This window comes from Hirundo rustica, chromosome 3, assembly GCF_015227805.2.
Source record: "Hirundo rustica isolate bHirRus1 chromosome 3, bHirRus1.pri.v3, whole genome shotgun sequence".
Lineage (NCBI taxonomy): Eukaryota > Metazoa > Chordata > Aves > Passeriformes > Hirundinidae > Hirundo > Hirundo rustica.
Window position 1 is genome coordinate 105,983,496 of NC_053452.1, and position 143,507 is coordinate 106,127,002.

The following is a 143,507-nucleotide window of genomic DNA, read 5'->3' on the forward strand; positions in this document are numbered from 1 at the left end:
GAAAGAATCAAGGGACATACAAATAATGCAATGTCATCCTGGGAGTCTACTACAGACATCCTGGCCTGGACGACGACACCGAAGAAAGTAGAACCTTTCTTAGTTCTTAGTTCTTTCTGAGGAACGAAGGGACACTGCCACCTCAACTGCGCTTTTCCCTACGTGGGACTTCACCTTGCCAGAAGTCAACTGGGAACACCATGCAGCTGATGAGTTGAGTCCCTTCCAACTCAGCATTTTTTATGGTTCCATGATTCTGTACGGTGTATTTCCTTCAAGGCTTACTTAGCCTCCATTTTTAAAGAAACCCACAAGTTTAGTACTGTGCTGCAACTGAAAACAAATTACGCTACAAAGTCAAGTTAAAACTTACACTGTAATAAGTGTTTTATTAAGGAACTGCTATTCAGTAAAAAAGTGCAGAAACTGCTGAATGTTGTTCTCTGTAGTCCCAATAGCTTTTGTAGCCGCGTAACATCAAACAACAAAAAATCCCCCAAAACAACAAGAAAAAAGAAATGCAGCTGAACTCTAAAAAGTGATTTTTTTGAAGAGGTGCCAAAAATGTCAAGGTCCTGGAGAAAAAAATGAACAGGAGAGGAAAAAAAGGTTAATTTGAGTGAGTTCTTCTTTCTCCCTCTTATCCCCAATAAATGTTTGCAATATCTAAACAAATCAAGTGCTCTAGTCCCAGGGAAACAGGGGAGGGGATGGAGGGCAGGGAGACCCAACAAAACAATGCTGTAGAAAAGTTACTGTATTATTTCCCCAAATGGTTATTCTACTTCATTCCTATATATTGGAAACACTTTAGTTTATTATAATAAAATTAATATTTAGAGACCTACTCTATACCTGTAAACTCAAGAGTGTGTAATAACCTGTTTGCTGTAATTAAGTATCTAGCTTTATAAAGAAACAGCTTGCTAGGTTTTGTAATCTCATGTCCAAAGACACTCAAACTCTTTAGGAAAGGAATGAAAGAACTATTTTCCCACCAAGATAATATACTACATATAAATTTTTCCCTTTTCCAATGATAAAAGTATAAATTCTAATAGTTTCTCATGTTCAGTTACCGTGGTTTCACTGGAAAATAAATGAACATGTAATAAAAAAAAATTCAAAAAAACTTTAAAAAAATAATATTATAAATTAATAGTTTATAATAAAATTATATCAATTAAATTAAATAAACATTTTATTGCATGTATTAATTGCCTACCAGACATTTAAGAAATAAAACATAGCTAGGAAGAAAACAAAATTTTTAACTTAATGCTAATTTTAAGTGTGTAGAGACACTAAAACATTACCACAAGTATCAGTTCAAACGGTTTATTAAAATATTTTATAGTTATACAAAATATATTTCAACTTTTCCAGAAGAAAAATCAGAATAACAGATAAAAAAATTCTGTAGTTGGTAGCTAAAAATATCAACAAAACATTCAAAATTTTCTCCCTGTCCAAACTGTGCTTATTCTTGTTCTGTGCACACACAGTAACCCTTTAAAAAATAATTAATAATAATACAGAAATATCTTCCTGAGATTATCTAACAAATCACCATTTTTTTCAGCATCAGGAAGAAATAATTTTACATATATTATTCCACATTTGTCTTCAATATTATACCATATTCATACAGAGATACTTATTGATCTTCATCTCTGTCATTCCTATTCTGGAAATTCAGTGTTCTTTGGTCTCTTGGAGGGTCTGGCATGCGGAGGATTCGAATATGGGGACTCGTAGGCAGAGAACTAAAAATAAAGAATGCATCACTTAAACAGTGTTTCTTCTCCAAGAATTTTAGTATTTCCATCTGATTCTTTACATTACATATTTTCCTTTAAATAACTGCACCTTTTTTCTTTGACAGTTTTAAAAGCAGTAATAAGGGGTGAAGTTCGGGCTTCATTGAACTGATCCTGGGCCCCATTCAATAAAAGCTTGAGGAAAAACAAGCACTCGTTTCAATCATGTGATTTCTAACAATTAGACTGCCTTAACTAGCAAAAAGGTTCTTTTATGAAAACCTCCAAATGAACAAATGATGGAATACAAGTCAGGATTTGTCTTAGAGATCCTGAAGCAGTACACACCATACATATATGTAATCAATCACAATATATTAAGAATGAGCAAAGTTACTAAACATAAATTAACACAGGCTTCTCCACTGATCATCCTAAGTGGATTTTTCCTGAAGATGCCCCCATATTTTTGTTAAATTTAATGCTTGCTGAACATGAAACGTGGAACAATATAACATATTCAAGCTGAACTTGAATTAATTTTTTCAACAGTAACCGTGCAAAAAATTCTTGTGTGTTTATTAGTTTCAGAAAATCTCCACAAAAGGATTTCCGCTGAAATAAAAACAGATACCACTACTCCTTACATACTTTAGTGAGGGAAGACAATTAGGAATAAATCAACTTCTTTTTGAAGACTGCTTTAATTACCCTCTCAGGCTTCACTGGTTATACTGGGTTAATAGAGAGGAGCTGGCTGCACAAGGTTAGAGACGTGACTGTCCCCTTAAACTGGGAATCACTCTACCACAGTTTTATAGAAAGGTTTTGAAAGAACCACTAGATTAAAAATTTAAAACATGGTGTAAGCTATGAGACTCTAGATCAGCAACATTAAAGCCCAGAAAATAAAATCAACTCAAATGAAAAACCCCTTGAAAGTAGTGTAGAATTAACAGAAAAAAAATCCCAAGTCTTTTGTTATTTTGGGGAGGGGAGAGGGACATACAAAGCTAAGGTTAAGAAGAGCCTGTTTGACAAAATAAAACATTTCTGAAAGTTGTTTAATTTCAGATAAACTGATTCAAGTCCCACTGAATTACCATTACATAAGGAAGAGTAAAAAAACAACTATTTAAAAACCCCTTTGAATTCAAAGAGCCATCAGCAATGAACTGCTTAATTGTTTATGTTCTACTACTACAAAGAGCAAAATTTCTTCCTCCTCATAAACAACTTTTTCAAATTACACTCCTTGCAAGAGAGCTCCCTTTCAATTCTTGTATCCTGAAATAAACCACAACAGTATTACCTCATGCTCAGGGGGGTGAACAAAATGAACTGTCGATGTCGCTGAAAGTCAGCCCTCTCCAGAATCATATCGATGGCAATTCTTCTGTTAAGCATATCCTAGAGACAAAACACTTGTCAGGTAGTGGTACTGACAATAACAAATACATTAGAAAATATGACTCTAGAAAACCTACCAGAATTAATTGTTATACAGGCAAGGCTGGCTAAAGAAAATATCTAAATAAGACTAAGAAAAACTAGGAAAAACATTAGGGTAAAAATCGAAAAGCTACAAATGATAGCTTGGGAATTTCTTAGACTGTACTTTTTAGTATACATGGGCAATAGAAAGCTTTTATCAGAAAAATCACACACTCATCTATAGTGTTTTTCTATCATCTTTGATGTACATACAGTACTTCTTTATTGATATGCTCAGATAAACTGTTATTTTAGCAGAATAATGTTTCCTGTAAAAAATTGCCTGAAAATCACCTGAAAGGATTTAAGGGCTTCATGAAACCTATGATATTATGATATTATGGAGCTTGTTTTTATTAGGATTGTTATTGTTATTATCATTATTACTATTTTGAATGCAACCTTAACACTTCAGGCTTACTGAAAAGGATGTGCAGAAGGAAGCTGCAGAAGGAAGCAGGGACTGAAAAAGCTCTGCAGCTGTGCCCTGTTCCCCACGAAAGCAGAGATCTCCCACAAAAATACACTGTGGTGTCCTCGTGTGGTGGGGCTCCATGACTACACCAAGAGTAACCACAGAACGTGTGGACAGGGACAGTAAGGCTGCACTTACTGGCACTGCAGAGGAAAGATAAATTGTGTGGAATAATTTATGGAATAGATGATGTGCCAGTTCTTTGTGAGGCCTACAGTTCTGATTATTCACACTTTTCCAGAAAGATGGATAAACTGCACATGGATAAACTGCACTGGATAACTTTTAAAAGAGGATCTAAGTTTTGAAAGTTGGCTGAAAAACGACTGCTTCACTACCTTAGATCATACTGCCCTTTTTGAAATTCTTTAATATAAACTCTATTATCTTTGCTCCCACTAGGTGATTCCTAGTAAATAAATGATTGATGAGGAAGGGACACTGAGGCAAAATTAAATAAGCCAGTATCAAATCTTTGTCTCACAGAAGTAAATATTTTCGCAAACTCACACCACTCTGCATATTAATAAGTAGGAAATATATCTTAGAAAAAAGAAAATAAATTTCAAAATGGGTTAGTGGCCTGTCCAGGGAAGCTGTACACAAAATATGATTTATCAACTTTAGCTAACATTAGTATTTATTGTTCATTATTCTGCATTTCAACATCTTGGAAACATGCCCCCTAGCTGAAGTATGAGTTTCTATAAAATGAGTAGCAATAGTGAACCCACCTGCTATATTTGCCCTGAAAAAAAGCCACACTGATCTCAAAACTGGCAGAAATCAAAGCACATGCCAAGCCCAAAATGTCCCAGCAATATGCAGGGTCACCCTCTGACAAAAACAGTAACAGCGGAGTTATTATTTTTTATTATTAAATAAACTATTATTTATTATTTTTGTGCTGAACAAAGGTTTGAGCACGTAAATTAACAGAAAGGCTCGTATTTTCTGGATACCAACTTCAGAAACAAAATAAGCTACAAAAGCCACCAAACAAAGCGGACAAGATCACTAACAAATTTTGTTTTGGGGGATTTTGATTTTATTTTGGGGGCTTTTTATAATTTTCAGTGGTTTTAAATCTAACCAAACAACCCAACTATTTCAGTATTTTATACAAATCAGAAAGGGAGACATAGTTTAAGTTTAAACTATACCATGTAGACATCAAATTCATCCATGCATCTGAAAGGAGATTCAGTGATGTTCCATAGAGAAAGAATGAAACAAACTGTGGAGAAGGAACGTTCACCTCCTGATAAGGATCTCAGATCACAATGGGCAGCTTTTTCTTCCTCTCGAGGCTGAACCTTGAAATAAAAATATTGGAGCAATTTTTAAATCTGAGATGAAGACATACTAAAATCATAATTTTAACAGCAAACACATTATACATGAATAGACAGATGTCATTTGAAAACAATTTTCTGCATTTCACTGCAACTGCCATTCTGGAATGGGATGGCTCCTAACCATTTAGTAACACATTTCTAGGATCACTGCAACTTCCCCTATCCCAGGCATACACACTGAACAGACTGAATGACTCTGACGGGGTTTTGTTATTCAAATCTCTATTTTTTAATAGTTGCTCAACAGCGTTTAATAAATGGCAACATAAATGCTTACATAACAGTAAAATCTCATGGTTACCAGGCACAATAGAAAAGCAGGTAATTGATTTAAAGAAGAATTTTAAATGAGGAAGGGATTCTTTACATGGACTACATGAAACATTGTGAACAGCCGTTTGGTTACATTGGTTATGAGGACATCTTGTGGTAATCCTTCAGTAAGATGGAACTTGAGCAGTTTCTCGCCCTGTTAATTGCATTGCCTTTAACAAGTTAAGAAGGCGAGGATTATTTTGAAGTGGAATTTTTTTTTTTGCGGTATTCTTTTTTGCAACTTACATTCCTTGACTAAATACTAAATATTATCTCTTTTAAGAGATATCTGAGACGTCAGCTATTATAAAAATACATTCTGATAAAGTCAAGTGATGACTTGATATTTTATGGACTGAGTTCAGTTCCTCAGATGCATGTCCTTCACCTGTCTAGTCAGGACTGTGACATTTATTTATGTAGCCACAGCATGTTTTTCCCCTTAATCCCTAAAACTGAAGTCTCCCACAGAAAAACAAGTAAATAAACCCATGATAAAACTTTTTGGGATGTATGTTAAAAGGTGCACAGAAAAAAAAACCCAAAAACAACCTATCAAAGCTTTCCTGCATAAGTTGTTTAAATAACAACTAGAGCCAGTATACAATCACACAAATACTGGTGAACTTCCTATCAGTGAACAAGTTATTTTGAAAGACTGGATGACCAATCCACATTTATTCCTTGTAATCTAGCAACCTGCCCGTTTAAAATGGCAATGTTTTTTGTCCTTGCTTGTTTTCAACAACATCCTACTGTCACCAAATGGGATGAAAGAAACTTATCCAACACCAATTTGATGTGATTAAGCAGACACTCCTTCACTCAGGCTTTTCAAAACTCCTCCAGCATGTCCTGCTCAACAGACAAAATCCAGCCCTTTTTACTTACTTTTTCTGCTGGATCATTGTTACATAAGTTCTTTTTACATACCACGCATAATATGCCCACTCTAAATTTAACCTCTGCAATGACTGGTTTTGTTAGTTATATAACTTCATCAATATTCTTATCCTAAAACAATCATTGGTCATCTCTACTGAGGTCTACTGATTGGAATCATTGATATTCAAACCAAGATGGGAAGGGAAGGGTAGGGGGGTTTCCAAGCAGCATAACTGGTGTGCATGACAGTCTCCATAGTATCTTAAACAAAACACAGAAGTCCAGCAACTTCTTGGTGAGGTTCCTATGGCTGCATATTTCAAGCACAACATTCCTAACGTTTCTACACCTTATACTTCATAATTTTCTAGTTGTATTCATAACTAACTATTTTATATGATTAAATTGATTACACGATCAGAATATTTATAACACTACACCTTAGCGTATCACATTTTGGAGACAGAAAAAACAATTTATTCCATCATTTGCAATGCATTCCTAGCACCTGAGACTAAAACATTCACTATGCATTATGGAAATTGAAGTAATATAAAATAACTTACTGTTATGGAAAGTGTCTCATTCTTGTGATCAAAAATTATATGTCCAGAGCAACCTCGAAGACGTAATAATTGCTCAAAGTGGAGTTTACATTGCATAGAAAGGCTCCTTAAAACAAGCAAACAAACATTAGAGCAATAAGTTTTTAAATACATGAAAAAGTGACAACAGATTTTCATCAACTGTTCCACATCATTAAGTATTAACCCTCCTCCAATAACAACATTCTCCCAAAATCAACTGCACTCTCAGGTGGGTGACATTAGACATATTGGAGAGAATCCTTCTGAAGGAAGGTAACAACAAAATCTTCATGGATAAATACAGGATATTAAGGGGACTGAAGCAAGAAAGAAGGGGTGTACACAGAAATGGAGAAGAAGGTGTTAAACTACAGAACCTGAATGAAGATCTTCAAATTTTTTCTGCACAGAGCAGAGGAGAAGTGTTTGGCCTACAATGAAATTATAGGAGCTCAGCACCACTGATTATAATCAATAAAAATGAGTGACAGTCCAGATTATTTCAAGTCCTAGTATGACATTTTACTGACCAAAACCAGCTCTCAAACAGAATTGCCTTGGATAAGTCAGCTCAGTTGAGGCCTTTGGGATGAAACAAAATACAGGCTCCACTATCTCATTACTTTTCCAGCTTTCAGTCCAGACTGCCTCTAAATTCTCAGGCATGGTAAGATTGAAACTGGGAGCAAACTTAGGTTAAAAAGATTGTTGTGAACACTGTTAAATTCACCTTAGGAACTGCCGATACACTTTGAGCCTCTCTGTCATTACTTCATCCAGCTTCGCAATAAATCTCCTTGAATTCTTTAATTTATTGCTTGCATCCTCGTATCTTTCCTTTGCATAATGAAATTGCCTGTTTTAATTAACAGAAAGGTTAGGAACAATATGCATTATATTAAAACTGAGGTATTGTTGTAAATGCTGAAAATCATTTTGATAATCAAAATATTCAAATGAAAGCTTTCTTGTGAGGATTTATGTGAAAGCTAAAAACATTTGATAAGTCAAATAAGACACTGTTCACAAATGAAATGCGGACAAAAATTACATCTTAATTATTTTAAAAATTATTTTCAAAATAAACTCTTTCACCAAGGAGAATGAATGCTGGTTTCCCATGCTCAAGAATATCTGAGGGGAATGCTTCCTTGAAATACACTGAAGTCAAAATGTCAAGGAGCTGCCCAGCTTGTGCATTAGTTACTCAAACGAGAATTATGCTTAATATGCAATGCATCACAAAACAACGGCGAGTTAAATTAGTGTAGTCCTAACTGGGATACTTCAAAACACTAAGAGGGTATCCGATTATTGGTAACATCATATGTATAGCACAGATGCTGCTTAAAATCACTGGAAGGTGTTTCAGGATTCTTAAATCTCTTCAGTACTGGGAGAATCAGTATAACACATTTCCACACCTTCATACAAAGCTTACGTACTAAAAACATACATAAACACATAGTGAGTCAGTAAGAAAACTCTTCTTTCCCCTTCTTTTCCATCCTACCTGAACCGTTTTAGACCGTAAAGATGACTTACTGGATTATTTCTTCTCTGTTTCCACGATGACTGCTTTCTGAATTTATCTTCTCTCTCAAGCGATTCATTTCTGCATCAAGACTTTTAACAGTTCTGCTGACCTTGATGCGCTCCGAGAAGATTTGCTTCGCTTTTGACATTTTTTCCTAAAGGAATATTTGAAACTCAAGTAATTGTCGTATTTTTCAAAAACCTATTCAGTCTTCACAACAAGTATTTTACGCTACAGAAAAACACGAACTCCAATAAAGAACAGTGTTCTTTCTCTTGTCATTACAGCAAACTCAGTTAACAATTTTATTGACAACAGTTATACATGGATAGTTATTTCAGTGCAAGAACTGTAGCCAAGATTTTTAATACAACCACAGTTATTCAGCTAATGCAGATAAATAAGGAACCAAAATCACCATATTTAAATAGGGCAGTCTTCCAAAAGTCTTTGTGGATGTGACTTCAGAGTTAGTTAAAAAAGCTTGATTAGGTAAGTCTTCAAAAGATAGATATGGGGCCTGTACAGGGAAAAACGTACCATCCAAGAAACCAAAACAATATTATTCAATTTAACTTAAGCCATGAATTTTTAGTAATTTTAATCGTCTAATTGCAAAAGATGGAAGAAATGGTCTTAGATGGATGAACCCAAATTTATCTGTCAAGACAGAAATGGTGTCCTGTCAGAAAAAAAAAAGGCCTCAATTCACTAACACAAAATTGCTTTATTTGCTTTACATAGTCAGCACAGGACATAGCTGAGAGAATACTCAGGGTAGCCGAGTATATTAATATGGTCTGTATGTTACACAAGTGGAACAATTTATTATTAAATATTAGAAGAATCATGACCATCTGACTTCAATAGCTAAAAAAAAGAAACCACCACACATACCTCTAATTCCTTTTCTTTGGAAACTAGTAAAGCTTTGTGCTTATTTATGCAAGCCACATGTTCTCTCAGTTTGTCTTCATAGTGCTGCAAATGGCGTTTACTGTTTTCCACTTCTGTCTCAGCCTGGTTTAATTCAGCCTGTTTGGAACAAATCATGATGTGAGCTCTTTGGAGCAGATTCCTGAGAATCTCTCTAGTGTTTACTGACCTCTCACAGGTTGTTATAACTTTTTTTGCTTTCAGTAACACTACTTCTAGAGTCTGGGAGCTTTAACAGCAGCGTATGAGAAAATCTATGCTTAATTCCGACAAGGAATAAATACGTGCAATGATTTTAGGAATTATATCTTGAGGTGATATTTTCATCTTTAAAAAAAGCCATGCTTTCTCCTAAAGTTCAAAAAACCCCATTTATTTTTTACACTACATTCCGTATGGAACTTCTGATGCCTGTGACACCAGCCAGAACTGCATTTTTGTGTGTAAATTCAGTGTCCTGTTATACCTGTAATTTAAAATCATAGAATCATAGCACAGTTAAGGTCAGAATAAAGAATTTAAGAATATTAAGTACAACCATCAACCCCAAACTACCACCATACCATATACACCACTAACCACATTCTGCAGTACAAGCCATACATTTTTAAATGCTTCCAGGGATGGTGATTTCACCACTTGACTGGGGAGTTTGTTCCAACAGTTTACAACCCTTTCCATGAAAATTTTTCTCCCCATATCAAAACTAAACTTCCCCTGGTGCTATTTGAAGCCATTTCCTCTCCTCCTGTCACTTGTTACCCAGGAGAAGAGAGTGATCCCTACCTCACTACAACCTCCTTTCAGGGGGTTGTAGGGACTGGTAAGGTCCCCCTTGAGCCTCCATTTCTCCAGGGTAAACAGCCCCAGCTCCCTCAGCTGCTCCTCACAGAAATTGTGCTCCAGACCCTTCACCAGCAACCTCTTTAAGTATTGATGTTGAAGTGATATATCTTTCCAGAGAAGCAAAGAGGTATAAAGAATGACATAAATTAGGGCATCATTTTCTTCCTCATTCCTGTCAACTAGATTCCTTGTCTTAACAAACAAAAATAAAAAGCACCAAATGAAACAAAACAAAACAAAACAAAACAAAACAAAACAAAAAAAAAAAAAACCAAGAAACAACTCAAAAATGGCACAAGCAAGAAAACCAACAATCATCAGCAATAACGGATTTTTTTTTTTGCAATCCTATCTAAAAACGCCAACTTGCTATATGTCAACAGTTCATTAAACAACTGTAGAACACTTAACAACACATCTGATTTAAAACCCTTTCAGGAATTTCAGTGCTTCTTTTGGTTGTGTTCAGTACTCTAAATAACACGCAATAATGTTTTCATATTCTGAATAAATCTCTTCTCTTTCCATACAGAGTCGTTCTTTTAAAACAGAACATATCTCTAGAATTTCCACATTAGATACATTAGAACAAATATATTTATCTGTTGCTTTGCTGAGCTATTTCCTCACTCCTTTTGTTTGTTCTTTTAATTTGGGCTGGCTACACAGCAATTTACAGTTTAGGTGAAACATGTAAGAGATTCCCACAGTGATCTTCAGTTTTCTTTTTTTGTCTTCCAGTTTTCCCCAGTTCATCCTTCTACAAGTTCACAGTACTATTCATGTCCTGAACTCTTATTTCTGTTTTCTATTTTCAAACCATAAGTTCTTCTTGCCAATGTGAGACTGCCTGTCATTTATCAGTATCAAATTTTGCATGTCACCATTCTGTTATTTATCTTAAGTCTTGCTATTTCTCTGCCATTTCCAGGTGCCTTCTGTAGTCTTGAATAATTAAAACTATACACTGGTATCTTCTGTGATTATGTATCTTCATAAAATAACAATGACTTCATATAGAACTTCAAATGCTATTTTGAGAAATGAACAGTTATGAACATTCTTAACCAAGTTTTCTTAGAACAAACAAGTAAAAACAAACTTGATGCACTAGAAAGGAAATCAAGGAAACAGTTTTTCCTTCCTTTTCCTCCATGACTAAAGATACCTAGAGATGAACTATCTTTAAACATAAAACACTACAGCAGCTACATGTAACAATCAACATCACCTACAGAATATTGCCAAGCTTATTTTCCAGCATGCTCTTAGATGGAATGCTCCATTTCCATTTTCTAGGTAGACCACAGTAGACCTTCAATATATCAGGCAACAGCAAATTCTTTTCTCCTGCCTCACCCCTTCTTAACCTCATTCACCTCAACACACAAATGGAACAAATCAAAAACACAATACAAAATTATTGTTACCTTAATCGGGCCAGCAACTTCTTCTACTTGATGAATTTTTTCTTTCACTTCTTCTAATTCTTTCTCAGCTGCATGGAGATTATTTTTGAGTTCTTCCATTTTTCTGCTTTGTAGCTGCATGTCTTGTTTTACACATTCCATCCTACCCTTATTTTCTTCAGCTTCATCTTGCTGTCAAAATGTATTAAAAGTTAAGAATAATAAAATGGGACATATTTGCAAACTACTGTACTAGATTTTTATTTTACTACCAGTATTAAGGTTCAGTATTACATGAAGTACCAACTCTAGTAAGAATAGGAGCAGCTCAATGTACTTGTCACTAAAGCCCAAAGGAAGAGACTGACAGATCTTGTACGAGCCCACTAAATCAAACTACAAAATAAAAGTTCAAATTTATGTGACTGGAAAGTAAGAGGATTTTATTTGGGAGTTGTGATGAAAAGACTGAAAAGAACAAGGTAACTGCCCAATGGATCTGTGGCCGATATACATCCCATATACAATGCAATGCAGAAAGAGTAAGTGGATTGTTGTTGTCTCCTAGAAAATGATACTATTCCTAATGAATTATCCTCATAAATATTTTCTGATTCAAAATGGAAAATACTGCAAAACCCGGGGAAGAAAAATTTAAATCACCAAAAATAAATAAAATCACTCAATTTACAGAAGTATTTAGAATTATGGCAAGTGTTATATTCTTCACTATCCAACTTTGCTTATTTCATTAGGTCACCAACATTAAAAAAGACATTATTCGTATGTTGATCAGAGAAAATTGGATAATCTTTTCTTACTAATATATGGATGTCTGTTGACTGGTGTTCTTCCATGTTTTCAAGATCTGCTATCTCTGCATTTGCTGTTCTTACTTTTACCTGAGAAGAAGAAGAAAATAGATGTTTTAAAGCTTAACTAAAGAGAAAAGTTCACAGGAAGTCATCACAGGAAAGAAGATACTTGTATTTTTTAGTTTCATTAGTGACTAACAAGAGACACAACTCTTCACACCCAACTGTGGCGTTAATTTTCATGAGCTATAACTTGTTCTGAAAGTCAGGTGCTTTCATTCATCAAGTTATCATATTTCCATTCAATATGACAATTGAATAAAATACATTTTATTTTTTTCTCCAAGTATTTATCTTCAGCATTTCAGACCACATGCCAGATTTTTTTTCTGCTTCTTACTTATAATAATTTACTGAATATAACCTTATATAGTATGTATTAGCTTACACTGCCTATCTGGAGCACCATTGACCACCACAAATATATATCCTACCTAGAAGTACCAGAGGCCACAGAAAGGAGGCTAACAGCTGTAAAATGGTTTATAAAGAAATTAAGAAAACTTAAAGAAGAAATATTCAGCGTATCAAGATGGGCTTTGAATTTACCGGAAGAGTATGAAGATAAGATTTCAGGAATGAAGAGGCAAGGCTCAACAGAAATAAAGGAGGGAGAAGCATTATATGATGCAAGTGTCTTTTCTTTGCAACAACTTTCTTCAAATGTCAAAAAGAGCAGTAGAAATTTCTAAAATTTAGCACAAGGGGGGAAAGATACCAAACAGAAACAAGAGCATATGCTACGATTGATGTGGCCTCTATCATTCTGTCATCAATTACAAGAGCATACTACAAAAATAAAAAACATGAAAGCAAACAACAAAAGTAAGGGTAAAAATTAAAACTGTCAAGCACCCTAAATAGAGTGCAGAAGTCAAAATGAAACAGGGAAAGACTGAGGAGACTCTAAAAACTAACACTGTATCTACTTTTACCTGTAGCTGTTTTTGGTGTCGCCGATGATCATAGAGATGATCTTCATTCTGCCTAATCTCATTTTCAATGGAATGTAAGCGTTGCTGAGATGCTGTCAACTGTGCCCTTTTGTTTTCAATTTCTTTATCCAAGTGACTTTATAAGCAAAGTGATATTGACATGTTACTTACTACACAGATATTATTTGTGACATACACATACAGAAATACACAAATGAAAATAACATGCATGACAAGACAAAGGGTAAAAATACATTCCTTTTTAACTAGCCTATATCATTCCCTCATAGCAAAATTGCTAATGGAATGCCTGAAAGTTAAGATAATCTTTGAGTGCAATTCATTATATATTAATATGAAAAAACTACATTTATCTATTTGAAACTTTTGAGTTTATAGAAATAAATTTTAACATTCAATTCAGTTTATACTACCAGCTATTCATACTAAAATTACCTAATATGTCTCTAATATAATCTGAGCCTCAAAACGAAAGTATTCTATTGTCACGAAGTTCCTTGATAGTTCAAGTTCGTAATCTTTGAAGTACATTTCGCTTTTTCAACTACCATTTTGAACGCAATGAGAGAAGAAAACTCCTAAAAATATAAAAGGTGAGGGAATTCTCAGACATACCTACCATAAATGAAGTCAAAAGCCTGAGGAAATACAGATGCAAAGTTTGAAACCAGCAGAATGTGTGCTAACAACTTTGGTTTGAATAGTCAGACGTCCCTTGCAGTAAGCTATGACACCACTGTTCAAATACTATATTTTTAAAAAACAGTTTTGACTCCATGCTCTTTTTGACCAAGCATAAAAAAGAAGGTAGCTAGATTTCCTGGAATATTGAGCAATGAAAATCCCTACTTGGTGGGTAAGAAAACGACATACAATGCAAGGTTGTCCCTATCACAGAAAGGCACTGAAATGACAAGATTTTTCTAGAATTCTCAAAAAGAAAGTGTAAATCTCAGAAAGAAAATGGAGAGACTAGAGAGAGTGCAAATAGACAAATACGCAATTCCACTACTCATGCCAACAAGTGCACCTTTTATAAACACGTTACAAGATGCTAACCTGATTTCTGCTTCCACATCTTGGCTTAGGAACTTGGGTCTGACAAAACTGGAAGAGTAATACCGTCGCTCAAATACTTGATCACCTTCAGCAGTGAAAGCTTCTTTACAGTTTTTTGGGGGTCGATTGCACTGCATTACTTCACGAGCCCTACGGCTATTCTGAAAAACAAAATGGCCTTACTTAAAGTACAAGCAGAAAAGCACCCATAATTAAAGAAAAGAATTTAGAAGTTGTCTAGATGTTTGTGCCCAGACATGATTTCAATTCATAATGAAAAGAAATACAGTAATGAAAGAATGTGAAAATTATCTATAATGTCAAGAATCTACGTTCCTTAGTTGAGTAAGACCTTTATATTCTCAAGAACCCACTAAGTTTAATTGATCATTTATTTGTGACTTCTGTAGTCTAATCAGTCCCTCATAATTTGCCTTGGGGGGGAAAAAATTATTAACCAGAAGGTCACTATGCACAGATATACTCAACTGTCAAAAGTAGAATAAACTTAGAGGAAACAAGCTTCCAAAGGCAGGAAGGACATCAAACAATACTCAAAGTTCAGGGAAACATGTTGGTTTCCCTGACCAACCCCAACACTGGCAATGCCAGACTAAGTGGTCAAAAGTGCCTTTGTCCAAGGCAACCAGGTTATCCATTCCAATATATCAAATTTTCCACAGTATACTTCTTTCAGATTCAGTTGAAATTGTTCAGACAGGGCTCAAAGATAATAATGTTATGAAAATCACTGGTTAGTTCAGGCAGATGGGAAGAACAATCCCAACATTCCTGCCGTGAGAAAAGCCTACAAAGTTCAGCTGCTATGTAATGCTTCAGTGACAGCCCTCCTTGATAAACAGGCAGCTCTGCTTTACACAGAGCATGAACTGACTCTTTCCAATAAGAATGTCAGAGGATAAACTGGGACAAGAGAGTTTGGAGAAAAATAAAATTCACAAAATGTGAGGATCATTAGCTCTGCTTACTTAGAGAATACCCTGCCTTCTCTAAATAAAAACACATACACCTTATTTTTATCTTTTACCTGTATTTACATTTTACCTGTAATCTTATCTGCAGGAACTGGTATCTTCAGTACTAACAGAAAATCAAAAATCAATTAAGATCAGAAATCAGACAGCGCCAGAAAACTTAGATACCAGATGCTAGGCACAACTGGTAGGGGTGGGCTGCAAATTTTGGTAAGTCCCGGACTACCCAAAACTGGCACATCCTGGACCCACCAATTAACAGAGAGACACCAGACAGAGCCAGCAGGAGGCTGATTGCACACACGTGGACTATTTAGACTGGGAAACTACACTTAGAGGCCCAGAAAGGTAGTGGCAAACAATCCAGAAACAAACAGGGAAGGTTGTGAAACACATGGGGCAGAGAGGGGAGCATAACTTCCTCTGTTTTATCCATTACAGACACTACCAGTGGAGGTGTCATAAATGCTCCACATGCTTCTTTCAAGATCAACAAGGAGCATAAAGCCTTACTTTAATCAGCAGGACTGTTTCTATACCCCTCATATCGATCAAACAATTGGCAACCACTGGATTATCTATTTCCAAGGCTGTCAGAACTGATGGGAATTCTGGATGATGAACAGCTCTGAAGAAAAGAAAGGAAAATGCCATTCATAAAACTCACATGAGATTCTTCAAAATAAAAAAAAAAAAAATTTACAAATAGTTCTTTTCAACCATCAAGGCTAAGCAATAAAATTCAAAACATACTTACTTCTGACTAGTATCATAAATTTTATTCTGAAATTTATTTACAATTATTTGAGGTCTATGTCCACGTGCATAATATTTTGACATGAGAAACTGAAGAGTTCTTTCATCACTATGATTATCACAGCAAAATGCCTGAAGCAGGCCTTTTAAACAGGATTCGATAGCCAAGATCAGTTCAGGATCTTTCGGATGAATCAAAGCACCTAAATAAACATAAGAAGCAAGGTTTTAGATGCTGTGCTCCATGACAGAATATTCAGTGAAGCATATTTAATATTCAAGATTCTTGTTTTGTTATATTGAAGGGCTTTTTAAGAGTCTAAAATAAACCTTTCTTACAGGTAGAAAAAAAAATTAAGAAGTTGACTAAAAGTTAAAAGACTCTACAACAGGCATGAGAATACAAACATATAATTTCTCTGCCTAGAGACACCTACACATAGTTGGAGGCCTATGTTTTCTTCCATTAGGGTACCAATTTTATGGCAGCTTAGCAGAAATGTATCAAGGCAAAGATAGCTTATCAACAATTTCATGCTTTAAGGATGAAGGCAGTGGAACAACTATACTGCAAATTAAACAAACATGAAGATTTCCACTATATCACCTGTCTTTGGTAGCACACGTTTGCACATGCTTACCCTGCAGTAAACACCATGTACTTTACATCCAGAATATGATGAATTCCCATTCACAAACTGAAAATATCAGTTATTATCAGAGCTGGACAGAAGACAAATAAAAGCCAGCTTCCCAAGTAAATCTCAGTTGGGTCTGTCTGACTAATTCCATGCAAAACATCTCAAGTTTGACAAACCTGCAAGTCAGCCACTGGATACTTTGAACAAAATCTGTCCAAGATTTGGACAGGGCTGTCCACTGAGGGACAAGCAGTCAAAGCACAGTTCTCTGATGCTTTGAGGGTGTGGGGGAGTTGGAGGGATGCACCGAAAGTTTATCATTGTAAAATACAAGAAAAACAGCTGGAAAATGAGGAAAGCTAGTAACTGTTAGTGAGTGCATGACAGAAGCAAAAGACAGCTTACCAGGATAAAACCTTTAGTCCAGGAAGTACAGAAGAAAAAGAAATATCTGAAGCTCCTTAAAGAACAAAATTTTCCTAAAAGACCACTATTTACATTAGCAGCCATACAAAAATATCCCATGAGAAAATATGTTTCAGCAATTATTCTTACCTAAAGGTCCAAGAGGTTTCTTTCTGAAGTGTCCTTGTCTATGGGCTACTTCAATTGCTTCAAGAAATGCTGGTATATGTGGTCCAAATCTTTTCAAAGTGTTTGTTTTACTATCTTTCAGGTCTCTCAGCTGTTTCTGCTGGGCATCCAGTGCTTGCTGCATTTCACTTCTTTCTCTCCTAAGAGAACAGATTTTTTTTCTCAGTAGTTATAGAGCCTGAAGTGCACTAAAATAATTATAAAGCCTTGTTTTTCAATTGCTAATAGCATTCGGTATCAAGATGTCAGTAGTTCATTGTAAAGGTAGGCACAGGTAGGTACAGACATGCAATAATATTTTTCTAGTTTCAAGAAACATGAGAAAAAAAAGCAAGCGAGAAAATTACTACTTTGCAACAGTTCTACAAGATTTTTTTATTTCTAACTAATTATAATAACTTTTTTTATTTCTAATTATGTGCTTCAGTTTCACTGTCTTCAAAGATCTTCAACAAAACACACAGTAAGCATTGGTTACAATAATTGATAAGAGGCATTTAAACTAAAACACCGGGTGCAATAAAAGAACAATTCTCAAATCCTTTAAGACAGTAACTGACATTGCCATAATCCCCTCTGATAATCATTGTTCAAGTTCAGGTTTCCAAATCAAAGCCAGAGTGCTTTGTTTTTTCTATCTTTGGTATGGGCTAAATGAGTATTTGAATCACTTTGCCTCAGAGCCTCTGTGAATCTGCCTTAATTACAGAAGCAGTAATTAAAACTAAGTATATCTATTCTCTTATAATGTTAAAAAGAAACTTGAGTTTAACAGCTCAGGGATCACAGATGCATAAGAAGGGATACATAAAAGAAGGGATTCTCTCTGACTTGAAACAGAGGTAAACACATTCAAAAAACGTAACTTACCTGAGTCTAGAATGTTCTTCCCTACACTTAGATATAGCCTGCTGAAACTGATCCACCTGTTGACCAATCATTACTTCTTCATCATGGAATGCCTTTAACTGTTCCCTAAGGTATGCAATCCTCCTTTGCCTTTCCAGTTTCTCAGGCTCTGAAACCTGATTAGCACTAGTAAAGAACATACGTCCATATTTTAAAACCATACTGATGCTTTAAAACTGACATGAATTTCATTACTTGTAGCATACAGAAGATGTACTCATCAGTTACATTTAAGATTTTGTTAACTTGCAAGATCTACATAGCAATAATGCCAATTTTAATTTTTTTTTTTATTTTCTAATCACATGTAACTCCCCCCAGTTACACTCCTACCACATTTAGTTTAAGACCTATTTGTTTTGTATATAGAAGCTAGAGAATATCTATTATCACCAAAACCAAAACAAAACAACCCCAAACCAAACAAACAAAAACCCAAACAAACAAAAGCAACTTTTGCTACCCAACTGCCTCTTCTTTTGATATTCCAGTCAAAATCTTCATATGTAAAGAAATAGGATCAGAAACATTCAGGTATTTAATTGGACCTTGCTAAAGACTAAATAAATATTTTCTGTTACTGGAGGTTTTCTCATTAATCAGAAAAGCCCACTTCTTTTCCACCTGTATCTTAATAAACATACACCATAATCACTGTATCTGTATTTACCAGCTTTTCAATTCTTCAATTCGTTTACGCAGCTGTTCACTGTCTTTTTCCAGACGTTTTAACTCTGTTTTGGAACGATTATAAACAATCTATCAAGGAAATAGGATACAGTAGTTTAAGAAATAGAAGAAATAATTTCTGAAAAAACTACAGTTTTGAGTAAATACTGAACTGCACCAAACCAGACAAAGATAACTTGATTTTCAAAAATTAAACCTATTTATTTATTTTGACTTAAGCTTAACCCTGTTTAGTAAGTATGTAAAGACAAACAGCAGGAGCCCTGAATAGACATTACTGGCCAGTCAGGCAGGAAACTGCACCTGTTCTGAACTCCACTATGGACACAAGAAGCCAAGACACTGGTGTAGAATTACAGATGGGTAGAACATGGACAAATTTAAAATTCTAAATTCGTATGAACTTTGAAAGGTTTTGGGGTTTTTTTTGCCTACCTCAGTTTCATTGACTGCTTTTCTTTTTGCCTGCACTTCAGCCTTCAAAGAAATACACTGAGGATGAAGAGCTTGTGCTTCTTCACTTACTGTTATCAATCTGTCTTGTATTGCTTTGTACTTTTTTTCTGCTTCATTAACTTTAACCTTTGGTGAAAAAAACAACAGAACAAGTAGTAAGTGAACAAAATTTTCTTCAAAACCTCTTAATGTTACAGGACAAATATCTCACAAAAAGATCCATCTGACACATCTCAATTGTTTAAAAAAATAAAGCAAGTCATAGCCACTATGGATATGCTAAGATGAAAACTGATAAATATTCATTCCTAGGAAATTGACAGACTATCAAATTTGCCATGCAGACAGCGACCTTTTTTTCTTTATAAGGTTTACTCAAATACAAGACTCTCTAAACAATAAGGTCAAGTACCATGACATCAAAAGAAATGAAACCAGTGTCTAGACAATGTTCCTTCATTGCTACATAGACATGTTGAACATAAAGCAAAAATGCCTCAATTGTGAAACAAATACTTTTTAAAAGGAAAAAAACGATAAAAACTTAAAAAAAAAAAAAAAAGGAAAATAAGTGCTAACAAAGAAAGCTTGGAGGAGTTTAATAGACTTTTTTTAAGAAGTTTTGGGCTGCTCAGCCTGGAGAAGTGGAGTTGCATGAAGAACTCACAGCAGCCTTTCGGTATCTGAAGGGGGCCTACAGCTGGAGAGGGACTCCTCATTATCTGTATTGATACAACAAGGAATAATGGCTCTAAACTGAAAGAGGGGAAATTTAGGTTACATATATGGATGAATGCTTTACTGTGGAGGTAGTGAGGCGGCACAGGCTGCCCGGAGAAGTTGTGCATGCACCATCCCTGCAAGTGTCCAGTGCCAGGTGGGATGGGGTTTTGAACAGCCTGATCCAGTGGAAAGTGTCCCTGCCCATGGCAGGGGGGCTGAACAGGGGGGTTGAAGCTGGTTGATCTTTAAGGTCTCTTCCTATCCACACTATTCTATGATTCTAGATTCAAAATAATGCTGCTTGTTCCTCTGCACAAATTGAGTTTCATATGCAAATCAGAATGTATGACAAAATTATTCTTTCTTGCTACTTACAGAAGTCTTGAGAACCATCCCCAAACTTCCAGAGGTCTCCTGAAACCATTTATCTTTTCTAAAGGCAATGATACCCAAAAAACCTTCACAACAGATCTCTGACTTGGGGGGGGTGACTGCAGCTAGAGTGATAAATGGTTTAGACCATATATACCTGGCATTCTTCTACCTTCTGACGGAACTCTGTATTTCCTTCCTCAGCTTTGACACCTTCTTCGAGCAGCTCTATTTCTTTTTCCATCTCACTCACCTAAAGAGAATCCTATATTAGCATATCCACAGCAAACTGGGAATGAAGCATATTTCACATGAACAAACATATTTTAGCAAGACATTTACCACTGCCCACGCCATTTGATGTTTCAAATCTTTGAGACGACTTTGCATGTCATTCACAAATGCGATGCTTTTGAAAATTTCCTTCTTTTCCAAATAAAGCTTCTTAAGTTCTTCAAGACGCTTAAAAAAGAAAACAGGGGTTCAGTGACTGCAAAAAGCTGTAATATAATATAAAATTTCAGAAAGGTTTGGGTTTTTTGAAATTTAATGTCACTGAGATCTAATCAAACCAAAAACTATGAAGTTTAGATTCTGTACTTCCTTCACTGCTCAGATCTGTCCTAATAATTCTTTAACTTTTACATACCTCTTCCCCTTGTTCTATCTGAACATGGATATTTTTTTTAGTTTTCCCAATAACTGAGTAATCTTCTTTCATTTGTTCCAGCTGAGTTGCCTTCATAAAAAACTAAAAAGGAATAAAAAGATGTAGATGTGAGATCAGCACCTTATCTAATTATCTGCAATAATTACAACAGAAAGACCATTCATCCCAACATCCCTGCAGGCTGACTAATGTCCAAAGTGAAAAAACTGGTTAGGTTTGGAGGTACAACTTCTACCCCCTCCTCAGGCCACAATATAATATTTGAAATGTTTGTTAGGCCCCAGCCTTGATGAACTGCAGCTGGCTCAGCTCCTCTTGAGTTTATCAGAAATACTCTCTACTCCCAGGAACTTACACTGTCTGATGAGCCCCTCTACCTTATGAAGAGCCTTTGAAACTTGTCTTTCTTGCCTGACTACCAACCCAAACAGTACAACATTTTTGTTACTGAATTTTCAAAGAAAGTTACTGACCCAAATTGTGGTCAGGATGAAAAATTACTATGACTGAAGCCCACTCTCTTGCGACCCTATAAACAAGGGTCCCAAGTGAGACTCCCTGAGCTCTCCTGGACCACAGTGGGCTGTGACAGCATCTCCCTCTGAGTGAGACACCACTGTGAGCCAGAGAACTCTCAAGTTTACTTGGAGGACTGCTGCCAAAAGTTGACAGAGCCTGGGCTGATCCCCACTCGTCAGGGATCAACCCTTCACCCTCTGAGAAGATCCAAAGGCATTTGACATGAGTGAGTACTCCTCTGAGCTCCAGGGGAATTTTTCACAGGTATACAACTTGAACATACTCTCTGAATCTGTTTAGATACAAGTGTGCATACGGTATAGCAACTATACTATGAATGTTTCTTAAGATTCTTAAGTACTTAGATTAGTAAGAAAATTAGGCCTATGAGTGAGTTACCATTGTGCTGTTGCAAACTCTGTAAGAATCTTCTGTTAAATTGTTTAAATCAGGCTACTAATTAAGTTATTAAAATTAAGGAATTCTATTTTTTTTTCAAATGCTCTAAAAATTTGCAATCAGGATTTCAACATTTTATGACTATATTGAATTATTTTTCTTACCTTGTACTTGTCACCTTCATTTTTAGTCTGTAAAAACTGTTTGCTCATCTCTTGGGTTAAAATAGACACAGGATTATCTACCTGCAAAAAAGAAATAATTTTCATTTTATTTTAATTACAAGTTACCATGTAACTGCAAATCCATGAATGTGAGCACCCTGTCCTAGTCTTACAACTTAGTAATAAGCTAAGGTTTAGAAATCAAGCTTTCTAATCCTCTCAAGTCTTCCAAAAAATCAAAACATAACAAATGAAACCAATAACAAACAGAAAATTAAAAAATCCACCTATATCAAGCACAAAATAGAACCACAGCAAGAACAACTAAGGAACTGCTTCCAAGTGCACACGTGATTTCTATTTAAAAAGTACCTCTAAGTTCCATTTATTTAACAAAATCAGCATTGGAAATTCTTGTTGTATCAAAGTATTGCAATGAATGCAATTAATTGACTCATATTCTTACAGATGTTGCCACAAAATAAAATCAATACATACTAACAGACATTTCTATTATTTGAAATTCTAGGTATGTTGAATATTTTAAATTTCATATGCAGTACCTGATCTTTTATTAATCACTTAGGCAGTAAAATCACACTCAAATTTCGGAAACAGCAAGAACTGAAATAATCAGCAGAGAAAAACTCCCCAGATACAAAAGACTTTTACCAACAGGATACATGACTCACAGGTCACAGATGACAGCAAATACTTATCTGTCTGGGACAAAATCCTATTCTGCATTGCATGAGGTATATATTTCAATTTTCCTTTTCCTGATGAATTTTTTCTTTAAATAACATAGAAGAGGTGAAACTCTCTCCTTTAAGGAACAGTACATTTCTTTTTAATTGAAAAATTATAAAATCACATGCCAACATCTTCTTAAATTGCACAGAATTTAAACACCACAACAATTACCTGTATATTAAAGTGATCCAGTATTCCTACAAGTTCCTCCTTCTTTGAAGAAATTACAGTCCCTAGTGGTAAAAAAAGAAAGGAAAAATATCAATAAGTACAATCACCCAGTATTTTGCTCATTGTAGAAAATGTAAAAAATTAGATCAATCTTCTTGTAACACAGATTTAGTCCTAAATAAGAAGCATTGGTTAGGAGCTTTTTATTATTGTTTCAATATATTTGCATTTGCACAGAAAGACTTCTAATTGAAATCCTTCTTTGCCTCATAAACCCTCTGTGACAGAATTTAGATAAACCAGCAAATTCAACAAAACATCAAAAAAGACTAAAAATTACGTTCAGCCTCATCACACAAGCAGATTTTTGTAAAAACAAAGACATAATATAACACCTGATATACTAAATAATACATATCACTAAATGCATAATATTTTTAACATATTAAAATAGTCTTAGTTTGGGGAAAAAAAACAACAAAAAAAGAAAAACGGACATTGTCATCATCCTTGAATGATTTTATGAAAAGAAAAACATGAAAAAGTATAGAAAACTTCTAAGACTGAGAACAAAGCAAACTACCACCAACCAGATTTGCTTCTCAGTTTGTAAGTTCTGCTTCCATCCTGATTAATGCGCTGATTCACAGTAATAGAGGTACCATACAATTCTGGTTTAAATGCATCTCTTCCTTCGTTTCGCAAAGTTATGGAAATATGTGCAGAACTAAAATATATAACAAAAATAATAAAAAAGACAACTGAAATTGATCTCAAATCCAAAAACAGTGACAAAAAATCAAAACATTTTAATTTTCCACACAAATTGTCATGTGTTCTACAGGTCACAAGACACCTTTCCTCCACCCCCTTCCCATAGTGGAGGAAACAACAGGAGAGATTATAAAACAGAATTAAAATTTACCGCAAAATCTCAAAAACCACAACAATATTAATAAGAGTGTACAAAACAGAGAGTGTTTTACCCACAGAAGGGTATTCACCACCCAATAAAAATGCTTCCCCAAGACAGCACCTGGCATGGCTTCCCGGACAAAGTCAAAATGCCAACCGGCCTCATGCTGGATCGTAAAGCTAGTGCACGAGAAAGCAAAGGCACTACGTCAGGGATGCTCATCAGCCCAAAAGCAATGGAAAAACAGGGACAATACAAAACCTGGTGGGACCTGACAGGGCTCTGAAACAGGCCAGGCCTTTTCCTGGGCCTGACTGTGCATGGGTGGGACTTGAGTGCTTGGCAGTTCTGGCAGCAGCGGTGCTGCACCGCTGCTGCAGCAGCTGCAGTGGCTCCGGTGGCTGCTGCAGTCATGGCAGCTGTGGCTGGGGCTTGGCTGGTGCCTTAAGTTTTAGCTTTCTATTTTCCAGATTCTGTACTACATTAGTATATAACACTGAACTTCACATGAAGTGTTAGCTAGCTCTCTTCACAGGGTAGTCAGATAAGACAATCCTTTCCCAGACTAAGAACCAAGGACACTGTTGCAGCTTCAGGCTCAAAAAGTATAAACCACAGCAAATTGAGGAGAGCAATCTGGGAGGATGGGACTTCACAACCTGAAGCTGTAATTGGACAACTGACCCCAAAATGGAAATGGACCAAAACTTATAAAAGCGTGAAAACTCGTGACCCACTGTCCATCTTGCGTGTAGTCTCGGCCAGGCTCTTGTACTGCCCAAGGTGTATCCTTTGAAAGCCTTTTAATAAATGTCTGTTTTATTCCTTTAACACTGTCTAGTCTGTGTTCTATGCAGCCATTCAAGGCATCACCTCCCTTTCCTTTTTCTCTGAGTGGCATCTTGGGCTTACCAGCGCTGTTTCAGTACGAAACTAGAAAAGCCGTGGTTTGGAGGAAGAGGAAAGGGGATGCGTCTTGGGGGGATTTTATGACGATGCTCTATTCCGGATTGCCTGCTTTATGCTCAGAAATGACTGCTGTGGCTTTAAGGTGGGTCAAGAGGAGAGACAGGAGCCTTTGAGGGCTCCTGTGTGGACTTCGTGTTCAGACTCACCCCGCAGAGCGCAGGATGCTGTGGAGAGCGGTGGTTACTCTGTTGCTTAGCTAACTCCATTTTCAGTAGCTTAAGCAAGATTCCTTTTTTCCCCCCACCACGCCTTTTCCCTGGACAGCAGCAGCAATCCTTCTGCAGGTTATTTTGTTGCTGTTTTTTCTTGAACTGTTTCAGCTTGGTTTTGGTCTGAAATCAGATAATCCTCAGACCGGCAGCGGGGCCATCCAGCCAGCCTGAGACCTCAGGCAAAGGTGAACCGACGAGAGAAAGAACACCAAAATCCACCAGCTTCCTCTGCTGTGAGGAGGGCACCAGTGCCAGAGGTTCAACAGGTTTTGCCCAAGCTGCTACATGAACTTTTTCCTCTTCCCTGAGACAAAAGCCAGCTGTCACTTTGTCCCCCCTCTGCGATGTGGCCAGCCCGTTTATTTCTTCCCCTGGCATTTTGAGTTTTTGCTCTGTTGTGGGTGGGTAGGAGTGTCTGTGTGAGGGGACGGGATGAGGTAAGGTTCTGAGGTTCTGAAAGTTCAATATCTAGCATTTAGTCAATCTTTTTTTTGTGCTGTGCAGGCACTGTGTTAGTTAATAAATGGGGTTTTTTTCACTTTCACTCACTGGTTTTTATTTTCTCATTGGCAAAAGGGGTTACTGACAGCATTCACTTTAGAGGAAACACTCATTTCAGAGCATTTTCTCCTAAATCTGTCTCTAAACCAAGACAGAATGCCAGTGGCAGAGAGGGCCAAAGTCTGGTGGGCTGACCCTGAAACCTCCACACCCCCTCCCTTGAGCCTGGCAAAAGCGAAAGCTGGCGACCCTTCTGCTTTCTGCCCCGTGTGCTGACACCACGGCCCCACCGTGACGTGGGTGGTATGGAATCAAACACTGCCAGAAACTCCAGCCCTCCTCTCCATTACCATGACAGACACACTGCTACCATACACTGACTGCTGGCACCTCCTATGCTTCACCTAAATAATGAGCCAAAACCAAATATTTATGAGAGAAGATTTTTGCTATCTTCCCTTCTCATCTGAGTGCCCTCATTTTACATTGCAGAATCAAGCTGCTTTTTGGTAGTTCTCCTTTTTTCAAATTGGCTTCTGTCTAAAACAGTTGTCTGGCTCCTACAGCCTAACCAAAGTAATCTATACTAGAATGCTTAAGGTGTTCTTCTAGAAAAGATGAGACGTGATTTCAGTTCCAAATTCCTATTTTCTGTTTCTCAACTGAGTGCTGAAACATTAGGCATGTACTGCCAACAATTTTACTGTTAAGCATGTTTGAAAGGAAAAGGCTGGGACTCTGAATAACAGCTTCATGGAAATGTAAACTCCTAAACCTCCTATATTTTTATTGGTTTCCCTAAACATGTTATCCACACTCTCAAAGCAGATATGAATCCACTTCTTGCGTGTTTAAATATCCAGCTGTAAGTCAAGGTCTTTATAGTGCATATTCATTCACCAGAAAGACTGGAAAATAATTACCCTCACTGCTTGCAAAACAACAATAACTAGTCACCTATGAATTTTTCTAGTGAACTCCATTTTTTCTGTAGGATATTCAGTTACAGAGTGGAAGTAATACATGAGAGCAGGGAATACAAAGGACATCACTATGTTAGCTAGTTCAGCATCCCAGTTTCTGGTCGGACATGGTTAATTTTTTTGCCATTACTGGGAGGAGCAGAGCCAAGAGCCACCTGAATGTTGTTATTCAATGCCCCACACATTATCCCTGGGGGTACAGCTTCATCTGGAAGAGAAGGAGAACTGGAAGTAGAAGCAACACCATTTTGTTCCTGTATTCCAGGGAAGGTGGATGGTGAGTGAAGCAGTGGCTCCAGTCCTACTGTGGGGCTGGTGTGTCATTATTTTTCTTGTCTTGGGCTTGGGGAGGGAGTGTGGGTGAGGATGATTTGTCCACCATTGTTCCTTTCTTTCACAACAGGCACAGACACTACCATTTGCCATTTTCTTCTTTGTCTCAGGAGATGCAACGACTTGGGCTGTGGTACAGCCGCCTTCAGTCAGACTCAGTGAGTATTTTTGCTTGTAACCACCCTTTTTTATACACTATTGTTATCAATATTGTTGCTGTTAGCGTTTGTTTTCCTTATATTGTTGATGGCTTTTTTCAGCACATTTTTATTTCAACCTGTAATCTCTACCTTTATCCCTCTCTCACTGGAGAGGAAAGAGACCATCTGTTTGGAGCTTAATTTCCAGTTGGTTTCAAACTACAACATTCAGAAATAATAGTATACTAGTGGCAAAACTTCTGGAGTTTTTTTCTTTTTAGGGTTTGGGGGGTTTTTTTGCAGGGGAAGGGTTTAACTGTGGTCTCCTCAGCATTATGCTTTTTATTCGAGTCTGGTGGATCCCATGAGACACAGAAATTTAGCATAAACAGAAAACTCACAAGCTAACCTCAGTGGCAATCACTGAACTACATTTGCAACTTTAATCTTCAAGTTTTACTTACGTCTCTCCTTTTTGAATAAACATTTTTAATGAGGAACCTCTGTTAGTTGCAGTGGCTTTTCCACCAAGTCCAACAATTAGTGCTGTTAAAACAGAACTTTTTCCACCTGTAATTGAAGCATTGAACTTGTTTTAAAGAGAAGATACTGTAACTTCTAGTCCACCCATATTACAGTTTTTTGACTCCTTATATACTCATGCATTAGAAGTCCAAATTCTGTCCTTATTGAACATATAAAATAACGACAATTCTAGTAAAGTATCTGCCATTTTCAAGGTTCTCCCTAAGAAAACCCAACATGCCGACTCAAACTTCTGTTACTTCTATTTAATAATTTGCATTTACCCTATCATAGGTCAGAAGGAAGGAATTTTTCCTTTCTTACTGAAAATGTCTACACAGCAAAAAAAGTCAAACACACATTACCATTTATTTACCCATCTGAAAGGTTTTTAAGCTCTCTTTCAAAATTCATGGTTTTTTTTTTTTTTAATTCTTTCTCCAGAAGAAGTGGTCATATAAAGAGGTATCACTTCTTTTTCCTATAATAGTTTCTATGTGCCCCATACTATCCTGTGTTAGCTGGGATAGAGTTCCTTTTCTACCTAGTAGCTCGTACAATCTTGCGTACAGCTTTGCCAGTGAGGAGGTGCACAAGAAGGCAGGAGGGAGCCCAGCCAGGAGAACTGACCCCAACTGGCCGAAGGGATATTCCATACGATAGAATGTCATGCCCAGTGCATAAATTGGGGGATGCTGTCCAGGAGCCACTGATTGCTGCTCAGCGATGGGCTGGTTGTGAGCAACTATATTATGCATAACTTGCTTCTCTTGGGTTTTAATTTTATTCCCTCTTTCTTTTATTACAATAATTATTATATTTTATTTCAATTATTAAGCTGCTCTTACCACAAACCACAGGTTTTACCTTTTTCTAATTCTTCTTCCCATCCCATGGGGAACATGGGGAAGTGAGTGAGTGGCTGCATGGTATTTAGTTGCCCAAAGGGATTAAATGATGTCAGTCCTTTCTAGCACCCAATGAGGGGCTCAAAGGGTTGATATAACTGACCAGAGCATCTTAAAATAAATTTGCTGTAAGCATTCATGATATTAGTTTAATAGCTGCTGATCACAATGCTGATTGATTTGCTCTGAGTCATTGTGCCGGTTCTCAGAGCTGCATTATGTAACACCCTCCTGATGGCATGTGCTCCCTGCTTTGGTGTTCCTCATCTTTGGGGCCTGGGCTAAGGTTGTCATTTTGAAGTACTCTGTAATGCTGGCTGATAAGATATGATATGATGAATGACATGAAATGACATGACGGAACTGCTGGCCGTGAGCCCCGCCTGGTCCGTGCACTCAGCACCACGCTCACCCCCGGGCTGCGGGAGCCATCTAGCGGCAACTGCTCACAATTACACCCGCACCTTCCTCCGAGAGCCAACCTAGAGAGGACCCGCCTTCCCCACCTTAACCAGGTTAACTACTACAGCTTTGGAAAATTCTGGATGTCCTTGGCAAGATGAAAACATCGGGAAGCAGGATGTTGCTGAATGTGGTTCAGATGCAGCATTATGCAACTATCAGCAGTACTTCAACCCCCCACTTTGGAGGAGCACTGTGGCTCCTCCAAACTCAGTGACAGGCACTGCAGGCACTTGGACAAGTACAGGGCATTTAATAACACACATGTAAGTACATTTAGTTCAAATAAAAATTTATGCATTATTTAGCTATTAAAATGTCTATATTCACATTAACTTCTACAAAATATCCAATGCTAAGACCTAATTCACCAGCCTTTAACTACAGCGATAAACCTGTGTGGTACCTTATTTCAAAAGTAAATCCTTTCCCATGCCTGAAAGATGGTTAGCAATTCTTTTTCAAGTAAAAATTACATCTTCTACATTATTAACAGAAGTGTTCTTTGACAAAGACACTATGCAATTAATACTTACTTCCATTGGTTCCAACAACAAAATTGAGATTTGATCCAAACTGAAAAGGCCCCAGATTTGAATGGCACATGAAGTTCTTCAGCTGGATGCTTTCAATTATCCCAACTTCACCGTCAGGCTAAAGAATGAACAATTAAAACTCAAGTTAGGCAGCATTTTAATGAGATTAAGTTTATGTATTTTAAATGCAATGAGAATTAAAATGACAGTATGATATCAAACATCGGCTGCTACAAGCCAGAAGAAAACAGAAGGGTTTCATGAGACAGTGTAAAATTGATTGCTGTAGAGCAGTGATGTAAGAAAATAAAAAGTCACCAAAGCTGATCCTCACACATAGTAACTTTCAGTTTTCCCTATTACTAACTTATCATCAATACAACATAAAATACCAAGACAATAGATCCACACAGTTGACTAAGTCAAAACATGTTATTAAGGGCATTGTCCAAACGTCTTGTAAATACTGACAAGCTTGGGGCACTAACCACCTCTGTAGGAAGCTGTACTGGCTTTGGGTAGCAGGGGTGGCTTCTGTGGGAAGTTACCAGAAGCTTCTCCCTGTCTGACAGAGCCATTGCCATTACCCAGCCACCCCCAGGACAGACCCACTGCTGGCCAAGGCTGAGCCCAGCAGCAGCAGTGGTAGTGCCTCCAGGCTAAGCGTCAGGAAAGGGAAATTGCAATTGCAGCAACGGCAGCTAGAGAAGAGAGGAGTGAGATTATGTGAGAGGAACAGCTCTGCAGACACCAAGGTCAGTGAAGGAGGGGCAGAGATCCACTTGCAGCCCATGGAGAGCCCTATGCTGGAGCAGGTGGATTCCCAAAGGAGGCTGTGACTCTCTGGGAAGTATGCACTGGAACAGGCTCCTGGCAGGGTCTGTGGCCTATGGAGAGAGGAGCCCACAGCGGAGCAGGTTTGCTGGCAGCACTTGTGACCCCAATGGGGATCCATGCTGGAGCAGGCTGCTCCTGAAGGACTGCATCCTGTGGAAGGGATGCTCACTGGAGCACAGAGCGAGTGTGAATCCTCCCTCTGAAGAGGAAGAAGTGACAGAGACAACTGACCACAGCCCCCATTCCCTGTGCTGTTGGGGGGAAAAGAAAATTGGGTGTGAAGAAGAGCCAAGGAGGGGTGGAGGGAAAGTGTTTTAAGATTTGGGCTCATTTCTCATTCTCTCTCAAACACTGATTCGATTTTTAAATAGATTCAGTTAATTTCCCCAGGCTGAGTCTGTTTTGCCCATGACAGTCACAGGGGAGTGATCTCTCTCTGCTCTTATCCCAACCATAAGTCTTTAGTTATATTTTCTCTCCCCTGCCCAGGAGAGCAGGGCAGCGACAGAGTGGTTTTGGTGCACACCTGGCACCCAGACAGGTTCAACCCCCCAGAGAAGCTTGGTCCAGTGTCTTACCACTGGTAAGGAAATGTTTCCTAATGTTTAGCCTAAACACACAGTACAGCATCTGCAATCTCAAAAAACATTTTTTAAAAATCTTCTATCAAACTAAAATACAACTACTAAAAGAAAAGCAAAAAAAAAAAATATATTCCTGTTTTCTAGTTTCTTTTCCATCAAAATTTTCATTTCAAACACTAGATTTTTTTAGACATCTGAAAGTGTCAGCTGTGCAGAACAAGTATTTGGCACTTCTTTTAGTAAAGCTTTCCAAATATTTTGTCTGGTTTTACTATAACCATAAATGAAATATACCATAGTTCTATCAAAATCCATTTCCTTCATTTACCTGACAATTCCAGTAGTATTCATTCTATTAAATCAGAATATTGTTAGGTTTGTGATCAACTATTATAACTAGATGACCCAAAGGTTATAACCTCATGCAGAAGTCCTCATCACAGACAGTATTCCTAGTTTATCTCGGTTCTACTGATGCCTACATCCCAGACATTTATTTCAATAAGTACAGAACTTTCCTTATATCTTTGTCTCTGTGACTTTTTAAGCTACTTACCGACTGTGAAGAGGCACTACTCTCATCAATACATACATCTGTGTATTCTCTTCTCTGCCTTTTCTGGGATCCAGAATTTGAAACACTTTCTTCCTTTCTCTTACCCATGAGTACTGAAAAATGAAAGTAATGAAATATTACAAGTTTCAGAATTCTAGGTGAAAACATACCCACAGGTGACAGCACAAACATACCAAATTATTTACTTCGGTAAAACAAATATTAAAGTCTCAGCAAACATTGCAACAAACACTTTTCCAGAACTGAAACCTCAGTAATTTAAGGCTACACTTACCATGAAAGAGTTGCAACAAAACAAAAGAAACACAGCCTCATTATTCTAATCAAGCTGAATGTGCTGATTAAAAATAAAATCAACTTTGATTCTATTTTCCTTGGTACATTAGACTTTGGAATACTTCAAAGAATTTTTTTTGGTTAGCAATGGAGTTGAAGATTAGTGGTAAAATGCATATAACTAACATAGTATAATAAGCAGGTTTGATTAAAGTCAGCTGCATAGGCAAAACCAAATTAATTGTGGTTGACAAAAGCTGAGAAAATTAATATGAAGAACACATAAAAGTAGAATAAAGGAAAATTTAGATTCATAGCACTGTTCCTGTGCTGTCTCTTACAGACAAGGTAGTGATAATATAATCACAGTAAACAAAATGCTCCTAATAAAGGATAACTGTTCTCTCTATATGGAGGATACGTGTCTAAATTTCCTCTACAAATCAATAAATAACACACAGGCACTAATAGGTTGTAACAGCACTAATAGGATTGGTTGGAAACAAATCCTGCAAAAGTAACAGGCTTTACTAAAACATACAAAAAACTTGTATTTTCTGTAATCCTAAGTTTATGGCGTGGTTTTTATTCCCTCAAAAATACCTATTATGTTCTTCATACCTACAGACCCAAAGCCCTACACAAAGCACAGAACTTGACACACTTGCCCTAAGTAGAAGCAAGGTGCTATTTACACAAATGCATTATACAATCTTTTTATTCATCAGTAGTTAAGTCAGCTACTGGTAAGTATCTAAAACAGGCTAAAATTAACATCAGTTGCACAATTTTATGACATCAACACTTTTCTATAATGGATTATGTTCTCCTACTCAGCTTTGTTGCTGGAATTTAATCTAGAGCTCCTCTCTAAGAAACATGACAACCAACTTTAATGCACGTCACCAGTTCAAGCAAAATTCAGAGGCAATAAATGTACTTAACATTCACTCCTAAAGCAAGATCACCACATTGACATAAGGCCTAAGAACAGGCTGCTTATTTGTAAAAATAAATTAATAATTTATTTTTTATTTTAAATGTGTGGGGTGCAGGAAAGAATGACCAGTATTAGAGGCAGTGTGCCCAAAGTTGGTAACACATGTCTAAACACACTGGGGGCTTGGAGGCCAGAAGATTCCAGATCATGGATACAGGTGATGACAACAAGCAAGGACCTCCTTGTCCCTCGGGACAGATGTGATGATCCAGGAGAGAAGTCATACAGGTCAGCCTAACAGTTCCTAACTTGATCTCCTGGAGGGAGGTGACATGCTCTGTGAGAAAGCTGGGTGGGTCAGCACAGCACGTCCAGCTGTGCAGTGCACGGCCTCATGACCCCAGGGGTCACCTTGTCAAAGCACTCAGGCCCTCCCAGAGCTTCTCAGTGGGTCCTGCTCCACATTTTCTCTGTAAATGTTTCAAGATTAGTTACTTGGAGAGTCTACAGAGAACTCAATGAAATAAAGACTGCTGAAATACAACTTGAGTCACAAGAACTCATGCCGCAATGGAGAGGTGCAGTCTTTCTTCTCTCTTCTCATTCTGTCTTACCCTCCTGTGCCCAAGCAGCTCTTTACAAAACAAAATAAAAAATCACCTCAAGTCTTTCAAGTCTTTGATTCTACTAAAAAGTAATGCAGGAAAAACTTTTTTTTTTTTTTTTAATGTTAGTTAGGTGAGCTCCCTAAGCACTTCACCATGCAGATCTGTATGCTTGGGTCACTGTAGAGAAAGAGATGCTTCTCTGAGCAGTTTCCTTGTGTCAGCCTAATGTTCTGGTCAAACTATTGTCTGAATACTACTGGGAGCTTATACTACCAAGCATCACAAAGAACAGCTTTTACTATAAGAGACATCAAAATTTCCTACATCATTACAAATAATATCTCATTTCTAGTCTATATATTTGTTGACTGCTTTATAAAATACAGTGTCTTATGTTCCTCTCATTAATTTTCTATGACACAGCAGCTAAAAGATAAAGAAAAGACAGTATTAATCCCTTTCCATTATGTGGAATGAACAAAATTCAAAGTAAACGCAGAAATGCAATAAACTTCCCATCTGACACTCTTGCAATAATTTTGTATTGCAGGGATTTCTTTACCAAATATTAGAGGATGAAGAGGAGAAGGATGATGATGCTTATTACTGATGATTATTATTACTATTACTATTACTATTACAATGATGATCCTCATGAAGTATTTACAGCAAAACTGTCATTTCCACTTTATGTATGTAGTTTAATACCACACACAAGGACATCAAGGAGCAAATACACTTCATGATTCAGCTTACATACCTTTTGCTATGCAACTCTTGGTTTACTACAGAAACATGTCTTCATGACAAGACTACTCAGACAAGGAAACAGTCACTTCAAGCTCTTGGCATCCATCATGCAAATATGAAGACAAGTTTTTGCTCAATCTGCTGCTCCATTAAAATCCTCCTCTAAAAAGAAAGGGAAACATAAGGTTTAAATGCTGTAAGTAATAGCATCCAAACTGAAGGTGAGGGCTATGAGTTCCATTGCAATACTATTTGAACACTTAAGGAAAAGAGTATAAGAGCAGAAAACAGAACAAAACAATCTCGTGTAATCTAACTATGAGGAAGGCAAAAGACAGAACAGTCTGTACCTCAAAACCGCTGAAGAGCTAGTACTGCGAACAAAATTGAACTGGAACTGCAACCAAACTGCATTAAGAACCCTCAGAAATTAAGACAAATATCAGTGGATGCAGAACCTTCCCTGAGCACAAAAAAGCCAAAGTAAGCGAGAAACCGACCACAACCACAGGGTTGTGTTAATAAGATTTTACAAGAAACAAGGTTTTAAAAGGCACAGGAAGAAATAATCAACATTTTAAAAAATAAATACACAGAAAATGACACATATTTGAATTCTGTCTTCATGTCATCTTAATATTTTTGACAAGAAAAGTTCTTTTTTTTACACTGATTGCTCCCAAAGCTCTTGCATCAAGGCACCCTTAATTTTCTACATTAAGTTTTTAATTGAAAAAATCATTGCCTTCAGTCTCAGCACTACTTACCCTAACATTAACAACAGTTCAAGAATAACTATTCAAGGCAAAGGAAAAGCAGCCGATCCAACCTGTATGAAGGTTATTAAAGTATGTAATACTGTACTGGCAACAAACTGGCAAAAACATACATCAATACATTTTAAAATATATAAGAGACTACTGAGAAGCCAACAATGGACATTACTGACAAATATTAACAAAAGGATTTTTTAATGGACCAGGCACCATATTTAAAAACTAAAGTATAAGATATACTTTAGTATATTGCAATATAAAGTAAGACTATGGAAAGTTCAATGGAAACTTGTGATGACAAAGTTAATATTTCAAACAAGAATCCAACAGTCATTCAGGAAGAGAAATCAAGAGTACTGAAGAAAATAAACTTCACTATCATGGAACATAAGAGTATACAGTTAGGAATAAAAACTGGACCCATAACTGGGAGCAAATAAAGGCAAGACATTCAATTATAAAAACAATCAAAGGATCACTACAAATTATAACAAGCAGTTGTTAGGCATATGAGAGCATGAAAGAAAAATGCAAGCCCCGAATGTCCCGAATAAAACGGTAAGGACTGCTACATGTTACAGTAGGAAAGTACTTACCCTGTATATATCAAAGGATAGGAAGGCAGAGGCTGCATCCACTGATGTTCAACCATGTTCCAATTAAATCAATGGCCTATCTTTCCACAGTATTCACCACAGGGGAGCTCCACAACTCTTTCCCTTTTCCCTGGCTGGTCACAGCCTGGCTCATCCAGAGCTGGCACAACCAACCTGCTGTCACCAAAGCCACATCACTGGCTTTCTAGCAGCCCTTGCTGGCCTGGTATCCACATAAGGTAGGAAGGTGTCCCATCTGTCTTGTGGGACACTCACTTAAAACACTCTGGACTCAGCCCAGCTATAACCCTGCCTTTCACCCAGCTGGCAAAACAGAGGTAAAGACATCAGAGCAGATCTATGGCAGGATGAACACAGGACACGGGAAGAAGCAAAGGGAAGAACAGGAAGAAAACACCTGAGGTCTGCAGCTGATGTATAGCACATTACATTTAACAGTCACAAAAATAGCAATAAAATTACAAATTAACACTAGCAGTTAATAATAATGAAGGAAGTACAACAGTATCCGTTGTACTTAAAGGGAGGTATTTCAGAGGGCTGAAGTCAGAAGCCCAGCCTCAGACACAGCAGTGGGGTGCTCTACATTTTTGGGATTATCTGAGACAGATGTTCCATGTTAGACTACATGTCTGACGTTCACAGCTCCCCTCGTAATATATTTGCAGCCAGTGCACAAGAAGCCTGTACCATCCCATCTAAACACTGGAGAAGCACTGCCCAACCCACAGAATCACAGAATGGGTAAGGCTGGAGGGGAACATAGCGAGTCATCTGGTCCAACCTCCCTGCTCAAGCAGGGTCATCTCAGAGCACATAGCACAGGTTTGTGTCCAGGCAGTTTCTGAATATCTCCAGTAAGGCTGATCCACAGCCTCTCTGGGCAATCTGTGCCAGTTCGTGTTCACCTGCAAGTAAAGATAATCCTCCTCATGTTCGGGTGGAATTTCTTGTACATCAGTTTCTTCCTGTCGACTCGTCTTATTGCTCGGCGCCACCAAGGAGAGTCTGGTCCATCCTCTTGACACCCTCCCTTTATACAGATTGAGGTCCCTCTCAGCAGTCTTTTCTTGAAGTTGAACAGGCCCAACTCCCTCAGCCTTCTCCTAAGAGAAATGCTTCAGTCCCTTAATCATCTTTCACAGCCCTCCAGTGGACCTCCATCACTCTCTTGTACTGAGGAGCCCAGAACTGCACTGCGGCACAGAGGGCAGCTCTGCCTCCTCCACGAACAGCGAAAACGTTAAGAGGGGCAGAAATCCCCCCACGTTCACGATTACCTGTTGCTTTTCCAACACCGCACGACCCGGAAGGATCCCCCACCCCCTACGAAAGAGACACGGGTCCCTTGGCGGCAGGAACGCCCGGGCGGCCGCCGCTCCTGCTCTCCGCCGGCAGAGGCGGGCACCCGACGGGAGCGCTCACACCCGGCGGGGCGCTCACGCTGGGCGGCGGGTGACAAACGCCAGCTCCGACCGCTAACGGACCCCGCAGAGCCACCTGCGACAGCAACCGCGGCACCGGGCCGGAGGCAGCGGGAGGAGCGGGTGGCAGCCGTTGCTCCGCCTTGCGGCCGCCAGGCCGCCCTCCCCTCCCCTCCCTCCCTCCCGGCCGTCCGGAGAGCGGAGCTCTCCCGGACAGCTCCCGCCAGGATCTTCGCCCGGCATGGGTCACCCGTCCCTTCTCTCCCCTCCGTTCGCCCCTCGCCTGCTCGGCGCCCCGTTACCTGGGACAGCTCCCGATCCCTGCACGGCGGGGCGAGCGGGGCGGGACCGGCCGGAGCGGGCGGAAGAGCGGCCGCCGCGAGTGCGGCGCCTGCGCGCTCCGCGTCCCGCGGGGCCCGTTTCCGTGTGCGCGCCATTTTCGGGTGTGGGGGGGGGCGGAGCGCTCGCTGCTCTGTAGCCGCTCACGCCGGGCCCGCCGGGGCTCTCGTGGGGCCGCGCCTTCCCGTTGGTCCCGGCCGAGGCGGACCCGCTCCCGAGCCGAGGCAGAGCAGCCCAGGGGGGCTCGGGCACGCCCGTTCCTGTGGGCGCGGTGCGCGGGGAGCGCTGGCGCAGCGGGGCGGGAGTTTCAAACGCTGCGTGCGGGGAGCCTGCGCGTCCGGGCGCTTCGTGCGGGCCGCTGCTCGGGGTTGTTCATCCAGCGGGAAAGATCCTTGAGGAGGAATCTGCAAATACTGGAGCGCGCCCCTGCCGTCCTTCGTGTGCGCAGGTTTATTGGCAAAGCTGTGCTGGGGTAACGCAGAGAGAGAGGGGGAGAGTTGTTAAAAATACCTGGGCTTTCGTGTTTCCTCCGCCGTGTTTTCCTACCTTTTTTAAGGCCTCTGGGTGAGACATAAAGTATGTGCTCAGCTGTCTTTGCAAGTTACCTCGGTAATGTGTGAAAGTATCTCTGTATGAATTGAATTTCAGCGGTAAATGCTTTTTGTAATTATTTTTTTTCTGGCAGTAAAAAACTTAGTAGAGCAGACTGTAAACTTAAAACACTATGTAAGACGTACAAGCTTTATAGGTTTAGCATATTCTGGCCTAAAGAGCCATTGAGAAGGTTTTGTAGGGAGGCGTTTATGTTTACTGTTAATTATCTTCAGTGATTTCTGATGAAGATAAATCAAGTTCTTCTTTGGAAGTAGCCAACTCTCTGGGGCTGGAGGCTTATAGTGGACAAAGCTCTTAAATAAAATCCAAGTGGACAGATCGCTCATATTAAGACTAGTTGAGCTATTCGTGTCCTGAATTCAAATTCAAATACTTTACGAAATACACACACACACCAAAAAAAAAAAAAAAAAAAAAAAAAAAAAAAAAAAAAAAAAAGGCAAAGACTGGTAGACTTTCATAACTCAACCTTAGATATATTTTCAATGGAATATGTGAAATTAAGTCCTCAGATAGCTATACTTTATTACAATGAAAATGTCGGCTTTTTTGGTTTGTTTTCATTTTTTATACTTTTTTATTATTTGTAATCTAACTAAATGTAGGGTGTTTGTAGTGTATTTGTCTTCCCTATTAATTACCATGTGACCCTCCATAACAATATTTAGAAACTGACTAACACAGTTGTTTTTTAAGAAATTGTATTGATGCAGACTAGCAGAAACCAAATGGTAACACCAAAAAGACATTTCCCTTCTTTGTTAGGTGTTCTCTCACTGAAGGTGAATTATTGTGCTTGTCTTTTGGGAAGGTTTGGATAATTCCCCTGTGTATCATCAGTCCAGATACCCTGTACTTCAAGAAATTGTACTATGTAGTTGTATGCTTAATTTGTGTTTTTAACTGATTTTATGTGCTTGACCTATAACAACAAAAACAATACTCTGTATGCATACAACTAAGATGAGATTGAATGATTATAGTAGTTGAAATTCTGTGGAAAGTAAATCTTAACATGATAACCTGGTTTAAAAACAACCTGAAATTGAATAGCTGCCTTGCTTTAAAACAGAATTAGAATATAAAAGAATGCACCCGCCAAAGGCAGGCTTGCTGTTCTTGCAGACTGTGGTGTTGAATGTGAGAGACCACACAGTGGCTCAGCTCCTCATGTGTCTTAAGCAGATCTCCAAGCACTGATAGGTCATCTAGTCTGATTTATTCAAAGGAGCATTTTAATTTATCTGAGTATACAGTAGTGTCAAAAGCAGAAAGAAATACAAAGCATTCCATCCAGATTGTATTTTATTTTTATATTCTAATATTGGGAGAGAAGAGAGAAAGTGAGACAAACTTTGTACCATAAGACAGTCCAGGAATAAATATGTATTGTAAGGGGGGAAAAGCAAAGTATATGCTAGAGGCATTGTATAAAACTGGCAAAGTGTGAAAACAGAAGAAAATGAATGTGGTAATGGAGTACCATGGAGAGTGGAGCTGTGTAAGTAAAGTTACATAAGACAAAGAAATACAGCTCCTTGTGGGTGTCTGTTTTCAACTGGCATGCATTATAGGTAGTGCTAGTCAAACAATACCGAAATTGACTCAGTGAAAACACACACTGGTGTATTTCTGCAGTCAGTGTTAGAAATGCCCGAACATTTGTTTGGAAGGGAGATTCAGAAGTCATCATGTTGTGTTGAGAGCTTAGTAAAGTTGGCCACATCCCTCTAAGGGCTCTTTGATTGCCTGAAGTGGTAAGTTTGGGCTCTGTGCCTGCCTTAAGTAACAAGTTGTTCAGAAATGTCACCATTTTCAGATGAATGTGGATTTCCTTGGCCAAGAAGGAGGTGCACCATCTTGAGCCAGGTGTGCACGTTGGGCAGAGCTATTCCCCAGGCATCCAGGGCCAGAATAAAGTAATGTCTTCTTCTTAATACTACATTGGAGTTCTCTTCCCAAAATCACTGCTGATTCCCTGCTCAGAGAGATTCCCACCAGCCTTGAATTAAAGCAGTAGGGCAGTATGCAAGCTGGATGTTAAGAATGTCTGCAACCTGTGAGCAACCACTGCAGCAGTACGATCTCTTTTCCTGAACTCCAACTTGAATTTCCTAAGCCAGAATTTCTGGATATATTCTTTTATCATCTTGGAATGCAAGGAAAGCTTAAATTCTGTTGTCACTGTAAATATTCCTCAAATAGCTTTAAGCTACTTCTGTTTGAACAGAAAATTTTAATGGGAATCCTACCTTAAATCAGGAAGTAACTCCCTTAAGAATCCTGTTGTTTGTTTTTGAATAAAACTTGGATTGTGCTTATGTAAGGCATATGTGAGACTTGGAAATGAGTATATTTTCATTGGTTTTTTTTTTTTCTTTTCCTCAACTGAGTTTGTTTTTATTGCAGCTTACTAGTAATGCAACATTCAGTCCAAAGAAGGTATTTGGTAATAAACCCTCTGTGAACCAGAGTCACTACACTTAGGAGACTTGGTTGCAAGTGTTCTTGGCTCGTAAAAGTAAAACCGATAATGGCAAATATGTTCAATGTCAAATATTTATCTTCTGGACCTCTCAGTTGTAATACTTTGTCATATTCTGAAGCTGTTTTATTTTGTTTGGTCTTTACAGTTAAAATCTACCTTCTGACAACAAGGAAGCTGAAACAATGGGAGTGACTTCTCTATGGCAAATCCTTGAGCCTGTAAGACAACCTGTCAACCTGAGTAGTCTCAGAGGGAAAACACTTGCTGTTGATTTAAGTTTGTGGGTTTGTGAAGCACAGACCGTTAAAAAGATGGTTGGAGTAGTTACCAAGCCTCATCTCAGGTATGGTATCCATATAAGTCATTCAAGTCAAAAGTCTGAGCTGTGTAATTTAAATATGTTACTTATTCAATAGACTTCTAAGAGTAGCTCTGAAATTCATATGACTGGTGTTTTGATTCAGTTATCACTTATGCTACATATGTAAGGGCTTTGAAGTTAATTCTAAGTAGACCCCATATTGAATTGAATATGTTTAAATCATTCTTCAGGCCTTTGAACAAACTTGAAGAATATGTGTATATTTTAAATTTAAATGACTTACCTAAGGAATGAGCATGTCAAAGCATCTAGAATTTCAAAGCACAGTTTTCTGCACACAGTGCTGACAAAAATGAAAATATACACAAATTTTCCTCTGTGCTTCTTATTGGTTATCAGTGCAGAATACTGAGTTACTAAATGGTGTTATACACTCCTGTGACTTTGTTGAGTTCAGCATGATATGAAATAGCATGATACAAAATCTCAGCATTCTCTGAGAATAATGTCTTAAATTGTTTTATACTTACAAACCCAAATGGATAATTAACTATAAAACTGGCAACATGACCAAAGTTGTTACATGTGTCTGGTAGGATATCCTGTGTGCAGTGGAATGGAAGCATCAGGTCAGATCTCCAAAGCAAGACAAAGGGTTGAACAGATTTATACAAAAAAAAAAACAAACCACGTTTTCAGACAGTTAAAAATTAAATATTTTTAAAGAAGTTGTATTTTCAAGTAACTTATTGTACGGATTGTTTTTTTTTTTTTTTTTTTTTTTTTACATCATTTGTGAAAATAGAACTAACCTCAAAATACAAGCTTTACTGGTTTTTTGCCAGTAGTAACTGTACGAAATTAAATCTAGCGCAATAGTGTCTCTGTGTCAGTCAAAGAGATATAAATCTATTCCTTTTGAAAGATTGATACGGGACTAACTGGTAAAAGCATATACTGTTTGATATGACTGCTGTTGATTTTACTGTTGTAATCCAAATATTTATTACTGCAGCCTTGTAAAATTCCACCCCTCAGTGGTGCTGGTTTGTATATGAAATGAATTGGCATGGTAATGGTATCTAAGTCTGTCCAATACCACAGTATTCAGTCACTTCAGGTGTACCTGTATTGGTAGATTTGGGGTTAATATTTGATACAAATGAATCAATGTAAATACGTGTTTGCAGGCAGATTTTGGATATTGAATTTATTTTTATTAAGACTTGTAAGTTTGCTTACATCTTTATCTTTCATCTCTATAGTAAAATGTCTTTCCTGTCCTTATATGTTATTTTCTTGGGAATTTTGTAAAGCTGCTACAATTTCATTGTATGACAATTTCAGCCAAAGACAAGAATATACATCAGAGGTTTGTTTAGCTTGGTGAGTGAGACAATCATTAGAGACAAAGACAGTGCTAAGATTTTTTCAGTGTCCGGGTCAGGAAAATATAAGGGATATAAGGAAAATGTCTGAAAAAAATCACTCTTCACAAATAGTTCATCTTATGGAACACTTTGCTTTATTGCAGAAACCTATTTTTTCGGTTCTCTTTCTTTACATCAATGGGAATTAAACTAGTGTTTGTCATGGAAGGAGAGGCCCCCAGGTTGAAAGCAGACACCATGAGCAGGAGGAATGAGATGCGCTATGGGCCTTCGAAGAAATCTGGAGCTGTAAGAACAGGGAGATCTTTATTTAAAGCCATGTTGAAAGAGGTGAGTAACTGAGTGTTGAAATATTTTTAATGTGATAGAAAGAAACCATAAGTAAATTAAATACAGGAACTTGGAATTATTGATAGCTTTTGCTACAACTCAGCTGTGAAGGCCAGGTAAATGAGGTTCTTGTTGATAGATTCCTTTGGGGCAGATTAGGGTGGAATGACACTGAATGACTAGTCTGTACATCTTTTACACCTGAGCCAGTGGTGTAAGTCTGCAAGATAAAAGACATTATTTCACCTCACAGGATCTGTTGATTCCCAGCCTCACCCAGCTCAAAAACCAGCTTGTCTGCTAAGCAAAGGCTGGGTTTTGTGTCATCCTCCCATGGTGGGTGTGCACCCCCTGTGTCATACTGGATCAGAGGTTTCACCAACATACACCCAAAAATTCTCCTCCTCTTTGGCTGGGGGTGCAAACCTGGCCTCAGCAGGTTTTTAAATGCTACTTTTTTAAATGGCCAATTGTTCCATTTCAGTCTCTCACAGCTTTATACACAACAAACATGAACAGTATTTTGAGATTTGAAGGACTGTGCACCTTTGAAGTCAGGCCTTACAGCATCTGTTATAGAAGAGAAACAGTGTCAGAATAATTCTCTCATTGATTTGTTCCTGTGCATGTTGTGCTGTTTTGATTGACAACCGTAACTGGGCATTTATTGCAAAATTTAACTTTGCTGTTCTTTTATAGTGTTAGTATCCATATTTTGTATCCTTGAGCCCCCATTAACCATTTTTGTCTATTCAAAATTTTATGAAGTATAATTTATGGACACTCAGGGCTTCACTAGACTGTACATACCAATTCATGTTTTATTCTTAAATTCTAAAATAAAATATTTTCTCTGAAACTTTTAAGTATATATTCGTCCAGTCTTGGTAGGATGACAGCATTGTGCTTTTCTGCTTGATATTCTTGGGGAGTTTAGCACCTGTTAGAAGATGTCTGTTCTGGCTCAGCATTACTGCTTGAGCAAACAGCATTACCTCACAAAGATAAATACTCCTTTGTTACTATTTAGGATGTCCGAAAGCACCCTAAATACCTATTTAAAGTGTAAAGATTTCTTGTGAAGGAGTGGCCATTAATCATGCTGTGTTCAAGTCCTGTAATTAATACTTAGCTCTTTTTTGTGGATATTTGCTTTTCACTGTTAAAGGAAATTGTTCTTTGCTTAAGTAGTGCTTTCATTGATGTGGTGTTATATAGGCAGAGCAACAGTAGCGGTTTTTATATGCACTTGTGTCTGAGAAAATGCACGCTAAGAAGTGAATTTAATAGCTCTGCATTCAACTTCTTTCCTTTTGTGTTCCTTCTTTTAGTGTCTTGAACTGCTGGAGTGTTTAGGTGTCCCTTGGGTTCAAGCAGCTGGAGAAGCAGAGGCAATGTGTGCCTACCTAAATGCAAAAGGACTTGTTGATGGCTGCATTACCAATGATGGAGATGTTTTCTTGTATGGAGCTGAAACAGTTTATAGGAACTTTGCCATGAACGCTAAGGTAACTACGTACCTCACCCTGTTCTCACCCTTTCTATAGACTCTTTACAGAAATGTAAGTAGAGAGAAGGGACTTGAAAAAATACTTACATGTTATTAAACTTACCTTGTAGTAGTGGAGTTTGCTTACAATAGTATGTTTAAGACAGGAGCATTTTATTTGATTCACTGGTAATTCTTGTATTAGCTGTGAGAGGAAAACTGCTGAGAAGAGGGTAATATTGCCTGTGTTTGTAGTACCCTGTGGTGTCTCATATAAAGCTAAATATCAATATTTTTTCCCCGTTTCCTTCTTTATAGTGGAGAAGTTGAGTGAAGTAATTGCTTCCTGTAAATTTTACCCTTAGGTCATATTAGGCCTAGGAGGCTGATCAATCTCATAAGTGTTCACATACTTGCATTGTACAGGTTCATTTTATTATGAATATACTTGCAATTAATACTGTGTGTCCCAATTGAATATGAATACGGTAGGGATTGTACATCTGTATCATAACCAATTTTTGTGATCATTCAAAAAACCAAATAATTTATGATCTTAAACTAAAGTGTTTGTTTATTAAGAATACAATTTTCCAGAACTGGTGAAATTTCTTTAATTTATAATGTTCATCTGAAAGACTTGTTGAAAAAATACTTCAGAGATATGAGAAAATCAATAGAACAAAGGAAGTGCACCACAAATAATTAACTCTTTAAAAAATAATCAGGGTTGATGGAAGATTATTTACTTCAGTGACACCATGTTTGAGTTCTTCCTTGACCTGGTTCTTCCATTTGGCTTGCTTGTATTTATCACCAACAATGAAGGCAAGCTCAGTATTTCAGGTGTACTTACTTACATACATAGGTCAGCATAAAAAATAATTTGTGTGTGTGTGTCTGTCAGGGGCATCTGTTCTAGCAAAATGTATCACTCCGTTTTGTTGGCTTGTGGGAGGATTTTTTTTTTTTTTGTCACAATTGAGGAAGAAGGAAGTAGCCTATGTTTTAATTCATGCTCATCTTGATTCCATTTTGTGTTTGAGTCCCTTTACCTTTCTAATATTCCTTAAGCTTATGCCTAATATGTTAGGTAACATTTTTATTCTTTTATTTTACTTAAGTAGTGCGTTGAAATGTTTATGTGTATTTTAAAAACTTCACTTCCTGAAATGACTTGCACTGCCACTAGGATTTGTTAATGTTAGTTTTGCCACGCTTTTTTCTACAGGTAGTAAACAATAAAAACACCTACAATCGTAGAATATACTGAGTTGGAAGGGACACATCAGGATCATTGAGTCCAGCTCCTGGCCCTGCACAGGACAGCTCTAGAGTCACACCATGTGCCTGAGAGCCTTGTCCAAACACTTTCTGAACTCTGTCAGGTGTACCTTGGTGCTGTGACCACTTCCCTGGGGAGCCTGTTCCAGTGCTCAGCCACCCTCTGGGTGAAAAACATTTTCCTGATACTCAACCCAAACCTCCCCTGACAGAGCTTTGTGCTGTGTCCTCAAGTCCTGTCACTGGTCACCAGAGTGAAAAGATCAGAGATCAGTGTCTGCCCTTCTCCTTCCCCTTGTGAGGATGTTGAAGTCTGCAGTGAGGTCTCCCCTCAGTCTCCTCCAGGCTGAACAGAACGAGTGACCTCAGCTACTCCTCACACAACTTCCCCTCAAGGCCCTTCACCATCTTTGTTGCCTCCTTTGGATGCTCTCTAATGGCTTAATATATTTTTAGTATTTTAGCACCCAAAACTGCCCGCAGCACTCGAGGTGAGGCCGCCCCAGAGCAGAGCAGGACAATCCCCTCCCTTGCCCCGCTGGCCGTGCTGTCCCTGATGCTCCCAGGACAGGGTTGGCCCTCCTGGCTGCCAGGGCACTGCTGGCTCACGTTCAACTTGTCATCAGCCAGGACCCCCAGGTCCTTTTCTGCAGCGCTGCTCTCCAGCCTCTCATGCCCCAGTCTGTGCACACAGCCAGGGTTGCCCCATCCCAGGTGCAGAACCCAGCACTTCCCCTTGTTAAATGTCATATGGTTGGTGAATGATCATCTCTAGTTTCTCTCTGCCCTTCAGGGAGTCAGCAACTCCTCACAATTTAGTGTTGTTGGTAAACTAACTTAGAGTTCTTTCCAGTCCTGAAATTGAATTAACCCTTTTAGTATCAAGTTCAGGGTGTTAATGAAGATACTGAGAAGTGGGCTGAGGATAGGAGCCCTGTGGAACTCCTCTAGTGGGAGGTTGCCAGCTTGATTTAACTACATCCACTGTAATTCTTTGTGCCTGGCCTGTGAGCCAGTTGCTCACCACTGTGTAACATGGCTACCCACCTGTGTGCTGAACTCTTAGCTTATCTTAGTTTCTTTCAGCAGTTGATGCCCATACTAGAAGTTCCAGAACTGTAGTTGTTCATGTGGCGTCCATGCAGTACATTATAAATTTTAATGGCAGTTTATTTTTTTCTATTAGACTTTTCTTATGGGGTAGACCCCTTTCTGACCTGCTGGTATGAGTGAATAAGGGTGAGTAAACAATCCCAACTGAATGTGACTCAGGGCAGTTCCTTCCCTGTAACAGATGTAACAGAAATAATATACAATGAATTTCTCTTGCAGGATCCACATCTTGACAGTTACACAATGTCCTCTATTAAAGAGAAACTCGGTTGTGACAGAGAGTCTTTGATTGGGCTAGCAGTTCTTCTGGGCTGTGATTATCTTCCAAAGGTAAGCAGTATCATTATTTTTTATTTGGTGCTTACGCTGTCTTGAAAAACAACAAAATGTATCATGTGCATGCTGGGAAAGCTTATGCAATGCATGATTACTGAGATCCAGTAGACATGTAGTAAGTCGCTGTAAATTTTATTTGTAAAAGGCTAAATATATTCAAAATGGTTCATGAACATCAGCACAAAGCAGTCTAAGAAAGACTGTTCTAAACCTTTTCTATAATGGAAGTGAAGGCAAAAGTTCAGATTGCTGATTACAGTGAGCCAAGGTGTGAGAACTCCATTGTTTGAGGATGCTTTGTAGCAAGTCCCATACACGTGCATCGCTGGCAGAGGAGCTGTGGAAAATGAGGGGAAAAAAAATGGCTCTGTCTGTGCTCTTTGGAACACTTTGTAGTGAGAGTTTTGAGCTGTAGTTATTAGTAAAGGCAATTCTGGATGCAGTTGGGATGTATTCCTGTTCCATTGTTCACAAATATATAATTTACAAAGAATTAGAAGTGATCTATTTGTGAGTTTACCTAATTAATTGAGAGGAATCTCACTCATTACTACTTCACTTTTTTCTTTTTCCTGTAAACTCTTTTCTTTTTTGAGACTTTGAACAGAAGCTGTTGTAATGGCTATCTGAAAGGGAAAAGAAGTGGGATGAAACTTGATTTCCATACAGTTGGTCATGTAGTGCCGGCAGTGGTTGCTCCCATTAAGGCTTGCAGTGGATATCTAGTTATTCTTAAGTAATTGTGTCCCAACTTGATAAAACTATCCTTTAAACAACTGGTACTGCTGGGAAAAAAATTCCTTTCATTATTTTGGTTTTGTGTTTTGTTTAAATTTTTCTTCTGTTACAGGAATCTTTAAATAGTTTGTTATTACTGTGTAAAGAGAGGGAGTAAAGAAAACAAGTGGATAATCAGTGGTTTTTGTACCAAAGCAGCTCCTGGTACATCAGGTTCTTATATAGACCTGAAGTGTCACAATTATGTGATGTCAGATAGGTCCTTTCAGTTATTGCAGCTCAGCAAAGTAGATGAAGATAAACTTTTAAAGAAAGCTGAATTACAGGAGTATGTTGGGACTGAAGGTTGGCAGAACAGGTAGATGAGAACACCATGCTATGATTTCACTTGAATTGTTAAAAATACATCAAAATAATGCTTTCCTTGTAGAAGCTGGATATCTGACTACTTGAATGTCTGACTGTAATCCAAAGAGGACTTGGTTTGAAATGTAGATTTGTTTTATATGGTTGTATGTATTCGGATGTGCCTTTACAGCTGAATAAATATATATTTATTTGGAATGATGCTGTAGTACTCTCAATACAATCTTTACAATCAGGTGCATTGATTTTTGGTGAAATAGGGTGAAGATGGAAAGGAACTGGAAAGCAATGTGTGTGTTTTAAATCATAGACTGATAGAATAGTTTGGGTCAGAAGGGACCTCTGAAGTTCCCTTAGTCCAAACCCCCTTCAATGAAGGACATCTTCAATTAAACCAGGTCACTTAGAGCCCCATTCCAACCTGACCCTGAATATTTCTGGAATGGGGCAGCTACCGCATCTCTGGCTAACCTGTGCCAGTGGTTTGCTACATCATTGTAACCTCTGTATTCTGAACTTCTTTTAGTTTATTATTGCTTTCTCTGTCTTCCTTTGCCTTGTTTTATCTCAGGTGCTGTTGAGCCTAATTGTGTTACACTGGCAGTACAGCTGTAATCTGTCACCTTCTCTGCTCTTAAACTTGGTCAAAATTTTTTTTTTCAACTTATTCGCAACATCTGGAATTACTTTTTGTCGTTTCTCTACACTGTGTAATAAAGATATTTTTTGTGAGAATATGAGTATTCTGTTTGTAATTAAATAATATTTCATATTTCTCTGTAGGGGGTTCCAGGAGTTGGGAAGGAACAAGCTTTAAAGTTAATTGAGACTCTGCAAGGTCAAAACTTATTGCAAAGGTAAAATGGAAATTTACGTAAGTGCTTTTTTAATTCAAAGACTTAATAGTATGACTTCAGCTCCAAGACAATATTTGTAATACTTTTAATTTAGGCAGGATATTACCACATTCCTTGCCTTATGTTTGCTAAAGAAATTAGGTGTTTTGCTAGGCAAGTCTCCTATTTGTTTGAAACATTAGCTGACTCTTAGATCTTGAGCATAGCAGGTAAAAGTTGATAAATTGGAGTGAAAGTTGTAGGGACTGATGAGACATGCTGATTTTTAATTGGGTTGTGGATTAGGATTTGAGATACCAAGTGCTTTCTATGTTTTTTATCATCATGTATTTTTATCATAATGCTAGAAATCCTACATGTTGTACTGTTAAAGAAGCCTATTTCATAAGTTGAAAAACTGTTTCTTGGAAAAATGCTTGAGAAGTGTAAAGAAATTATTTTTCAGTGGTTTAAAAGTGAAAGCTGAAAATATTTCTTCATCCTTTTAATGTCATCTTCTTAGGTTTGAACAGTGGAAGGAACAATTTCAGTATGATGATAATCCACCTTTGGTTGTTAAAAGGGTAATTCACTGTTCAGAGTGCCATCATCCAGGTTAGTGTGAAAAGTGCTGAGCTGTACTTTTAGCCTAGTTGTTTACTTTTTATTATGGGGTGATAGGTTTGGGTTTATTGGGTTATGGGGTTTTTTTCTACTAGCGTTAAAAAAGCTTTTCAGCTCCCATCCTCACATTTTCAATATTGTGTATATGTACCCTTATATAAACACTTCTAAGGCTTCGGATTAATTTTCTTTGAATGTGAAACTAGTTGAGAGCAGATGGAATGTTATCACAATGCTGTTGTGGGATCCTAGATATTTGTCTTTTTAATGTGATCACTAAAGACACCATGTTATACTCTAGACTGACCAGCAACTGTTTGTGTAGTTGCTTTATAATTGCATCAAGAGGACCAAGTCTCATCATTGATGAGGCTTGCAACAGTGTTTTCTCAAAAAGAAATTAATCCCAAGGACCCTGATTTTGGTATCATCTTTGATCAGTGAACTCATTCAAATCCATCATTTGGCAAAGGAAAAGCCTGATTCAAATATATTACTTACATGTGTTTTCCAGGTTATCACACACTACTCCTGTAGTTTTTAGATAATAAGTTTCCAGTTTAAGATCTGAAACTGTTGAGGGAAAAAATCTTCAGAAAAATGGAAGCCTGCATGTCTTTTTCAGTTTTTACTGTAGATGCCTAAATGCAGCTAATGCACTCAGATATGCTCACAGCTGCTATTCACATCACATTCATATGTGTTCTGAGCTGTGTATTTGTAATATTGCCTTTATAGGTTTGGAGATTTTGCGAACTCCTTTTCTCCTCAGTTTCTATGTCTATTGCTATAGGATCTTACAAGGAACATGAGCACAATGGATGTAAATTCTGTGAAAGTGTGAGATGCTGCAAACCCAGGGACTCCAAACATTGCTGCCCTTGTGCATGGCATCAGTGGGAACAAGTGAAACAAGCCAGTGCAGTGGAGGACAGTATCAGAAAGTAGGAATGGCCTGAAATTTAACTGCTTTTCCCTGCATTCATATGCAGGATAAGCATTTAGACTCTCCATTTTTTCCCGTTTGTCCTCAGTTCCTAACACATTTGTTTTTACCTGTAGAAAAGCCAAGAGTTGTGAGGGCTTTCCATTCTCTGAGGTAAGAAACAAGCCTTCTTAATATCAATTGTTTTAATCAATTAGTTTAAATTTCAGCTTTTTGCCCTCTCCTCAACTGTTTCTTTTATGTTTTATCCCAAGGTTATCCAAGAGTTTCTTGTAAACAAGAATAAATTGATCAATGTAAAGGAATGTCGAAGGCCAAATTTATTGTCTTTTCAGGTATATAACAAAATATTGAATATTCAGCTTTGTAATCTTTTGTTCGTTACTAAGGAAAGCATCTGTGATAATTGTGATCTTCATTGGTAATTTTAGTTGAAATAAGAATTAAAGAATCTTGCTACAACATCTTAATATACCTCACTGTTTTGAAAGCCTAAAATTGAAGACTTTGGAAAAAAACAGTTGCTGTAAATAGGTAATTGGAAAAGTGGAAGAAAAGAGAAAGCTCACTGGTCATTGTTTTTTTTTTCATTGTCCAATATTGCTAGATGGGTGTGAGGGTGTTAATATTTGCACATTAGCATTGTTTTCTAGGAAGGCTTTTGACTTGTTTTTTTATTGGCAAAATCAGATCTCTTACAGTGTTTCATTTTTTGGGTTTGATGACAGTGTAAAAATTATGGATAGTAGACCACAGTTAAACAATGTGGCTTTAAGGAAAATCTGTGTTCATTGTCTCACATGTGAAATGTGTAACTTTCACAGCTCCTGGTAGAGCTGATGTGAATCTGACAAGGTGTTTAACAACTGCCTCATCCCTGCTGCCACCACACAACTGTTCCCTTGGCTTGTCACTGACAGCTGATGAATGTGCCCTAGTAGGGATGGCTGTTCCCTCCCTTGGCAGTGAGGTATAAAGGTATAATTATATAATGTTTGAAAGCACTCTAGATATTTTAAGTATTTAGCCCAGTGTCCCAACCACATAACTATCTAAATATGATATCTAACGGAATAAAGAAAGTCTTAAAGTCTGGGATTTTTTTTTTTTTTATGTATACAAATAGCTATTTGCTTCAGAGAAGATGGAATGGACCAAACATTACGCTTGTAAGAAGCTGTTAGCACTTCTGACACGTTATGATATGATCCAGAGAAAATCTGGGTACATTGACTCAAAACAACTGCAGGCAATACGGTAATGTAGCTTGATTTCTTGAACTTAATATGTTTACTTCTGTTGGCAGATAAAAACCACAAGGTTTTCCTGAAAAAAGGAAATACGGTTTTCTTCCATCTTTGTTTCAAGCTTTGTGCTTGTTTTGAATAGAGGTGAAAATTCAGATCAGTGCACCAATTCTACTGCTGCTGTACAGAGTAAAACATAGAGCAGTTTCATTCTAACTGGCAGTGCTTGTGTTCTCCTAGGCTTGCTTTTTGTTTCTTTTCCTTGGATCTGCCTGGGTCCTCTGCTCAGGTTCTTAGCAGACGTTTGAATTGTCTCAAAATAAGAATTCAGGCTTAGAAATGAGCATCTGCAAATTCAGTCATAGTCTCTGCTTATCAGACCTACCAGCTGTCATTGTATTATGTATCAACACTACTTTTTATTCAGGACTGCTACATTTAGGAATGTAAAAATGGCCAAGTATACTGTTACTAAGAATGGACACGAAGGGAAGAAAAAGCAAGATAAGCATGTAATTACTTTTCCCAGAATAATTTCCCACCATAAAGATTTCTGTTACTTAGGAATTTACTGAGCCAGAATTAGTATTTTCTTATTCTATCAGCCCACAATGTAATTTATTTTTTTAATGATCTAATATTTTCTTAAACTTAAGTCAACTTCTGGAATCTACAATGTCTGTTGGCAAATATGAACTTCCCTTTGTGAAGAGAATTGTGACTTATTTTAACTTAATCTGATGATTTCTTTTCCCAAATGAAACCCAAATTCTTCCTGCCTCCCTAATTCTTTTATTGGAAGACAGATCTTTTTCTGTGCTTGTCAAGGTTTTTACTGGGGCACAGGAGGACAGTCAAATAGCAGTGTGATAGTATCACTTCTGGGTTGATGTGTCATAGTCTTGAATTAGTACTTCCAGAGATGCTGATCTATCTATTCAGTGTTATCTTTCAGAGGACTGCGGAGACTGGTTGGAGAATGCTTTTTAAACAGATTGGCAAGATAGATTACCATCATTTATCTTGAAGAATGAATTCATTGTCATTCTCTGTTTATAACACCTTCTAGAGTTTTAAGAGTTTAAAAGACAGATGTGTGCTCTCAAAGATTTTTTTTGTTCTTAACAAGTGTTTAAAAATGCAGTAATGTTTCAGCATAGGAAACTACTAAAATGGGGTGTAGATAAGTCTTTATAGAAAAGTATCTTAGTAATTGACTGTCCCTGCTCAGTTCAAGTTCTATCTCTCCTCATGCTCTCATACAAAAGATATAAGTGACCCTGTCTGGTCATTCAGGAAATTACTGTCCAGGGCAACAGTCTTCTCTAGCATTAGTATCTTAAAATCATAGAGTCATTTAGTATGGAAGAAGTCCAACCATTAACCTCACACTGACAAGTCCACCACTAAACCATGTCCCTCGGTTTCACATCTACACATCTTTTAAATCAAATATCTCCAGGGATGGTGGCTCAACCACTTCCCTGGGCCATTTGTTCCAATGCTTGACAGTCCTTTCCATGAAGAAATTTTTTCTATATCCAAGCTAGTCCTCCCCTGGATATAGCTTGAGGCCATTTCCTTTCCTTCTTATCACTTGTTACTTAGGGGAAGAGACAGACCCCACCTGGCTGCAACCTCCTTTCAGGCAGTTGCAGAGAGCCATGAAGTCCTTCTTGGACTAAACACCCCCAGCTTCCTCAGCTGCTTCTTTCACACTTGTGCTCCAGACCCTTCATCAGCTCCACTGCCCCTCTCTGGACATGCTCCAGCACATCCTGTACCATCCCTTGTGGTGAGGAGCTCAGAAGTAGACGCAGGATTTGAGGTGTGGCCTCGCCAGTGCTGAGTGTAGGTGGACGATCACTGTCCTGGTCCTGCTGCCCACTCTATTGCTGATGCAGGCCAGGATGCCTGGGCACACTCTGGTTCATGTTCAGCTGCTGTTGACCAACAAGATCCTTTTGATCTTGGCCACTTTCCAGCCACTCTTCCCCAGCCTGTAGCACTGCAGGGGTTGTTGTGACCCAAGGGCAGGGCCTGGCACTTGGCCTTGTTGAACCTCATACAAGTGGCCTCAGCATCAGTCCAGCCCGTCCAGATCCCTCTGCAGAGCCTTCCTGCCCTCCAGCAGATCAACACTCCTCCCCATCTTGGTGTTGTGTGTGAATTGAATGAGAGTGCACTTGATCCACTCATCCAGATCATTGATAGACATTAACCAGGGCTGGCCCCAGTAGCGAGTCCTGGCAAGCCCCAACAGTGACTGGCCTCCAGCTGGATGTAACTCCACTCACCACAGCTCTCTGGGCTTGACCATCCAAACCATTCTTAATCCGGTGCACCTAACCCAGCCATGATCAGCCAGTGTCCCCAGGAGAGAGCTTGGAAAATGGCATCAAAGGTTTTACTAAAGTCTAGGCAGACAACATCCTCAGCCTTTCCCTCATCCCCTTGGGTGGGTCAACATGTCAAAGAATGAGATCAGGTTGGTCAAGCAGGACCTGCCTTCCAGGTAGGTCAGCTGAAAATAACAAACTGATGCTTGTAGGAGGCTGCATTATGTTTGTCTATTACAGAAGAGCTTCTTTATTTTGTGTAAATGCTCTTCTGAGTGTCAAATAAAAATGTTTCAGTGTTCGATTCTATACTCCAAATTTTACTGTATACAGAGAATTGTATTTTTTTAAAAGGTGTAGTAATTTCAATTTTACGAGATTTTTTTTTCTCTGAATCACTCCAAATCAGAATATTGAAATATTTTTAGATTTAAGTCTAGATTTAAGTCATTTAATGGACTTTCTCTTATCACAGGATTGTCAAGACACGTGTTAAAAATGGAATTCCTTGTTTTGAAATTGAATGGCAAAAACCAGGTGGGTCTGGTTTCTATGTACATTATGGAACAAAACAGTTCAGAGAAAAAGATAAAAACAAGCTTTAAAGACTACAAGAGTTTGGCAACACTCTGAGGCAGTGGAAAGTGGGCGAGATTGGAAACTGTTCTGTGGAAATAACAGGAAATGTACATCAAATTTCACACACTCTGAAAGAAAAAACAGTGCTTTAAAGAAAAAAAAAAACCCTAGAAAGTAAGAGACTCAGTCTTCAGCCACTTTTTCTGGTACATATTAATAAGACCTAAACAGTGTATTTCATACTTTATTTCACTATGTACCTGAAGTTGTCACTATTTACTTGCTAGAAAATTCTCTGTGCTGCTGGATTCCTTCCTGTAGAATGTCCATTTGTGCCAGGAGCCTGGCAGGAATAAAGAGACTTTGCTTGTAGATAAATATCGTACTATTGAGGTTTTATGTACCTTCTTTGTACTCAAATCTTTGCTGTTTGGTTTTTCATTCCCTATTTTGAAAAGTGTATATTAATCTCAAAAGTACATTCATTATTTTTTCAGAACATTATGTCGATCCAGAAGATGAGCCTGGGGAGTTGTTTGTAGTCACAGTAGAAGAAGAGTCTTTGTTTCAGGCTGCTTATCCTGATGTGTTTGCCCTCTATCAAATGGAAAAGTCAGAAGTTCTTCAGAAGAAACAGAAAAGTATGTCCAGAAGCTTGTTTCTTACGTATATTTATGTGAATTTATGTATCTTGCCGGAATACAAAAAAGCAAAAAGCATTTCTCCCACTCTTGAAGAATATCATGCCAAATATAGACAAGGTCATGATGCCTCGCAGGGACTGTGCTTTAATCTTACTATTCTATACTTTTGCAGTAAGAAATATGAACTGTGGTTTACATGCTATTCAAAAGGCACTTTTTTATTATTTTTCTTTTCAGAAAAGAAAGACAGACCAGAAGAAAAGGAATTACTAAATGCTTATGATGAAGTTACCAATCTTCTGTCACAAATTAATTTAAAGCCTACGTACAGAATTCTTCCTGTGCAAGACTCCATGTCAGATACAAAAGCTCTCCCAGAAGATCAGACACAGCAGAGAAGTACTGGATCAAAAGATGCATTATCTTCAGCTTCCTGCATAACAACAGTTCACATGTCAGCATCAACAGCTGCTCTTGCTGGCTCATCTGTGCCCTCACAGTGCACAAAGTATTCAGGGATAGCATCCTCTTCCTCTGTCCCAGCTCGTCTGCAGCTGGGCAGGACCAATGGGAAAGGAACCTCCTTTAGCACTTCACCAGCCTATGGAGGTGATGACCGTGATCCAGCAGCTGACTTAACCACATGCAGAAAACCCTCACATCCACTAAGTCATGAATCAGCAGGAAATAGCTCGGAATATTCTGATGTTACACAGTCTGATATGCATTCTGATAGTGAAGATGATCTGTTCTCAAATGATGCTGTGGGACAACTCCAGGAGTGCTCTTTACGTGAGCGAATACTTAAGAAGGCTCCCATTCCATCACAGCCTTTTTCTGAAGATGTAGTGCAGCTGGAGTGTTTAAATTGTCTTAAACAAACAAAAGAAACATTGAATGCTGATAGAAATGGTGTCTCTTCCTCATGTCAGTTAAATAACCTAGTGCAGGAAAGTAAAAATGTTCTATCAGAAAACTCTGCAAGTGAATCCAGCGTACATATCTATCAAGATGTGTGCAAAAATGCTGACATCCTGGGTGAAATGGTGCAAAAAGGCACTTACATAAGTGGTTCAGCATCTCTAGCCTTCAGTGGACAAGCAACAGAGACACTTCATTCTGGGTGTGAAACACTTCCAGCATCTCAAAAGCCAGCAGATTCAACTGGCTGTCACATTAAAAAAGCTTGTATTGGAACTATTTGGAAAGCCTCTTCTAAAAAGAGTGTCTGTCAGAACAGATGCTCTTCTAGTGAAGACAGTGATGATGGGCACATGGATAAAATCCTGGTTGATGAGCAGCAGAAAAGGCAACTGAACCCTGGCCAGTTTAAAAAAGGTTTTTCAAAGAAAAGGACTAGTGTTGTTACTAGCAAAAGGACAAACAGTGACTCAGCCCTTACAGTTAAAGGGAAGAAGAAAAGCACTGATTTAAAGAAAGCTGTTAATAATTTCTCAATGCAAGTATCTCTAAAACCATCCTCTGTAGAGGAAGTTATTTGTTCCCAAGGTCCAGAGCAACCAATTGAAAGATTGGGTTCTGATGCCACACCGCGAGACAAAAGTGCTATTCTGACTTACGTATGGGCAGACAGTCCCCTTCCCCTGGCTGAAAGGCTGAAGGGAAGAATCAAAATCAATTAGGTTCTCCATAAAATAGATTATGATAGCAATTACCAGTTAACTATTGGTTAACTGTCAGTTCTTGAAGAGTTCTTTCTCAAAGTTTCTTCAGTATGCTCCATTAATCTTATGTGGACACAGTTTTGATGAATAGGAAGTGCTGAAGTCACTGGAGCTGAAGTTTGGAACTAAAACGTTAACAAAAGTACCAAAGAGTTGATTGTAGGCAAGTACCAGTCATTCTGGGTGTGTTTACATTCTGAACTTGAAACATAAGCATTAGGATACAGTGTGCAAGGATGAGGGAGATTTTTTTAAGAAAAAGGAGGGTGTTTTTTCCCAACCAGTTGTGTGGATTTTGTGTACATTTATTAGTCTTGCTTATAAAAACACTTAGTAGAGTAGTGCCTGCAGTGCTGTTGGAGACTCTTATTAAGACAATATGATGCAGTGTTTTTAAACCAAAGTTCTTCATTCAGCTCCAATACCTTAATTTTGCAAATTTTTAAATGGGTTTTGAAATCCTGTGTTTCTGGTTGTGTTGACTGTTTCTGAAGGACCAGATAGAGACACACACTAGATATACCTCCTCACAGGGTATCTTAATTTATATCTGTCATGCCCCATAATAAGCTATTCTTTGGGGGTGTGCCTCTTCCAAAGGGTGGGATAAGCCATGTAAGGATACTGTGGTGTTGTAGCTGTCATAGCTAATATTTATGAAAATTTGATGACTGTTTCAATTAAATGTAATTAAATTTAAATTTAATAGGGCATTTTTTCTTCAAGAAGGTTGAAATCCCATCTAACATTTAACTTCATAACAGAGTGAAAGATAAGTTACAGAAAATCTAATTATATTGCAGTTCTTTGAATGTAATGTTTGGTGGTTTTTTTAAAAGGGGAAACTTGAGTACAATTATGGTTTTGAAAGTGCTCTTCCTACCTCTATTATAGAAGCAATCGCTGTTTATACACCAAAAAAAGTTGTCTTCAACAGTTGCCTGTTGAAGGAATGCCTCCTTGTCTGCATTTAGGTGTTTGTAACTTTTTCTGTGCACCAGCCAGAAGGAAGACATCTCTTGCCAAGATATTCTAAATTTCTCTTGTTAACAATATATCTGTGGCTTAGTGAAAATGTCAGTTCTTCGTAATGGTCAAGGATCAAGTTTGGAAGCTGAATTACAGGTGTGTTTAAGGAAGACAGAGGTAGCCTATAGCTAATACACTCTGTAATTAGCCAAAATAGTAGTTTCTTAGTTTACTCTGTGGAGAGATGGAAAAAAATTATTTATAATTGATTTTCCAAATGAGAAATGTATTCTGGAAATGAGGAAAAAAAAATCAAAAGTATTGGAAACTTACTTTCAGTTTTGAAGGTGGTCTTTGTCTTCTGGAGACTCTTATGCACCCAGCTGATATGAGAGGTTAGCTGGAAGAATAGTACTGTGAAGGAGAGTAAGAGTCACCTGAGAATTTTAAAGGGAGAGATTCATAGTGGGACAGAATTGTTTGGATTGGAGGGAACCTTAAAATCATCTCGTTCCAACCCCTGTGCCATGGACAGGGAACCATTCCTTATGCAGTGGTCAGTAATGGAGAGACCTGAGTGGGGTTTTTTGGTGGAAAAACACTGTTCTTTGTTATGTATGGGTTTTTTTTTTTTTTTTTTCCCTAGCTGATGATTTTGAATACTGAAAGTTGAAATCAAGTGGTTAATTTTTCATTAATAAAAATGCCAACATCATGTGAATGAACTCACTTTTGTTCCCTCCCAGGGTATGGGAATGTGCTCTTTTGTTGGGAGGGATCATTCAGTTTCACCCACAATGTGTGGATTTCAGTGATTCAGAGCTTTCTTTACAATCAGGGGACCAGAGTGGATTTTGGAGGGAATTTGTTTTCTAGATCTGCTTGGGATGACTGTTTTAATGGATGAGGAGGTGAAAATACTGTCAGAATTTTGTGAATGGTGAAAGTTGGAAAGGAGATATAAGATATTAAGAACTGCAGAGGAAAAAATATTATGTTGCTGATTTTTCCTGCTAATTAATTGGGTTTTGCAAGTAGAGTTCAAGCATGAAAAGCAGAAAATTTTCAGTTTATTCCTATGTAATGCATCCAAGTTTTCTGCCAGTTTTCTGCCGCTACTTTAGAAGCAACAATAGATGCAGGGAAAAAAAAAACAACAACAAACAAAACAACAAAAACAACTGCGTGGAATACTCCCTCTATTTAGGCTGTAGCTGCTCATTGCAGTAAATAAAAACATTTGTCTTTGGGGGTGACTGTTGCTTGAATTAAACTTGTGATTCATTACAGAAGGGTAATTACAATTTTTAAATTGTTGTGGTTTCTCATCTTTATGTAATTTACTCACAGTCTAAAGATTAGGGATGATTTTTCTTTGGAGCTTTTTACTGTGCTGACTGCTTTGCAACCTTTCACACTTGCGAGAATGATGTTTAAATAAATTGAGGGGGTGTAACGTAACTTTCTTCTGCAGGGAATGTTTCTTCAGGATTATGTTAAACTGCCTGTGAGAATAAATCAGTTGATGCATCAACCTCATGAGCCTGAATAGATTTTCATTTATCATCTGTCCTAGTCTGTCTGAATAGGCTCTACCAGAGTGCTTCATACTAAGTAATAAACATGTACCTACTATGGCGGTGGGGCAGGTAAGGGGCTCATTGTTCCTAAAGTTGTTTTCTGCACAACTGATGTCCCAGCCTGAGTACTTTACGTGATCTGTTGTGTTTGCTGGCATCGCTCTAGCTTGAATCCCTCACAGAGATATAGAGCAGAGCCATAGGTTCTGTCTTAGCAGTGTAAATATTATTTCTACTTACAAACAATATTAAACATTAAATGCAACTCATTTGTTCAGCATAGCTTGACAAAGGGAAATGTTTACTTTGCATTCCTTAGAATTCTAACTATTTCACATCCACAATCAACAAGAAAGGAACATAAATGCTGTTTACATGGAATATATACGTAGAGAGCTAGAAAAAAGGTATAATTTAAAAGACCGCCTCTCAATGTCTGTATCCCATTGTCATTTTTCCATTGGTAGAGATTATTGAAATACTTATCCATGTGTGAACCTGCCTAACAAACGCAAAAATTTGATGAACTCAATAAATCTTTTGCTAGTTAACCAAGAAATTTCCTAATTTGAGGGAGATTTATTTAACTTTGAGGATCTGCACAGCCTCGGCTCTGTGCCCTTGTGTCAAAGGAGATGCTTGGATATGGAGTGGCGAAAGCGACTAATGGCAGCTGTTACTTGAGACAAGATAGTCTTTTCATGTCTAAAAAGGTGTCAGGCCCTGCCATATTATAACAGCAGATAAAAGGAAACTGCAGTTAGAATATTACTGGGAGTTGTTGTAAACCCAAGTGCTACTGACGAAACCATAAACTCGGCGCAAGATTTAGCGCTTTTTCCTTCAGGAAACAAAACACTTTAACTGTTTCAAGAAAACAAAATTACAGTGGGTGACAGAACCACTCTGCACGATTCTGCTCAGGTATCCTGCAGTATAAGTACCACCAGTTCTGAATTTAATTTAAGAGTAATCACATAAGAAAATTTAAAAGTTCCTTAAGCCCGAGCCTTGTCTCCACCCCGTCCCAATTTCCCTTGACCAAATTGTAGAGATTTTACCACTTCAGAGACGGAACACAACTGGAGAAAATCTTGTTCATTAAAAACAGCTCGCCCTACTAAAACTCCTGATAGATATTTAATTTTCATTAGCTGCCTGAATAAAAATTAAGTATGGAAAAGAAGTTAATCAAGAATATTTTAAATGCCAATGTAATGTAGAAGTAGCTCCACTTTAGTATTTTTTTATTTTAATCTTATTTTAAAATGCAGTTTACTCTGCTAGAGCGCCTCTGCAGCCAAGTTTGAAGCCCAGCTAGTCGTCTCACCAAATATTTTTCACAAAAATTGGATCTGTGGTAAGTTTTGGGTATTCTTTAGCACATGGTAGAAGGAACTGTGAGTATGGTCTGTTTTTGATAATTCCATGGGCAAACTAGATGAACCTTTACATGCTGCCGCAGTCCTCTGTCCCAAGATCCCAGTGTTGCCCTGGCAGACAAGAGATAGGCCCAATCCTAGAAACAGTCCAAGTTTAATCTGCTTCAAAACCACGAAATTTGTGGCCCCCTTTGAGGCCAAATTCAGACTCTTTCAGTGCAACATGTATGCCACATCCCAGAGAAGATTTAGCCTTTAAGCCTCTGTCTCTCAGCCCACTGCAGTGTGTTGTAAACATTTTCTTTGAACCTTTTGCACTAGAGAGTTAAATTCACTTCTTGGTCTACAGCTGGGTGGGAAAGAGCCCTGAACTCAATCTCAGAATCCCCAAAACCTGGAGTTTAATGGAACAAAGAGCTTCACGAGTGACAGCCACATGCGTACCTAATGTACAGTAGCTTCATAGGATTTTATCTCCAGAATAATGTGTTGCTAGTTTCTCTAATTATTGAGTGGCTTCTTTACCAAATCAGATCTGCCAGTTAGAAATGTGGAATAGAGTCTGATTTCTGCTAATTAGTACTATGCCTTCCTGATGGAAAGAAATCAACAGTGGCTCTGCTGACAGTCCGCTGGGCAGCCAGCTCACATGTGCTGCTCTAAGCTGTGATGTGGGCTGTCTTTGGCTGTCAGTCACATCAAAGATTATGGAGGGTACAGGATGGCTACATGAGGATGTAAAGGCTTTGCCTTTTTCTCCTTTGATGAGGAGTTATCAAAAAAACTGAGAAAGGCAATGCTGATGTTAAGAGAAGTTTAGGAAATACAACAGAAGAGCAGGAAATAGTACAATGGGGTGCTACAGGGCATATATGGATCTTGAATTCCCAATCACTTGTGTTGCCAGGTTTGGTATAACCTTCTGGGAAAGCCCCAGGCATGCAGATCAGCAGCAGCTCTGCCTTAGTACAAACCCAGCCAAACTCTTGTCCTCCTTGTGTGTGGCTCCTACAATTTTTAGTGAGGCACGCACAGCCCAACATCTACTCCTGATTTTCTGTTACCTTTTAACCTGAAAAATACAAGCTTTTCACATGGTTTCAGGTAGTGATTTTTGTTCTCTGGGTTTATTATTTATCATGAGATGTGTGGGCTTTGTAGTTGTCCTTCCTATCAGTCAGGTCCAAGGGAAGGGGATGGGTTTGTGCTCATGCATCTCCAAGCAGAAATACACCTTTGTTCTGGTGTCTAATGAAATGACATCGTCAAAGAGGATGTCACTTTGTTTCCCTTTCTAAAAATCCCTTTTCTTCTTGCGGATTGCTTAGAATTTGCAAGGAAGATGTTTTGGAAAAGTTGTAGCCTCATGATTTTTGTTTGTGCTTTCTAAAGCAATACTGTTTTCAGTTGATGGCATATTGGTTTTTCCCCCCACTATTACAGTCAGTTGCTGACTGCTCTGGTTTTTAGTATGGAAATGGTAAAATTTCATGGAATATGTTATTCTGCTGTTCTTTTTTAAGTATATTCTTTATAGCAATACCAGATGAAAACACTACAATAATCATGTGAATAAGGGGTTCTGAGATATAATAAGAATTATAATAATATAATTATAATAATAATTATTATATTTATTATATAATAATAAAGCAAGCAGGATGAACAGTAATATTTTCTAATTGGGGTTGGTGGTGGCTTTTTCAGCTTCAAAGGCCAAGTTTCTAATTACCAAACAAACCTTCATCCAGAACCTTCTAATCCAGCACCTTCCACATTGTAATCTCTGGTGTCAGTGGTTTGGAAGGTGGGCTGAATAATCTATTGATTTCTGTATAACAATCTAGTATATTTAATCTCTCTCTCTCTTTTTTTTTTTTTTTTTCTTTTTTTTTTTCTTTTTTTTTTTTTTCAAGCCACTAATTCTTTGTTTGCTCTGTTATCAACAGGTCACCACTGAGAGAACATTCCTCTTCCCGTACTGATTAAATGGGCATCTGGCTCTGGCATTGAAAATCTTTGAATTTTTACAGAGAACTGAACAAATCCACCAAGATTATATTCCTTCCAATAACAGTGGTGTTATTGTGCAAAAACCTCTTTCTGATAGTATATTTACCTTGTATGATATCAGCAATTTAAGTGTGGCATTTTGTTTTCTACCACAAAACCAAACTGCTTGTGCTGGGAAGCCATATGTTACAGATTCAGAAAAAATCACTATCAGAAATCTCTGGTGTCTTCCAGTGGCCAGGCCTCTCCCACCACAGAAGCCAAAGACTTGGAGCTGCTCTGACATGACAGTGAACAGAGAGATTTCAAAACTCTGTGGTCCTCACCCATGTGTGTATCCATATGACCTGGTACCGCTCTCTTGTATGGAAATCTTACAACCTTAGAGTTTGCATATTGTGATTAACTGGTGATACAACTTGGAATATAACCCAAGCAAGTGACTGTGGTGGGATGAATGTTTCAGAGAGGGAATATATTAAAAAACCTGACCAACAGAAGAGCCAGTGAGGTACAAAGTGTACGTGGTGCAGATAGAAGTTACCAGCACAGATGTCCTGGGAAGTTCCACCAGACCCACCCGAGGACACCTTCTGAAAAAGCTTGTGAAGCCCAGGGTCTCTGACATCTCCTCCCAGACATTGTCTTGTCCAACCCAATAAAGAGCTTTCTGACAGCAGTCTATCCTCTTTCAAGTTCCAAGTAAAGTTCACTTAACAAAACCTCTCTGCAGCTGTTCATTTAACAAAATACAGTGCTAGGATTTCCCCTTATAAATAAAGTACAGTGCGATTGTGAGGGTTTATAATTCTTGCTCTTCTACTCAATTAAATTGATCAAACATTCTATTACCTCACTAAAACTATTCATGAAAACACTCCAAGACATAGTACCTCTTAAGAAAGTAATTATGTTTGCAGAATGACAGTCGATAGTAAAGATGGGTACAGCACCTATCTGGAAAATGCACAATTTAGGAAGTGCACATTAAAAAATTCCTCTAAATATGATTCAAGCTACGGAGCCAGTTGATAATTGCTGTTATATCAATCACAGTAGCTCATAGTTTGGCAATGAAAAGGAGTGGCTTATTGTAAGTGTTCTTCTATTAATCTATTGTCACAGATCTCACTTTAATAGCAACATTATGTGATCACATATTTAATTTATGGATCATTTGAAGAATGTGTTATGCAGATATTCGGATTAGTGGGCTATCAAATCATTAGCCAAATAAATCTAAAGGTAATAAAACTCACAGGAAGATAGATGGCTTTCTTTTTCTTGTTCTTTTCAGCTAATTCAGGCTAATTTAAGCCTTTCACAGAATGGTGATAATGAAGGATTTGTTCTCAGCAGCGTTATGGCAGGTGATTTGCATTTGAAAGTTTGACACATTTATAGGCCTTTGATCTTTCCCCCTCAGTGCTTGTGCCCCTGGCACCTACGTGCACATTTTACCAGGTGGAAGATCTAGGAGCAAAAGTAGCTCTGAGAGTCACCCTGGAAATGTACACTAGGAAAAAAATAATTAAACTATTTGTGTCCAGAAAATTATTGATTGAATTTGAGTGGCCTTTATATAACACTAGAAATAAAATACATTGAGACTTCTTTTATTAGAATTTATTTTAAATTAGAGAATGTCCTCATGAAAAAAAAAAATTAAAATGCAGTCTGATGGCCCAGTATGTATAAAAATTGGCTTTTTCTGTAGGTTTGAATTTATTTTTGAAATTAACTTCTTGCTGCAGGACTCTTGAAGAATTTTGAAAAGTAAGAAAATACTGGCAACCATGGAGCCACTTATTAAATATTATTAAATATTATTAAATATTATGCAAATGTTTGCTTAGCTTAAAAAAAAAAAAAAAAAAAAAAAAAAAAAAAAAAAAAAAAAAAAAAAAACAAAAAACACAAAAAAACCCCCAAAACAACGTGCTCCTGGCACCAAGAGCATGTGTGAGCATAATCAAACACACAAACCTAGGATATATAAAGGATGCTCCTAGCTTTTCCTATCTGACCCCAATATAAGTTGGAAGTCTAAGGGTTGGGTAGGAACATAGCTGAGTATTTGAAACAGGAGTATTGTATCCCTCATAATTTTTTTAAAATTTCACATAACTAGCTGATTCCTCTGCTGGATCGTAATGAGGAATTCCAGGTGTTTGAGCCAGTGCCTCATTTCATTCTCATCTCAGATTTGATTCCTAAGGTAGTTTGAATTCACTAATTAAAAATTCCCTGGATGAAATTCCTTCCTGTCCCATTAGCAAGTGATATTTCTACAAATCGAGCTTTTCCTCTGAAAGAATATAAGGTTTGGAAGGTTCCTTGGAGGAGGACAGCCAGTCTGGTCTCAGGAAAGCTCCAAGGATGGAGGTGTCTGGCCAAATAGCCTCAGGCTCTAGGTTTTATTTGGGAGGATGCGGGTCACCACCCCAGAATACTCGGCCCTTTTAAAGCTGTGTAATGAGTACTGATTAGCCATTGTCTGGAATACACTGAAAGTAGCAGGGACTATGTAAATGTTAGCTTACTTTGGATGCACATCAATAGGGAAACCCCAATCGCCCTTCTGAGTCCCTGGGGCTTTTTTTCCTGCCTCTCCTTTAAAAGATGTTCCTTCAATCCAAGAGTTAACTTCACGTTGAATGTACTTGAAAATTCAGTTCCCGGTACATTTTGTTCTTCAAAAGAGAACGCCATCCATCTGTGTTACTTTGCTTTCAACTCATCACAGAATGTCAGATACCAGATAAATGTCAGATACCAGATAAGAACGAGACACTGATGAATGCGCATCCCAGCCTGACAGGGCGGGTCAATGTCAGGAAAATCAGCATTATCCTTTTTTTTTTTTTTTTTTTTTTTTTTTTTTTTTTTTTTTTTTTAACTACAACCCACTTGCCAGTATTTACTGCAGAAAATCACTTATCTGGAAGCTCAACTGGCTGAAAGCAGTATCAGCCGGAGGATTTAGATGTAATGGCTTTCTATTTCCGTCTCCATTTTATGCAGCCTTTTAAGCTGACCGCTGTGGTGGGCACTATAGAGATCTCTGCAGAGATGTAATGCCTCCCCTGACACAGCCTGTATCCGAGGAAGGGAGAGATTTGGGGGAGCAGGAGCAGAGGACAGGGTCTCTTTGAGATCATGCAGGGCAGCGCAAGGGCTGAGAGCGGGGCACTGGTGACCCGATTTCCCGTCCTGAGTGTGACCCGATTGTGCTGCCTCTGCAGACAGCGCTTTACTGTTTTCCCTGGATTGCAGCAAACTGGATCCTAAAGGAGCGGAGCTGTAGCCAGCACCAGCTGCCTCGGAGATTTGCATACCTGCTGTTGTGATATCTACCTGCTTATTCATGCATGCACCGCTTTTACACATCCCAATTACCATTAACTAAGCAGGAACTCGGGCAGGGTGCAAAGCAGCTGTCTGTGTCTCTTCAGAGTGCTGGGGACAGCAGCACACAGCTCAGTGGGCTCTCGGAATGAAGGCAAGCTAAGGGTTTGATTGGTAATCCTTTTTCCCCTCTAGTTCTACATTTTACCTTCTCTTTGTTTGACGTGATAGATTCATGAATTTGACTTATTGGCCCATACTTAAGTATTCTTGGTAGGAGTTTAGGTTTTCTACTCACTTTCGTGTTTAAAATAGAAATTAAAAAAAAAAAAAAAAAAAGTTTTCTAAACGGCAGTGTCCTCAAGTATTGTTTTTTTCCACTTTACAACTGTAACTGAGTCCCTATCTGTAACCATATACTATAACAATGTAACTATTTGACAGGTTGTGCTTAGGACTGCCTAAAAAGCTTGTTTCAAGGATAATTAAATGTTTCCTGCTTCTAAGTTAACTTTATCCGCGCAACCGGGCAGATAGAGATGTGTGATTTATATGAGCAGGAAATGTCAAGAAAAGCGTAATTTTCTACTGTCAGTACTACGAAGCACCAAAAAGAGTGAGACACAGAATACCAAGCAGATAAAACCCGAAAGAAAGAGAGAGGGAGAGAGAGAAGTTAAATTAATTAAATTATAAAGAGAAGAGGAAAAGGAATAATATTTAGTGATAGATGGAACAAACTAGAAGTAGAAAAATTGAGAAGCAGTGGAAAATAAAATTTGATCATGAAGTAAAAAAAATGAATAGGGTCTTCAGTGGCAGAGGACACAGACCTCTGCACTATGGCCTCATAACCCGAACACAACTGTCCAAAAATATAATCAGGCAGGAAAAATATCTATGTCTTCTACCACCAGCAGGAAACCTGTAATGCATCACTGAAAGGTCAAGGGTTTTAAGACCCAGAAATTGTATTTGTTGCCTCTTTCCTGCAGTGTGCAAAGAGCTTGGTTGCTCCTCTTTTCACGTCCTACCAGGTAGCTGCAATGCAGGCAGTGCAAGGCCTGTCCTGAGCCCCCTGGGCAGCCCCAGCTCCCCGGCCCCCCACACACACCACATTCCCTGGTCCCCTGGCCAGCTTGGCGACCTTCCTCTGCACTGGCTCCAGTGTTCCAACCCACCAGGCTTCCCAGGTCTTCTAAGAAGCTGCCTCCTGGCTTGTCTCCCGGAGCCTGTGCAGCTGCACGGGGTTATCCCAGCCAGCACAGGGATTCGCCTTTGCTTTCTTTGCGCATCCCAAGGCTGCTCCCGGATAATTTTCTCCAGTGTCTCTTATGGAAGCTCTTCTCTCCAAGACATTTACCACTTACTCACGCTTCGATAGCATTTGAAATCCTCTGCATATGCAGCATTACCTATAAAAAGTGTGAAAAGTTTTACTCGAATATATTCTTATTCTTGTAAGACTGAGTTTAATTCGGTAGGCAAAATTCATGGAAGCACTCTGAGCAAATGAAAAAAAAAATCCCCAAATTAAAAAATTAACATCCCCATTCAGATTCATCAATAGCCCGAAGGACAGACTTTTTTTTCTTTCTTTGTTTCTTTTTTTTCTTTCTTTTTTTTTTCTTTTTTTTTTTCTTGTGAGATTGAATGTGATTAAAATTAAGATTTAGCAACTTGCCAAGAAATTTATGATTGCCGTTTGAAATCAATGGTCCTCATCCATGGGCTAACCATGTGGCCCAAAAGGTGCTGAAACAGATACAGAGCATTTTATTTCAGAATGTGAAATGTGTAAGTGCTAAATAAAATCTGTAATCTAACACTTGTATGTTGCCTCTCATCCAGACTATTGATCCATTTTATAATTATTAAACTGAACTGAGACTGTGCCCAGAGCATAACTTCATTTAGCATGGAGATGAAACATGTTTTCTGAACAGCACACAGCGATTCTGCACATAAGTGCTAGGATGCGAGGGAGGAAGAAATGAGCAGATACTGATGAGGAGGTTCAGTGGACAAAAAGGAACAGCCCTGGCTGAAATGTAATCACAGAAATTGAAAAATAGTTCCCTTCACAAACACCCTGCTTCAGCTCTGCAGCTCAACCACGAACAGTCACAACTGAGTTTCTAATGCAATTTTACTGGCCATCAGAATTTCTTCTAAGAAAGAAATAGTTTTGGAACTATTTTACATAGTTTTGGAAAATTCATCATGTTGCAAAATGAAAAGCCCATTTTAATAGCTGCAAAGCAAGTGTACAGACCCTTAGGTGCTATCCCAGTTTTTTAATGAGGCCTGTGAAACCACTGTCACACAGGGCAATGGCAATCATCCCACTGTTCATGGGACAGTAGAAGAAACACTTGGGATAAAATATATTGTACTTCACAATTTATTAAATTTGAATGTATGATTTTGGGTAGGAAAGGAGGTGTTGCTGATCTTGAAATACTTGCAACAGGTAACCCTCCACCTCTCCCATGAAAAACTGAGATACATCCACTCCATTACAGCAGACAACAGTTTTTAAAACTAAATGTAAAAGCTGATATAATTAGCTGCACTAAGCGATAATAGAATTTTCCTGCAGAAACAGCTTCTATGATTTTGATAATATCTGTTACTTCTCATTTCTAAGTAAAATGAATCTTATTAGGTTCTCCTTCCTCCCCCAGCTTTGCTCTTTCCTTCTGGCTGAAGTAGTCAGTGGACATTAAAGACCAACCACATAGTCGAACCTCCTTTCAACTTCTGTTAACAGGGGTATTAAAAAGACATTCTTAAATATCAGCTGAAAACCACTAGGTAATAAACTCTCTACTTAAAAGGTGGGTAGGTGTAAATTCCACACGTAGGGCTTTTCATCTGGGCAGCCAGTTGCTTGGAGATCAGATGTTTTAAATGAATTGCGGAGCTGATGTCACTTGTCAGTCGATGCAGACTGACACTATTTGGAGGATCAAATACTTACATTTGAGGATGTAAAGCAAATAGATAAGTCCTGATCCTGCCAGCCCAACACCAGAGAGATGCTTGTTCACTCTGCAAAGCCATGGAGAAATCAGTGATACTCACTTGACTGTTTCTTCTCCATGGGCAGGGTCCAGTCTGGATATTTTGGAGTTGCACCCTTGGGAACATTTATGACAGAATTTTTTAACATCTTTAGAGCTAGACTATTTCTGGTCTTAATACAAATTAATAACAACATTTTCTCCTATGCTAGCCACAGGTTTGCTTGACCAAAGAGGATTTAATTGTCTCATAACAATTAGACATCCCGTTTACACATTATTTTCATTCATTATGGTGAGGGCTTTGGGCTCCCTCTTCTAGGGCTGGACTAAGAATTGGTCCTTGTTCTTTTACTACTTTCTTTCTGTCTGGGAATTTTGAGTGGCTATTCGTCTGCATTCTTTGGCATACTGACCTCAAAAAACCCCCAAATATATGGATTTGTTGACCAGCTTTTTTATTTAGAAGCTTATCTGTTTCAGTTGAGGTTGGACCCAGATTAAACCTTCTTCCACAAGTACACAAGTAGGAAGGAAGCTTCAAGGTGTAAAATTCTATTAAAAAAAAAATAAAAATAAATCCAAACTGAGGCCATGCCTTAAAAAGGAGAGAAGCATCGTCTGGTGGTTAATGTGAGTCTGGATAACAAATGTGGTGGATCCTTTCCTTCCTTTATTGCCAGCTTGGGTGTAAACAGAGGTGTTCAGCACTGTTTTTCAGAAGTGTTGAACACCTGCTGCGTCTGCTGAAGTTAGTGAGACCTGCAGCTGCTTGTCCCACATTTTATTTGTGGCACTTGGCTCCTCGTGCAGGATGGCCACAGACAGCTCCACAGAGAGCGGGTGGGGTTGCAGCCAATACTTGCGGAACCATTTGTAAAAGACGAGGTGAATTGACTTGAAAAGCTTTTGGGAGATGTATTTTATTTTTTTCATGTTACAAACTGCAAGATGAGACTATATCATTTAAGTGCTCTGCAAGGGTGTTAGTATGATCTGCTTCATGTGAAAAATAAGCCTAGACTTCTGTTCTGATTGTAAAGGGGGTTGACTGTGACAAGACTAGTGTTATTTAAAAAAAATTATCCATGTTTACTCAGTTTCAGCCTGCATTCTTTCCAGCCACTATAATTTTTTACTCACTCACTGTTTCTCCTACCAAAATAACAATATGGTCAAAATACATTCTAATATAGAAAAAAAAAAAAAAAAAAATCAGTTGTAAATTACTGTACACAAAAATGCTTTTTTTTTTTTTTTTTTTTTTTACATAATCATGCCATATTATCTGGACTTCTTATTTTAAATTTAAAAACCTGAAGCTCTAGAAATTTTCTATGCCATCGGTGGTTTGGGTTTTTTTAAAGGGAAAATTGTTTGCTCTTTCCATGCATGCATGTTCCTGTGATGAATTCCAAAATATGAGCAAGGAAAATTTCACTTTAAAGGAGATGAAGATTGAGATGTTAGCCTTTGTACTGCAGAACAGATTATTGAAATGAAAATCCAAACTATCAGTCAGGAAGAAAATACCTTATATATTTTTGTCAGTTCATATTCATTGGTGTTAGCCTAGTATCTAACTTTCCTTCAATGTGTTGACATAATTAATGGACAAAAAGGAAATTCCTAAAATTTGCAGGAGGCAGAATAAAATAAAGATTGCAAACCTCCTTTTTCTTTTCGCCCTTTTTTTGTGAATTTACTGTCTAGGAAGAGGCCACTTGAAACACTAGACTTTCTTAGCACTTTAATGAGAGCATCCAATTGTCATAGGGTTTAGAAAAATATACCTGGTATCTCCAGCCTGTAGCCTTTTCTTCCTTTGTATGATACTTTTTATAAATAACACTGAAAATTGTTCTACCATTCCCATTGATTTTTGAGCGTTATTATTTTCTGTACTTTGCAAAATAATTTCCTAATTGAGAATTCTCATTCTCGTGGGTGCAAATGTAGCATCATCCAAAACTAATTAATCTAAGAACAGCTACATACCACTAGACTCTGCTGAATTACACAGGCTGTGGATCACACCAGGATCACAGAGAGGTGTTACACAGCTTCCCAGTTCAGCCAAAACCAAGGCATGCTGCATTTGAGTCTGTTTAGGGAACCTGGGGGCTGTGGCCAGAAATAGTTTTCCAAACAGAACATCTGTCTGCATCTCCACCAGCAGAACAAACAGGGCACAGCCCCTTCTTTGGCTCTGAAGATGTGTTGTGGCAATGCTTGCTTTAGTCTGGGGAAACCCTTTGCTCACCCCTGTGTCCTCAGTGGCCTCTCCTGGACCACACTCAGGCAGCATTTGGGACATAAATGCATGTGTCTGAGCTAACACTGTCGGGGAGTCCAATGGTCATAAAAAAGATGCACAATAACTTCAAGGCATTAGCCCCATATTATCTGTTAATACAGAAAACCTGTAATTCTTTTCTTGCTTGTGTAACAGTTCACGAGAGCTTAAGTTTTCAAGAGCCCGTGATTTTTCCTGCAACCAGAGTAGTTGTCTACATACTCTCATACCCTGCCTTGGATGCTCTAAACATTTACTCATAAGATATGAGAAAAGATATAGCTATTGTCATAATTTGCATTCCTCTTCCCTGCCTAATCTCATCGGAGTCTCAGTATATAAGAACACAGACATGAAATCAGAATGTGTTGATCTCTCATTCACGACAAAAATCTGTACAAAGTCTTGGACATACACAAAATCTTTTCCTTCCTTGGTGTCTGAACAACACTTTCATGATTTACCTCTAAATTAACTGGTGAGCTACATTATTTATAGTCATCGAACAAGTGACTTGTTGAAGTTTTCCTTTTTCTTTCTTCTAAATTTGATTGCATTAAATTGCTATTTGGTTCCAAAATGAAACCTGCTGTACCGAACAGTTTATATATGTGCTCACTATATTCATTTTTAATATCTTTAGATATTCCATATGCATATATTATGTACATGTAGACATGTATACATACATAACATACATATATACATACATATGTTGGGAAGATTATTTTCCTTTTCACACCCAGACAAAAGTACCTCGTCTTCCATCTCCCCCCTCCCCACCCTGCCACAATATTTTTGTATTTGTAGTCTTTTAATTGCTGTGTTAACAGGGAAGGGGGAAAAAAAAAAAAAAAAAAAAGACATGAAATAAGAGCAGGGACCCTATCAAATGGAAAAGACACTATAAACACAAATACAAGAAGGAAAAAGGAACAAGAGTGGGACAGAAGAAGTTCTCTATTTATGCAAAATTAGCTATTTTATCTAACTTGTGACATTGTGACCATTGCCTTGGTACTCAATGAAACCATTCAAATCACTGAAGTCACAGAAAACACCTGTCATCTTGTCTTAATTTTAGTTTTTAGTAGCTTTAGCATCTCTGTGCTTCTTAGGACTGTTTCATCTCATTTTCCTGAAAGAGCTCAGAATATGATGAGGTAAACATGAAACACAAAGCAATCCTGTCTGTAGGAGCTGTGCCCTGAGTTCTTGTGTGGGGTAGAGGTCATGATAGTCAAACTTTCTCAGCCCTGGTTGAAATACAAAAATCCTTCCATTTTTGGTACTTTCTTATTCATCTCAGCATAAAAACAGTAGTTGCTTCCCAACCCTAAGATGCCTCCTAACATTTTGGTATCTAACTCACAAAAAATCACAAAAGCCTTCCCAGTTACTATGCTGAGTATTGTTTTTTTTTTTTTTTTTTTCCTGTGTGGATGTAGTGAGGATTTCACAGAGAGAAGTGGCATGTTCCAGAAAACCTCAGCATGCTTTGGCTGTGTGCCGTCCTGAGGCATTCCCTGCCTTTGGAGTGGATTATGGAGCACACATTACACAGAAGGAAACTCTAAAATAAAGCCTACTATTATTTTCACTCCAGGTTGACACTCTTTCTTCCCTTCTTTTCAATATATATTACATTTTGCTTCTGTTATGTGCCAACAAAAAGTCATGGCTGGCAGCCAAGCTGCTCAACAGCTGCAGAACTCAGGAGTTTTGGACAGTTTTCCTGGCTCTCCTACTGCTTTGCTGTGTGATTTGGGGAAGGTTCCTCCTTGCCTCCACTTACCCATTTCCCTGGAGTAATAGAGAACATTAATCATCACTGTAAGCCTTACTGAAGCCTGGAGATGAAAAGTGCTTGTTATTAATGATATTAATTTATAAGTTATACATTTTCACTTGACCTGTGTACCACCAATATAACCACTGTTGCATTGAACTGGGGCTGGAAAAGGGGTTTTTGCCAAAAGAACAGATTCCTAGAGGTAGAAAATTTTATGGAAGTAGCTTCTAGTCTTGTCTAACACATATATAACCTGTATATTACTTTGAATTTAATTTTCATGGAAAATATTTGTCTGGACCCAAAGTTTATATACTGTATGTTTTGCTTCCTAGACCTTTCTTTTTAATTACATTTTCCTCTTTTTAACCTTGTTAACGATTACAGATTACAGATTACAGATTTCCTTTCTGATTCCCCAGTCATGTATTAAAATAACACATAAAGCTACAAACTGCAGGAGAATACACTGAAGTTCTTTACTTATTGAAAAGTTGAATTTGAAACTTATTCTATTGAAAAAGAATACACTGAAGTTCTTTACTTATATTGAAAACCAGAGTGATTGATTTCTCATGAGTTGCAATTTCATGCAAGGAGAAATCCACAGAGAGCCATAACACACACAAATTCAAACAAACCATTTTTGACTTTGACAATTAACATGCAGATAAGAGACTACCCTAGCAGCAGTCAGCATGGGTCACATATTCACTGCTACAGAGCCACCACCTTCAGTTACCCAGAAATCGGGGCTCAATGACTTAAATTTAGGGTTTGTGTTAGCGACCAATAAATTCTAAATCTGTAAATTGTTTTGTAAAATGGTTAATTTTCTTTTTCCTCTCTCACCATTTTTCCCCCAGCCCAACGCTCGGTTTAGATGCGCAGCCTTAATCGCTTTAGTTGCAAGAAGATAATCTTTTTTTCTCCCTTTCTTGCTGTTGCCTGTTAGCTTAAAGGCTTTTTAGCTGAAGGTTGATAATTATCACTGAGAAGAAACTAGCACATCAGGAGTTCATTTTCCATCTTAGCACTTCTGGCGCTCCTTTGAACTCCTCGCACCAAACCCGTGTTCCCACTCTGTCACTTTCCTCCCTCCATCATAAAAAGGTCTCGGCAGCCGGCGGCTCCAGCCTTTGCTGGTGGGCAGAGGGCATTGCTTCTCCCGAGCGCTCCTCCAGCATGGACAAACTGCACGAGACATTGGTAAACATGGAAGATGCTTTGGGTTCGGAACACTCCGCCTGCTTGTCATCCTGGGACTGGAAGAGCTCCGCTGGCTCTTTTGAGCTGCACCCCATCTCGCCCCCGCACAGCTTGTCCCCGACGCCCTCCTTCGAATCCTACTCCTCGTCCCCTTGTCCGGCGGCGGCCGAGACCCCCTACGGCAGCGGCGGCGGCAGCGGCCTGGTGGGATACGGCCTGGTGGACTTCCCCCCCGCCTACCTGCCCAGCCCCGGGCAGGCCCGGCTGCCCAAGGGCACCAAGGTGCGGATGTCGGCCCAGCGCAGGAGGAAGGCCAGCGAGAGGGAGAAGCTGCGCATGAGGACCTTGGCCGACGCGCTCCACACGCTGCGCAATTACCTGCCCCCCGTCTACAGCCAGCGGGGCCAGCCCCTCACCAAAATACAGACCCTGAAGTACACCATCAAGTACATCAGCGAACTGACCGAGCTCCTCAACAGCGTCAAGAGGGTGTAGAGCCTGCCGGGAGCACCTGCACCGGCACGCTCAGGGTCTTTACAAACCAAAAATCATCAAAATTTCTTCCTCGTCAGAGTACGGTGGGGTCTGCTGTGAGAGGAGGACGGCACGAGGGGAAGGGAGCCACCGCTGTACCTGGGACACAATGCTGGAAGGTGATGTAGGATTACCTGAAAACCCAAGCCGCAGGTTGCTGAGACAGAAGCCTTGTTATTTGCCTTTTTAAATTTTATTTTCTGTTTTAATAAGCTTTTGAGAAATATTAAACCTAGTCTGATAACAAAAGTAAAAACAAAAGCCAGCTGAGCTTCCTAGGATTTACATATCATTGTTCTGACTGAGCTTGCTTTATAAGGAAAATAGTAAATCCATAGGTGTTAAAATGAATTTTAAAAAATGACAACAGCTTCATAAGAATACTAAGTGTATTGATTTGTAGGCACTTTAATGATAGGATGAGGAAGAACATGTATTTAGTTCAAGTATTGTCTATTTATCCATGTTTCCATTGTACCTAAAAATCAAAAAAACTAAGTAATAGTGAGAACATCTTTGCATGTAAACAAATAAATGTGTCATAGTCTGTATCCTGTATTATAAATCTGATTGATAGATAAGTAAAATCTAGTGAAGACTGCTAAATATTGAAAATTAAATATAAGCAAACTGATGTTTTATGTAGATAAATTGCTGTTAAGTCTTCTCTTCTTTATTAATATATACAGAAGTATATAATTTTTCTATATTTAATGTGTAAAAAATGCTTCTTCAATGCTGATAAATGATGGAAGACATTTTTACATCAAATTTCTTAAACAAATAAGATTAGATTGAGATATCCTATGCTCTGAAATAAAATTGATTCGGGTTTCACAAAGATGTGAAGTCCTATTCTCAAGGTGTAATGAAAGCTAGGAAGGCTCTGGTAATCATGTCATTTTATTAAAAGCTGTCAGATCAGCCATTTCCTACAGCCAGTCACAGCTCTGTAACACACGCACACAAAAGATTTAGAAAAACAATAACAAAACAACTGGGGATGTAGTTTTAATCTTAAATTACTTTGACTTTCAACTGATGGGCACCACACCGCCAAAAGTAAGTGCTGCTTTGTAAGTCTCATTGCCTGACTGATTCATAAGACTCGGCCTATGAAACAAGCCAGAGAGGAGCAAACCCCAGTTGTGGGAAGCTAATTAAGTTGTATTAGTTTTTTCTGCTGGGGGAGATGTAAGGCACAGAGAGCACAGCATTGGAAGGTAACTGGTTTGTCTCCCCACAGATCAGTTACTCTGTATTGTGTGATGGCTTAGGTTTGTGGATAGATCCTGTAGCAGAGAACCACAAAGCTGAAACTTCATTCTCTTTTTTTTTTTTTTTTTTTTTTTTCCCTTTCCCTCTTTCTGTTTGTTTGGAATTACAAATTATCTCTGTACATTTTTTTCTTCCAAGGATCAGCCTAAGCTGATTCAGTGCTCTTCTCACATGGTATATGCATATTGGGTCAATCAGAATGAAATCCAGCACTATCACAAAAAAGCTACTACACTCAAATTTATGCATGTTCTACTGTCACTCCAATGTAATCGCATTTAAGCATATCCCATATGCTTCTGTTTATAACTAACTCATGTTAGACTTGTTACAGTGTCTACGGCTTTAGTGTTTCAGCAAGAATATAAGAAAAATAATTTTTTTAAGCCCTGTAAAATTGTCAGAGATATGAGGTGGCAACACTGATGGCAGGAGAGCATTCCTCAGTATAAATCTTGCAGCTGATCCAGATTTGAGCAGATTTGCCACATCAGGAAGGTCAATCTGGATCTATTTTGCAAATGCTTGAAACTCCACGATACCCATGGGACTTTATACAGAACCCTAAGTAACAGCCTGATCCCTCATTCTTTCTCAAGGACCCAAAAGTCTGTTTGTGGGAAAACATTTTACTTTGTCCTTTAAGTGTTCCACACCTGAAACTACAGGTAGAGGCTATGCTCTCCAGCCATGGAAGCCTATAGGGTCACGGCTAGAGCAGAGAAACAAGGATTTAAAAGTATCTACTTTATTGTTATTTTATTTATGACCTTGGCTAGTCACCCAACATTTCTGCCTCAGTTTACCCTTCTGTGAACAAAGACTGATAACTCAGAAAGCTGCTGCTCACAAAGCTGAGTGATGCTGTACGGAGAAAGTGGCCCAGGAGGAGGTACCCTGCACCTCGGAGAAGTGGCTCAGTCAGCATTGCCCACCATCCAGTGAAACAGGGAGATAAAGGCCCTGAACTAGCTGAGCTGTAACTTCTTACATGCCCAGGGAGTTCCTCTGTCTCCTTGCAAGTCTAAGGTGGAGCAACAGCTCATAGGTAACCCATGAATGAGGCAAGGCTGTGAGTCTCAGAAGAACATGGTACTGCGTTTGTGTCAGTGAACCAGACCTTGGCTCTGTCTACTCCCCAGCCCCAGCATTCCAGCAGCCACTGCCCCAGGCTCCAGGAGAACAGGGCTGCAGCTAAGCTGACCTTGGGGAAAGAGCTGCACTAAATCACTCCCTGTGCCACACTGGGGCCAAAGCCCACATCCACCATGAAGACAGTTTATTAAAATAGGTTGTACTCATGCTCCAGTCAATTTGTTTGATCCCCTTTCAGGGGATCTCTCCTTTTACTTGGGGGGGAAGAGGGGGAGGAATGGGAACAACTTAGGTGTGGGAATAGGAGGAATAAGTAGGTTTAGTACCTGCCCGTGACAGATTTCCCAGGATGTGTCAGGTTTGTTCCTTCCCTCCAGAAAGAAATGAACTCCTGCTATGCCTAACACAAAACATCTCTATAAGCCCCACCTTTTGTAATTCTTCCCTTTGATGCACATATTTCACTGATCCAGAGAAAATAATCTGAATTATTGTATTTACAGTACAAGATGGTACAAGGGCTACTGCTATTAAATGTTAGATTTTATTATTCTCAATAAAATTGAATACAGTTGAGGTTCCTCTTCTTTTTCCATTAGGCCCAGGAGTTTAGGATATCCAAGTGACGTGGAAGAGATCAAATTCCCCACTTATGGTTATGAGATCTAACTTTCAGGACTGTAAGGTCCATAAAGCTGTATTTAATTCTAACAGCAACATCACAATAATCTGTAGAAAAGAGGCAAAAATTTGAACCTCAGTCTGAAAAAGTTGAACCAGTCACAGAAGTTAAGAACATCTCTCACATACAAGCACCTTCTCTCAATATTTATGTTAAAAATATATGCAGAAATAAATCTAAAATAGCTGAAAGCTATGGATGAAAAAAATAAATTATGCTCTGTCTGACAGAGTTGTTCACCATGCTGAAAAGATACAGGAGAGGGAATTGGTGTTAGTCCTATGCAATTAAATTAACTCTTTTTGTCCCCAAGGACTCGCCTTTCGCAGATAAGCAGGTCACTGAAATTCCTTACTAACTTGGAGAGCAGAATATATATTCTAAAGAAGAAACCATCACCATAGTTTTCTACGGTATTCAATCCTCTCAGGTCCATGAAATCATACTTCTTAAGTGATACTAGCCATAAAAATGAAAGGACAGCAGGACAGTTCTCGAATACTTAAGTGAAAAAGGATAAAGTACATTCTAAGACCTTTTACAGAAATTAATTTATTTAAATGCATTTTAGAACCGCAGGAGAGCCTTGAGGTACAGAAGGCCTGGCAATTTTGTTGAACTACTGGTCCTTTACTCTTGGTTTGCTGATGAGGTGATTACCATCAGTTGCTGCACATAAATAAGAATATTCTTCTGCCTTTTAAACAAGTATTTCTGGGCTTTAACACTTTTCAGTGAGCCAGGGACAAACAGTCTAGAAGCAGGCTGAGGTCAAGAGAAATGAGCAAGTGGCACCAAGTCAGGTGAGACAGCTGAGCCCCAGCAGCTGTTTCCTGAGCTGTTTTTCATGTTAAGAGCTGTGCCACTGCCTCCTCTCCAGGTGAATTGCTGAGGGGGGACCAGGTGTAACCACAGACTGCTAAAAGTTTCAGAAGCCACGGAAAAGAAGGATTGAAGCCCCACATCCATCCTAACCCTTTTATTAGGGAAGAAAAACCTAACCCTTTTATTAGGGAAGAAAAAGGCAGGGCAGAACAGACAGTTGCATATAATGGATTTTATACCAGTTAACTCCTTTGGTGCTGTGAGCCAGGCAGTTGGTGCTGCTGGAGGGAGCAGTTGCTGGGACCAACGATGTGAGAATAGACTCTGGGTTTAATTTTCTACCTCAGGGACCAGAGGCTATTCTGGGGCAGCTGGAGGGATATGATACTACTCTATTTAGCAGGAGGCACAGCAAAGCAAAGGAGGAGGCCTTGCAGGTAGGGAATTAGCCCAGGATTCAGGAGGCTTGCACTCACTCGGCAGGGCAAGCTTTTCACCCGAATCCAAGAGCATGGCAACTTCTCTGCCTCCTCAGCACAAAGGATGCAGCAGTGTTGTCTACCAGCAGCAGCAATACCTAGACATAGACCCTGAGGAGAGCAAGGCGGTCAAATCATCTCCTGAGGATAAGAGTAAGTACCTTGGAGAGAACATTCCCCAGCGGTTAAAGGCTCACACGTGGAAGAAGCTCCTGAGGAAAGCCCCAGCTCTGTAATCCCCAGAACTCACCCCCACCCCCCAAAGCAGAGGGGAGCCTGGGGCCGCCCGCACGCACAGAGCTTTGAAATTCTATGCTGAGGAGCACCATGTAGGTGCCAAGAGGTTTTATGGTGACACATTTGGGCTGCACATAGGTGTGCTTGGGACAAAGAAAACCTCCTGCAAATGGGCTTCAGCCAGCTCCTTGGGAGAACTGCTTGTCTGGGAGCTGCCACATTCCCTCAGACGAGGAAAGCCTGGAGCTTCCAGGTCTGCCTAGCAGTAGCTAAAAAATACTCCATGAAAACATAAATACACCCCCAGCTTCTAAGGGGCCAGTATCTGACTGGCTTTTGCTCCCCCACTTATCTGCCATACAACCACAAATCCTCTTACTGCCTTTAACAGGCAGGAAACTGGGAAAAGGATTCACAGATCCCAATAAAGCTGTCTGTTTCTAATGAGCTATAGAGGCTGGATCCTTCTGAACCTCCTTCCCTGATCAAGCCCCTGACTTTTTGCTTCTTTATATATCAACATCAGCCCAGGATTGCACTCTTAGAGTACTTGATGTCATGATAAGGAGAAAGACCCACCTATTTATGCTTTAAAGCATTTCTTTCCCAGCACATGCCCTTCCAGCATCCTAGCTAATGCTGTGTTTAGGTGTTTCTGGACTCACAGCCACAAATAAAAGCAGAAATTATGTGGAAGTGGCTAAAGACTCAAATAGACTTGTGCCATAATCAAGACTTGAACTTCCTTTAGATTTTCAAATCTTTAGAACATTGTCAGAACATGTTTTCCTCTGGATAGAAGTGCATAGCGTTTGCTGAAGACTTTGGCATTTAAAAGAAAAAAACAAAGGTATATGCCAGTGAGAGAAAATTACCAGAGACAAAAAAGTAGATGTAATTTTTTAAAGTTTTTCAGTATTACTAAGTTGTTACTTTAAGTCACTAAAACAGTAAAGTTTTAAAATACTAGTTGTCATTGAATATACACCATAGAAAAGATGAAACTTCTGCATATCAGTAACCAGATACAAGGTTACTTATTAGCAGTGACTTACCAACAATTATTTGAAATGGAAATAACTATCTGCAGTGCATTTCTGTTATTGTTCTTATTTTCCTATAAAAACAAATCACACCAGACTTCTCTTTGCCCTTACACTTTTGTCATTCACCTGTTGAAATTGCAGAAGACGTTAAGCATAAACAAAGAAGATTGATTTGCTTTCAACTTGTGTTAACAGGGATATAAAAATAACATCCCAAATACCAGGGGAAAAGCATGTGGTCATAAAATATCCACTATAAAGGCAAAGAGGTGTTGATAAAACACTTGAAGATTTTTTTATACATATATAACCAGGAAGGCAGTTCCTGAATTTTAGTATAAACAGACTCCACTGAGGTAGAGAGAGTATTACTGTCATGTCTTTAGAAAATTTACTGATATTCAAATGGATTTTTTGTATCTCACAGGCTGTTGAAATATCTGACAAGAAGCTTTATATAAATCCTTGTCCAGCCATGGAGGGAAATGTCCTTGAATTTTCCCACATATCAGAAAGGTTAATAGAGAAGGTGATTCTTTACATAACTCATCCTTCAAAATGGCACTAAACAAAGCTTTTAGAAGTGCTGAAGAGTAGAACCACCGTGTACCTGGGCATCACCTCGCTTTTCTACAACTCTTAAAAGCCCACCAACAGATAAAGCATTTCAAGGTGTTGACTAAGCTTATGAAAAAAAAGTGAAGGTGTCTTAGACAAGATCATAAACACCAGTTTTCTATGCCACATGATGTCCTTGAGTCTTGGTCTGAAGAAAAAAGTGAAAATCCAGGAAGTCACAACCAAGACAGAGTTCACAGTACTGAAATAGGCTGCTCAACTCCAGGCTTGGTTCTCACAGACGTCACTAAATGTTACACTTCCCCCTCACACAAACGTAAGAAAGAAGGTGCCTCAGGCTCCTCAAGGCAGCCTGTGCTGGAGGACTGTGAAGGCAGATGATGATTGTCACTCACTCAGCTGGAGAAAACACTGCTTACCACTCTAATTTCTTGGGGAAACAGCACGATCTAAGACACAGGGAAGTCACCACACCACTTAAAGCACCCATAGTTATGTTCTCTTAGGTGCAAAACCCTGGCAGCACAATAAAAGTGCCTCCCTTGATTTCTTAATGCATTTTGCCTGTAGACTGAGATTACCCAGTCCTCACACCAGTGGGTGAATGCAGGGGAAGCACTGGGCACTACCAAGTCCTGCTATTTGCATGTTGATATTCCTCAGTATCACAGCTCCATGGCTTTAGTCTTCATCATCCTCATCACGAAGCTCACACAGATTTTTCCAGAAATGAAAGTAAGACATCTACTACAGATACACTTCTCAGACAACTGGAAGATAAACAAGACTTACCTGAGTAGCACTTACAGCACAAACTTCAGTGGGACCTCTGTATAGGCAACAACAGAGATGCAATTTTTTCTACTCCATGCTGTCTCACTGTGCTGATAGATTCACAAAATATGTTCTTGCTTAAGTTAGCTTTCACTGAAATTTCCTACTGTATTGTTCTCTTCAATCTAAAGTTAAAAAGCAGGCACCCATTTTTGTGTATTTACCCCTAAGGGATCAAGATTCATGCTAAGCAGTGGCTTTCATTAGAACAGGAAAATACAATATTGAATCCAAACACTTTTCACACCACTGTTCAGACACAAAGAAGAAATCAAGAAATATTTTACCCATTTTAAAAAAAAAAAACAAACAAACAAACAAAAACCACAAAAAACCACAAAAAAAACCACACAAAGGAAAATCTGACAGGAACCCCTAAGAATCACATTCTCTAATAAGGAAAAATCCTTAAGTTTGCAGATAGAGTCCATGTACTCTCATTATTACAAGTCTTCACTAAAAATTGTTCACATTTAGGCTGACAGGATACTCAGCTAAGCAGTCACTGATGTCACCTGTGAGTGATTTGACCCACCTAGGGAAGGCAGCTTGACATTACAAAGCCACAACACTCCTGTAAGAATCACAGTTTACAGCCTTTCTGTCAACAGCCACTACAGGGTCAAGGAGGTTCTTCCCATCTTCCTCCAAAAAACCCCACATTCTTTTACTGACATTAAGCTCCCTGCAGTCCTTTGTTCACACAGAAGCTTAAAAATAAAAAAAGCTTGAAGTGATTTACAATTAAGTTCACACCTGTTGCTATCTTCCTCCCCTATTCCAGAACAGATGCTTCCACTGCAAAGCAACACAAGTTTCAGACATGTTAGCTGAGCAGACAAGGTCAGATGAACACACAAATGACGAAGAGTTTAATGCTGTAGAGGAGCAAAGAACAACACAATAATTTAATTTAGAGGTACACCCAATACTGGCTAGCTGACCCTTTTCTTTGTAGACATTGACAATCTATTTTTGTAAAACAAAGTCGTTCTTGTTTAGTCTGTCAGAAGTTGGTGCATCCACCTGCAGGGAGAAGAGAGGCACACACAAGTCTGTTGTGTTATAGCAGCAGTACGCTTGGTGTTTCAGCAGTGTAAATTAAGATTGACACCAACCTCTATTTATTGTTTTTCTTCCTAACAAGCACTGGTCCAGATGTCACTTGCCCATGTGGATGTGCACTGTGGGCTGTAAAACATTTCAGCTTTTAATTCCCCGCATAATCTAGGGCTAGAAGTCAGTGACCTGGCATGACTCGTGAGAGCACATGCCAAATTGCTGAGCAAAAATACTGGAGAGACTTGAGACATGCCTATTTTCTTACCAAATCTGTGCTTCCCAGGACTGCATCTCCTTGGACAAAAAATGTCTAAAGGCTGTTGCTTAGTGTTGCAGATCACCACACTGCAGTGGAAATACAGCTACAAGACAAGAATACTTAGATTATGTTTAGGGAAGTCTTATTTGGGATCCAATGTATATTGATCCCAGAAGATATGAAGGTTGTGTCAAGGTGAGGAGTGGCCTCTTCCAGGCAAATAGTGGCAGGACAGGACAAAATGGCCTCAAATTGCACTTGGAGGAGTTTAGGTTGGGTATTAGGTAAAAGTTTTTCACTGAAATGTGACAAAGCTTTGGAACAGCATCCCAAGGAAAGTGGTGGAGTCGCTATCCCTTGAAGTGTTCAAAAAATGAATAGATGTGGCACTCCACGGTTTTATTTAGTGGGCATGATGGTCATCAGAGGCCGGTCTTGAGAATCTTGGGGGTCTGTTCCAACATGAATGAGTCTATATTTTGTTCTGTGAACTGAACACAAGTGGTTGGTCTTTATTCACCCCTTCCAGAGTGTTGTGCCTTCAGGGAGGTGCCCAGTAGTCCCACTGGTAGGCAGCACTGGTCAGCTGAGCCCTTACAAAGCATTGGCTGCATGCACCAACTCGGGCTCACCTGTTGAGACTGCAATCAGCTCATGGCAGAACAGACATCTCACCTGCTCTTGTAACAGAGATGGGTCCTGGACAAAGGTGAACATCCTCACTTCAAATCTCTTGAAGTGCTGAGGAAATTTTACTCTGAGGCTGTAACTAACTTTGTGGAAGACAGTTCTGTACGAGTCTTTGTTGTTTTCACATCTGTTTGGGAAAGTGAGAGAAAATGCATTTAATTTAAACCTTCAACCAAATCTTCAAACACAGAAAAGAGGTGAAATACAGAGATATCCTCTCCATTTTCCTTGTTCCATAAGGAAATGAATAGCATCTCCCCATTTCATCATCCCTGCCTTTGGCCACAGTCAGGGTTACTTTTTGCTCTTTCTTTCCAGCCAGCACTCTTAGCTAGAAGCCCTTCTGGCCATTTACATGACCTGCTGCCCCCAGAAGCCACAGCCACTGTGCTGACACCAACATGTGCCCCACAGATTAGCAGCAATTGCCTGCAAGGTGACCTCTGCCTCTTCCCCTTTCCTCCCACCTGAGGTACAGCACTTGTGCTGAGCAGTTAGCAAACAGAGGAGGGAAGCCTTCCTCACCCATGTATAAGGATGTGCCATTGGGGGAGGATGTCCTGGCTTTGGGAGTTGGTAGCCCAACAGTCATCCAGGTTTAGGTCCAGTCTTGCATCTTTAGGCTGGAGCAGTTCAACTTCAAAATACAGAGCCTCCCTCAGGTATTTTACCACAGGATATTCTGATTCCTGGTAGGGCTCTGAATAGGATTTCTCTGCAAGAGAGTATTGATATTAGGAGCTCCCCTTTTATGGAGAAAGTATTCACAAACTTTCTGCCTTACTCTTTTTTCCACTACCATTTACTCTGGCACAGTAATACTAAAACCTGGGACAGCATACAAATGTCAAGAAATGGGATAGAATGGCAAGAAAGAAAGATCAGCAATGAAAGCAAAAATTTCAACCATATACTCTGGCTCTATGGATCCAGAAATGAAAATGCTCCTTCTGCAAAAAAACATTAGAGTGAGATTTTTATTCAAAATTGCCTCAAAGGGAATGAGAAGGGAAAATCAATTAAAAAAAAAAAAATCATAATGGCCATTCCAGTCGTTGTGAGTGTTTGCAGCCCTTTCTGCTGGCATCAGTACCATTTTAAAGCAGTACTGCATCTGACACAGGGTTACCACTATTGCAGTGAGTTGCTGAATCTGCTCAGCAGCACTTCGGGAGCTGATAGGAGAGAGAAGCTAGCATCACATTAACTACAAAACTTACATCATGCCCAGATGAAGCAGGAAAACCATGCTTGTGTCAGTGATGTTAAGTCTGTTCCACTACAGATATTTGACCATTTTTGGTGCATTTTGGAATAGAAAAATCCTGTTAGAGGCCTTAAAAATTTTCTGCTTCCTCTGATACATTTAAAAGTCATTTAAACATGGTGCTGGGCAACATTTTCTGCACTGCCCTGCTTGAGCAGAGTGGATGAGTAAGATCAATCTCAGATCCCTTCAGGCCTCAGCCATTCAGTGATTTTATAGAGTCTAATCAGAGATGTTACCTTTGAAAAGCTTCAATGAAAGAGCAAGACATCCAAACCCTGGCTTAATACTGGGTGGTGGGTTCTTCTTAGATTCATATCGAACATCAGCAGTCTGCTTGACTGCATACGAGCAGAGAAATTTCAGTCTGAGAGAAGAGGTTCAGCATTAGATTTTTTACAGCCAAAATAACACGTACAACCTTTCTTTAGGGAATGACACTTACTGGTATACGGGTGTATCATTGCCAGGTCTGAAATAGAGTACCTCGTTTTCATATGTCATCGTTGTGCTGTTGAACTGAAAGATGGACATCATTACAAACAGGACAGTCACATTAGAGCCTGGTTTGTGTTTGGCACAATATCTACATTCCCTCCACTTGACTGCTAGATTGCATTGAGCAGAGTATGCTTAAAAATAGCCAGAAATTACCAACCAGTAGTTCAATGCCCACTGAACTAAAGCTGACCATAGCTGAGAGCTATACCATTGTCAAGAGGAAAGTTTATTAGCTTCAATATGATAGAACACCCTAGAAAGGGAGTGCAAAAGTCCTGAGAAAAACAACAGCTGTCTGTTTACTCAATCAGTGAGTAAATGCAACAATGCAGAATGCATTTATGATTATCTGAATTTAGGCATGTTCTGATTATTTGTTATTTTGTCTGTTTTCTATCTGTACAACGTTTGGTGGAAGGAACGGTCCCCACTCATAGTCTTTGCCATGTAGTCATTAGCAATACCCAAAGAGCTTCTGAAAGGTGTACGTCCGACCAGCAGGAGCTCACATTCAAGCCTACCACAAAACAATTCAGAGATGTCAAATTGAAGGCTAGTTTCAGAAAGCACCCCTGACCTTGAAAAAAATTTTACTTAATAAGAAATTCTGCTCAACTGAATTAGGTAAGCTCAGTAAAGGAGTATAGATGTATTACTGTGCTGGTTTCAGCTATGACTTCCGTGCAGTTTCTGCTCATCTCTGAACCTCTACCAGGTCTAGCAATAACCCTGTCCCAAGGCAGAGTAAACTTCATGTGACTAAGTTCTTACTTTTCTGCTTGTTCCACAAGTGTTCACACTGAACTTAAAGGTTGCTGTCTTCTCTGTCACTAGACTGGGTTTGCACTGTCTGTCCCTCAAGACAAGCAGAGCAGTGTCCAGGTCTTCACCACCTACCAGTTTGATTGCAGTAATTATCACAGTGCCATTGGGCAGGCACTCTGAAAGAGAAATATACATTTTCACATAAATCAGGATTCACACTCCTTTTGTAGCCTAACAACAAAGATGTTCTGAATGGATTTGCTGGCAAGTTCTTTTTGCAGCTCACAAGAAGATCTCACTCTCTTCAAAATGATTTTTCTAGCCAAGATATTCAACACACTTAATACTGACGAGTAGCTTTAGAATTACTATATGCTGATTCTTCCCACATTCCACTAAAATTCCCACCTCATTCAACTCTCAGAACAACCCCAAAAATCCTTTAAAAAAGCTTCTTGATTTTAGAGGTGTGAAGGGAAGTAGACTTTCCCACTTCTTTCCCCCATTCCTGTACTAGACAGGATAGTCACTCCAATATTTAACTTGCCCTGTGGCATATTAACTGGTATGAAATCTGACAAGCAAACAGCATCACACAACTTTAAAACCTAGAAACATTTCAGACTGCACTGCTTAGTCTTGCAACTCAAATAGCATTAACAGCTAATCCCCAACATGCTATTACGTATTAGTTCTGAAGGTGAAAATATGCAGGAAACTGAGAAATCTCTCCTCTGAGCCAAGGTGATGCCATCCTTCAAGGTTAAGTAGAATGAAGCCTTTATTGCAGAGGTATGAAAGCCCTAGAGATGACAATCACAAGTTAAACAGGAGAATAAAGACACACTGTTCAGCTAAAACATTCACAAACTAAGAGGGCAGGTTATCACAAGCCAAAGATAATGGTACTTGAGCAAAGTCAAATCCACAGGATGTATTTAAACAAGGTGTTTTTATTCCAGAAGCTCACACAGTAAGCTTTTCTAGTTGTTTTGGAAAAAACCTGCAATATGCACTCCATTGTATGGATAGTTGTCCATCCTTAAAGACACTCAGCCATAAAGTAAATGCAGAATGTTTCTTTTTTCCTTGCCTATTTCTGCCAACATTGACCAAGGGAAATAAAAATTTTCTTACAAGGGCAGAAAATTATCCTCCATTATACTTTTAAAGACTGTCTCAAAGAGAAGTTTTATTTTGTTTTCAAAGAAACACTGTGTCTTGTTTTCATCTCACAGCTAGAATATGCCTTTCAATTGTTACATGTTGGCAGCCTTACCTCATAGCTCACATGGGGAGAAAGGAAAGGGACAGAGATTTCCAGGTGAGTGCCATTGTCCCTCAGAATGTAGTTGTTCTTCTGTGCAGCCTCTTGGGTCAGGTGTGAGTCTGAGGTGAAAGGTAGCCAGTTTTGGTCCACATTCCCATGAGTGATAATGAGATGAAGATTCCTCCCATCACAAAACCCTCTTGCACTGGGCAGTACTGCAAAACAGCCAAGAGTCAGCTAGCTGCCATCAGTTCAATACAGATCCCTAGGACTGGCAATATCCCTGGCTGAAATCAGCCCAGTTCACAGCCAGAACTTGCAGCCAGGTTGGCGCAGTTTGCCCAAGTTCCACAAAGTTTACCTGCATCTTTCACAGCTGACAGCACAATTACTGGGATGACAAAGGTCTCACTTGATGGATTGGTGACGAATGTGAGAGTGACATTCAGGGTGTATGCTCTCATGTCCTCTCTCATGTACTAGGAAAATCATATTTAGACATGAAAAAATCACCAAGTGATATCATCATTTCTACACCACAGCATGCTGCAGTATCTCAGCACATACCTCTTTTTTAACACTTGGTGCATCAAGTGGGACTTCTACTACATATGCTTTGCTTCCATTAGCATATCTGGTCCTGTGTATTAGGTAGCCATGCTGAACAGCTTCGGGTACAGCCACAGCAACCCCTTCAATGGTTAAATTCACAAGCTCAACATCTGGGAGGAATGTTCCAACTGTAACATTCATTAGCCTTGCACTCAGATTTAAATCTAAAAAGGAACAAATAGCATTAAGCTCTTAACAGTACCTAAACCTTTAGTAAATTCGATGTTCAGCTACTTACTATTGGTTATAGCAACTTCTGTTTGTTCAAATGGTGTTTCTATTTCCTTGATAATAGTATGTTTGGTTAGTCTCCATTTGTTGTCTTCCCACTGGTGTTCCAGGAACAGGTTGATGGTGTATTTTAGCCCAAGCTGTCCATTGCTCACAGAAGTCTAGAATTTCAAATCAGCACCCTTTAGTATAGCTTAATTTTGCATTAAAATTATGTTGTTGCATCTCAAGGTCAGCTAAATCTACAGCCCCAATCAACCGTCTTTTTTGCTCAGGAATCCCAAACTCTTGTATCCCTCTTTAGATTATCTCAGAATACTCAGAAAACTTTCTTTGGAAAATGATCTCCCACTCCCCAAGTTTCAAAGCAGCAGGGGACTATTTAACAGTGAATAGGGCTGCTCCTGCAACTTCACTAGAAGTTCAGTTGCTACATTTTCCCAGGACTCAGTTCACCCCAAACAACTAGACTTAGATGTGTATTCCCAACCCATTCCAAGAGCACATGGTCTACTGGACTAATGGGTTATTTCTATTCTCTTAAGTGGTCTGTGTAAGATACAACAGAACCCATGCATGATTTACAATCCAGTTAGGACCATCTCTGAGGAGCAGGACATCAGGACTAATAGGTGAAACCTCTGTGTTAAGCTGAGGAAATCATGAATCAATAGTTGTGTGTAGGATCCTGTCCACCTGCACTTGCAAGAAAAGAAATTCTTCATAAAGTGGTGATTACAAATGCTATCTTTGGTCAGGGCTTCTGGAGGTTTTAAGAAACCCTTTGTTCTCCCTCACTCCCACATTCCCCATCTTTCATTCGAAAGGCACAAGATGAAGAATAATTCCTCATCAGAAAACAAACATCCCAGAATATTGCTTGTGTGGCACCTAATATAAATCACCTACCTTATAATAACCACCTTCTGCACCTATTGGAATCTTCATTGTAATTGCTTTTTGCTCATTCAATAACACGTATTTCCTGGAAGCCATTTCCTTGGCAGAGAGTTTGTGTAGATCCACACCAGCTTCCACAAGCACATCTTTAAAGCTAGTCACTCCAGCAGAGAGTGGTGGAATATACTTTGGAACAGTCCAGGTGATTGTTTTGTTTGTGTAATCCACACCATCTTAGGGACAAGACACGAAAGCTGTGAGCTCACTAGTTGTGAGTCTGTCCCTGTACATTTTGGCATTGGAGCATGGTACCACACTCCTTACCTATGGGACATGCTACAGCAGTATCCAGCATCAGGATCACCCACTGGTATTTGTAAAACGTACTTGACCTCAGCACAGAAAAGGTAATTCCCTGATCCTGTAAGGAAGGCATCTGGTTAGACTCCACAGCCTGGCAGCTTGGTGGGCCAGAAGGAGCACACCAACCTTGACCAGCTGAACTTGGGCAGCAGTGTATGGCACTCGCAGCAGAACCCTGGAGCCTGTGGTGTTGAGTCCATAGCCTGCACTCCAAGCATTTCTCACAAGCAGAGCGCTTTTTTCTTCTGGCTGATGAAATACTATTTGCCATATTGAAGCTTCTTCTGCCTTTGCCTACCCGGAGAAATTCATCAATACTTTAAATGTGACATTCAAAGTAAAAGGTTTATTGCATTGAATGATTTACTTTGTTGAATTGCTCAGAAGTTTTGTTGCCTTTCTTTGAAGTTTACTAGTGGAATATCCCTCCAGCTTTCCCCACCTCACAGATACAGAAAACTTTCCATGTTAAGGGCATCAAAGAATAACTGATAGCAGTAACTGCATTGCTGCAGACTCTGCACATACACAGAGTCTGAGGAAAAAAAAAAAGCCTCTTCGCAGTTTTTCTCTCTGGGCCACAGCACCTTAAAGAGGGTGGGGGTTTTTTTGGTGGATTTTTTTTGATGGATTTTTTTTGTTTTGTTTTGTTTCACAGTCTGCTGCCCAGGGAAGGCTTGATTTCTTCCTTAGACACACAGCCTACACCTGTCTGTGCTTCTAATCCATAAAAATATACTAAAATGACTTGATACAGAAGTTCTGTTGTTACTGCTCAAGTATTTTTGAAAGTACTGTGTGGTTAATGAAAAGAAGGATGGTTGTGCCAGAGGTAGCACTAGCTTTTACTAGAAAGAAAACCTGCAGTTTTACTTCTGGAAATACAAGAGTCCAGTCCTCAGGTTCATCTTGAACAAAGTCTTTTATTGTCTGTGGAACCTCCCTCCTGACAGAAACCTGAGGGGGAAAAAACACCTGTAAGGGATTTGTTGATAGCACTTATTTCTTTGTCTTCAACACCCTAGAAGCCTTTTTCAAGGGAAACCAGCTTTTCCCAGATGGATATGCCACCATGCCTGGTGATTTACCTACAGTCTGCTTGCTTTCAGCTTTTTATTTTCCACCTATCGTCTACTTTCTATTTCCACTTCAAACCACAGTTTGGTCTTGACTCCCACATCCTTTTCTAGGAGGAGTCCATTTCTCCTTCTGCACTCTGCCCCCAGCAATCCAGCAGGGAAATTTCCTTCAGGAGGTATGTATCTCTGTGGTCTCAAGATTTGTTGGTCTAACATTCAGTGAGTTCAATCTATGAGCTTAACCCTTTGAATACTATTGCATAGCTTTATTAGCTATTAGTGCTAATATAGGTTATACATCATGATATAAATATATCACAATTTAAGATGCATACTGTGCACTCAGCAACAAGCTGCTCATGGTGGAACAGTCTGAAACTGATTAGATTCTAGGAATATGAATTGGAAACACAACATAAGAGAGCATCTTGTAGTATTTACTGCTTTACTTTTAGTGCTTTTCATAAGTACTTACCTCCATGTAGTTACTTTCACATATTAACTCCCTGGGACTCCATGGACCATAATGGCAACTTGCAGTTTTCAGATGAGTTGCAGCATCACTCATATCAGGAGTATGAGATGCTTTGATTTGTATAGTTACTGTGAATACATCTCCCTGCATGGGCAAGGGGAACATTTGCTTGTTAGAGTGATTTTCTCTAGCTGAGCAACACCTATCCTTGTGACCCTAAAGCAAATTACAAAACTGACCCACCAGGCTCACACAGAAGAGCAACTCCATACTGAAGCATTATCACTTTCAGCCTCATTAGCTACACAAGATAAATGCACATAGGTGTATAGCTACACATCAAGATAAGTACTTTGGGCAGCAGATTTGTTCCTTTTGCATAGCCCCAGAATTGGACAATAAGAAAACAAACCTAAGAGACAGCTGATTTTGTTTTATGCCATAGTAGCAGTGAGCCAGCAACCAAAGTTTGAATTTTTACAGAGATGTGTCTCAGGACACTAAATATTGTTAGGGCAGAGTGCAACACAGCTGCCAGATGCAATTTCCTAATATAATCCACATGAAAATTGTTGCCCTTTAAGGGCAATTGTGGTATACTTCATGTGTTCGTCTGTAGGCCCTCCAAATGGGAGTACCATGGAATATCCTCAGGCCTCTAGATGCATTTGAAGAAAATGAAATCATTCCCTGTTAACAGATACTCAAAACATTATGACCCCTCAGTTAATGTCCATTAATAATTCAGTAATTTCCCACAAAGTACAAGAGTACTGTAATCAAAATGTCTGTAACAGACTTACCTTTAAGTGAGAATGGCAGCTCAGTGCAGAAGCACGGAACTCAATGCTCCTCCAGGTGGTGTAAGTTACTGTGTAGCCACACTGTGCTGCCATGGCCTCATCAAGCTCCCAGGCTGTGCCAGACTGATCTACAGGGAAATGAATAGCAAAGAGCTGTACTAACAAGCATAACTCCTGCTCTGCCAACTCCTTGAGAAACCTGCTCTGGCATAAGGATTAAGCTCGACTTGCTCTGATGCAGCCCAGCTGCATCTCCTGGGCTCAGAGAATTGCAAAGTGGGGAAAGAGCTGTGACAAAGTGCAAAGAAAGAAAGAATGGTAAAATTACAGGCACACTGGGACAGGAAACACTTGCAGCTGAAGAACTGAAGAACTGAAGACAGAAAAAAAAAACCCCAAACCAGCAACATGGTGACAGATGACAACAGCAACATCAGGATGCTGACCTGTGGCTGGCACAGGCTCATGTTTCTCTGATGCTGGCCCAGCAGTCTTTTCAGGAGAGAATCCACCAGAATGATGAACACACTAAAGATTAGCTTGGATGCTTTTAGTATACAAGCCATTTCTATTTTTTTGAGCTTTTTGTGTTTTGCGTTTTAGATGTTTTGGTTTTTTTCCTTCCAAAAAGAATTGCTTTATGGTTTAAGATATATGTCTCCCAGCTGCAGAGTATGTTTGTGTATGAGTGAAGATGTCTGAACAAAGAACACATTTTAAGTGGGTTTTGACTCAAGTTTAACCTTCTAGAAAGATGGATGTCATGGAGAGCTTTTTCAAGGCCAAATTTACATTTTATACATATAATCTTACAGCAGGTGTTTGTAGCCCAAATGTATTATCACTGTCACATAATTCTGTGATGCTTTTCACAGAAATGTACCATTTGCTGACAACTAAGTCCATAGCTAGAGGGCCCAGCTAATTTTTCTTAAACTTCATTAAGGATACACTTTCACCATGCTGAAGCCAAGAAAAGCCACTAGTGCAAAAACAAATAATGTGCCAGCTTCAGCTAGTGAATTTTCAGAACAGTATGTGCTGTTACTAGAAAACATTCTTATCACAAAGAAAATACAACAGGTTTAACATGTCTAAAAACCACCAAGTGCATTTCAATTTGAGCCCAAATATAGCAAAATCAAGTCTAATTATGGCTAAGTTATCAAAAAGCAAGTTGACAGTATAGGTTACACAGAAATCGAGGTAGCATTTGAGTTTACTTATAACAAGATCCAACCCACTAAGCTCTATAATGGTAGAATAATCCAGGGAATTCTATTGTAGAAGTTCCTCAGGGTTTTATAGAAGTACCTCAGGGTTTAAAACATTTCACCATGAGTAATTCACTTGCCAAGTTCCTCTGCATCAACTTACCAATAAGAAAAAGAGATAAGTGTTTGTCTTCAAAGTATTCTGCACTCAGTGTTATCCTCAGAAAGTTCCCCAAGCACTCTAAATTCGTGGGTCCTGTGTTGGATGTATTGAAAAGCTGGTAAGGTGGGGATTCAAAACAAAATACAAACAAATCTGCTACTTCCCAGATTGCATTATAAAGTCACTGTGATGACAGTCATACATCCCTGGTCAGGAGGGGTGAGAAGCTGTGTTTATACTGGCAGTAATTCCAGGAGAAAAGCTAGTTCCAAAATGAGCGTTCTATTAGTAATGGTGTTTGATGATTTGGCAATGCTATCTGCAACAGCCGGTCATGGAAATAGGATTTTGGAACAGGGTCAAAGGGTGCTACATTGGCTGCCCCAATCTGAACACCTTAGATGAAATAAAACAAAATGTGACATTACCACAAACTCCTGAAAAGAGAAAAAAAAAACCAACCGCTAAAGCAAAAAATATCCTAACCAACAAAACCTTACAAACAAACCACAAGATAACCAGACACCTTTACCTTCACCCCTCTATTCACAAGAAGAGCCAAAAGCCAGTTTGGGTGGAGAGCAGCCACAGAAGCTGTCCATCAGCCTACCCTGGTCATTTGCCCAAGTACCAGTACCAGAAGCCAGCTGGCTCATACTGGGAAAGGACCACACAGGAGCAAAGGTAATGGCTTGAGAAGCTCCAGTCCCAAGCTATCACCACAGCATAAACCAGACCATGGCTCCCAAACCTCTTACAGGCAGGAAGCAGGTACACACTGTCCTAAGTGTAGGACTAGAGACCAGAGAAATTTTCTCATTTGACATATGAGTGTGATAAATGGGGATTTGTTAGTTCAAACAGGAGTTTCTTTGGCATTGTGAGCTAACACTAACTAGACCTTTTACAATAATGATACATTTTAAAAGCTGAGAGGACTGTTTTTCCTAGAGGGTTCAGCACTGTAGTTTACTACGTGTTGATGTAGTTGATGAAGTTGACTACTAATGCAATTCCTACATCAGAGATGGTCACACTAAGGAGCAGCAGACAGATGCTGATGAACATGACCCATACTCCATGCTACCAACTGGATTCAGTGCAGAAGCTAGATAATTGCTCCAAGCTAGATAAAACCTTCTCCAGTATCTATTTACTTTGATTTTTGGGGATTGCCCATGCATTTTACACAGGTCCCACAGTGAGTAGGGCAGACAGTGCCAGAAACAGCTCTCTGCATCTGCTGCCTCAGGACCAGCTCTGCTTTGTAAGGAAATACTTTTGGCAAAGAAAACTTTTTCCTCTGAGGTGAATCACTGTTATCTTTATAATATTTTGTTTTGGCTGGGATAGAGTTAATTTTCTTCCTAGTAGCTGGTACAGAGCTGTATTCTGGATTCAGTGCAAGAATTATCCTGATAACACACTGAAGTTCTGGTTGTTGCTGAGAAGCATTTAGCACCAAGCCAAAGACTTTTTAAGTGGCTCATGCTGTGTCAGGGAAGAGGTGCACAAGAAGGTAGCACTGTCAGGACAACTGACCTGAACTGGCCAAATATATATTCTATAAAATAGAGTGTCATGACCTATACATAAACTGGAGGAAATTGGCTGGAAGCACCAATCACTGCTCAGGGACAGGCTGGGCATCTGTTGCAATGAGCAACTGTATCGCACATCACAAGTTTTTCTTAGGCTTTATACCTTTAAAAATTAAAATTATGACTATAATTAGTATTGTCATATTTCACTCGGTTCCAATTATTAAAATATTTTTCTCAACCCACGAGAATTTTCCCTGTTCCTCTGGGGTGGGACGAGATAAGGAACGAGCAAAGAGCTGCCTGGTATTTAGCTACCAGATGGGTTAAATTAGGATAAAATACTTTACATATTGAATGGTGACTAACGACAACTACACCCAAGAAATTAAGAATAAAGTCCTTATTAACTCATCAGTACTTGTTACCAGAATGAGGGAAGTAGAAACATTTACTTATTAGAGTGACACATAAAACTAAAGAGTGTGGTTTCCAGCAAATCTGTGTGTGTTTAAAGTTTCTCAGAAAAACATGCAAGTAAGGCTGATACAAGAGCTTCAGGATCTTCTGAAACACACGCTTAAGCCTAGAAATAACCTATGGAAAAGTCTGTAAACTGATGTGAAATCAGTTTACAGCAGCATTACCTGATGTCTCTTGAGTCCATAACCCAGAGAAAAATATCCCCATTAGTAGCAACCTGTAAGGGAAGACAGCAGCTTCAGCTGTGACAAGGTGATAACAAATTTCTTGCTCAGAAGGTTCTCTTCAGAATATTAAGCTAGCCTTAAGTTTAGAGCAATAGTTCTAGACTAGGCAACTGGAAAAAGGGATTTTCCTTAGTTATCACTAAAAAATGAAGGAAGGCAAACCAGGAAAGTTAATACATTTGATACCTTAAATAAGATAATTTATGTTTAGTAGCCATAGAGCTCTCACCTCTGCACCAGGCTCAGCTTCATGGTTCATTTGCTAAGCCTCTGTGTGTAGTGTTTTTTCCTTTATAGCACCACACAAAAAAGGAAAAATCCTTTTTCTCAACTTTGCATAGAAATCAAAGCCTTTCTGGCTTTTTGGTCTTGGATTAAATAGAAAGGCTGCCACAATTACATTGACTAGACCCTTTTTTCAGCTGTTTATCCTCCTAATTATGAACCTGTAATTCACATCACCTGATTATTTGCTTTACTGATTAAATCTGCTCCTTCTTGGTTCCTAGGTCTCTCTATTTTTATGTCTGTCAGCTCCTAACTATCAGGTTCTTAAGCCTCATTTGGTTAGAGCAGGTTGCTAATAATGCCAGAGTTGTGGATTTGATCCCTGTGTGTCTCATTCAGCTAAGAGCTGGACTTGAGGATCCTTGTGGGTCACTTCCAACTCAGAGTATTCTGTAATTCTGTGAAATTGGTGCTGTTCTGATAAATCATGAGGTAATCTATCATTTTGCAGCTACTGTGCTCTTGTGTGGTGGGTTGACCCTGTCTGGATGCCAAGTGCCCTCCTCAGCTAGACAGGGGAGAGAAAATATAAGGAAAGGCTTGTGGGCTGAGATAAGGACAGGGAGAGATCAGTCACCATTGACTGCCATGGGAAAAAAAATTGACTTTGGAAAACTAGTCTAATTTACTACCAATCAGTCTAATATACTACAAATCAAATCAATGTAGGATAAAGAAAAATAAAAACTAGACCTTAAAAGTACTTCCCCCCTACCCATTCCTTCTTCCTGCACTCCTCTTCCAATTTTTCTTCCTCATCCCCACCAGCAGCACAGGACAACAGAGAATAGTGGCTGTGGTCACTCCTTCCTCCTCTGTGGAGGACTCCTCACAATCTTCCCATGGTCCAGTGTGGAGTCTCTCCTACAGAAAATTGTCCTACGTGAACTTTTCCAATGTGAATCCTTCCCATAGGCCACAGTCCTTCACAAACAGCTCCAATGTGATGCCTCCCATGGCATGCAGTCATTCAGGAAGAGATTATCCCCCACAGTGACACAAGTGATGCCAGCAAACTTGCTCCAGCACGGGCTTCTCTCTCCACAGGGCCACAGGTCCTGCCAGGAGCCTGTTTCAAGGTAGGCTTCCCACAGGGTCACAAACTCCTTCAGGCAGCCACCAGCTCTGGTGTGGGATCCTCTTCCAGGTGGATCTCTGTGGTCCCAAGGACCTCTGGGACACAGCTGCCTCACCAAGTGAGCTGAGCCAGGGCTTGTTGCTCTTACGTATTCTCACTCCTTTCTCCTGGCTGCAGTAGCCTTTTTTCCCCCTTCTTAACTCTCTCATCCTAGAGATGCTGCCATCGTCCCTGATGGGCTCAGCCTTTGCCAGCAGCGTGTCTGTCCTGGGGCTGGCTGGCATTGGATGTTGGACATGAGGGAAGCTTCTGGCAGCTTCTCACAGAAGCCACCCCTGTAGTCCCCCTGCTATGAAAATCTTGCTACCCAAAGCCAATTCACCCTGCCTCCTCTGTGGAGGATTTTGCACAGCCTTCATGGACAGCTGAAGTCTGCCAGAAGAAAATGTACAAAATGAAGTTTTAAGGCAATTAGGTTAACAAAATAGAAAGGAACTTATTGACCTTTAAAATAAGATGTCAAAACCAACAGTAAAAAGGAACATAGCTAGAGACTGATGGGTGTCACAAACAAAAAGAGGAATCATCTTATTGGGAGGATGTGTCATCTAGAGCAGAAATTATCTTCAAACTTGGAGAAAATTAATCCAGTGGAGAAGTGAATCTGACCACAAACAGATCTGAGAAAAGGACCCTGCCTTTGCTGCGTGCTGAAGGCAGAGAAGTTACACCTTGGGCGCTGAGTCGGGGTCAGTGGCAGTTTCCCAGCATGTGAGCAGGAGCGCACTCTGCGGCCCTGATGTGACCAGGTGAGCGGGGTGTGTGAGCGGGATGCTCCCGGGGCTGCTGGCCTGAGCTGCTGATGCTCAGAGCGTGGCCAGGTCACACAGTGAGCAAAGGTGCTATTGAGGAGTCTGTTCCCATTGTCTGTAAGTGCTGAGCACCGTTGGTGCCTGGCAGCGTTTCCTGCGGAGTGCTCAGAATTGCCTGCATCCTTCTCACCGCGCTTCGTATCGAAATGAACCTTACACCTGGGATACCTCTGTCCTAGGCTTATGCCTGTGACATTCTGGATTTGCTGCTCCCTTTCGCCACGAGAAGGCCTCAGGAGCCGCGGAGATGGAGGATTTATTTGTAATTAAGGCCGATGTCCTGGAGAGGGAGCCGAAGCATCGCCCAGCTGCTTCCTCCGCTGCCGGCACCTTCCCGGCGCCGGGAGCGCAGCCGGGCGGCGGGTGCTGCTCAGGCTTCGCTCTCGAACCCAGCAAAGATTGCGCAGGATCGTTTTAAACTGGCCTGTATTTGTGCTGTTGTCACGGGTAACCTCACTGAACTCACATCTTCAAGAGTATAAAAAAAAATAATTGAATGTGAAACCCAAAATTTGCCGTGCCCCAAAATGTTAGATTTTATTCCAGAAACAAGTGTTATTCCCAGCTGTTTTGTGTTGCAGTTGTTTCCTTCCGAAATCCCCTATGTGACAGATTTTTAACTTCCAAAGGAGTTTTCCTGAGAAGCACCATCCACCAAGAAGATTATATAAATAATGGATTCTAATAATAAATAAGCCCATGATCAGGCAGTCAGGACTTAAATATTGGAGAGTATGACCCTGTTTATTATTGTTAGAGCTGAGACCATTTGAGTTATGGATTTATTTCATCATGCAGTGTGCTTGTATAATATTACAAAAGGGTTATTCCATTTGTCCCGAATTTGATTTTAGGTACCACCAAGGAACTGCCTGAGATTTCATCTATTTTGCATAAACTCCGCTGGACATTTGAATATCTGCACTGTTGACAAGCACATCACAAGCAATTGGCTCCGGGCAGTGTCAAGGTTGCTTATGCTTTTCCATCCCAAACAAATTCCAGCCATGTTTCCCTTAATTCTTCAATCTGCCAAGACTCACATGTAGGCTGAGGTTATAGGACAAAATGTCATTCTAGAGGTGTCCTGTTCAATCCTTGCAGTTTAAACTGTATCACAATAATTAACAACCATTTACCAGAATGGAAGAAGAATTTCAGTAGCTCTGCTACAGCCCAGCCTTATCACAGTGTTATTGAAAACATCATCCAGCTAGTTTACCCATACAGTCACTGTCAGTCACTCTTTGTTTCCTTATTTTCCTTTTTTTTTTACCCATCAACTGTAGACTAATTTCTGTACACTTTTATGTTTCTGAATTGTGGAAGAAAGCAAGAAGTCTCGTCTGTCACAGTTTTAATTTAATTGCTAAAGATTAAGTGAAATCTAAAAGGTTTTACTCAAACCATACGGTCAAAATATCCAGTATAACAGAAAAATAATTCCTTTTGGCCTTTAAATCTGTATCAGGACAAGAAGAGGAAGAAAGGATGTGGTGTCATGCACACTCTCAGTGCTAACAACCATGTACAGGGTATCTTAATATTACCAGCCTTTCAGCTGGTAACTGACAGCTGTCCCACAGCAAGCAGGTGAGCAGGAGGGAAAAAAGGCATATACCTTGAAAGCTATTACAATTGCATTCAAAAATGCATACTAATTAACATCAAAGTTAATTCTGTGCTAATAGGAATAGTAAAAGTGAGAGAGATTTTTCAATCTCACCCTTATAATGTGACCCTTGTAAAATGTCCACCAGGAAATGCATCACTCGTTTTCTTCATAGAGTTGCAATGCAAAATATATTCAAACTACTACTCCATCTGTCTCTCTCTCTCAACTCCTCCTCCCACGAATCTGTTCCTAGACAGTGTGGTTATGTGCTAGCTTAATTCAAATATTTTCCATGTAGAAAAATGGGGAGACAGAAAACACGCAGTTCATCTGTAAGCGATATCTGCAAGAGCAGACACATTAGATAGAATGAGGCCATTAACTAAAACTCAGCAACTTATGCTAGGCTGTCTCTGCTGCAAGATATGCCTCCTCTGGGGATACAAATTATTTCCTAAATCATCACTGACTTGATTTGCAGTGAAGCACAGTCCTGCTGTGGGAGTGCAGTAGTTCTAAGGCTTCAGAGATCAGGAAAGTGCCTGTCTCAGAGTTATGAGTGGTTTTCTTAGAGCTCCCCTGTAGCCCAGGACAGTAGGTATGAAAATGACAGCATTTAAGAGGGCAGAGGCTCTGAGTTAAAGTTTTAGAAGGCACGTTATGGCAGTCCTTTCTTTGTGCAGGGAACAGCAGGACCTTTGAAGCAAGCTTCCCCTCAAGAGTGTTGGTCACAACCCTAGAGTTCACATGAAGCACACATGAAACCATGGCATCACCCCCCCTGCTCCTTCCTGCTTGTGCTTTCATCTCCTTCAGCACGGAGCAGTGGATGCCCTCCCCAGAACCAGCGGCAGAACCTAAGGTGCTATGTACGAGATCTCATGTAACTGAGAACACCAGTCCCAACATTTGTCTGCATCAATAAAACTGAGGCAAATTAAGCCAAAGAGTTACACCAGCAAGTAATTTGGCCCTTGAAGTCTAGATGGAATCTGGAAACATGAATCTGTGCATGGTGGAGAACAGTGTGTGGAAATGCCTGGAACCAAATGCAAAGCAATTTAGATTACTGTGATAGATAACACAAAAGCTCTTTGTGTAGACAATTTAAGACATCTGCCCATGGTCCAGACATCTGTGTGCAATGAATACCAGTTCTGAGCTAGCTCTTTATTTATCATTCAGCAATGTCCATTAATAATTGCTGCCCCCATACAACCCTCTCTTTCTTTATATGTAATTATATATAGTTACTTGATGACTGTAATAAAAAAGGAAAGAATGACACGTTCTTAAATTGAAAATACAATCTATGATCTAGTTCTATTTCAAATATAGACAAACACATTTTACTCTTTCCTCCCATTCTCTCTCTTTACATTTCTCTCTCTCTCTCTCTACATTTAAAGATACTATTGCACATTTATATCTCTCAAAGTAATGGACACATAAAGTAGCTCCTGTCATACAGATGGGTCATACAGAGAGAATCTTTTAGTATTTTTAGCTCATCTTCAATCCTCCTTTGCTTTAGACAGATTTTTTTTTTCTTGGTGACTATCAATACTTCTCTAGATTTATACTCATATTTCACTGATTTGCAAACTTGTCTTTATTTATGTAGAGTCTTGGAGCCCTTGCAGTATTTTTTACTTCTCTAGTAAGTCTTTGGTGCTGCAAGAAGGCAGGAAATTTTCTCTGGTGTGCAAACATGCACCAGTACTAATTAGACTTTGTAGCAACAGAGATAGCAAGTGAAAATAGTGTGTAATTACCTGTAAATGCCTGTAAATGGGGAGACAGATTTGTTCCATCTGTTCCAGTAATTCAATTTCTTCTTAGCAGTTCAAATGAAGAAATACATAAGCAAGTGAAGAGTAATCTTCCCAGAGTGTCTTCATAAAATTTAACTTTTAAATCTAACTTTAAGTTATTTAAATACATTTTATGCTTATTTATTGAAGTCTTATGCTTAAAGTTACAGCCTTGAATGAAAACCAATCTGATTCTCTTTGATTTTGGCGAGTTTCAAATTAGGCTCCCAAAATTTGGAGGATGTGTTCCTAGCACACTGTAATTAGTGAAAAACTTTAATGATTTATTTCTTCTGAAAATTTGAATAATTTTAATGATTGTCTTCAATTTCATCCGTGTTTATCTGTATTGCAGTGCTTATAGAGATCCATATTGCTTGTGGGGAGAACAGAAGTCTAAATTCAGATGATGAATTTCCTGTCCCTGGAATTGGCAGCTGTTCAGGGTTAAGTTAAAATATCTCATGATGGTTAGGAAGCAATTCTGTCTTTTTACCAGATTTCCTTCTTCTGTGGAAAGAGATTCCAATAATAAAAGCTAAATGATGGATGACCTTTATGCAGGACCATGAAACACAGGGATATGGTCTGGGAATATCCCTGTCTTGTCCAATGGAAAATGTAAGGAATCAGTCTCATATATGGAGAATACCCTATAAATAAGGCCAGAATGGCAAAATGGTCTTAACCTCCAACTGAACTCTACAGAATGTGTGAAAGACTGTGCTAATCAAAAGCTTCTTGGGTCTTCCAAACTCTTTCATTTGTTCCCCTCTTCATCTTGAATGATAAGACAAATTAGGAATCATTATGCTGAACTAGAATGTTATACTGAGATTTGGGCATCCTGTTTCAGATTTTCTAAGTGATCTTGGAGGTCTCATCAGACACCAGTATCTACCTGCCCCATTTATAAGACAGGGGTAATAATGGTTCACAGTACTGTTAAGCAAGATACAAAAAGAGTTTGTGAACTGCTCTTACACTACAGAATACATGCACCAAAATGGCCAGATAAGAATGAAAAATCATTTGTGATCTACAGCAGTATCATTATTTTAAACTAAATCAATCCAGATTTACACTGTGTTTGGGTGAATACAGGGGAAATTTCCTCTAGATTATGTGTTTTACAGGAAAAAGTTTGTGGCCTAATGAAATACTGGTCACATCTGCTCTGTGTTTCATATACTCTATAGATTCCATAATAAATGTAATTGAATATTCATTAGTTTCAGTCAAAAAATTGTATTATGTTCTGGTAATAAGTCTGACATTGTTTTTACTCCAAAATAGAGATAGAGAACAGAAATAACTAAATACTTACCAGAAGAGAAAGTTCAAAAGAACTGAGCATTGGTCTGGAGAGAAAAAGAATTCAGAAGGAATTCAGTCTAGAAGAATCTAGAGGTGTTACCCTGCGTTTTAGCCTTCTGTGAATACTTATATTTCTGTAGTAGAGTCTTCTCACACTTGTAACATAAACTAAGTAGTTGTTTTCACATTCTTCTCTAAGGAAAGACAGTTGATAGACTTCTAGCCTGGACAGTGAGATGGAGAAGTCATTGTCCAGAATCTATATATACTAGGTCATCTAAATAAAGTTCTCTTCTTTTGTTCTAGAGAACTTGAGTGTATCATTTCTCTTTGAGTCCTCTAACAACATAGGGGTTTTTCTTCAGGTTGTTTTGATGTTGGGCCAAAACCTCTTGAGTTTCTGGATATCATTTGGAGATTATAGACTAATTGTCTTTAGGATTGGACTTGCCGATTGGAAAAGTCTTTCCAATCTAAATGATTCTATGATTCTGTGATCTCACATCTCTCCATAACAGGCCAAATTCCCTTACCAGACTTCCCCAGCTGCAATGTGCTCTGGTGTCTTGATGAGTAACAGTCTCTCCTACATCCTGGGAGGTGTTGCATGGCAAGACACTCCTCTCCATGGAGAGAAATTGAAGATATTCAGCAACTGCACTACAGCTCCCACAGAGTACCATGCTAGCTGATGAGAGAATGCCAATACCAATCATTTCAGAATTCCATGGACACTTAGCAGTTTGGCAGTATCCTGGTTCTGGTCAGCACAGAGCTAATTTTTGCAGTACCCAGGAGAGAGCATGACCAAGACTCAGAGGTTATTCTACACCATCTCACGTCATTGGAGGAGCAGGGAAAGGGAGTCTCTTCCTGGGAGAAGGGGTTCCTTCTGGCAGGGGAAGCTGTGGGGTAACGCCAGTTCCGAGCTGGAGGGAGCAGCTGGGCTGGCATGGCTGCAGCTGAGTCAGACTGCAGGGAAAGGGGAGGCTCCAGAACACTTGCAGTGAATTGACAACACCTTCATGTGGGGCTACACTACAAAAGACATTTTGAGAAAGGGGAGAAGATAATTTGGAGTCTCCTGAAGGCAGGTATTGCCATAAACAAGGGACCTCTCAAGGAGATTCAGTTTTTAGGAGTAAAATGGCAAGATGGGTGTCTTCAGATTCCAAAGGACATGGTCAATGAAATAGCAGCTGTCCTCACCAACGAGCAAACAGGAAACACAAGCTTACCTAGGTGCTCAGGGTTTTTGGAAGATGCATATTCCAGATTGTAAACCCACTCCATCATGTGGAACAGGAGAAAAGTTTTAAGTGGGGTCCTGAACAACAACAATCTTTTGAACAAATTAAACAGGATGTTACTCATGTAGTAGCTCTGCTGTGGTTTCACCCCAGCCAGCAGCCAAGCTCCTTGCAGCTGCTTGCTCACTTCCTCATCAGTGAGACTGGGGAGAGGATCAGAAGAGTAAAAGCTGGAAAATTTGTGGACTGAGATAAAACCAGTTTATTAGGGAAGACACGACCACAAGGAATTAATTCACTGATTCCCATGGTTGGGCAAGTGTTTGGCCACCTCCAGGAAAGCAAGGCCCCAACAAGTTACCAGTGACTTGGGAAGACAAATCCTATTACTGCAAACATCCCTCCCCTTCCTCCTTCTTCCCCCACTTTATATACTGAACATGATGCCATATGGTCTGGAACATCCCTTTGGCCATTTTGGGTCATGTGTCCTGGCTGGGTCTCCTCCCATCCTCCCATGTACCCTTCATCCCCTTGACAGCATTGGCAGTAAAAGAAGCAGGAAAGGCCTTGGGTGTGTGTTAACCCTGCTCAGCAATAACAAAAAAATCTTTATATTATCAACCCTGTCTTCAGCATGAATCCAAAACATAGCCCCATACCAGACACTGTGAAGAAAATTAACCCTACCCCAGCCCAAACCAGCACATTTCACCCCTTATTCCATACCATTTGCATCGTGTCCAGGTCCCACATTGTTCAATAACATTTCATTATGCACCCCCATCTCACCCTTTGAGTGTCACAGTCTCCTTCAGGCATCTACCTCCTCTGGTGGGAGACTCTCCATGGACTGCAGGTGGATCTCTGCTCCATTGTGGACTCATTCATGTCACTGTCCCTTCAGAACAACTTCCCACTGGAGTTCCAGCCTGCCCAGTACAGCAGCACTGAAAGAGCAGCAATGCCCTGGCCACCCATGAGCCCAGGGAGGGCTCCAGCTGGGGAGTACTGGCTTGATGCTTTTACGGTACCATTACCATGCCCTAAACAGCATACAAATATGCTATTCTCGATTTTATGCATATTAGATGCAAGGCTACTACAATAAAACAAAATCATGTTAGTGATATTACTTGATTTTACATAAGGTGAAGGGATCCCCATTCAGTACTGTGGTTAAATTAAAGAGCAGCACTCTGCAACCAGTATCAGAGTAAGGATGGAGCTTTCAAACCTATCCATCAGCCTGATAATATTGCATGTTAAGCCAGATGATGTCCCAGATTTTAGAGCTTCTGTGTGTAGCAACTGAATCCTGTGTTTAAGAAGCAGTTTGCTTTAAACTCCTTTGCTGTCTCTTTACAGCTCAGCATTGGGAAGCAACACTGATGCTTGCTCTCTTTCAGTGTGCTTTGAATATCTTCATCCCCTTAAGGTGATAAGTGGTTTTTATTTTTTTTTTTAATCTCATGCAGTCAATGAGCTGTGGCTGGTGTTCAAGCAAGTATTAATAAAATAATAAATTCTGCTGCAACTACTTTAACTCAGACATCTGAAAAAATCCAAGTGTTATAGGAATCATCCAAATATTTTTCATACACTTATAAGGTATGAAAGCTCATATTTTGATACTCCGTTAGAACCTTCATAATTCATCCAGATAAATATTTTACTGAGTTCTGTACTATTTATTGCATTTGTACAGGAGGGTGCTACAATGCCATTAAACCTAAACTCCTTGTGGGATTCATCTATCTTTCCATTAAGGAATCAGGTTGCTCCATAGCTGATTTATTGTTGGCCTGCCTGTTTTGACTTTGGTAAGACCAGTCTCATCAGATGCATTGCTTGCATCTATGTTTATCTAGTGCTTTCACACTCAAACTGGGCATATAAATAGATGTTTGTTGCTGATGGAAGTAGTTCTTAAAATACTTGGTTTTAACCAGGATAAGAAATTGGATACAGCATTAAAAGTGCTTTTGATCATGATGACAAATCACAGCTTCCTTTGTGCAAATGTTACATAATGCTACTTTAAATTGGACAATTTTCACATTTGCTTGCAGTGATATCCTTAAAATTCACAGAAGTTTAGGAGTCCATAAATCCTTGTACATAGTACCCCAATATTGTAGGCAATCCTCTAGACAATAATTTTCACCAGGTTCAAAAAACCCACTCAAAAAAACATAAATATTTTTTCCTCCCCCAAACTCTCCAATGAAAGAATGTTGCAGACCTTTATTTCATTGGCATTTGGAAATGTAATTTTTATCTAGACTGGGTTCTTGAGCAGTTTATAATGATTTTTTCTTGTACCAAAACAGCTTGTGAGTCCAATTTACTCTTCTTCACCGCCTGATTTTTGCCTCATTTTCAAAAGAAGAACTCATACTGCTACTCTTCATTTTGTGGACTGAGGCACCCTAATTTTTCTCATTCTATTTTGCACTTGAGTCCCCATTCATCTGAACATCCTAGTAGCATGTTTCTCTGTGATACAGATGACTAGAACACAGATAAGGTTTTGGCAGCACAGTGCATAATGACAGGAAAGTTTTTCTCTACTGAAGACACCTTGGGGTTTTTATGGTCATGTTCTGTTCATGGCTCATAGCCATGTGGTGACCAGTTACCCTAATAACACCTTTCCCTTCTCTTTCAAGTCTAAACTCTGAGCAGATGGGTTCCTTAAAAGGCCTTTCCCCTCATTGCATTTGAGCTGCTGCATGTTAACTATTTCCCACCTTGAAGCAAGCACAAAATTGTAACAAACATGTTACATGCCCTGCTACACATAAAACTATATGAAATGTAGCTTGTTTGCACAAAAAGGGACAGAGAGGCTCCACGAAAAATCACGTGCACTATGAAAAGTAAGATAATCATAAATACTTTCGACCACCGCCTGTGTCCTGCTTAGTCATTCTCTGCTGGGAATTTGACCTGACACGAGTTTAAAGCTGGGGTTTCAGAAATGTTAATGTCCTGGGTTCAGGGAGATTTCTGGGGAGACTGTAAAGCGTAACACAACAGATTATATTGCTGTTAGATGGAAAAGATGACTTTGGCAAAGCAGAGTAAGACACCCCATTTAACCCACTTTCTCCACTCAACATCTACCCAGTTTGTAAATACAGTGATGAGGATGAGGATTCTGGTCAATTCTTTTGAGGGCAGAACAAGCATTTCTTTTTGAATGCAAGGGTTTCTTCTTTTGTCATCAAGAGCATGTAACTGTCTCATCTGCAGCGAGCTGTGCAGTCATTTCATTGATGCTGCCTTTTTTGGAGAGTGCTTCTTGTGCAACTGCTTCATAACAAAACAAAACAAAACAGAACAAAACAAAAAAAAAAAACAAAAACAAAAACAAAAACAAAAACAACAACCAAAAAAACCCCAACCAACCAACCAAAAAAGTCATGTTAACATTCTTTGTCTTGATCAGAAATAGATTTCACTGTTCTTTATTCACATAGAATGTGATTCCCTTTACATCACTTTTAATCCTTTGATTTTAGGTACCTAGCCCAAGCCATTAGGCTTAAGCTTGTCCTGTACTCAATCACATGCAGATGAGCATTCTCCCGAAGAAACAATTCTTCTTATCAGGTGCATGTTTAAGATACATAGAATACATCAAACCACTTGTAAAAAAGCTGAGTTCTCCCAGGGAACTAACCCCGGAAGCGAAGGAGGCGCTGGAAAGGGTACAGCATCTCATGTCCACTCGGCAGGCTCACAGGTGTGATCCAGACCTGCCTTTCAAATTTATAATAATGGGGAAATTGCCACACCTCCATGGAGTCATTTTCCAATGGAGAAATAACATCAAAAAGGACCAGGGCAGAGAGGACCCTTCTGCACCACCACATAAAAACAAGGCCCTGTTTATCTTAGGCTGAAGACCTAGCCTTTGAAGGGATGTAAATAGTCAAACTTATAGTTTTACTAAAATGCAGTGTCTCTAGAACTGAAAGGCTTCTGTATCGAACCTCTTTGGAACTTCTATAGTAGTGGTGTCAGTGGTCTGCATCCATAGACTCTTCAGAATACAAAATGGGGACAGAATCCTTATATTTTAGTGCACTATTTTTTTTTTTTTCCCCAGAAAACAATGAGTGAACAAAGGATAGAAATGAAAATGTAGTAGTCCCCTTCATGTTCCCTAAGGATTTTCTTTTGCTAGCCCAGTCCCACAAAAATGCCATGATTTCTTTCATTATTCATGAGAAGAGCAAGGTAGAATGCTTTCAGATGTAAATACCCTTACTATGCCAGTATAGCAATATTGATTCCTGGCCCATTTTTCTCTGAAGTACTGAAGAAAATCTTTGCAATCCTATTTTTCACCCACACGGGTGGTGACAGAAAGTCGGAGAAATGGACGTGTCAAGGACTTCAGAGCTGAACATAAATGCAAAACAATGAAAAATCCCCCAAGGGAATGAAAAGAAACTAGAACTAGGAGAAAAAAGTATTATAGATTTGAAGGGATCTAGAAGAAAAGAATTAAGGAAAATTGTAACACTGCTGTAACTTTAATATTGCTCTATTCATTTTAGTATTATCTTGCCTTCCAAACCCTGATCTTCAGTTTCTTCTATAGCCCTGTCTTATTCAATCTTCAGAATTTCTTTCTTTATACTTGACTGTATCTCAAATACCCAAGTGAAATTATGTGCTTGGACTGAGGCTTCTAAGGGACCATGTTAGTAATACTGAATAGTAATGGAGTTGAAAATGGAGAAGAAAGACAGCAAAGGAAAAGAGGAAAAATAGAGAGAAAAAAGGTTGACAAAAGAAGGCCCCACATTCTGCTGCAGCTTCCTTAGCATACACACCCACTTCTTCCCCTGCCATAAACTTATAGGAGAAATTAAAAGATTATATACAAGCCATTTTCACTATTCTTTATAAACATCCTTTTCCCATTGAAAGACCTTGTCTTCTTTTACCTTAGGCACTACATCTTCCCATTATTTTTTTTAAAAAGGCACTGTTCTGTAATCCTCAATGTATTTATTTTAAACAAGAATTCAGTTGTGACAGGGAAGCCAGGTTACACATCCAAAGTGTGATTACTGTATTGGTAGCCTGTGTAATGACAGCTGCTGCATTCAACATTTCCACAGGAGTTGTTCTTTATATATTGTGCTCACAAGGCCCCACTTTAGACACATCCTGCTACAGGTCACATTCTAATTTCAGATTGGTTTGAGTTAGAAAATGTACCAGGAATTTCCTACCTACTTCGCTAAGTAGTGATTCAGTAATTTACTGTCCATCTTCTGTTAAACAAGGTTCTGTGCTAATATGTTTTCATAATTAATGGAAAACATAATTTTCAGAAATGCAATATGTTTAATGCACATGTACATTAGACTTATCTAAGAACTGTGTCAACAGCCTGGTAACCAGGGAGCTGACACTGATAAATTTCTTACTTTCTGCTTAATTGAAGATCTGTTATGGTTCACATATTCCTAGTAACATTTGCAGATGCTTTTTAATTTAAATGCAGTGTTCTCCTCTGACTACTCATACTTTACTACCAAATTCAGCATTAAAAAATAGTAAACCCCTCAGATCTCTAAGTTCTCTTCCTGGCTCTGCAGCAGATGCAGTGTTTCCTCAAGTTACTGGATCACGCTGCCTCACAAACCATTTAGAACCCTTTGACTTTCTTCTGGTGATACCTTTTTATTATTAGAAATATTCTATTTAGTGAATATAAGGCACTAGGTTGCATTATATGAAGTTATTTTCTCAGCTTAATTAAGCAGAGGTTCTGCAGTCACAGATAAAGTTTATCTTCTTGAACTGAATAAAAATGAATTGAAAATTCCCACTGACTTTCTTAAATCAAAAGAGCATAAGACAGTCCCCAGGTACCACAGAAAAGCAAGTACAAGAGGGCTCAGTTGCCTCTCACCTGTGACATTGCAAAAACATGATACTGCAGCAGTAGTTCCTCTGATTTGTATGAGAGGCAGGACTGAGCTTTTGGAAGTGGTGCAAACCCCACGTAAAACTCAATTGAATGAGACAGTTTTCATCCAGCCAGGGTGCAAATGAAACCCAGAGTCCCGCACCGAGGAACACGTAACTCAATGGGAGCGTGAAAAGCTGTGATTTGTATCTGGTTTTGCGCAGCACGTGGAAGCCCCTGTGCTGACTGCCGTGGTGGCTGGGGATGGCCACCAGCAAGCACTGCAGGGGCTGCAAGCGGTGCTGCAGTCCCGTCCCGTGTGCCCTCTTCCAGGCTGGAATGGGTGCGGTTGCAGCAGGCAGAGCAGAGCAGATTCAGCTCTCATTGACAGGAGAGCTGCCATTCTAATCCCCCTTTTTTTTTTTCCTTTTACCCCAAAAAAGTACCTAAGGCAGAATTACTCTGAATTTGTCCCACAGATTTGCAGCTTAAATTATGAGCATTTCTTCAGGAAGAACATTGAGTCCATTTGTCTTTAATAGGGTCCCCCTGGTGTAACTGCTGACAGATTTTGGTTGGATGAAGGCAATTCGGGGAAGAAAACAAATAGGGGAGGATAATGGCCAGTCCCTAGAGATGGAAGCATTACACAAACACAACAAACACATGCACAACAGTGCTCAGGCAGGGCACTGTTATTTCCAGTTTAGATTAGCCAGTGGCAGCTTGGCTTTGGATAGGCCCACTGCCTGCTTTAAAGAGCCATAAAAAGGATGTAAGCTATTTTATGGGGGGGTCACAATCCCTTCCTATGTAGCCATATGTTCACTCCTCATTCCATTCACTCCACTGGTGAAAATCTTATCATAAGAGGAGTTTAAAACAACAGTTTTGTCCTGAGTTAATTTATTACCAGCAACTTTGAAGGAGTTAATATTTTTAAAGACTAATCTGGACATTTTATAATTATTTGTCCCTGAATAATATTTCTGGTTGACCCCTGGCTAGAGCACAAGACAGTGCAAGCCAGCCTTATATATGCCACTTTCCCTAACAGTCTTTGTCTCACGATCCTTTTAAGCTGGTGAGCAACAGTTAACACCATTTTGCAATATTATAAACCACTGCAGGGCAATGAAGATGATGGTGTTATAGCTTAGATTTCCTTTCAACTCTTTTTCTCACTGCCAGGAACTAGGTTCATGCCCACCATAAACAGCTGCCAATCATTTTTTTCTGCATCAGGAAGATAGAAATTACCTCTCTCCTTTTCCAGATGATTGGGTCAAGCAAATTCCAGGGCATATTTTAAAAGGAAGTTGCTAAAACCTGCCAAAAAACCACAAGTCAGCCCTCCATATAAAAGCATGATCACAGCTCAGGGGAGTTGTGTTTTAGAGGAAGCACGTGAAAAACTGCTTTGAAAGGAAAGATGTTCCTTCAGACATCTCAGTGCTCAGACAGAGCTTATGTGAAAAGAAACCATGATGCATCAAAAATACAAAAATAAAGGCAATTTCTGTGTCTGGTGGTATTTCTTGATGCAGATGAAATAGAGATGTCTGGGTCTGCAGAACACGGGGAGGAAAGAACTGGCTTTTCTAAATGTGCTGCCCTCAGGGGACTGGGTCTGTTGTTTAGAAAAGAGCAATGCAGGATCATGCTGATGTAAGGAGCTCTAAGTTATGATAATGCAGATTGCAGCTCGACAGGCTTGATGAGCAGCCAAGAGAGCATGTTTCTGCCCTCCCTACCAGACAGAGCAGCACCATGGGACACATCCAGTGCTCACAACAGGCACTGAGGACAGAGTCACCAGTGTCAGCAGGCGTGTTGACACAGGCAGTAAGCCCACCATCCCACCATTTCCCCCTGTCACTATAGATGTCACTGTGTGTTAAAACGCGTGTGTCCTTGCTGCCCTTGGCAATTTTCAGCACCTTGCATTCTTGCCAGTGATGACTTGAGGTTGTGTAACCATCTGATGGGCTGCTGTGCTGCAGTATCATTTCCAAAAGTCAGTAACAATAATTCTGCAGGATCTTTCAATTTTTATGCTGAAATCTCCAAATGACCCACTAAGATGACCTCATTCGTCTTCAGGAAAGTATTCTGTTCACATTCTTGTGTTTGAACAGTTCTGTGGAACTCACTTCGCACTCAGGGCATGGCTTTCTCACAAACTTTCTGCAACTAAATGTCATCCTGTACTCCTGGTTAATTATGGTTTTTGAAAAAGATCTGTAGCATAAATGCATATTGCTGTGCACAACATTGAAGGGTTGATGTAATATTTGGACAAGACATATTCTGCAGTGGTTAAAACTTCTGTGATTAATGAAAGAGAAATGTGATAAAAGTTTAATTTATTAATGCTATAATACACCATAACAAGTAATAAAATGAATCTTCTCTGCACAGCAATAGTATCTTAAGGGAATAACAGTAAACACAATTAGAAAGAAATGTACTCTTCTAGGATTCCCCCTCTCCTCAGTCTTCACAACTGAGGACTCGTATAAGATTAAAAAATTATTACCACTACAAGAACATAACAGCACAGTAAGTATTTGTGTTGCCTATAAAAAAATATGTAGTTGAATTCTTCTCCTTAAAATATGTAATGAATTCTAAAAACACCCATCACAAATAAATCTGCCCCCAAAACAAAGGTGAATTTTATGCAATATATGTGCAATATTTTTTTCAAGGTAAAATTGATTGGCATGAAGAGATACGAAACAGACTTTTTTCCCCTAATTCTACAGTTAGTTATGATGATAACTGATGATGATGATGTTTTAGGGTACTTTTTCTGAGTGAAAAGTTTTGAAAAGTTTGGCAAAAATGCAGAAAATACAACGTGTCAAAATTTGTAATGAAGGAATAAACTTCCCCGTTCATTCTCAGCGATTTTCAAAACGACACCACTGAAACACAAAATGTTTAACGGTGGAACGCTGTCGCAGCTGTGCTTTCGAGTTACACTGGGAGCTGGCCTGGCTTCCCATTGCCCTCTGACTTTTACTCGGGCAGAACTGAGCCCTGACACAAGCAGACAGCTACTCTGGGGCAGGACACCGTAAACAAACTACTTCCCTCTGCAGCGTGCGGGGGACACTCCGCATCTCGGGCCGCACCGCCAGCTATTCGAGCCGCGTACGTGCCACTTCAGCAGAGCGGCGCTGGGAATCGATGGCAGATCAATCCCCCGGCGCTGACGGCGCGCACAAAAGCGGGACGGGGGAGCCCCGCAGCCCAGAGCGCGGCACGGGCGGCTCTCGCTCCGCGGCGCTGCCGCAGCCCGGGGCGGGAGGCGGCCGGCACAGCCCGCTGCGCCTCGGCAGCATCACCCCTGCGGACGGGCTGCCCCCTTCCAGCGCCTTCCTTCCCCAGCCGCGGGACAGCGGGGAAAGACCCGGGGCTGCCCGGTAAGCGGCTACGCGAGGCGGCGGCGCAGCCAGGTCCCTACGCGTGCTCCGGGCACGGGATCCGGGTGGGTGCGGGACTCCCCGAGGGAACTGAGCGGGACCTCGCCGGGTGCGGTGCGGACCGACAGGCAAAGTGCGGGAACGCTCCTGGAGAGAAGAGGAAACCGTAGAGGCGGGACCTCCTGCAGCCCCCGAGCAGGATCCCCGGGGCGTGGAGCGGGACTTCTGGGGAACACCGACCGCCTGGGCATGAGCGCACCGGGACCCCCACGGAGGCAAGGCGACCCCGCTCGGGCACGGTGCGGCACCACGGGAGCGGAGCGGGGCCCCCCCGAGGGCGCTGCGGGACCCCCAGGGACGCCGGCAGCGCCCGGCCCGCTGCGCGCCGGGACGGGAGCGGGGCGCGGGGCCGGGGGATGCCCGGGCCGGGGAGGGGACTCGCCTGAGCCCGCCTGCCGCCGCCTGCGTTCCCCTCCCACCTCGGGCGGCCCCGCGGAGCCGGGCGCAGCGCGGCGGGGCGGCCGGCGGCGGCCGGGGGTCCAGGTAGGCAGCGCCGGCCCGGCCCGCGGCTCGGAGGGGACAGCGCGGAGCCGGCGCCGTGCCGGGGCTGCGGTGTCTTCTCCTTGCGTTTTGCGGGGCAAACAGTCGTGGGAGGAGGAGGAGGGGTGCACGGGATGCCACCTGCGGCAGGGGGAGCATGGGTGGGCTTCGCTGTCCCGGCCAAGTCCTGCCCTGAGCCGTCCGGCTCGGGACGTGCGGCCGCTCCGCGCTCCCGCGGGGAGGCGGCTCCGGAGCGGGACGCGGGCACCGCTCTGGCGCTCGGAGGGGCCGCGTCCTGCCGAGCTCTCCGCGGCTGCTTTGTGATGGCCTGTGCGGGAGCGATCAACGGCGACGCCTCTGAGTCCTTTCGCATTGCAGAGCTCTGCCTTGTCTTTTAGAAACTCGTTTAGATTAAAAAGTACACTAGTTTAAGCAGCTGTGAATGGCTACAGTAGCCTCTGTGGCTGAGGAAATGTGGAGAAAATTTCTTCACTGTGCTCGTCCGATTTAAAGTAGACTTTACTAAGTTGGGGATAGTTAACGAGAATTTAGAACTAAGTGGATTTTGAAGGAGCGTTCTCTTTTTATGAATGACTTTTTCAATGTTCATCTGTTGGACGGTGAAAATTCTCTCTGCTTATTTTCTGTATTTTCTTGCCTGTGATAGCGCTCTGTGTCAGTACTTGTTTTCATTTGCCTAATGCAAAGCACAGCTGCTGGTTATTCTGGGAGCTGAACTCAGTGTGTCTGCTGGGCAAGGTAGACCTCAAGATCAGAGCAGCGGCTGTGTATTGATTCCATTAGCAGAATTTACAGATCTACCGACAGATTCCTTTTAACACAGTCGCTTTCCCAGAATTAAAGTTCTCCTCCGAGCGCCTGTCGCTGGTCTAGGCCAATAGATGGCATAAGGCACTCAGGCTAACCTCCTGAAGGGGCAGAGGGAGCAAGAATACCTTTTGTACGGGAGCCAGGAGTTTCAGAGGGGATGTATGAGTCAAGTTCTGGGTGTCTGACTTGGGATTCCTGGGGCAGATCTCATTTCCAGAGGCATGTCCTGGACCACTCATTCTTACTTTCCTCAGTCACAATTGCAGCATATCCCAAAATCTTTCCTCTAATCAGTTAGGGTTAAATACCCTACGGATTTGGTAAGATTTGATCTGAGTTGATATCTTAAGCCATGAAGTAGAGGTGGCTTTTCAGCTTTGCGAGATGTATTTAATATGTACTGCTGGGGGAAGCTGCCCATTGCAGCAGTGTTGAAACCAGTAGTCATTTGGGGGAATGAAAGACACTTGGCTTATAAGAAAGAAACTTTTTAGTTTCTTCTAAAAAAGAATAATCTAAATTTCTGCGGAGATGGCACTGGGGGTAGACAAAAATGATTTTCTGTTCTGAAATTGTGCAAATTATTTAAATATAGATAAATAGGTGAATTATGATAAAAGAACTTTAACTGCCAGTAGTCATACCTAGCTTTTACAAGGGTGCTTCTTAGCTGTAGATTTCAAAATAGTTCTCTTTAAAAAGAGGCATCATTAGATTTTTTTTTCAGATTCAGGAATTAAAGTATGGGGAAGGTCCAGAAATAATATCAGATTTCATAAATCACAGCTCTTTACTTGTCTGTTAGATCTGCTTTATACAGTCTGGACAGATTTAAGTGGGTCTTGCAATTAAAAAAAGAGCAAATCTATATGTATTCAAAACAGAAGACATTAAGCTCTTTTTTAAGAGACCTTCTTCCTTGTCTGTAAATGTCTCCTATGTCTTGTTACCTGTCTCAGCACTAAGGCAATGCACAGAAGTTGTATCAGCCCTTCAACTTTCTATTTGTGAGTGTGGGCAAAAGAAAATCAATGATCAGCTTTCAGCTGAGCTGACACAAACTGCAGTGTGACCCCTAGCATTGTTCCTTGGACAGGTGAGGTCAGATGTTTTACTAAAATGTCCTTTGTAGAAACAGATGTCATGGAGGAGAAGCAGTTCTTTGCTCACCCTCTCTAGTACTTAGCAACTTTCCCAGGGCAAGAAGAATAAAACCACCTTAAACCTGGAAATATGATAGATTGGTGTTTAGCCACCAGTATCACCTTAGTTGTGCAGTTACAGCCACAGGCAGGATAAAATCAACTACTAACACTCAGTGCCAAGACCGTTCAGCTTCAGTGCAAAGCAAGGTTCAGCAGTGACTGAGCTGAGCTGCAGAGGCACCTTAAACCTGCATGGAGAGTGGAGGCAGCTGAGCTTTCCACACTCAGCACTGGTGCATCTGCCAGAGGTGTGCTTTTTGTTCTGCCGAGCTCCCAGCCAGGCTGGTGTTGAACACGTCCTATCACTCCAGAGCCCATGGCCACAGCTCCCAAGGCTGCCTGCTGTTGGCATCCCTGTCCCTGCCAGCTGGGCAGGCTGAGCCCACCTGCTCTCAGGTGAAATAAGTTCTGCTTAGCAAGGAGGGTGTGTGAAAGGCAGGGTCAGGTGTGAGTCAGTCAGAGGCAGACCCTATCCTGTTGGACAGTATCTGTATTAGCAGCCTGACCTTCGGCTTGGTTACTTAAAAACAGGTTGAGACCGTGCTTTTTATCTCCTGGAGTCCCTGTCTAAGCCCATTTGTTTGCAGCATGTCTCCTGTCCAAAGACTCTTGATTTAAGGAACTTGTTTACTTCCTATTGGGGCACATATATTAAAAAGATCTGCCGAAGGCTAATGACTAGAAACAAGGCTCAGGTCTCTATACTTGCATCATTATCTGCCTTGCAAATTTTCACTTGTGGGACATCTGCCAAGGACACATAATAAAACAGAGATCATGAATAAATAAAATGTATTTTCTTTTTATCTTGCCTTTACCCCATCCCTTTGTTTTTATTTCTTGCTCTTCATCTATTATTATTTTTTTTTATTTTATTTCTGTTAAGCCTTGCCTTTTAATTTATGGCATCATCTTATTTTCTTTCTGTGTTGCCTCTTTACTTTCTGAGGGGGAAGGCATCCCAAGAAAACCGGGCAGGATTTTTGCCTGCATTGCCATTGCCTGGTTTTGTGTGGAGGACCAAATCCTCAGCTGACAAAAACTGTCCTTGACCTGTTCCAGACAATGGTTCTGCACCAGTTAATGCCAGGGGATCATCTGCTTCAAGGTACTACCTCAGTATGTTGCTCCATTCTTTACCATTTTTTTCTTTTTCATACCTCATTTCCTTCTAGTCCTTTTCAATTTCCAATATTTTACTGATGCTTCTTTCGTTAATATTGTATTTTCCATTTTATGTGAACGTGTTCTGCTCATCTTGTCTCATTCATAATGTACCTGATGTCCTAACAGCAGTGTGTTAAACTGCTGTCATCTGTCATTTGTGGAAAACTGGCTCGTTTTTCTTGCAAGGGCATTCTGTATGTGACAGTTGCTTGTAATGGTTTCCTTTTGTTTTTCATTCTGTTTTGGAGGAGATGACTTCTAGAATATTTATCTCTCTTGCAGAGGGAGATGGTGTTGACTATGTTGGTCCTTAGTTTCTGAGGGAGCTCATTCCACAATAATTTTCAAGAGACATCTATCTTCTGAGAAGATGAGCTTTATTATTTGTATTAGAAGGTCCCATTTTGGTTACTAGTTTTGTTCTGCTTAGTTTGCTGCATATTTGGGGTCATTTGCTGTGTTACAGGTAAAGCCTGAGACCTCGATTTATGTGCACTGCTCAGCAAGGAGCTCAGGTAAGACTGAAATAAACATGGTGGTCTCTGTGTGTTGGTGATGTTCATATAAAGGTATGGAAAGGTTCACTCATTTTGCCCTCTCTAAATTGTTTCTGTCTGTTTCTGATGTCTGTCTGCTGGGTATTCCTAATGTCACTAGTCATAGCATGGATTTCCATTCTCCTTCCTTTTGCCCACAAACTCTGCAGCTCATCTTCTTGCCGTTCACACTACGGTGTCTTACCCATTTTGCCTTCCCATCCCTGACAGGTGCGTGGGGACTGAGGTGAGGGGTCTTGGTGTACCAGCTCTCATAGCTGCTGAGGAATTTCTGGGAGGGGGCTGCAGGTGAGGCCACTATGGATCAGCCCTTCCGACTCCCTTTTGTTCAGAGCAGCCATGTGCCCTGGGTACAGACATCAGCCTGGCTTTGGCTTGCTCGGTGTCTGTTGCCATCTCCTCCAGGTAGGTTTATGTCTTAAAGGTTGATCTTGGGCAGGGAGAGCTGCTGGACTGTGAATCCAGAATTGATCCATGGGCAGACAGTGGCAGATGGACAGCCTGGAACCATCCTCACCTCTGCCAGCAGCAGCAAGAGATGCAGTTGTCCCTTCTTGCCCTGCGAGTTGTTGTGCTGTGTGAGTGCTCTGGAGGTGCACCTGTGCAGCTGGAGCTGTGTATGCTCTGAGCAGGACTATATTAGGCTAAGAATAACTCCCCTTTTTTCCCTTTTTTTGAAAAGTTTTGGTCTTACCAGCCTGCCAATAAATACCAGCAGAGGGTCACATGAACAAAATGGAGTGTGGCTGGTTTAAGGAGGGTAGGCAGAATTTTGCTTTCTAATTTTTCTTCCTTTTTTACTTTTTTATCCTATGTTCATCATCTTGGACAAGCAGTTTAGATGCCACCTCGTATCTTAAAAACTGGTTCATTCTTCCAAGCATTTAATCATTCAATCCCAGTGCTACTCTAATGACAGGCTCAGAGCTCAGCTTGTGCAGAGGATTGCTTGTCTTCTCCTCAAAGCAATGGCAAAGGCTTCATGAACTTGGGAATGTTGAAGTAGAACATGCTGACCTGCTACATGACATTGAAAAGGTCACCTCTCAAGTCCCAGGGTCAGCTTCCAAAACATGAAACTCAAGGCATCTTCCTTACAGCACAATAAAGTGCTATGAGATTTATGGGTAAAACTTATCTTATACATCAATCTTGTAAAACTTAGTATTGGCAATTTTGTGCCCCATATAGAGTTTCATATTTTTGTTTTTTGTTTTTCGAGCCTTGACTGTTTTCAGCATTGTCTGTTGATGTTCATGTAAGTACAGCAGGTTACCTGTGGGAGGCAGATAACCAATTCAGGAAAAATCTGACAGCTTTGCTTTGCATGGAGGAGTTGCAACGCAGCCTAGGTAGTTTTATAAAAATTGGAAGCACTTCTGATTGCTCTGCTGTGCTCCTTGCTTCTCTTCTACCTCCTCCCCTTCAGCAGACAAGAGCTGCTCCTGCTTCCAGCAGCGTTACCTGCTGTGGAGGCTTCTGCTCTAAAACCTTTTTGGTACCATGGAGGTGTGTGTTACAGGGAGCCAAGGGGTTCTCTCTCCTGACTTCAGTGAGAGAAGAATTAGCCTTGTAGTTTGTGAGATGAAATTACAGATCTGCAATATTAGTTTTGTGGACAACTGTTGCTGATCAGTATGTTTAAAACAGGGGTGGTGGAAGACTAGGTGTGTCCCAAAGAAGACTTCTTTTTCTTGAAGGCTTTATCTTACATATATGTATAAAATTCTTCAGTTTTTTCAATCAGTTACTGCTGATTTAATTAGAATATGATTCCAAAGCTGCTTTGTAATTTTACGAACTCCATTTATTGCATGTTGAGAGAAGAGCAAATAGAGCCATAAGTTAGGTTTTCATTTTGAGAACATCTCACTCATTACAGCAGCACAAATGTAAATCAGTCCTCCATGGTTTAGCTGTAGCTAGTGACAAGCCTTGAATGATGATTTCAGCATGGCATTTTAGGGGCAGACACCTTTTCCCTTGAATAAGTTGCTGAAAATGATGCTGCCTTGTATATTCTTCTTAAGCTAAGGAGATCTGTGTGTCTTCCTGTCCAGCGCAATATTTGCTCTGAAAAGGGCAGCCAGCATAGATCAATACTGCTCTTTTAATTCACCCATGAAATTGGTAAAAGCTTGAGCTGGACAAGGGGGATAGAATGAGTTCCTGGTGGTATTTTAGCTCAGTGCTATTAGTCTGAAAACAGTAATGGTGTTTATGTTCTCACCATAATCTGTTCTTTTCAGAGAGAAAATCTGTTGTGATTTTGTTTTACAGTTTGCTGTATGTTAGGCCAGGCAGAGAGAAGTTTTTCCCACTTACTTTGATTCATTTTTATGATGACAGAAAAGAACAAAACAAAGGGAAAATTAACTCATAGTATGTTTGGTGCTTAAATAAGAGTTATTGTGGATTCACATCGAAACCTGTGGATCTTAAAAGTGAGAAAAGCTTAATCTGTAAGCACTTGCTAATAGGCAAAGTGCTTGTTCCTGAGTCTCTGGGATGCTCCATCCATTTCCTGACCATGAAGCCAGTCTTTTCCGAGTTCTTCTGTAAAGGGGATATGTTTCAGCCTTCTTAAGCTATCACTTATCCTTGGACCTGAGCAAAAGCCCTGGCTTGAGGCAATGCTCAAGCACAGTTTTATTCCTTAGATTGTAAGAAGTCCAATGTGACTTGAAAAGACTCCTTTTGCTGGTGTGTATTCAGCTCTATCTGAAAACTTTGGATGACGTTTCTGAAAAATTTGGACTGAGTCTCAGCTGGCACCTCTAAAAGCTCCTAGCCTTGAGACTTGGGTCTTAGGCAATGAAACATGTTTCTCTTAGTGATAAATATTACTGATTTCAGATAATATCAAGGCTCTATGGATTCAGATACAAAGTCTGGGGACTATGGGAAAACTGCCTCAAAAATGAAGTGAGAGGCAGAAGTTGTCATTTTTCTCTCCAGAGTTCTGCTGAGCACATAATGAAGTACTTACATCAAAAGTGGATGGAAAGAAAAAAATATAATTTCATATAGCTTAGTTTTCTTCTAGAGAGTTGTAGATTAGCACTGCCCTTAAGGCCAAACAAGTTTTTGCTTACAGTGATGTTCAGTAATATTTTGCTTCAAGCAGCAGCTTGTAAAGGGAAACTGCCAACAACATCCAAATATGTATTGCTCTTAATTTGTTCCAATGCACTGCCTGTGCTTAATTAATCCTTTCTAGGAAGACATGTAGTTAGGATCTCAGATCTTCCTCTGGACCTCTTGGTGTGCGGTGCCTTCAAAATCCTTGGGGCGCGTCATGGGAGTTTATGAATCTGTCTAGCTGAAGTTTAGCCCAGCCAAAATCCTAAGAAATCCCTTATCCTGTAATGTCTTCCACAAAACATCTGGTATTTTTTTGGGATTAGGATTTATGCAGCCACACACCTTCATTTTTCCTTCTCTGGACGTTTGTGTGGGTCGTCTCAAACATTAGAAAAATATATTTGTAAAAAGAAATGGTGGGAGAAGTAAGGAGAGAAAGGGCTGGATTCTGACTTCTGACATTTCTCCCAATCTAGTTGGGCTTTATATCTGTTCCCAACTTTCTGTCATTGGAAGACAATAGCGAAAATGGCACCAGAGTAATTTTATAAGGTCTGACATGGAGTTGATTAAATGGCTGTATTGTTATGGGCTGTGCAAACACATGCACTAGCCGGGATCCAGCCCACACACATAGCACCTCCAGTACCTTACAAATTGTGCCAATGTGTGATATTACTTTGCATATGTAAATCCAGGTCCACTCAACACTTCCTGAAAAAACAATGGCTAATAATACTGGCAGGTGCTGAAATGAATTGTACTGGTTAGGACTGACTTATTTTTTTGAAAAAACTTACTTGCTGGCTGTTCCTTTTTGTGTGCAGTGACAATGCCTCAGCTTCTATGAATATTCAATTGAACAATGGTGCAGTGATGCAGCTCTGTATCTTAGCCGGTCACATACTCTCTTCACACATTTTCTGGCAAATGTCCTTTCTGCTGAATGCTTGGTGGGGACAGCCAAGTTGAAATAAACAGGGAAAACACCTTTGTTTTTTAACGACTGAGATGACTAGTAATACAGTGGTTGACTGGTGGGATGCTGTTAAAAGGGCTGTCAGCACCCTGGAGAAGCTCCATCTGGGATGAGGTAGCCCCATGCAACAGTTTGGGGTGCTGGCTGGATGGAAGGCAGCTCTGTGGAGAGGGCCATGGGCATTGTGGCAGGCAGCATGTAGAACACAAGTCAGCACTGTGCCCTCACAGTGAAGGCCAGCTGCATCCTGGGCTTTGTCAGCAAGGCTGTAGACAGCAGGTTCACAGAAGGAGCCACTGAACCCAGACTGGAACAAAAGAGTATCTAATTAGGCTTTAGCAGAAATATTTTCCCCATAAGAGGGGTCCGACTGGACCAGGCTACCAGAGAGTTTAGGAAATTTTGGAGATGTTAAAAAAATCAATTGGCCCTGAGCAGCCTTCTTTAATTGAATCAGCTTTGACACTAGGTGGGACAAGATGACCTCCAAAGGATCTTTTTGCCACAAATTAGGTTGTGATGCCACCTGGAAAGTCAAGAGGAGTGGTGTAACTAAGCGATGTTCAGTGTAGGAGCAGTGAGCATGTACCAGAATCTGAGTGCTCCGAGAAATGGAGGCTTCTGGAGGCCTCAGTGTGGGTAAGGTTTGCACCACGGCTCTGAACCGTGCATCTCTTGCAGGTATTTTCTCCAGTTGCCTCCACATGTCCTTCCTTAGCCTGTGGCCTCAAGTCACGCATACTAGCACATTGTAAAAGTTACTTGGATGCTTTGAAAGTGAATGTTGGATCAAAACAGACTGCAGAACTTACATACAAATGAGATTTGGAGCTCTGCTTCAGAGTTGTCTGGGGTCAAGAGAATTTATATTGAACAGTACTGACTCCTTTAGCGAGATTAACATGCTGCAAACACAAGTGTTTTACAGATTTTCAGTTGAAGGTTTCACTCAGAATATTCACAATAACAATTGCTTGTGTTCTTGTTGCCTAAGAGACGGAATATCTTGGAGAACTTCACCATGGTAAAGAAAACCTTTGTTTATCTCTGAAATTAATAGATTTTTTTTCAAAACATAAAAAAATAAATACAATGTTCTACTCAGACTGCAAAGTAAAATTAAATATATAGCAACAGAAGGAACTGACTTGTTTTGGTGAATTTGTAGATAGTCTGTATCTGCTGTCCGTCCTCAGTGACTCCATCCCATTCCAAATCTGCTGTACATGTACACATCCGTGGGCCTGGACTGCAGCACAGTGTGCATAATTCAGTGTTAGGAAAATAATTTTAAGAGAACAAGGGCATTCAAGCACTGGACCAGATTCCACAGCCTCACTGGAGAGGCTTTATCATGGGACATTAAATAAACATCTGCCAAAGTTTGTCTCAAAGTAGCTGATCCTGCCTTGAGGAGGGGGAGAAGCTGAATTATATTACTCCTCAAGGTCCATTCTAAGCGTGTTTCCTGTATTCAGTGGTATATTACTAATGTAAGCATCATATTTCTAAATAAATTTTAAAAAATCCAAAAAATGGGCTGAAGTACATCCAGTATTGCGGGGTGGGGGAGGGGCGGCGGGGGTGTGTGAATCTACCAAGCTGGGATTTGGCAGAATAAAACTAAAATGGACTCAAAAGTTATGTGTAACCAGGTGAGTGGTTTTAGTCCTGTGCTCTGCAGCTGAATTGTTTTTTAGCTCTGCTGCTCCTGTGCAGGTGTTGCAGGTACCATAGACAGGATTGTTTTCAGGTCTCCTTACAGTTTTTTCTTCTGTAATGTGTCACAACATAATCCTGTTTATATTCATGTCTCTTCCCAGTTTAAGGAGGGAAAGTCCTGCCTTATGTGGTGCATAGATTTTAAGTTGTTCAGAACAACTTTTTCACCTAGTGAAACTGACTTGTGATTGGATTTTGCATCCTTTAAAAACATTACCTTGCTTCCAAAAAAAAAAAAAAAAAAAAAGGTAAAGAAATTAGGAGAGATAATCTGGGAGCAGAAATGATCAACAGCTCTGCCATCTGCAATAGGTATAGAAGGGGGCATTCCTCAGACTCCAAAGTGAGAAATGAGGATAACAAGTTTTATTTTGCAGTCAGAAAATGTAGGATGGACAAACAAATAGAAGATTTTGAGTATCAGATCAGTCTTCTTTGCAGTGAGTTAAATCTTAATTTTAATTCTCTGTACCCCTTCCACAAGAGATAAGAATATTTTGAATTGCACCAAAGTCAGCATTCCTTTCCTAAACATGGAAGAGTTATGGCTCTACATGGGTATAATTTGCCACAGTGCAGAGGCTTGTGAACCATTAACACTCTCCTTAAAAACTCAGGAAAGTCTTCGGTTGTTCACAGACCTGTGTATTAGAGAAAATATATCATGCCTAATGGTTCATGCCTTTATGTTGGGCCTGGAGGAGTTGTGGTGGGATAGGTGCGGCAGTGGGGCAGTTTCTCACCTCTGCCATCACAGCCCCTCAATAGAGCCATGGATATTGAAACTGCAGTGTAAATACAGGAATGCTTTTTAGATTTTCTATGCCAGATAAATATGGTGAGGGGGGCTGTTTGTTTTTTGTTTGTTTTAATTAGTTGCTACAGGTCTGAACTGTCAGAATGCATTTGGCTGCTGGGCCCACATGTCTCAGGGTACCAGTACCTGGAGTGGTGTGTGATAGCTTTTGAGGAGACTGTGAAGGAGGTAATGATGTTTGTGGGCAGCTGATCTACTGTGGAACTTCAGGGACACTGCTCTCTGTTTCTCGGTATCTACATTATTTTCCTTGCTTAGGTAGGTAAACTTTGAAAACCAAACAACATCCATAAGTGAATTCATTTCACCAAAGATATTTGTAGATTCTAGACTAATCAATGATGAAGGGAGAATTAAGAATTATTTTTAAGAAGTTTATTGATATACTTTTATTCTGCATAATTTTTTCTGTGTGGAAGGGTCTGATGTTGGGATCATGTATCAGATATTTTTGACAACCAGTGGTACCACAAATTACCATAAGTGTAACAGTAGGGTTTTATGTTGATTGTAATCCCTGGGGAAGTACTTGAATGGAAACAATGAGGAACTCAGTGGACAGTGGGGTATAAAAAAATAAATTGGGGAAGGGATCCATAGAAATTACCCTCATTACAGAGGTACTTAGACCTACAAGTTACAATGTCCACTTCAGATAGTACTTTGTGTTTTGAAGCTGTGCTCTTCATGGGTGGCATTAATACAGTCTGTCAGACAAGTTTATTGCTAAAATAACCTGGAGAGAAACAGCTTGGGGAAGGTGTGGCTGGACAGTGCCCAGAAGGAAAGGGACCTGGAGGTACTGATCAGCAGCCAGCTGGACATGAGCCAGCAGTGTGCCCAGGTGGCCGAGAGAGCCAATGGCATCCTGGCCTGGATCAGGAATGGTGTGGGCAGCAGGAGCAGGGAGGTCATTCTGCCCCTGTACTCAGCACTGGTGAGGCCACACCTTGAGTGCTGTGTCCAGTTCTGGGCCCCTCAGTTTAGGAAGGACGTTGAGATGCTTGAGCACATCCAGAGGAGGCAACGAGGCTGGTGAGGGGCTTGGAACACAAACCCTGTGAGGAACGACTGAGGGAGCTGGGGTTGTTTAGCCTGGAGAAAAGGAGACTCAGAGGTGACCTTATCACTCTCTACAACTCCCTGCAAAGTGGCTGTATCAGCTGGGGGTTGGTCTCTTTCTTCAGGCAACTACTGACAGAACGATAGGACGCAGTCTCAAGCTGCACCAAGGGAAATATACAAATGACACAAAGTTTGTCACAGAAAGAGTGATAAGGTACTGGAATAGTCTGCCCAGGGAGGTGGTGGAGTCACCATCCCTGGATGTGTTTAAAAAAAGATCGGATGTGGCGCTCAATGCCATGATCTAGTTGAGGTGTTGGGGCATGGGTTGGATTTGATGATCTTGAAGGTCTCTTCCAACCTAGACATTCTGTGATTCTGTGAACTTCTTTTACAATCAAACCACAGCAATGCTGACCTGCTTGTAACAGTGCCCTTGGTATCTTCTCAAATATTTTTGTGAACTTCAGCCATTGGGATGATAGAACACAAGGAAGATTTTAGTGTGCTCAGCTGTCTGTCTGAGCTGCCTGTGGAACAGGTATTGTCACTGCAGCATTCTGACTGTGCTTAAGTGGTGGGGATTTACAGGTTGGTTTTCAAGCAAGGACATTTTAATCTGGTACTTCCACTTAGTTGCGGATAATGATTTTTTAATTTATATGAACAGCATATAAATTGCAGAGCCTTTGGGAGCATTGCAAGGTGCAGGCCTTGTTAACTCTCATAATGTGTGTTATCTCCAGGGGTTTTTCAAGTCTTAGAGAGAATAACTCTTTTTTCCACTTTAATCATTTTACAAGGTGACATTCTGATAACTGGGTGATATTAGGTGTTGCTACTTGTTCTTTATGTATATGAGAAAGCAGTTCAGATCACAGACTGCATTCCCAAAGAAGCTTCTGTTATGTGCAGGCTACAGCTGGTGTATTTTCCCTTGCCCCTTTCTCATGCCCAACCCTTGGCATATCTTCTGTCCTCACAACATCCTCATAGTGGAAATAGTGGGATTTCTCTTCGGGAGATTAATTTTATGTTGTATTAGTCCCATGGAAATTAAATTCTTTATGGCACTATCATATAGGCTGCTTATCTAGTCATGGCAGATGGACCCCACCTCCGGTGATTTGCCCCCAAAAACCTGTGCCTCAGCTGAGTTATGTGAACCAAGGGCTGGAGGTGCTTGTTTTTCTATTCTTACTTAGGTTCTTTTACTCTCAGTTATAACAGCTTCATTTTTTCCTTATCAGTCTTTTCGAGGAAGTAATTTTTTTTTTTAATCCCCATATTTGAAGGCAGTTTTTCAACACATATGGATATTTAAATAATTTTACATTTGTATGTCAGCAGTGCTTCTAGCAGCTACTGTTGTTTCCAAATGATGATCATTTCTTTCTGATCTTCATTGTATTGCAAAGTTGCACAAACATTTGGCACAAGCTCAGTTTCTAAAACAGCCTGGTGACAGAATTGTGCTGGGGTGAACATAGCCAAGTAGGCTTAAATGGGAGTAACGTCAGAACAAAATTTGGCCTCGATAATTCAACTCAAACTTTATTTACCTGAGGTCTTCTGGGAGGTTGTACTGAATCCATTTAAAAAGAAATGTAGTTGCATAATTCTATTATTTTCATGGCATTTTAATGCAATATTTTGGATAAAGGCTGATGCTGCCAGTGGAATACAAAAATAAATTACAGCTGAGAAAATAATTTAGCTGATTAATTTATCCTCTTTGCCTCACAGAATGTCCGTAACCTCAGATTAGTTTCTTCAGATGGTCTTGCTATTTGTGCTAGATGACTTTTTAAAGTTAACCTCTGCCTCCATAGTCTGTGAATGACTTTAACTTAACTATGTCAAGTATTATAAAGGAGAGTTGAATGTTGCAGCTTATATCACAGTGAGAGTCTGTGCCAAGTAGTATTACCTTTCATTTTTCCAGGCTTAATTTAGTGTGCTAAAGCAGTTATTACTGCCCAGCTGACAGACAACAACTTAAGTCATGCTAACTGGATTTCAGTCCAAATCCCTAATTGTGATTGATCAAGTAAATTATATATGCATTTAAATGTTTTTCTCTGCTCAGTGAGTCAGAAAATGTAGATAGTACTTCTTGGTGATGCATTACACAAGCATTTGCCCTATAATGAGTGGAGAAATTCTAACACTTAAAAAATCAGTGAAATGTTGATCCTGAGTTGAAGGTTGTTATGGTTTGTTATCCACAGCATTTTAGAAGTACTTAGGTGCCAAAACCTGCACGTGTGTAGCTTGGATGATTTGTAGAAGCTCTTAACTATTGGGAAATTAGCAGAAGTAACAGCTTAGGTGTTTGTCTGTATCATTAGGAGGTAAAATTTGGTTCCTGGGCATGACTGAGTGCCAAAGTAAGATTCTTTAGAAGGAATTTGTGCACAGTTAAATTTCCTGAGTTTGGAACCCTAAAATGGAAGTCTACCAAGATCAACAGATTCCTTGGGAAAAAATGACTTTGTGCTCTGGAAATACTTTGTTGAGCTACTGGGATTCACGTGCCCATTCAGGTTCACATCAGTGTTATATCCCTTGTGACTTCACTGTGAGCAGGACTAGGCCCTTTTATTTATGTTTTTTCAACTTAGAGGAAACCATGCTAAAATGTGAACTTAATTTTGAGGGGTTTATGGAGTGTAACTGTACAGGAAGCAGGAGCTGAGGCTAAGACAACACAGACATGAAGAAAACTGGTAGAAAATCTGTAGGCATGTGCTCTCTCTGAATATTTTAAGTAGCAGAGCACAGCATCTGTAAATTAGGTCAACTTTCTATTGTGTCTGGATAATCACAGATTAATGCTAACAAAAGATGAAACTGCCCCAATTTGGAGTTACCAGTAGCCAAGGTGGTGCCACGCTCAAAGATTCAACATGTCAGAAAAGGTGTTCTGAAGCTTGTGGTGTAGGACCTCACAGAGAATGGGGACTTCGTGTAGATACTATGCAAAACATAACTGAGAAAGAGGAACTTTGCTGTCAAATAAATGTGTAATATGGGGATCCATGCGGTTACTAAAAATCTTAGTAGTTTGTTCCAGAAGAGGCTGGAAACCACAGCACTTTGGGATGTCTTATACCTCCGTGGCAAAGCTGTCTCAAGGGGACTGTTATCTGCAAACTGTCTCTGTGACTCCCCTTTTGAGAGCTTTAGGGATTTTACAGCGTGCTAAAAGCCCAGAAATTTGCAACTCCCTTTCCAAGCCAGACAATGGGCCTGTGGCCTCACCAACAATGTGTGACTGCAGAAGCACTGGCTAGAGCCCACATCCAAATTGGACTGGGAAGAGTTAGATCCTGTAATTCTGTTTTTTATTCTAAAGTTTGTATCCTTTTCACACAGCTTTCCTTATGACTGGCTTTTATTTAGCCCTGAAGCTTAACATTTGGAGCTTCTATTTATTGGGGTTTTTTTCATTATCTTGGAAAATAATGTTCATTCTTCCAGTAAGCATCTTTCTTCTGTGTCTTGTTTCATTTTCTGTTCTATATGAATTCTTGTAGTTCCTTGAAACAGCTGAAGCAATTAAAGCAAACAAGTAACTAACATCTGGTATGTGTTTATTTGCTCTCTTATATTCTCTCTCCAGGGCAAGAATTGTGTGATTTGGAATGGTTACCAGTTTATTATGTTATCTGTATTTGAAGAAGGTCAAAGAGGTTAATGTTGCACTTCAAGTTGAGATTTGCAGTGTTTCTGGTAGCTCTCTATTCTTAGGATGTTCATGACACAGGCCTTGGCACTCCAGGAAAATGTCATTTACAGCTGAGCACAGTTTCACCCTTGAGGAAAAAAAGTTTCCTGAGTGAGTAAAGGGTTTCCTTTAGTAGAGAGCATGTTGTGCTGAGACAGAAGTTGTCATCTGTGGTCACTGCCCTGTGGCTTGACCCACTTGTTACCATGACACAAATTGTTCTGATGGTAACTGGCACTACAATGTCCTAGTCCATGGCTCAGGAATCAAGGTCGCTACAAGCAAGACATTCTTTGGATGATGAAGCCCCTCTTGATGTTGCTATCATGAATCTTTCCTGTATGTTCTTTCTGTAGTCTAAAAATCACTTAAGAGTAGTAATACATTAAGCAGGTTCTGGATCATGGTCTTTCTAAGCAAGATCTGCTTTGGTCTCTGTACCTTGCACAAATTATGTCTACAGTACCATCAAAATAAAGCAGTAAATTATTGCTCACCGAATTTATTATACAGAGCAGTTTCATGGAGGCACCATTATGAATATCATCTGCATAATGGATATGGTTTTATAATGCTGTCTCAACAGTAAGTCAGTCTAGTGTACTAAGAATTTGCTGAGCACTAAGTTCTTGCTTTAGTTATTTCTGAGAAAAACTTGCTTTGTATTTGTCATTTGTCATAGTCAGAAGTGCCCCAGACAGGAGGGTAATGTCTTTAAGCTGAAGGAGGGTAGATTTAGATTGGCTATTAGGAAGGAGTTATTTTGTGAACTTGGTGAGATGCACACGTTGCCCAGAGAAGCTGTGCATGTCTCATCGGACTTCATCTAGAATTGCTCAAGGCTGGGTTGGATGAGCTCTGAGCAGACTGGTCTAGTGGAAGGTGTCCCTGACCCTGTCAGAGAGGGTGGGGATGAGATGATCTTTAAGGTACCTTCTGACCCTACCCATTCTATTGTTCTATGACTCTATGATCTGAGATCTTGCCTGGTTTTTATAGTGCTCATTTCACTGCCAGTGTTCCCATGTTAATGAATTGCTAGAAGTGGAGATTTTATTGACTAAAATGAATCAATAACTAGAGTGGTTTCGGGTCTGAATATACTTTGACTTCCAGTCACCCCTGTCCAGATTTATGGCTTTTTTTAAAATTTATAATGCTATAAAACAGAGCTTGGCTCTAGATGGTGAGTGAAGTGTGGTGATGTTTATCGGATGAGTCTTGCTGCCCTTCTTTGAGGAGAGATCAATGGTCTTATTTTACATCTTAATGATTCCTAAAAACTGAAGCCTTGGGAAATGTCTGGAGCAAATGTGTCTTACAACCACTCTACTAACTAGCAAATACCTGCCTTCAAACTAAATCTAAAGGTGCAAAATCATTTCTATGTTGTCATGATGTTGTCATGTCAGTTTAATCTCAACTGGCAACTCAGCCCCATGCTCAGCCACTCCTCGTGGGATAGGGCAGGGAACCAGAGAGGTGAAATGAGAAAACTTGTGGGTTGAGATAAAAAGCATTTAATAGGTAAAGCAAAAGTGAAGAAAAACAAGGAATTCATTCATCCCTTCCCATGGACAGGCAGGTGTTCAGCTATCCCCGGGAAGGCAGGACTCCATCACATTTGATGGTGACATCACTCTGAGTGTCATCCCCCCTTTCCCTCTTCTTCCCCCAGCTCTACATGCTAAGCGTGACACCATATGGTGTCATCTCTTAGGACAGGAGGATTTTGATACTATTTTGTCACATTTAAAATGAATTGATTTCCATTTAAATTAATTAACTTAGGGTACATCAATTAGTGTTTAGGTGTCAGAGATCAAAAACATTTGCTCTCCTCATGATCTGAAGTTACATATAATCTGATGGCAAGTGTGAGAACTGCCAGTTGTGGCTTCACGACTTCTCCTTGGAAGGAAAGCAAGAAAGCAGTTCTGTAAAAGTTAACTTACCCACTAGTAACTATCACTGCCTTTTGAATTAAGTTTCAGCTGAATTTTTAGTAAAGTGTGGAAACATTTAAACGTCCTTCTGTCCATCTGTGGGTGTCCACAGTTGTTGAGGAAAAATTATTGTGGAAGTTCCATCTCTGAAAGCTGTGTTTGCAGAAATGACACTTCAACTTCTCAGCATTGCTGTAGTGGTTGTAGCTATGCTGTAGCAGAATAGGAATTGCTTCGGGAAGTGATCAAGGTTGTAAGAGGCTTGTGACAATTCACATGAGTAGGAAGGCAGATAGAAAAATACCTGCGGGAGTGCAGATACCCAGATATGTACTACAGTATTCTGAAGTCAGGAATTAAAAGGCTTCAAATGCAGTTTTGATATGTTTTCAAGATTACAGATCACTCTTGTGTGTATTACCCTAGAAGTAAATGAATTGATATATCAGCAGAAGTAATTGCAGTCCACATTCAAGTAAATAACATTGGAATTAGTGGATTATAAATTGCAACATCATATAAATTAGTACAACTCAGATGAAACTGTAATTGAGAGAAACCTGCTCATTTTATCCTAAATGTTTTGATTGATTGACAAGTTTTTTTCTTTAAAGATTTTTTGCATCATTGAAGTGCATAGATTTCATGACTGTTAATTTCCGTGTGATAGTAAAAGAGAGACTGATTTGCAGATGAATTTGGTAGCTTTCCCTCACCCTGGTAAAAAAGAGACCTAAACCAGAACCTCCTGCTTTCAAATTTGCTTAAGTTGTAAACCAGACTAATTTAAAACTACATCTGTGAAATGCTAAGTAAGGTTATTCATAATGTAATTTCTTTTTTTGTTTGTTTTGTTACAGCATTTCACAGTAACCAGAGGTAGAGAAAAGAATGTGTCACAAGAGCAAAACTGAATTAAATGCTCTAACAATATCTTATGTTCTTTTCAGGTTCTATGTAATCTCATTGGGCAACAGCAGTGGAACTGGTCTGTCCAAAATGGTTTATGGTGAATTTTTCCGCAGACCTGGCAAAGACGCAGAACTTATCAACTTGAATGTGGGTGGCTTTAAGCAGTCAGTGGATCAAAGCACCTTGCTCCGATTTCCCCACACCAGACTCGGAAAACTTCTCAAATGCCATTCAGAAGAGGCTATTCTAGAACTGTGTGATGATTATAGTGTTGCAGACAAGGAATATTACTTTGACAGGAATCCTTCTTTGTTCCAATATGTTCTGAATTTTTACTATACGGGCAAACTTCACGTTATGGAAGAACTTTGTGTCTTTTCCTTCTGCCAGGAAATAGAGTACTGGGGGATAAATGAGCTGTTTATTGATTCCTGCTGCAGCAATCGGTACCAAGAAAGGAAAGAAGAAGGTCCTGATAAAGACTGGGATCAGAAGAGCAACGACAGTATGGACTCCTCCAATGAAGAGTCATCCATATTTGATAAAGAGCTAGAAAAGTTTGATAATCTGTGTTTTGGTGAAATAAGAAAGAAGATCTGGGTCAGAATGGAAAATCCTGCATACTGCTTGTCTGCTAAGTTAATTGCCGTGTCATCCCTGAGTGTTGTTCTGGCATCAATTGTGGCCATGTGCATTCATAGCATGCCAGAATTTCAAAGGCTGGATGCCAATGACAGGGAGATTGGAGACCCTGTGCTGGAAGCCGTGGAGATCACGTGCATCATCTGGTTTACTGCTGAGCTAGTGATCAGGCTCTTCACTGCTCCAAGTCAAAAGAAGTTCTGGAAAAAACCACTGAACATCATTGATTTTGTCTCTATTATCCCATTTTATGCCACACTGGCTGTGGACACGAAGGAAGAAGAGAGTGAAGACATTGAGAACATGGGGAAAGTAGTTCAGATCCTGCGGTTAATGAGGATATTTCGGATCCTGAAGCTGGCCAGGCACTCTGTAGGACTGCGCTCTTTGGGCGCCACTTTGAGACACAGCTATCAGGAAGTTGGACTTCTGCTTTTGTTTTTGTCAGTTGGGATTTCTATTTTTTCAGTGCTCGTCTACTCGGTGGAGAAGGATGATGACTCATCAGAACTGCAGAGCATCCCTATTTGCTGGTGGTGGGCAACCATCAGCATGACCACTGTTGGTTATGGGGACACTTACCCGGTCACACTTGCTGGAAAGCTGCTCGGCACCCTCTGCATTATCTGTGGGATACTGGTGGTGGCACTTCCAATCACCATTATTTTCAATAAGTTTTCTAAGTACTACCAAAAGCAAAAAGCTATAGACAGAGACCAGTGTAACAATGATCGCAAAGAAAAAAACAATGACCTACCCTATTTTAACATTAGGGATATTTATGCAAAAAAGATGCACTCCTTCATTTCTAGCCTTTCCTCAGTAGGAATTGTAGTCAGTGACCAAGATTCAACAGATGCCTCCAGTATCCAAGATACGGAGGATGTTTATAACACAGTATCTTTAGAGAATGGTACAGGAAAATGAGTTGAATTACTTTTGCTTCTCTTTCTCTTCTGAATCTTGGTAAATGTGGACTGACAAACTTCAGTGAACTCATTAAGAGCAGTCGATTCTCAGGGTACTTAACTCTCAGCCATATTTGGACATTCTTTGCTCTGAGGATGCCATAAAAGCTTCATTGTTTATATGAGGCTTTAAAATATGCCTCATATAGTGGTTTAGTTTTTACACAACTAATGTTATGCATTTTTGGGGACAAAACATTTGGAAAAGAGTTTTAAATGTGAGATAAGTGGGGTTTTTTGTTTGTTTTGTTTTGTCGGAATTGTTGTTTGATTTGTTCATTGTTTTTTCCCCTGCAGCAGTCTCATATCTTACACAGAGTTTGCTTTTATAATTTGCTGCTCATCAGGTAGAGATGTATTGCAAACATGTAAGAACTATTGCACAAATTAGTGACGTTTTTACCTGCAAATACATTAGATAAATGAAGGAATGGTGTACATGTAAAATTGTGCTTACTAACACATTTATGTAATTTTAGACTTGGGAACCTGTTTCCTAAGTTGGGGCAGAAAATATATTGGTACGTATTGCTTTTACTCCCTGGAAGCATAATATTTATTAATTTCTTTCCAAAAGCACAATACATTTTTAGTTTGTTGAAATAAATTATTCCCATTGTGCCTATATTTTTCCTATGATCCAGCCATGGCCGAGCTCTATCAGGTCCTAAAGTTTTTAAGTTGTAAGTCCGAGGATGAAGTGTCTGGTGTAAGCAGGATAGGGGCTTTTTATACCATTTAGCCATCTCTCCTGCTGTTGTGACCCTGGGCAATTCTGGTGCCTGGAGGTGATCCTGCTCTGATTAAGGCCACCCCGGTAGCATCCCCAGGGACTTTGATTTGTGGGCGCTGAAGCAAACATCTGTGGTGGTCTTTAGGGTTTACTGCTCCCTACTGCCAGCACAGCTCCTTGCTGGGGGTTGCTGCCTCAGTGGGAGCAGCACCTCTGCTGCTGTGCTGGGTCTGTGTCCAGGGCTGCAGTGCCGAGCAGTAGAGAGGTGAGGACGTGCTCTTCTCTGCCATGTGTTGCCCACCAGAGATGTAGGGTGGGCATTGCATGTGGGCATCAGTATTGGAACTATTTCAGCTCATTTTTCCAAAGCTCCTCTGGTGGTGGTGGCAGCTTTCCTGGTGTGTGCTATGTGCTGGAGCAGTGCTCATTGCTTGTCAGAGTCCTGCAGCTCTGTGCATTCCTCTCCTCTCCAGGGATTTCTCAAGCAACCAGCTAACTCTGCTGTTTCAAGCAGCTCTGGAGAAGCTCAAGGACCTTAGAGTGTTAAGTGGACCTTACAGTCCATAGTGTTCCAGAACACTCATTTTCTTTCATTTGTCTAGTGACTCAATCAGATGCTGGGCAACGGAGAATCGAAGACACTGTGATGTCAATATTTTCCATAAAGAGAGGTTTAACTATTTTATCTTTTAAAATATCATTGTGTCAAATACAGAAGCCTGTACTGAGCTTCTATTCAAGAAGACCAAACTCCATAGGAATTGACTTCAGAACTGAATAAGATGTCAGAAAATGACAATTGGTTTTAGCCACTGCAGAAACTTGATTTTTCATGTGTCTGCCAGATTTTCTATTGCAAAATGCACTAAGTAAGTAACAGAGGTGGACTTAAATTTACCAAGGCACAGAGCTCTAACCTCTTTCTGAAATGGAGAAACAAAAAAGAACAGGATCAACCTATACACTGTAAAGCTGTGTCTCTCAGGACTTCTGTGAATCAATATAGTGATACGGGACTTAAAGAAAATATTTTGAGCTTTGGAGAAACCTCTGAATTTGGCTTGTTACTTGCTGACTGTTGTAAGGGTAGGTGACGCTTCACAGACAATTATAGATAATTCTTCTCATAATTCTTGAAGGAGTAGCAAAAGGCAAAGTTAGCCTAAATGTGATTTGTTCTTGCTGAACAATTAACATTACAAAGATGCAATGATACAAAAAACTAAATATGTATGTACATATAAATCTAATAGGAAGCAGTAGAATAACAGCAAAAAAGTTATTCTCTGTTCAAAGAAAATCTCTTAGTGGTGTCCATGTAAAGATATAGTTATATATATATTACATTGCCACTGAAGATCAAAAGCAATGAAAAATATTGTAATGCAATAAAACCTGCAAGAAATTGTATTAAATAGTTGAAAAAGTGCTACTGAAAATTTTTGGTTGTATATCAGGCATTACTCAAGGATCACAGAATATACAACTTTGTGGGTTAAATTTTACTGACTGGTAATTTGTCATAAAATTGATAAGCTTCTGATTGAACTCATGAATCAGTCTTAAGGCTGTTAGACTTTTTAAGTTCTTCTGACTTTATGCATTGGTACAGCTTGAAGCAAAGTGAGATATATCTTTTAGTACACATCAGAAGGTGAAGTACATATATCATTTAGTGTACACAATTTCGATTTCTGTGATGAGATCTTGGCCTTTTTAAAATCAATTGTATCTTAAAAATGGCTTTCTTGTATCCTTATCCCCTTGCTGGAATAAGTCCAGCACCTTGCTTTCACACAGGCATGACTGTGAGCAGGATGTGAGCTGTGCTTCCTACCAAGAGATACTCCTCTCAAGGCAGAACTGCAGTGCTGTGACATGCACTGGTGCTAGAGAGTGGAACAAGCCTCGAGTGCCAGAAGGAAGCAGATGAGAGCAAAGACTGAGATACTGCACATTGTAGGGGATTATTTCTTACTGAATTTGTCTTCTTCCTTGGTCTATACTGGCATATTGTTGATTTGTGATATCAATGTCAGCAGAAGGTATATTGGATATTGTGGTTTTGGGTTTTTTTATCCCTGAACCACATTTTTTTTGCTTTAAAAATGGTTCCTAAATTCTCACCACTCATCTGCTCTGTTTCGAGCACCAAAGCACAGAGAAGATTATCCTTTAGACATGCATCCCATTTTGTATGGGAGAGATTTGCTGGTTTTTATACAAAACAATTTACTGGTATGTTCTTGCTTTCTTTGTTTTGATGCCAAACTCTTCCCTTTTGATATCCAGTATTTCCACGGGAGCATCCACCTTTGCCTGGTTTTCCCTGGTGTATAATGGGAAGGCAGCACTGCACTGCACTGCAGCTGTCTTTGAGAGGCTTCCAGCTGGCAGGGGTATCACTGCCCACAGCTCCTGCCTTGCTGGGGGCAGGCTCTGGCACTGGTTTTGGGGATATGTTAGCAGAGGAAAAAGTCCAGTGTAAAGGAATTAGAAAAGAGAAATGGAAGAAGGCAGGAAGCAATCAGTCAAAAGGGGTAGTGGAGAAGCATGAGAGGACCTCAGAAGAAAGGAAAAGGGGAAGAAGTTGACAGAAAGGGTCCTCACTTTTTTTTTTTTTTTTTTTTTTTTTTAATCCCCACCAGTGCTTTTCTCTCCTTTCCTTCCTTTTCCCTTCCATCCCCTCCTGCTCCTACCCTCCTTCCCAGCCAACCTGTAATCCAGCAGTCTGTTTACATCCAAAAATGAGGGTCTTTCTGAATTCAGAAAGGCATGTTTCATGCACCTCGGTAGCAGCAAGCAAAGCTTAGCAGGGATGAAATTAGTGAGCACAGGCAATGCTTTTTCTAAGAGTCACAGTGTTGCTCAGATTGTGGAACATAAATATGGGGTAAATAAACATCACATTTGTGTCAGGTCTGTAAATGAAATAACACTTATGGCTTAGGCAGAAATTCACAGTCCACAACCTCCTTGTGAAGGGAAGAGGAGAGGCAGGCACTGATCTGTTTACTCTGGTGACAGTGACAGAACCTGAGAGAATGGCCTGAAGCTGTGTCAGGGGAGGTTTAGGTTGGATACCAGGAAAAGGTTCTTCACCTAAAGGGTGGTTGTGCACTGAACAGGTTCCCCAGGGCAGTGGTCGCAGCAGCCTGACAGAGCTCAAGCAGTGTTTGGACAATGCTCTCGGGCACGTGGTGTGTGACTCTTGGGGTGTCCTGTGCAGGGCCAGGAGTTGGACTTCGTTATCTTTGTGCCTCCCTTCCAACTCAGCATATTCTGTGATTCTGTGGTAATGCCAGATATTACCATTTAAAAGCAGACACTTGTTGATTCCCATGTGAGCAGTTTGCTGTCAGGGACTGCTGAGAGTATCAGGCAGATTTGACTGGCAAATGCAGTACACAGGCTCACAGCATGCCGAGGGCCCCTGACAGGCTGCTGTGTATTAATACATTTATTCATTTCCACATATTCCTAACATCTAGAGCAAGTGACAAAAAACCACTAAGCTGTGGAGAGCTTCTCTAATATTTTTTGATTAGCTGACAGTGTTTGTGAAGCTGCTAATATCTCTTCATCAAGAAGAGGACATTTCTCAAACGAAATCACAATAACCCTGAGTTGGATGTGCAGTTTGTGACTGATAGCAGTAGTTTGGTCACAGTCAGTAAATAATGCTGTCTGCTGCTGTGTAGCTGCAGTGCTGTTGCCTGTGTTTCTGAAATGTTTATGCTCTGTCAATCAAGAGACAGCAGATGCTATTAAAACCATCTCAGCAGTTTCCAGCTGCACAAGAATTGCAGCGTCTCTTCCAAGCACAGCAAAATGTCATGGTTTGCTGAGACCTTCTCTTTTAATTTTGTGCATAGCTGTAGTTAATTTTTTTCTGATGAGCCTATGGTCCAAGCACAATCTGGCAGAAGAAAAGGTCACTGTGTGTCTCTAGACAGGTTGCAAGATGTGACAGACTTAGGGTAATGCCCTCCCATCTCACTGGCACAACTCAGGTGGTGCATAGAGTGGTAATTCACCCTGGAATGGGCTGATGGCTGCTACAGGAGTAAGAAGTAAAGGCACAGCTCCTTGGGGATGGATATAATTTATATGTAATTGTATCTCTGCCCTCTGGACAGAGCTCATTTAGGTATATGGTATGATCAGATAAGGTATTACATGTTTGCTGAAAAAAACACCTACATCTCATATCTTTTTAATGAATATATTGGAGAGAGAAGCCTTTGCTTGTGTTTTTATCAGGTCAAGGGCTGGGCTCAAGGATTTTTTCATCAACACACCCATCAGTTTTCTCCAAATCACAGTGGGAGGGAGAGACTTTGCAGCATCCCCAATAGATCCATGAACCTTTAGCCAAGGATTTGGCTTCCCAGGATGAGGGCTGGTGGTGGTGAAGGAACATTAGGTGAGGGAGAACCAGTACTGTGTGGTTTGATGTGATCACATTTGGACTCTCCCAAAAAGCCTTGCTAGCTGACCGTTAAGAGTCAGTAATGACCTGCAACTGGGATTTCAGCCTCCTGGAGTAATTTTAAAAAACACATAATAAAATATGAGAGGAAGCAAACTGGTGCTGGCAAAGAGACAGGCGCAATATGCTGACAGTACTTTTATAACCCACATTTGCATTACTTCTTTGCTTGTAAGTCATATAAAATATTTTTACTCTGTCATGTGTTGTAAAATCTGCCCCTGTGCATTAATACAAATAGAATAATGGACCCAAGTCCTAGAATTGCAGCATTAAACATGGGGAAAAATAAACCTTGGCTCAGAGAAATTGCAGAAATACTGTTTAGCTGCTACTGCGGTTTTATTGTTGCAGCTGCCTCTGTGGTGAGAAGGAGCAAGGGACTATGCACAAGCAGCGGTTTTGCAGGCTTTCCTTTCTTCCTTTGCCCATTTAACACTGACCATACAGGCTGAGGGACCCTTGCTCAGCAGACCCTTCTTGGGGCCTGGTGTGGAGCCATCCCTCCCTAGAGAGGGATGTGGTTGTGCAGGAAAATAATGAGGTCTCTATGAAATAGTCTTTGGGGAGGTAAAATAGTATCACTGAATTTGGTGTTGCCACCCTCCTACACCTCTTTGAGACCCGGGAGAGAAAGCAGAAGTGAGGAAGAAGTTGAAGGGTCAGATATTTAACAGCAGCCATTTGAAGGGTACATTGTGTTATGTTAATCCAAGGGCTTTTGCTGAATCACAGGTAGACTTCTGTATTTAGCCTGGAACCCATTCCTTGAGGTGGAATAATGTATTCCCACAGGCTTTGAGTTGCAGCTACAGTATGTGCTTTTCTCTGAGCCAGTTTCTAGATGTGATGCTGTTGTTGCCTTTCGGTTTGACTGCACTTCAGATCTTCCTGAAGCATTGCACATGCAATCATCCTTGCAGCTTCTACCCCATTTCCTAGAAACCTGGAAACTATAAGCATGAAAGACTTCAAAGTAGCTTCTCTAGCTCAATATTATTTTTTGACAACATCAAATGACATGCATTTCATGGAAAGAGATTTTCCCTGCTCCTGAATTGTGAACTTTAGGTATTTTTTAAAATAAAGTATTTGAAGAGCAGCTTGGGTCCTGCAATTAGGTATTGAGTCCTGATTTTATTCCAGGAAGTATAACCTCCAGAACACAACTAAGTATCCATTTCTTCAGTTTATGCAGTTGCAGTCTTACATACTTGGATTGTGTATCTTCGGGAAAAAAAGTCCTGAAGAAATAATTCCAGGTGCCAAAAAGCTGGTTGAATGCTCATTGAGGGAATTCCTTATGAACCAGAATGATCCTGGTGTCAGACAACATGGCTCTTCCTCTTCTGTGGAAAGCAAAACACTTATTTCTCTAAATATTGGGGGGGGGGGGGAGGGGGGGGGGAGGATGGAGTCTTGCTGTTCTGTGGTGGTGGAGAGCATTGAATGAAAAAAAGTGCACAATGAACTTAAGTTGGTTAAACGGGAGCATGACTTTTCTGTAAACATCCCACTTCCCTTGAGACAGTAATTTTCATATTTTTCCAAGTTTTTTTTTTAAGGCAAAAAAACCAGCTTCCAAAACCACAGCACTATTTTTCCTTGCTGGATTAAATTAACTGTAGTTAAAGGTATAGAAAGAGAGCTGGCTGGTAGGTAAAATGGAAGGGTATGTGTGTGTGTAGTTTTTATAATTTATTTTTATATTCTATGTTTTTGCCTTTGGCATCACACACTTTTGCATTGGCTTTTTTTTTTAATTGACTGAAGAATCAAAATAAATAATAGACAGTCTTTATCTGTAGATTTTTTTTTTTTTTTTTTGGCCTCTTAATAGTAAGGAAAAGTTAGATGTTAATCTGGTTCTGTTCTAGTTGCATATTCTGGTGCAGTAATGTACTCTTGGCTCTAAGGCTGCCTCTATAAATGGGAGTCTAGTGCTTCCAGAATTTTGTATAGCTAGCCATATACAGACTGACTGGACAGCTGTCAGAGCTTTACTGTGGAGGCTTTTAGCTGTCTGTCAGCAAAGGTAACCTCTGCTAATCTGCCCAGGAGCTGCTGCATTCCAGAGGTGTGCAGGGAGAACAGGCACCTGGGACTGTCAGGCTTTGCCAAAGGCACTTGCAGCGGAACTGCTGGGTTTTTTTGGCCTGCTTTCACGGTATTGTCACCTGCTGAAAACATCTGTGTTCTCCATCTAATGTGTCAATTAATCCCAAGAAGATTTATGGTATCTGGAAAGGGTTTAGAAAACACAAGTGCTCCTTGAAAGCAAATACTGATGTGAGGCTGGAGAGGTGGCTCAAATTTTTTTTTCCCTGGCTTTTCTGCCTTGTCATTGGAGTAATGACTGGGCAAGAATGGGAATGGCATAGCAAACTTTAGAGTTCTGAGAGCTTTAGGGCCACTGAGAGTTCCTATGAAGATAAGCATTGAAGGAATCTGGGGACTGGGGTAGGGAATGTGCATGCTGGATGTGACACACATCTGTTGTATGCTCCGTGCTCCAGGTGGTGGGTGGGAAGAAGACATCTCTGCACCAGTGGCTTTCTGCTGCTCAGGTAGCACTGACTGCAGCCTTCTGTCCCCTCTCCACAATGTCCTTTTCAGGCCAGTGCCCATTTTTGTAAGTGTTAAAATGTTTCCTCAGATGTGAAAATGTCAGACAGGAGATGTAATGAGAGCAACTGGAGGGAGGTGATGAAGTAGGAAAGAGAGGCTGATGGCAAGAGCCACGTCTGTAGAGAGAACATGCTGCAAAGATGCTTTGTTGGAAAATCTTCTGTGTCTGAAGCTTTTCCTCTCTTAACTCCTGTAGAGAATCAAACAGTGGTTTGGGTTGGAAGAGACCTTAAAGATCAGCCAGTTCCCACTCCCTGCCATTGGCAGGGACAACTTCCACTAGACCAGGTCACTCAACGTCCCATCCAACCTGGCCTTGAACATTTCCAGAGATGAGACATCCACAGGTTCTCTTGGCAACTTGTTTCTAGTTGCTAGTGTTTCACCACCCTCATAGAAAAGAATATTTTCCTTACATACAGTCTAAATCTACCCTCTGTCAGTTTAAAGCTGTTCTCCCTGGTCCTGTTACTGCATGCCCAGGTAAAATGTCCCTCTCCAGCTCTCTTGTAGTTCCCCTACTCAAGGCCATAATTAAGGTCACCTTTGAGCCTTCTTTGCTCCAGAGTGGAAAACCCCAGCTGTCTATCTTCATAGGAGAGGTGCTCCAGCCCTCTGATGATCCTTGTAGACTTCTCTGGATCTGCTCCAGCAGGTCCATGTCCTTCTGCTGGGGACCCCAGAGCTGGGTGCAGCACTGCAGGTGGGGTCTCATGAGCATGGAGCAGAGCTCCCATCCCTCTCTGCTGTCTGCAGTGCTTTGGATGCAGCCCAAGATGCCATTGGCTTTTTGGGCTGCAAGGGCACATTGCAGAGTCACGCCGAGCTTCTCATTCATCAACACCCCCAAGTCCTTCCTCTTGGGGTTTTTCTAAATCCAGTTTCTGCCCAGCCTGCACTTGTGCTTGAAAGTAAAAGGACTGTGTGTCTTAGCATAGCTTTTGCAAAGTGCCTTCTCCCTTCTTGTGGTCATTATGGAACAGATAAACCATTGTAGAATGTAACCTGCGAGATAAATTTGTTTTGGGAAGGAAGCAGTCTAGCTCACTTTGTGGTCTTTGTTTTCTTTTTGATTCTGTACTTCTTTGCATCCAAGTGGGCTTTGGCAACAAGCACTCCCCTTCTATGCATGCAGCATGTGCCAGGCTTTATAATCCATTCAATGTTCCCAGCTATTCAGCAAACTAAAAGAAAGGGTGAAGGGAATAAGGTCAGAAGAAATGCTTTGTATTGCTAAAATTCTGTTCTTCTGCATATTATTTCAGTATCCATTTCCTTTAAAATGCAGATGACTTTCCCATCACAAATCTAGTCCAGCATACAAAAAAACCCCCCACATATTTGGAATAGGCCTTACATGGGCTGATTGATTGTATATTTTTGGATGAAGATGAAAAAGAGAAGAAAAATGCTTGGCTTCTTTGTGAGGAGAAAAGGCAAGCAAAAATATTTGAATAGTAACTCTCATGGCCAAATAATTCCACAGTTATCAAAGTGATCATTGTTGGGTGAAATCATCAAAAAGGAAGCAATATAGGCATTTAAACATAAACATAAGGAAAAGTAAAAAAAAAATAAAAAATTGCTGGCTCTTTTCTCTCTCTGACTCATTTTGAGACTGAGATTCCTTTTTCTTGGCAAGTTGGATGATGAACCACTTGTTAATTAAGTGGTTGAAAGGTAGAGTTGAAAAAGGAGTTTGGAATCTGAGACAGCTCAGCATGGAGGAAACCACCTCTGTGATCAATCTTGTCAGGTGTTGACATTTTAATTAAAAGTTATCTTTGGCAGTGTGAAGGCAGCTCAATTGCTGGGAAAGTGGACACTAAGCATTTTGTTGGGGTCATTTGGGAACAAGAGTACTGAAAGGGCCAGCAGGCAATCCTGC

At 40.0% G+C, this 143,507-nt stretch overlaps 5 protein-coding genes across 21 annotated transcripts; 3 read left to right on the forward strand and 2 right to left on the reverse strand.

The window, feature by feature from the left end:
* Window positions 1–405: 405 nt before the first annotated feature.
* On the reverse strand, window positions 406–37,564 carry SMC6 (structural maintenance of chromosomes 6). Of its 4 annotated transcripts, none has more exons than XM_040059676.2 (29): window positions 35,734–37,066; window positions 34,372–34,523; window positions 31,767–31,879; window positions 29,790–29,907; window positions 27,823–27,928; window positions 23,895–24,031; window positions 23,305–23,366; window positions 22,381–22,461; window positions 21,278–21,379; window positions 20,971–21,090; window positions 20,786–20,881; window positions 19,513–19,659; window positions 19,058–19,146; window positions 18,349–18,513; window positions 17,440–17,618; window positions 16,245–16,446; window positions 16,001–16,115; window positions 14,493–14,653; window positions 13,413–13,548; window positions 12,424–12,504; window positions 11,624–11,794; window positions 9,309–9,446; window positions 8,420–8,565; window positions 7,605–7,730; window positions 6,854–6,959; window positions 4,893–5,045; window positions 3,073–3,170; window positions 1,650–1,766; window positions 406–575 (listed from the first exon to the last, which is right to left on the reverse strand). In XM_040059676.2, exons 3-28 carry the CDS (start codon window positions 31,872–31,874, stop codon window positions 1,658–1,660), a joined length of 3,252 nt encoding a protein of 1,083 aa, XP_039915610.1. In that variant the 5' UTR covers window positions 31,875–31,879; window positions 34,372–34,523; window positions 35,734–37,066; the 3' UTR covers window positions 406–575; window positions 1,650–1,657. The 4 variants fall into 4 exon arrangements, with proteins under 4 accessions (XP_039915610.1, XP_058275936.1, XP_039915608.1 ...); XM_058419953.1 differs by lacking the exon at window positions 406–575 and adding an exon at window positions 37,481–37,541 and having other exon boundaries at window positions 1,323–1,766; window positions 35,734–36,857; XM_040059674.1 differs by lacking the exons at window positions 406–575; window positions 35,734–37,066 and adding an exon at window positions 37,481–37,564 and having other exon boundaries at window positions 1,323–1,766.
* Window positions 37,565–37,819: 255 nt separating this feature from the next.
* On the forward strand, window positions 37,820–59,359 carry GEN1 (GEN1 Holliday junction 5' flap endonuclease). Of its 9 annotated transcripts, none has more exons than XM_040060201.2 (14): window positions 37,820–37,957; window positions 40,766–40,963; window positions 42,477–42,663; window positions 43,995–44,171; window positions 46,769–46,879; window positions 48,773–48,846; window positions 49,349–49,440; window positions 50,243–50,393; window positions 50,512–50,548; window positions 50,650–50,730; window positions 51,522–51,652; window positions 54,457–54,518; window positions 55,058–55,201; window positions 55,442–59,359. In XM_040060201.2, exons 2-14 carry the CDS (start codon window positions 40,803–40,805, stop codon window positions 56,845–56,847), a joined length of 2,814 nt encoding a protein of 937 aa, XP_039916135.1. In that variant the 5' UTR covers window positions 37,820–37,957; window positions 40,766–40,802; the 3' UTR covers window positions 56,848–59,359. The 9 variants fall into 9 exon arrangements, with proteins under 9 accessions (XP_039916135.1, XP_039916131.1, XP_039916130.1 ...); XM_040060197.2 differs by having other exon boundaries at window positions 37,833–38,081; window positions 50,222–50,393; XM_040060196.2 differs by having other exon boundaries at window positions 37,833–37,989; window positions 50,222–50,393.
* A 15,121-nt stretch (window positions 59,360–74,480) lies between these two features.
* Window positions 74,481–74,999, forward strand: MSGN1 (mesogenin 1). The gene has a single exon (XM_040060204.1). It carries the CDS (start codon window positions 74,481–74,483, stop codon window positions 74,997–74,999), a length of 519 nt encoding a protein of 172 aa, XP_039916138.1.
* Window positions 75,000–80,877: 5,878 nt separating this feature from the next.
* On the reverse strand, window positions 80,878–96,409 carry LOC120751021 (zona pellucida sperm-binding protein 2-like). Of its 4 annotated transcripts, none has more exons than XM_040060270.2 (22): window positions 96,228–96,377; window positions 95,936–95,988; window positions 93,748–93,840; window positions 92,371–92,498; window positions 91,568–91,711; window positions 90,875–90,970; window positions 90,140–90,307; window positions 89,975–90,071; window positions 89,660–89,883; window positions 88,758–88,911; window positions 88,475–88,683; window positions 88,269–88,386; window positions 87,917–88,122; window positions 87,323–87,440; window positions 86,644–86,813; window positions 85,817–85,890; window positions 85,611–85,738; window positions 84,630–84,819; window positions 84,090–84,231; window positions 83,421–83,517; window positions 83,212–83,284; window positions 80,880–83,119 (listed from the first exon to the last, which is right to left on the reverse strand). In XM_040060270.2, exons 1-21 carry the CDS (start codon window positions 96,248–96,250, stop codon window positions 83,214–83,216), a joined length of 2,703 nt encoding a protein of 900 aa, XP_039916204.1. In that variant the 5' UTR covers window positions 96,251–96,377; the 3' UTR covers window positions 80,880–83,119; window positions 83,212–83,213. The 4 variants fall into 4 exon arrangements, with proteins under 4 accessions (XP_039916207.1, XP_039916206.1, XP_039916204.1 ...); XM_040060271.2 differs by having other exon boundaries at window positions 80,881–83,119; window positions 90,887–90,970; window positions 96,228–96,409; XM_040060272.2 differs by lacking the exon at window positions 95,936–95,988 and having other exon boundaries at window positions 80,879–83,119; window positions 96,228–96,364.
* Window positions 96,410–116,659: 20,250 nt separating this feature from the next.
* On the forward strand, window positions 116,660–134,633 carry KCNS3 (potassium voltage-gated channel modifier subfamily S member 3). 3 transcript variants are annotated; one of them, XM_040059089.1, is made up of 4 exons: window positions 116,660–116,708; window positions 117,127–117,285; window positions 117,811–117,859; window positions 132,195–134,633. In XM_040059089.1, the coding sequence occupies exon 4, from the start codon at window positions 132,244–132,246 to the stop codon at window positions 133,723–133,725; it is 1,482 nt and encodes a 493-aa protein (XP_039915023.1). In that variant the 5' UTR covers window positions 116,660–116,708; window positions 117,127–117,285; window positions 117,811–117,859; window positions 132,195–132,243; the 3' UTR covers window positions 133,726–134,633. The 3 variants fall into 3 exon arrangements, with proteins under 3 accessions (XP_039915023.1, XP_039915024.1, XP_039915025.1); XM_040059090.1 differs by lacking the exon at window positions 116,660–116,708 and adding an exon at window positions 116,866–116,969; XM_040059091.1 differs by lacking the exons at window positions 116,660–116,708; window positions 117,811–117,859 and having other exon boundaries at window positions 117,054–117,285.
* The last annotated feature ends 8,874 nt before the right edge of the window (window positions 134,634–143,507 follow it).

Excerpts from the sequence above, each read along its gene's own strand:
- LOC120751021 (XM_040060270.2), bottom strand. The coding sequence starts at position 96,250 with ATGAAGCTGAGCCTGGTGCAGAG. Across the intron at positions 86,814-87,322 it reads TTCACCTTCAGAACTAATAC|AGTGCCTGCCCAATGGCACT; the intron begins GTAATAGCATGT and ends TTTCTCTTTCAG. Across the intron at positions 84,232-84,629 it reads TGGCACATCCTTATACATGG|ATGTGAAAACAACAAAGACT; the intron begins GTGAGGAAGGCT and ends TTTCCCAAACAG.
- GEN1 (XM_040060197.2), top strand. The coding sequence starts at position 40,803 with ATGGGAGTGACTTCTCTATGGCAAATCCTTGAGCCTGTAAGACAACCT. Across the intron at positions 46,880-48,772 it reads GCTGTGATTATCTTCCAAAG|GGGGTTCCAGGAGTTGGGAA; the intron begins GTAAGCAGTATC and ends ATTTCTCTGTAG. Across the intron at positions 48,847-49,348 it reads GGTCAAAACTTATTGCAAAG|GTTTGAACAGTGGAAGGAAC; the intron begins GTAAAATGGAAA and ends TCATCTTCTTAG.
- SMC6 (XM_040059676.2), bottom strand. The coding sequence starts at position 31,874 with ATGGGTAAGAGAAAGGAAGAAAGTGTTTCAAATTCTGGATCCCAGAAA. Across the intron at positions 18,514-19,057 it reads ATTGAAGAATTGAAAAGCTG|TGCTAATCAGGTTTCAGAGC; the intron begins GTAAATACAGAT and ends GTTCTTTACTAG. Across the intron at positions 5,046-6,853 it reads ATGAGACACTTTCCATAACA|GTTCAGCCTCGAGAGGAAGA; the intron begins GTAAGTTATTTT and ends TTTTATTTCAAG.
- KCNS3 (XM_040059089.1), top strand. The coding sequence starts at position 132,244 with ATGGTTTATGGTGAATTTTTCCGCAGACCTGGCAAAGACGCAGAACTT.
- MSGN1 (XM_040060204.1), top strand. The coding sequence starts at position 74,481 with ATGGACAAACTGCACGAGACATTGGTAAACATGGAAGATGCTTTGGGT.